The sequence below is a fragment of the Pipra filicauda genome, unplaced genomic scaffold (assembly GCF_003945595.2).
Source record: "Pipra filicauda isolate LSUMZ 115617 unplaced genomic scaffold, ASM394559v2 scaffold128_size5466820_pilon, whole genome shotgun sequence".
Classification (NCBI taxonomy): domain Eukaryota; kingdom Metazoa; phylum Chordata; class Aves; order Passeriformes; family Pipridae; genus Pipra; species Pipra filicauda.
In genome coordinates this window covers 12,835-140,682 of record NW_024103751.1, presented here as the reverse complement: position 1 = coordinate 140,682, position 127,848 = coordinate 12,835, and the positions used below count along the sequence as shown (strand labels likewise).

The window sequence follows — 127,848 nt, the reverse complement described above, 5'->3', positions numbered from 1 at the left end:
GCGCTGAGAGGGAGACACCGCATCCCTGCACGCGCGGGGGTCTGAGAGGGACTCCCCACATCCCCGCATCCCACGGCTCCGGCAGGGAGCCCCCCGCGTCCCGCACCCTGGGCATCAGAGAGGGACGCCCCTCAGGTCCTGCACCCATGCAGGTCTGACAGGGACCCTCCAGATGCCGCACTCTGGGGATCAGAGAGGGGGACCCCCCACATCCTGCACCCCGGGGCTCTGAGAAGGAGCCCCCGGATCCCACACCCTGAGGATCTGACAGAGACACTCCAGATCCCCACACCCCGGCACCCCCAGTCACCAAGCTCCCAACCCGTCAGTGCAGGTGAGAGACCAGCCGGAGCTCAGAGTAGCGTTTGGGGTGGGACTAACCCATCCGATACACAGCACCCGGGGACAACACTGAGATTTTCATGTCCCTTGCCTGTATCGTTTGGGATTCAGCTCAGAGCCGCATCCTCTCCCATCCTACCTCCTCACAGCCAAGCAGCATCCAGCTGGGCTTTAAGGAGGGAGCTCTAAACTGGGCTTAAAGGAAAGAAACTGCAAGTGTTTCATTGAATCACTGAATGGATGGGTTGGAAGGGACCTTAAAGATCAGTTTGATCCACCTCCCTCTAATCCTGCTCTCTGCCGGTTTTAAGCCATTCCCCCCTTTTCCTCCAGGCCCTTTTCCCTCCAGCTCTCCTGGAGCCCCTTTAGGCACTGGAAGGGGCTCTCAGGTCTCCCTGGAGTCTTCTTTTCTCCAGGTGAACACCCCCAGCTCTCCCAGCCTGGCTCCAGAGCAGAGGGGCTCCAGCCCTTGGAGCATCTCCGTGACCTCCTCTGGACTCTCTCCAGCAGCTCCTCATCCCTGTGCTGTTGTTCCCTAGGGCTGGAGGCAGCTCTGCAGGTGGAGTCTCACCTGAGTGGGGCAGAGGGGCAGAATCTCCCCCTCCCCTACTGCCCACGCTGTGGGATCAGCCCAGGGCATGGGGGGTTCTGGGTCCCAGCCCACACATCTGGGGCATGTGGAGCTTCTCACCCACCAACATCCCCAAGTCCTTCTCCCCAGGGCTGCTCTCAATCCATTCTCCACCCAGTCTGTATTTGTGCTTGGAGTTACTATGACCAACGTGCAGGACCTTGCTTTTGGCCTTGTTCAATTTCATGAGGTTTGCACGGGCCCACCTCTCAGGTTTCTCAGGGTCCCTGTGGATGGCAGATAAACCAAGTTTTTCTATATAAACACAGAAAATTCTGAGACAAGAAATGTAAAACCCAGAATTTAAACACATTTTAAACACCCCTCTAGCCAGCCGGATCCCTTCAGCCCCTTCAGACCTGCTCAAAACCACCAAGAGATGTTCCTACAAGCAACTGAAACCACATTCTTCTTCCCGCATCAGGTTCCCAAAAACACCCACCCGGCAATCATTCCCCATTTCATGTTGCATGGGTTGCATTCAAGAGGTTAACTCAATTTCTAGCTGTGGATTCTTTGTTGCTCCCTGTCTAGCTGTGCCGTCACACTCGTCCGGATAAATGGATCACGTTAATGAACATCAACGGAAGGACCGCAGCCATAAATTCTCCAGAATCGTTGGCCTCTGAAGAAACCTTAATTCTACTTTGACAGCAAAATCGGATTCCAAAGATCTCTCTCCCTGCTGTGCTTTATTTTGGGCTGTATCGTTTTGCTGGGCAGGTTGTCATGGCAACCTGATATTCACTGGAGGGTGGCTGTAATTGGGAGAGCACATTGTTAATTTAGCTCCAGAATTTTTTTTTTTATTATTATTATTTTTGTTGTATTTTAAGCAAAGGAGAACTGCCTGGCTTTTCATATTTTTATCTATGAACATGCTATGGTTTAATTATTAATCTGAGTGCCAATAGCATCACTCCAGTGACGGTTGAGCTGCTGTGCAGAGCTCATGGGGGCAGACAACAGCTCTGCCCACATCCCTTTTTCTCAGCTCATCTTCTCACGCAGCTTCCCCACATCTCCTCCAGCCCCCAAGCCCCTAATCCGAAAGCCCCCAGGCCTAGGCTTTCACAGGGATGCTCCTGGTGCATGGGGGCAGGACTAGGGGGGGAAAAAAAGGGTACGATCTGCTCTTGTATTAATGATAATTTTTTTGGAATTCCAGTGCAACTGGAATCATCAGCTTTAACCTGATAACAATTCATCTCAGATAGTTATTTAGAGCAACTCACCCTCTTTGGAGAACACAAGCTCCTAAAATCAATGGTGTGAACAGGATGACACGTGTACATCCAGCTCCTGGGTGGGCACAGCAAATCCTGGCCCCTCCTGGTGGGACCTCTCTGTGCATTCCCCTCCTGCCCCAACCTGCTCAAGGCATCCTTGGCCTGGAGACATCACAGGATTCCACCAGGCACTCACCTGCATCCTTCCTGAAAGCAGGAGGATGGCAGGATGGGGGGGTCTGGTTCACCCAGATGGATCAGGGCACACAGCTTCCAGCCTGAGATTTTTGGGAAACGACCAGTCCCTAGCACGGTGTCTGTGGAAGTGTGGGAGGGAGTCGGATTCATTCCTCTAGTGGGTGTGGGGAGAATTTGGACAGGGATAACAGCAGGGTGACTAAAGGTAAGCCCAGAGATGGGTGCTGGGCAGCATCATTCCAGGACTTGGGAAAAGGTGCCATCTCTGTCACCTCACCCCAGTGCTCCCACCCTCGTGTGGGTTTGAAGCTCCACGGCCATGCTGGTCTTGGTGTTCATTATTAACATGTCCCAACAGGAAGAAAGGGCAGCTTTCCGGTACCTGGGGATTTTTCTCCAGGAGCTGGCACAGCTCCAGGTCCAAAGAGCAAAGCAGAGCTGCTAGTCCCATCCCCAGGCAGGTGCAACCCTGCTCCCCTCTGCTTGGTCCCTCAGCCCCTCCGACCTGCACATCCCAGCCTCTTCCTGTCATCCCTGCTTCTGGCTTAATCCCGTCTCAGCTCAGAAAGGAGGGAAGTTGGGATAGGAGAGGATTGCTGCTTGAAATAGAAAAAAAAAAAAAGAGAAAAAAAAGAGATGAGTCGTAAAAGCCAGGGATGGAGGAGGGAACAGAAACATCCTTCTTTCAAGGAAAAGATGCTGTGGCTGCTGTTCTGGGTACCATATGCCAGGTAATAACACAAGATGACTCAGTGTTTGGGAAATTAAATTGGCTCTTTATTAAAAGCCTGTATTTAGGGAGGTAGTGAGGTGTCAGAGGAGTTCCTGCATCGCCTTAGCAGAGGGAATTCAGGCAGGCTGTCTGGCTCCTTATGCTGCTAAGCACGGAGTCCACAGGGTGCTGGGACACGTATCCTGCTTCAGCATCCTCCCAGAGCTGCTCCTGGGGAAGCACTGAGCATCTTTGGGAAGATCTTAGGAGCTCTTCCTAAGCTCTCTCCTACGTAATTCAGTGGAAACTGGTGGATCTCTGCCAGTGGGAAATGCTCCAACCTCAAGATTTCTGTCCCAGGAAAATAGCAAGAGGCAGAAAGAGCAGCCAGGGACACGAAGTTATTTGAGAGCACAAACTGCAACCCAAAACATGCTGTGCCAAAGTCTGGCCTTGCCATGGCAATACCCTTCAAAATGCCTTAGCAATGATGGGAATCTGCTGATTCGGAGGGGAAATACAGAATATTTACAGAGAGTATTTACAAAGTACCTTGCTCATAGCTGTGGTGTGCTGGTAGCTTGGCACTCCCTCTCTAGCTTGGAGCAAATCTTGGCTTCAGAGAGTGTAGCTGAAGGCAAAATCCAGCGTACTGTGTTCTGCTCAAATTATACATCCCCTGCACGGAAAGCTCAGCTATATATACAGGTAAAAAAATAAACTCAAGAAGGTGAGAATTCTTTTCTTCTTACCCAAGTCCTTCTGGCATAGGTGGAATGATGGGGATGTCTGCCAGCATGGAGACACAGCGGTGCCCTCAGTGGGTTTCTAAGAAGTGACCGTGGCCATTAAGTGCTTAGATGCTCCCTCAGAGACTTCTGCAGGAAAATAAGCTCTTAAAATAGTTTGGTCAACAATCTTCCTGCCAGAATCAGAGTGATCATTATTTTGGTCGGGCTGCAGTTGAATTGAAAGCAAATAGACCTCCTTTAAAAGCACAAATAATAGACCTACTGTAGGAGAGAAGGACTGGAGACAGACAAGGTCTTTATTCCCATCCTGACGGAGTCTGAGTGAGTGGCTCTGTCCTCCTTCCTGAGTGTGGAGATCTCTGTCTGTGCCTGGGGGTCCAGTGGTGATGGACGTGGGGTTCCAGCAGTCCCTCCTCCATCCAAATCTTATGGGGTGGGACAGCCTGGAAGAAAACCTAGAGAGGAACTGAGGTGATGGAGTGTGAATGTGGCCAGCCAGGATGTTTGTGGCAGAAGAGACAGCACCAAACTGTCAATATTCTCTCATATACATACATATATACATATATATATATACATATACATGCATCTATCTATCTATCTATCTATCTATCTATCTATCTATCTAAAATAAAAATCAAATATCGGAGCAGGGTACCCATGGGTGAAGCAATGCTTGGCTATGGCAAGAGGAGAAGGTGGTTTTGAAATGCTGAGTGGGGGGACAGGCTCCTTCCCCCACTTCTCAGTTATTTTTAGAAAGGCATCTGTATCCAGCACAGTAATCAGTGTGCCAAGGCTGTTTGCAAGTCAAGGCTAAATTCACTGCTATTTGGGGAAGGCCTGAAACAGGGATGGCCCAGGCTCCTGGAGAGCTGGGTTTGTGGGATCTGCTTTGCTGCAGATGGGTTGAAATCCTGCTCTGATGCTGGTTTCCATACTACAGGTGAGAAGATGCAGCTCAGAACATTTGGATTTTCTCCTTGACCTCCCACATAGCTTAAAATAATAACCTTCATTTCCTGTATTTCACATAATTCAGTTGAATAATGAGACTACCTGGACATAGCTCATTGCCTTCCTCCCCTGATTTAATTCACATCTTTGGATTAAAGAGGCCTTAGAAATACAAAGCATGATTATCCAGGTAAGAAGAAATTACCAATTTAAAGGATCACCACGATTCCAGCCACAAGGATTTGCAAAGGTCAGGCTGCTGAGGAAGCTGAGCCAAGAGCTGGAAGAGGAAGTGCAAGGATTTGGGATGGGTGATGAAGGGTGTCCTTCCATGCCGGGCAAGGATAGGATCCTGTCAGATGCCTCCATAGGGTGACAGAAAACATCTCTGTCAGGGACATCAACAAATCCAGGTTTGCCGGAGAAGGGAGTTCAAATTAATTGACAAGTGTGTTTTGCAGAGGCATGTCTGGCCAGGGAATATTCCAGTAACCCAGAAATATGTCTCTCTTCCTCTGGCTGCAAATAGGATTTTTTTCCATAATCCCTTATTGTGGATATTAATTCCATCAGAGGATTGCAATGCTGCTTACAGGGGTGCAGAGAGAAGGAACTGCTAATTGTTGGGGTGGGAAAAGAAGTAGGGGAATTTCACTGGGTGAGGGATGTGGGAAATCCAGGGCGCTGGATGGAGAACAAGAGCAAAAGGCTCTTCTAATTTTCATCTCCAGGCCTTTCAATACTTAAAAGGGGGCTTAGAAGAAAGGTGAGGACAGACTTTTTAGTAGGTGCTGAAGTGATGGGATACGGGGGAATGTTTTTAAACTGAAAGAGAGTGTATTTAGATTAGATATAAGAAGATTTTTACAGTGAGGGTGGGGAGGACCTGGCACAGGTTGCCCAGAGAAGCTGTGGCTGCCCCTGGATCCCTGGAAGTGTCCAAGGCCAGGTTGGATGGGGCTTGGAGCAACCTGGGCTAGTGGAAGGTGTCCCTGCCCACGGCAGGGGGTGGAATGAGATGTGATTTAAGGTCCCTTCCCACCCAAACCATTCTGTGAGTCTATGACTGCCATTTCATCACTTGGTATATTCTGCGCAGGCAATCTTAGTGACAACATTAATTTTTAAGCAATCTGCAGCCCCAAAAGTCTGCCTGGAATGATGTAGTAGCAAGAAGGAGACTAAAACTGAGAGGCTTTGGAGGAAAGCCAAGCTTTAGGCAAGGTTGAGCACCAGTGCTGGGTGCACTGGGTACACTTTTAATCTGAAACAAGACTGAGTAGAGGAGGCTGGGCACCACACTGAGCTGTGATAGCTGCACCATATGAGCTGGCTCTGCCAGAGCCAGGGCTAGTACAGATGTGGGGCTGGTAGCCCAACCCTTGGCTGCAGAGGGGTAGAAGGCAGTATGACTCAGTGGGCTTGGGTTTGGGTGAGCTGGGCTGCTGGTGAGGATAGATGAAAGCCTTCAGTCCTCAGCTTCAGCTTTACACCTGTGAAACGGGCAGAGTCTGCCAACTCTGTTGGTAAAGCAGTTTGTGAGTCAGCTTTCACCAGGTGTTAATCATCACTGTGTTTGTAGGGATGCCAGCAGCCCCGGGTGAGCCAGGGCTCAGAGGGACTCTTTGAACATCTGTCTCTGGTCCTTAGGACAAGTCCTAGGAGAAAATCTCCCTCTTTGGGAAAATGAGAAGTTTCAGGGTGCTGCAGTTTTGTGGCTTAACTCCTTCAGGCTGGTGGCAGCTTCCTTGCCTGATCTTGGGTTAATCCAGGATCTGGTGGGGAAGAGCCTGTCCAGGAGGCTTTCACCAAACACTTACTGATGCCAGCAGTCCAGGTTCTTGCTTCTCCTGCTCCTGGGAGCCCACATCCTCTGCACTCACCTTCCTTCACTCTCTGTTATCTCTCACTCATCTTCTAATGATGCCTTTCCTGGCCCTGTCTCACCTTCTGATATGGAGATACTCCCTCTCCCCCCAGATCCTCTCTCTACTCTACCTACCAGCAGAGCCACCCCAAAAAAGAAGGATTGCCAGCAAACAGCTCTCCAGCACCCATCAAACATAGGAGAGCCTGGAAAAGGTGTGTTTTTGTCAAGTAAGTACTGTTTATATATTATGTGCAAAGGAGAAACCATCAGGGTCTCTCAGACTCCATTCCCCCAAGGAGAAGAACTTACACCCCTCCTTCCACCAAGGAAATGCCCCAGACCACCTGAGTCTTTCATCCTCTTTTTCCCACTGGGCATCTCCACACTATGAAATGATAGTCCTTAACCACACAAACTTGTGGTTTCCACGTGCCAGCAGGTCAGGCTGAGCAATGACAAGAGCCCAGGATTTATCCTTTGTCTGTTAGTAAAACAAACAAGCTTATCTTCACAAGGGCCTCGGTTCTTATCACATGGCTTTGGTAAAAATACACCCTGCTGAAGTACTCACCTCCCTTCCTCAGGACCTGCCAGCTACCCCAGTTTCAGCCCCACTGCCTTCCCAGTAAGGTGACTGGGAAGGAAAGGGAAACATTTTCATTCCCTGCTCGCTGCAAAAGCAGTTAAAAAAAAAAAAAAAGGGTTTGACACGTTCTTGCTTTTGATAGGAGAAAAAAGAGATAACAATATCAAACCACAGGCAAGCCAGGCATATGGCAGGTATTTTATCATGCTCTGGCCTTTGGGAATCAGAGCAGGGCAGGTTTATATTAACCACGCTGGGACAGAATATAGACACGCTGTAGATATCCTCATACCTCCACACAGGATAGCAGACACATGAGACGGAGATTTGAAGCTTCTTGTCATACTATCCTCCCTAGGATAGACACTGCTTAAAGATTTGGCTGTTTGAGAGCAAAACTTCTATTTATTTGCCCCCAAATCCACAGTGCATGAAGTCAGAAATGACAGGAATAACAAAAGATCTTTTCACCTTCCTCAGGCTGACACTTTTCACCCCTCCAAGCTGGAGTGCGTCCCTGTGGCTCAGGGAAGGACCAGAGGGGCTGGGGGAGCCTGACCTTGAATGTTTCCAGGGATGGGGCATCCGCCACCTCTCTGGGCAACCTGTGCCAGTGCCTCACCACCCTCATTGTAAAAAACTTCTGCCTTATATCTAATCTAAATCCACCCGCTTTTAGTTTAAAATGATCACCCCTCGTCCTATTGCAACAGGCCCTGGTAAAAAGTTTGTCCCCAACACTGCACCCTGGTTTGCTAATGGCTCTCAGATTTCTCATGATTTTTCCTATAAAAATCCTCCAAATGCCATAAAAAAAGCAGCAAGCTTTTTCAGAGCTTTCTCTGTAAAATAAACTTGCTTTTCTAATACATCCCTGTAGTATGACAGTGCTGTACCCCAGCTGGAGACCCCCAGGCAGGGATGGTTCCACACCATCCTGGCTTTCCTAGGTACCAGGACTTGACTGTTTTCCCCAGGGATAGGACAGAGGGAGAAGTTTTCCTAGGTTTCCTCCCTCTGTTGAGTGAGGAAATTTCCTTTGTTTCAGAAGTGACAGCAAAATCTGGGAAGATGCTGAGTTCATCTTTGCTTAGCTTTGCTCCTATGAATAATTATTAGCAGGTCTTTGTAGCTAGACCAAGGATGAACAGGCACAGCCTGCTTCAGTCAGCAGATATTCCAGTGTCCCTTCTTCTACTTCCGAAATAAAATGTCTAATTTAACTTAATTTCTAAATTATCCTAATTAAAAAGAACTAGCAACACAATTAAGTGCACTCTGCAGAGAGAAACTGCTTTCTTCAAGGGAAAATAATCACGAAAGACCTGCTTTTGGATTCCAGATAACACAACTTCCAGCAGATAATGTTTAATTTCTATACATAACAACCCCACGTTTTCTGGCTGGGCTTTGTTCAGAGGGGGTGAAGTGCAGACTGTTAGAGGAACAGTAGACTCAAACCACCATTCCATCATTCGGGTCCTGGATCTGAGAAAATCTCTATTGATTAGAAATCGATGATATTTGCAAGGCCCTTCCAACCATTTGGAGAAGCAGGGTATTGCGAAGTCGGGCACCTCAAAATCCTCAGCACCTTCCAGAAAACTGTGAGATTTTGGATTCTACAAGGGATTGCAGTGACAGGACAAGGGGGAATGGCTTTCCATTGCCGGAGGGCAGGGTTAGATGGGATATTGGGAAGGAATTCCTGTCTGTGAGGGTGGGGAGGCCCTGGCCCAGGTTGCCCAGAGAAGCTGTGGCTGCCCCTGGATCCCTGGAAGTGTCCAAGGCCAGGTTGGATGGGGTTTGGAGCAACTTGGGATAGTGGAAGGTGTCCCTGCCCATGGTAGGGGGTGGAATGAGATGTGATTTAAGGTCCTTCCCACCCAAACCATTCTGGGATTCTGTGATTTTAGAAGAGATTAGTGAAGTTGGAAAGGACCTCCAACAGCCATCTGTCCAGGTTCTGAGCATTTATGGAGCACTTAGCAATCCCATTGGGGAAAATCCTTTCTTAATGTTAAATTTGATTCAGTTTTGGATTCTGTTAAGCTGTAAGGAAGGGCAGCAAATATTGTCAGAGTCATGCCAGAGTCACTGCCAGAGCATGGTGATGGGAAATAATTTTCTACAGTCTTAAAGAACAAAGAAGCCTGGTCCCTTTTCCCAAGCAAGGCATTCTCCTGAAAGGGATTTGACTTCAGAAAGAGATGAACTTTGCTACAAAAATAGCCCTGAATAATTCTTCTTCTATTTGTTCTCTCCAAGACACAGCATTTGCAATTGAACAAGAAATTCTCAAGAAATACAGGGATGCATGGCAGGACATGAAAGATGGACAAATTTAGCTGCAAGCATTTAAGAGCAAAGAGAATTAAGGGTGTGGGACCGGGGGCTGTGGTGGATTCCTCATCATATGGAGTCTTTAATCATGTTGTTTCTTTTTTTGGGTGCATTTAATAGAGGCTTCTGAAACAGTGTGCTGGGGCTTAAATGAAACAGTGGGCATTGTGTGGGGATTACGGGGTGGGGCCCTTTGGGCTGCATAAGAGGAGGAATCAGAGGAGACCATCCCTCCTGGCCCTGGCTCAGCAAGTCTGTTCCCGCTCACCTCAGGGAAGATCCACATGCAAACATCACCTTGGAAATCCCGGATAAATTATCTGGGTGTGCTAGGATGCAAAGGGAAACATCAAAGCTCGTGGCATCCCTGTCTGCGACAGGGCTGTGGCCACCCTGAGAGGGCACTGAGGGGAAAACAGATGAGTTAAAATCACAGAATCGCAGGATGGTTTGGGTTAGAAAGGACCTTAAGGATCATCCAGTCCAACCCCCCTGCCATGGGCAGGGACACCTTTCACTAGAGCAGGTTGCTCCAAGCCCTGTCCAACCTGGCCTTGGACACTTCCATGGAACTCTGTCTGGAGAGAAAGAGCTTTGTTTGCGAAGAGATTTGAGTGTGTATGAACAAAATGGGCTCTTTCGCCAAGAAAGGTTGGGCCAGATGATCCCTGGGGTCCCCTCCCACCTGTGATTCCATGATTCTATGGTCACTCACAGTGCTGCAAGCCCAAAGACCAGATAACACATATGATGGCCCCAAGTAGCCAAGATACTTCCAACATATACCAGGAGGTTTCTGATTCCCATTTTCAGCATTAAATTGTAGCTTGTCAGTGCCTTTGCCTCCTGCTACCTGACTCCTGTGGGGTCAGATGGTTTGGCAGAGGAGTTAATACACCCCATCCACACAAATAATGTGCTGTACTTATAAAATAAAATATCAGGAAGAAATATTGGAAGGATCCACATAATATATGGGAATATGTACAGGTAGAATTTCTTGGCTGTGAAGGGTGGTGAGTCCCTGGCACAGGTTGCCCAGAGAAGCTGTGGCTGCCCCTGGATCCCTGGAAGTGTCCAAGGACAGGTTGGATGGGGCTTGGAGCAACCTGGGCCAATGGAAGGTGTCCCTGCCCATGGCAGGGGGGTGGAATGAGTTGAAGTTTAATGTCCTTTCCAGCCCAAACCATTCTGGGGTTCTCTAAGCCCTGATACTATTATATTACTCCCCATAATAATGAGAATATATAATTCCTCAGAGCAGCAAAGGCCCTTTTTGTCACTGGGGGAGCAAAACCAAGGACAAGAGTGAGGAGCCCCTCCCTGCTTCCACTGGACTCACTAACTCCATGTCAAGCACATGCCCTGCAGACCCACAGCCCCATCCTTCCCTATCCCCTTCCCTCCTCATAACATCCCAACCTGTCTGAGAGTAGGGAACCGGCTGCCTCTCCTGCCCCAGCAGCCCCACATCCCACACCACATCCAAGGGCAGCTCCAGCTCTGAACAAAGCAGGGATCAGCCTTTGGAACCGCCGCCCTGTGCTCCTGCTGCAGTTCACGGCAAGTGAAACGTGCCAGCCAAGTTTACACAAAGCATAGTCAAACAGAGCTGGGTTCCTGCCTCTGAGCCCTCAGCTGCAGCAGCTGCTGTTTTCTTGGCTTTCTGTGGGTTTCATGCTGTAGTTTGTCACATGGAGAACAATTTACAGTAATGCTTGTGGCCACGGTGAGAAAAGGTTCTCACTAATGTGACCCTGATATACCTGTAGCCTCCTCTTCCCAGCCCTTTTCCCCACATCTGAGCCTTTGCTGGCAGCAGCCAAGCCCCAGAGCCACCTGAGTCAGGCCCTGAACAAGCACTGAGAGGAGCTGGTCTTGTTCCTCTGCAGTTTTAGCACACAGCTTGTTCCAGCCTTGGATGTTTGCAGCTCGTGAGCTGGAGGTGTTTGCTGACACGGGTTATTCCTGTTCACCCTCTGGCCCGAGGACACTCAGCACAAACACAGTTGCTGATGTGTTCACCTGGGTGCTCAGAAAACTAACCTGGAGCCACATTTCTCCAGGAATGCTACTGAAACACACAATTTATTCGACCACATCTCTTCAAGGCCAGGTTGGGCGGGGCCTGGACCAACCTGGTTTAGTGGAAGGTGTCCCTGCCTATGGCAGAGGGTTGGAATGACATGGGCTTTCTAGCCCAGACTAGTCTGGGATTCTGTGATTCTTAGAGACCATCACCCTCAGCATCTCCAGCTGTGCAGTAACATGTACCACATCCTTGCCTGGAGCCCTTTTCCCATACAGGTTCCCACTGCTCCCATAACCAGCCTCTGGCAGTAGTGACATCAGGATATATTTTCTTGTGGATCTGGTTGAGCAGAGAGAAAAATCTCATTTGGGAAAAAAAAAAAAAAAGGAGGGGTGTGTGTTTTATATTTAAACCTTTTCCTTCTACACAGAATAAGTCTGGCAGAATCCCCCTTTATTGCATGGCTCTTTGGTTTAGCACAAACCCAAATATTCCTGTGCTGCAGAATGGCATTTGCTGTTCCAGTGTGAGTCCCGGGGATGCTCTTTTGCATCCCAAGTGGCACCAGCTTCAAAAATAGAAATGGCTCTGCTTAATTGCCCAAACACTGGTGTTTTGTGCAATCTGAGACACCCTAAAGCATCTGCATGGGCGACACAGCACCTCCAGTACACACCAGTGGGCAGATCTCAGAGCATCCCAGGAGATGGATCCCTGTGTCCTTGCAGCTGAACCTGTTCTAAAATGCCTCAATTTGTAAAACAAAATCTAATTCTACAAGACCAAAACAGGTGATTTGGCACACCATAAACTGAGAAAACATTGTAAAGTTCACATTCAATCCACACCGAGATGTGAGCTTTCCCTCTCCACCCTCACCTATCTCTCACCCCCCTGGTTTTCCTCCCACCTCCACCACTTGGCCTTCCTGTGCGTGGCAGAAAAGAGGCAAGAAAGAGAAAAGAGATCTCTTCTGTGGGTCCCAACTCTAACTTGCACAACACAGCCTTGGGCAGGGCAAGAAACCCTCCTCAGGAGCTGCCAAACCTCTAATTTGAGTATCCTGTGTCCATGCTGGGGTCGGTGGGGAGGAGCAGGCTCCTCCTTGGGCAGGAAGGAGCCCCTCCCTGTGGAGACCCAGGAGGTGATTAGACGCCCACGAACCTCCTCTGTTGTTTGCCTGGCAGGAAACTCCCTGCCCCTCTGACCTCGTCAAGCTTTAGGATTTGAGACACACTAAGTCAGCTGAATCCTTTCACCCCCCAAATGCCTGGACCCCCTGGCTGTGTTATCAACAACACTGTTGCGTGGTTTGTTCCAAAGGCTTTACAGTCACATCAAGCCCAAAGACCAAGCTCCAAATTTTGCCCTACCTGTGAGTTATGGAGATAGAAAATTGGGAAAGGGGGAAATTTAAAAAAAAAAAAAAAAAAAAAAAAAAAAAAAAAAAAAAAAGACACCAACCCAAGCTTCAATACCTAGGTTCTTCACCCTGATTAGTGAAAAGAATGGGAAAAAAAGTGTGTTTTATTTTAAGCAAAAGTCCTACTTCTCCATGAGTCTGTCCTTGACCAGAAGATGGGATGAAAAATGAAATATTGGTATATCTACAAATGGGATCATATTTAATGCACACACTAGGAATAAGAACAAAAGACCCACAATCAAACCAATCCCATCAGGAGAGGTTGCCACTAACTACAACACTGAACTGAATGATATTTGGATGATCTGGAATGAGTATGTCCTTCAGGAATTCGGAACAGACAGATCTCTTGCTCTCTGTCTCAAGACTGGAGCCCCTCTGCTCTGGAGCCAGGCTGGGAGAGCTGGGGGGGTTCAGCTGGAGAACAGAAGGCTCCAGGAGACCTGAGAGCTCCTTCCAGAGCCTAAAGGGGCTCCAGGAGAGCTGGAAAGGGACTTGGGACAAGGGATGGAGTGACAGGGAGCAATGGCTTCCCAGTGCCAGAGGGCAGGGTTAGATGGGATATTGGGAAGGAATTGTTGGTTGTGAGGGTGGTGAGGCCCTGGCACAGGTTGCCCAGAGAAGCTGTGGCTGCCCCATCCCTGGAAGTGTTGAAGGCCAGGTTGGATGTGGCTTGGAGCAACCTGGTCTAGTGGGAGGTGTCCCTGCTCATGGCAGGGTGTGGGAACGAGATGATCTTTAAGGTCCCTTCCAACCCAAACCATTCTGTGATTCTGTGAATTCCTGCTCTAACAGTGGCTCAGCCTCTGATGGAGGATATTATGTATTAAACAACACAGCTGGAAGGAAACAACTTGCTCCCCATGGGCCTGCTGCACTGTAACCCCTTGCACGGGGCCAAAACAGACGATTGCTCCCTAAAAGTACGATTTATGTTTAATCTCAGTAAAATTAATCCCCTTTAGAAATACCCCATCCAGGATAGCCTTCATGCTCCAGGTTCTCCTGGGCAAATCCAGCCTAGACCCCATTCCCAGTGAACCTACCCAGGTACTCCCATCCCAGTACCCCTACTCCAATACCCGCATACCCGTTCCCCAATCCCAGTACCGCCATCCCAATACTCTCATCCCAGTGCCCTCATCCCTGTTACCCCACCCCTGTTCCCCATCCCAGTGATCCCACCTCGGCACACCCACCCCCGTGCTCCCATCCCAATATCTCCTTTTCGGTACCTCCATCCCAGCAGCCCCATTCCAATATTCCCATCCCGGTGCCCCCATCCCGGTTACCTTTTTCCCGGCAGTGGCGGGAGGTGACGTTCTGGCGTCCTCTGGTGGCGGCGGGCGCACACTGCGGGCAGCGCCTCTGCCCGTACCCCCGAACCCCTGCCTGCACCCCCGAACCCCTGCCTGCACCCCCGAACCCCTGCCTGCACCACTGAACCCCTGCCTGTACCACAGAACCCCTGTACCACAGAACCCCTGCCTGCACCACTGAACCCCTGCCTGTACCACTGAACCCCTGCCTGCATCCCCGAACCCCTGCCTGCATCCCCGAACCCCTGCCTGCACCACTGAACCCCTGCCTGCATCCCCGAACCCCTGCCTGCACCCCCGAACCCCTGCTTGCACCCCCGAACCCCTGCCTGCACCACTGAACCCCTGCTTGCACCACTGAACCCCTGCCTGCACCCCCGAACCCCTGCCTGCATCCCCAAACCCCTGCCTGTACCACTTGAAGCCCTGCCTGCACCCCCGAACCCCTGCCTGCACTCACTGAAACCCCTTGCCTGCACCCCCAATGAACCCCCCTGCACCCCCTGAATCTCCTGCCTGCTCCCCTGCACCCCCGAGCCCCTGCCTACACCCACCAAAACCCCCTGCCTACACCCGGTGAACCCCTGCCTACACCTCCTGAATCCCTGCCTGCACCCCCAAACCCCTGCCTGCACCCATCATAAATCCTTGCCTTCACCCCCTTGAACCCCTCCACCTGCACCCCCCAAACCCCTTCCTACAGCCCCTGAATCCCCGGCCTGCCCTGTGAAGCCCTGCCTGCCCCATCCTGAGACCTTGCCCTCACCTGAACCTCTGCCTCGACTCTCTGAACCCCTGCCTTCCCTCGCCTGATCCCCTGCCTGCGCCCCCTGATCCCCTGTCCTCCCATTGGGGATGCAGCCCTGCCAAAATCCCCCCCCGGCCCCCACCATGAGCATCCCCTCCCTGCCAGGCCTTGCTCGGGACTTGTGGGGTCCAGGGGGCCTTTTCCCACCACCCCTCCTGCACACCGATTCCAGACAGATGACACAGGGGGAGTCCTCCCACCTCAGCCCACGGGGGGCATCTCCCAGACCTTCCCTTCAGCACGACGGGGGTGGCCTGCCAGTCTTACAGAGCATCCCGTGGAACGAATCATGATTCACAGAATCATTTACACTGGAAAAGCCCTCCAAGACCATAGAGTCCAGCCATTCCCCAGCACTGCTAAGGCCACCCAAGTACCCAAGTGCCACCTCCACACAGCTTCTAAATCCCTCCAAGGATGGGGACTCCAACACTGCCCTGGGCAGCTGTGCCAGGTCTGGACAAACCTTTCAGTCAAGAAATTTTCCCAATATCCAATCTGAACCTCCCCCGATGCAGTTTTAGGCCATTTCCTCTTTTCCTGTCCCTTGTTCCCTGGCAGCAGAGCCCGATACCCCCTGTCTCCCCCCTCCTGTCAGGGAGTTACAGAGCCAGAAGGTCCCCCCTGAGCCTCCTTTTCTCCAGGATGAGCCCCCCCAGCTCCCTCAGCCCCTCCTGCTGCTCCAGACCCTTCCCCAGCTCCGTTCCCTTCCCTGCACACGCTCCAGCCCCTCCATGTCTCTCTTGTCTGAGGGCCCAGAACTGCCCCAGCACTGGAGGTGCCTCAGCAGTGCCAGCACAGGGAGGGCACTGCCCTGGCCCTGCTGTCACACCACGGCTGGGACAGCCCCGGGGCCATTGGCCTCTTGCCCCCCTGGGCACACCTGGGCTCGTGTCCAGCCGCTGCCACCAGCACCCACAGGGCCTTTCCCAGTTTTCCAACCCCTCTGTCCCAGCCTGGAGCTGCAGGAGGTTGGTGTAACCCAAGGGCAGGACCCAGCACAGGGCCTTGTTGTCCCTCACCCTGTCAGCCTTGGCCCATGGATCCAGCCTGTCCAGCTCCCTCTGCAGAGCCTTCCTGCCCTCCAGCACATCCACACTCCCACCCAACTGGGAGCTGGGCACTGAGGGAGCCCAAACAGCCGGATCCCAGGAATGGAATGGGAGGATCACGCTGTGCTTTCAACCCCAGCCGTGCTGGCCATGGGAAGGCCAGTGACTGCCCTGCGAGCTGCCGTGAGGGACCTTCTCGGACAGGCTGTCTCACTGCATCTTCTTATCCACCACATTCCCTGGCTGCCTTCAGCCCCCTGGGCTCAGACCAGATGCATGAAGTCCTCTGCTCTTGCAGCCCTTTCTTCAGGTCACCCGTCCCTCCCTGCCCACAGTCTTGCACAAGATGAAGTTTTTCCCCTGTGCCTCGGAGACAGGGAGGAGGGATAGTGTGTTCCCAGACGTCCCTGAGGATGTTCCTTTCCCCCAGTGACCCAGGACTGTGACAAGTGGAGGTCCCTTTGCCTCCTTGTTGTCTGACCATCCTGACAGGGTTCATACACTATTAGAGGAAGGTTTGAAGATTTCTTGCATGGGAAGATTTCTTGAGTGGAGCTTTAACACCTAGTGCTACTTTGAGGAAAATTTGGGAAATGAAATGGTCAGCCTGGAAAACGCACTGGCTGGTGATGGAGATCACCAGAAGAGCCCATGGCACCTGCTCCCCTCCCAGCTGTCAGACATGGCAGGTTGGATTTATCTGGACATACCACGTGCTGAGGGTGCTCCTGTCGCTGCAGAGATGTTCATCACTGAGATTTCAGTGCCTGGGCTGAGTCTTGAGCTGATCCATCCCACCTAGAGCAGTTTAGGGGTGGTTTCCCCTGCCCAAGGCATCCTGAGGCTGAACACATCCTTATGAGGTCACTCCAAGGGTAATTGTGGTCAGACCCATTCCAGACCAGGTGTCAGCCAGGCTGCAGAGCTCAGGGTGGTGCAACAAGCTCTGCTCCTGCCACGGGGATGGGTATCATCTCCTAATCTTTTAGGGATGGGCACTGCTTGGGAAAACGCTTCCAGTAAAAGCATGGTAAGAAGTGACTGAGCTTCTGGCAGCCACAAGTTAAGGGTGTGCATTCAATGCAGCTCCCAACTCAGTACCTTCTAACCACCCCTCCTCCAGGAAAACAGCTCAGGGCCTCCCCGAAGCCAGGGCTGGAGGTGAGAAGGCAGAGACAGCCTGTAGCAGTGAGTCCCTTGGCTGCATCTTTGCAAGAAAGTAGTTTAAAGTTTGTTTAACTTGCTCCTTAACCTCCTGTGGATGCTGTCTTGTTATTCCCCTGGAAGCTGTGAGTATTTCATTCTCCAGAGTTCATCTCGCACCCATATGTGGCTCTGTCTTCTCTGATCATGTATCATATGTGGCTGTATCTTCTGTAGGCATAGCTCAGGACCTGTTCCACTTCTCTGAACACCATTTGCACGGGGAAAAGTGCAGAGGCAAGAAATCTGGGTCCTGCTTCCAACTCTGACACCTTTGCAGCCCTCCTGAGGGTTTCCCCGCCTCTCCCAGGAGGCACAAAGAGGAGTAGAAAATCGGATTGGGGAAAATCCACCTTTCCTGAGTTCCCTAGGAACGGAAATTTTGTTAGGGAGTGGCTTGTGGAGCACACATAGCAAGAGGACTCTGTTAAACAGCAGGATAAGCTGGAGGCCAGATGAATGAGGAGAGAAAGAGCTTCCCATTGCTCAGGGCACCCTCCTGGAGCACTGGGCTGGAACGCACTGCCTCCAAGCCAGGCACCATGGGAGCTGGTATCCAGTGATGGGGAGGACTGGAAAGGAACTGGAAGGCCTCAGGGATCCTCTGATCTTGGACAGGAGTGGGGGTCTTAGCCCTGGATGTGCTCCCTGGTGCTGGCCTGGCTGTGGAAGTTATATTTTTGATTATTTTTGATTTCTCAGCTGTTTCACCAAAGTAATTTGGGAGGATGGACAAGAGGGTTAAATCCAGCTAACATCATCAGTGCTGCACCTTAGTGCACCAGATTTCTGTTATTTGAGTCTGACTTTAACACTTTAAACTCTCTGGGTAGAGGCAGTTTATATCTCCACTGATGGCGGTCAATCAAAGTAAAATAATCATAATTTTCTTGCTCCCTGCCCCAGCAGTGGGTACACAGCAGCCAGGGTTGAGTTGAAACACTAAAACCCAGTCCCTTCCTTAGCTCTTCTTCTTCAGGGAGAAACTCTTGGCTGTGAGGGTGGTGAGTCCCTGGCACAGGTTGCCCAGAGAAGCTGTGGCTGCCCCTGGATCCCTGGAAATGTCCAAGGACAGGTTGGATGGGGCTTGAAGCAACCTGGGATAGTGGAAGATGTCCCTGCCTGTGGCAGGGGGTGGAACTGGATGGGCATTAAAGGTCCCTTTTAACCCAAACCATTCTGGGGTTCTATAATTCTGAGATTCTGTAATTCCAGGATTCTCTTGGCTCCAGGTGCCCAGATCTGTAAGGACCTCCTGGCCCTTCACAGAGGACGAGAGGGCTCCCATCCTTCACAGGGATTTGCTGCCTCGACAGATAAGGATTTAGCACCTCTTCCAGGCCTTTGAGAAATGCTTCCCGGGATACTCCTCGCCAGTGAGCTGCTGCCCAGGGAAGGCTGAGGTCCTTCCCCGGGCTGTGGTTGTGCAGGTCGCCACACAGGGGTGCCAGAGACTGTTTACAGCATCCATCCCTCCCTCTGCCAGGTGCCAAACCCCTCACAGCCCGTGCTCTCCTGCTGCTGCAGCCCAAAAAACTGTCCTTTCAGGAATGTGGTCCAGCACCCTGGACTCTGCACACCCTTCAGATCCAGCAAGCTGTGACAGCCAGGAATGTAATGCTTCTTGAAACATGAGAGCGACGGGCTGCTGTGAGGCTCAGCAACTGCCTTCAGTGCAGAACAGAACAGGTGTTATCATAGAATCCCAGAATGGTTTGGGTGGGAAGAGACCATAAAGCTCTTCCAGTTCCACCCCCTACCATGGGCAGGGACACCTTCCACTAGCCCAGGTTGCTCCAAGCCCCATCCAACCTGTCCTTGGACTCTTCTATGGATGGGGCAGCCACAGTTTCTCTGGGTAACCTGAGCCAGGGCCTCACCACCCTCACTGGGAGGAATTTCTTCCTAATATCTAATCTACATAATCCATGTTTCAGTTTAAAAACTTTCTCCCTTGTCCTATCACTGTCTGCCCATGTAAAAATCTCTCTCCATATTTTTCATAATGTCCCTTTAAATACTAGGATTCCCTACAACAGCCCACACAAGTCAGCCCTTCGATAATCTAGGAATAAGAAAAGAATAACCCTGGATGCTGTCTACCCAAGTTCTGCCTCTTTGGAGCATCATCTTCTTGTCAGAAAGTAGTAGGTATTTGCAGGTAAAAGGAGTGATACAGGGCTTGGAGCAAGTCACGAGCAACCCTAGGTTTTGAGGAAATCCTCAGCCCCAAACCCTGATCTTCAGGGAGACCTGAGAAAGACCAGGCATGTGTAGATGTGGCCCTTGGGGACATAGGTTAGTGGTGGCCTTGGCAGTGATGTGGGAACGGCTAGACTCGAGGCTTTTAGGGGTCTTTTCCAACCTAAATTGCTTCTATGATTCGGTAGACTCACGTGTTCTGCTTGTTGCATGTGTGCTGCATCCTGGCAGATGCTCTTTCTTTATTCAAAGATGTTGCTGGATGCTCCTTGGACTCTGCTCGTTTATCTTCCTTTCTGCTTCCTTTCCCTGGAGAAAGAAAACATTTTGTGGACAACAATTATTAAAATATACTAATTTTAATGAGCATTTTGGACACTCAGGTGCTGCTGCAGTGAGTGTGTAGCTGGCCAAAAGCATGTTTGAGCAGAGGCATTGCATAAGGCACCTCACAAAGGCAAGGAAGAGCCTGCTGAAGGAGCTCAGGATAAGGAGAACAGCAGTAACAGCTGGATGAACAAGGAGGGCTCGCTGGGAGGCAAAGACAGAGGTGTTTTTATAAGCTAAGTATGCCTTCACAAATCACAGAACTCCTGCCAGTACCTTGACCTCTTGTGTTAATGACAAGGCAGGATCTGCAGGCAATTAAACAAGGAACCAGACTGAAGCGCTGCCAGATCTCCCAAATTTATCATGAAGTCACATAACAATGTTACTTAGGGCCCTGCTCCAGGGGTTTTAGAGCATCACATCTCCTCTTCCTTTTAGAAACATCCCCCCCTGCCCCTAAAATAGTTAAGTTTCTGGCCTCCACAAAAGGTGGGGGAGAAGAGGAGCAGATAAACCTGGAAAATAGGAACCAAGTTTAACCTCATAGTTCAAGGAAAAAAAAAAAAAAAGGAAAGGAGACTTGGAAGAGTCAAGGAGGATGAGGAGCTGACTCATGGTATTTGAATGCATGGGGTTGGCAGCGCTGCCTGTGGCATTTCTGTTCCAGTCCAGCTCAAGAAATCCTGGAAGTTTTGCAAGACACTGTTAGATGATTTCTAGACCAAAACTATGCTTCAGTTCAGAGAGTCCACGGAGCCCTGATCCAACTGTGCCTTGTGACATTGATTTTTCAATCTCCTTTCAGGGACGGAGTGGAAGGATAATTGCAGGCCAACATCCCTGCCATTGCCCTTGTCCTCCAGGCAGCACTGGAAGCCCAGAGCAGGACTGGAGCACGGTTTTGGCACTGATCCTGAACTGCCAGGTGCTCCAAAGGCCACGTGGTCATTTCAGATACAGTCCTACTTAGGGACAAATCCACAGAGATCTTCTGTTCTCTCCCAGTACTTGTGACATGTTAATAACAATTCACTTCTTCAGCTGATGGAGAGAAGTCCATGGGTTTCACAGAGCAGGTGTACTCCTGTGCCTGGTTCTCCTTATGCAGGCAGTGCAGGAGGGCAGGAGCAGAATGCAGATACCCCATCAGGGGTGTGCACTCCATCTTGATGCCCAGGCACAAAACTCATGTGCAAAACCTCGGAACGAAGTTAGGGTTAAACCAAGAGCAGACCTTGAGCACCAGGTCTGGAGACCTCCACACTGTCAGGCTGGGTCAGTGTACCACAGCCACAAGCTGGGGCCATCAGGAGGAGGTGGAGGCACTGGTCAGTGGCAGCAGGATGAGCTGGGAAGAAGGAAGGAATTACTGATCACAGGGCTTGGCTCAGAGCCAGTTGATTAGATCTGGAGACACAGGTCCCCCAGGGCTGCTGTCTGAGTTGTCTTGCTGACCCAAGGCAGCTAAAAATAAAGGCAAGGAGACAAATCATCACCCACTCTACTGACAAACCACATTAGTAACTCAGGGTGGCCTCAGAGAACCAGATGAGCGTGGCACAGCTGGATTCTCCACAGCCTGCCCAATGCTCATCCTGCGGACAAGGGATTCCATAACACTGCTCTGCCTTATCCATGAATCAGGAACCTCCCCTGACAGCCTTCCCCTCTCTGGGGCACTGAAAAGGTCTTTCTTTTCTACCTAGTGCCTTATTTGCACCCAAGGCATAAAGGTATCTTTGGAACTCCTAAACCTTTCCCAGCTTGAAATGTATCTAATAGCTTTACAGGGAGAGTCAGGGAGAAGATGGAGTTTCCTTAAGAAGACAAATTTAACCCCTACCCCACTTTCTGCCTCACCATGAATGAATAACCACAGGAAAACACCAGAACACTCCCAGCACCCTTCCCAGTGCCACATTTATCAGGTTAAGTGAGACCCCAGCACAGCTCTTGGTCACTGAGCCCAGAAAGATGGAGAGGTAATTTAAGGCAAACTGCTCCTTCTTCCCCTAGACTTTGCTCTCTGGAGCACTGCCCTGCTGCAGAAATAGGGAAGCTGTCCCAGCCTTAAGGGGCTCCTGAACCCCACTGAATGCCAAAAAGTGTAAACCTCCCTCCTGCTTTTTTTTGCCAGGCTCATAAACCGGCCTCTGCTGAGCCATGGACTCAGCCAGAGCCTCCTGTCTCTTTCCTCACTCTCTCAAATTATGCACCTCTTCTTTATTCCTCACTCTTTCTGCTCCTCCTGGGTCTCCTCCTCCAGTCCTGGGCTGCAATTAAAAGTCCAGGTCTCTTCCGTTTCCCATGGAGAGAGTCGCAGAGTCACTGCTGCCAGAGGGGGGATTTCAAACCTTCTTCTGTGATGTGTCTCACCTCCAGTCCTTGGCCTTGCCTAAACTTTCCCAGCCCTTTCTTGTGGCTAGGAGGAGAGCTCTTCTTAGGATGCATCATCAAGAGACTTGGGCAAATCTGGAATGCAGGTGCCGTTTCCAGCAATGTATGTTTCCCTGGAGCATTTGGCTGTCTCCTAATGGGAAAATAGTCTGCTAGGATGAATCCAAGAGCCCAAAGCTCCGAGCTCTTTGAAAAGCATTATGCCTGAGTCTACAGTTTGAGGCAGGTAAAGCAACACCGTTTGCGTTTGGGGTTTTTTGGTAGAAAAATAACCAGAGGTACGAAGATCCTGAGGTGCACAACACGCCCACAGAAGAATTTTAGATATCTCCCAGGCTTCTTGTTACCGCCACCCTTCTCCATGCTGTTGCAGCCCAGGAATGCTGCATGCAGCTGGAATACAGCTGGGCGAAAGATGCTGTGGATAATATCCTCGCGCTGCACACCACCACTCACCAATGTGACCTTGGTTAAAACTGGAAGCCATCCCAGATCTTTCCCCTCCACTAATATATTTAGAAGCCTGTGCTGAGCCTGGCAGAGCAGCACTAACCTGCACACTCGCAGGGTGTCAGAATAAATGTGCTGTGATAGATAGGTTAGGAATCGCGGGGCTAGAGCAGAGCAGCAGGCGTGGGATTGGACTGGGTGTGAGGGTTCCAAGAGTCATCATCTGGACCTTGGGTAAAGCCTCACTAAGGAACAAATAATAAACTGCCTGTCCCAGGGATGTGTGTGCTGGGTTTGAGGGAGTCTAATGCACTCCACTGGTGGGAACGGCTCAAAGACACCTCTCAGAGCTGTACATGATGCTCAGGGTTTTGAAGCCCTGTGGAGATGAATGCCAGGATTAGCCTCTCGTGTGCACTTCCCAAATCTTTTTTCTACGAGAGTGAAATATCTTGGCAGGAGATTATTTCTCCCCCAGGAGTGTGAGAGCTGGGAGCAACAAGCAGGGAGCTTGCTGGGGGAGGTCTTCCCACTCCAGCTATTCTGGAAGTGCCTGATAATAGTTATGAGTTATAACACTTCAGATTATCGGGGCTCAAGGGAAACCTTCAGGTGACAGACACAGGGACTGTCAGCACCTCCTAGGCAGGACAGATAAATCCGTGTATCACCTTCCTAACCCTTGTCCAGGGAAATGCCATCAGGACAGAGAATAGCTCCTGTCACCTAGTTCTCCAGCCCTTTCTGGTGCAGTCACCACATCAACAGGGACACACAGGAAGGATAGACCGATATGCCCTGAGCAACCTGGTCTGGTGGAAGGTGTCCCTGCTCATGTCAGGTGGACTGGATTGGATGACCTTTAAAGGTCCCTTCCAACCCAAACTGTTGTGTGATTCTATGAAAATAAGGCACCAGCATGGCTAACTAGGGAAGCTTAATGAGACCCTACCACAGCTGAGTAGCTGTAACAGTCCTTACACGTGATCTAAGCCCACAAGAAACTCCAGGTATTTCAACTAACTAGTGGTCACTAACCAGAGGGACGTAGGTGTGGAGCACAGACATGGAAACCACAGCTCTTCTGGTGAATGGTGCCTTATGTATCTCAGTGTTCAAACCTTATGATTATCAGAGATCACGGAATTATTAAATGGTTTGGGTTGGAAGGGACCTTTAAAGGCCATCTAGTCCAACCCCCTGCAATGAGCAGTGACATCTTTAACTAGGCCAGCCTGCTCCAAGCCTCATCCAACCTGGCCTTGATGCACAAGCTCAAAACCACTCAGGGTGCTGTCTCCTTGCAGAGCTTCACTGATCCCTGCAAGGAACTGTACCTGTAGGCACTGGTGGCATGATCACTTATGGATAAGCTACCTCCAGCTGCAGGACCGAGACAGTGACACCAGCCATAATTTGCTTTACAGTGACTCATTAATAAAGAGAAAAATGCTCAGAGGTGACAAAGTTCCTATTAGGCAGAATTAGGCCTCTTTAGTTAGGTTTGAGAGATAATTGCTATAGTGACATGTTCACATTTCTGAAGTGCAAAAACAATTGTTACTTTTTGCAAATGTTAAGACATTCCTCTTGGAAAAGACAAGGGAGGAAGGAATGAATATCAGCTCGAGGAAATGCAGGCACATGCATCACTGAAGAGAAAAATGAGGATTTTAGCTTGGAGCGTGCTTAAAAATAGAAAGGGGGAAAAAAATATCCAGGGATTTTCTCTGTATGAGGTTGTGTTCCCGCTGGAAGAAAGGGCTGCTTGCTGCAGTCAGCCCTGCTTTGGAGTGGCTTGGTACCTCTGCTACAGAGATAACTCTCCTGAGCGTGTTATCAGGTGTTGGAGACCTCCAAGGTCACAGCTGCCAGCCCAGGCACCCTGTTTATGCTTCCTAGTGACCTTGAAAGACCTTTTCATAGCAGTTTAAACTGATGGGAGGGTTTGCTGCTGCATTCCCACCCTTGGCCGTATGTCAGTTAGAGATGAGATGTCATGCAGTAAGTCAGAAGAAAAACTGGTCCCAACAAGGAAAAAATCACTTAAACATCACAGAATCACTGAATGGTTTGGGTTGGAAGGATCTTAAAGACCATCTATCCAGTTCCAACCCCTGCCATGGACAGGGACACCTTCCATAGACCAGGTTGCTCCAAGTCATGTCTAACCTGACTTTCAACACTTCCAGGGGATCCACAGTTTCTCTGGGCAACCTGGCCCAGGGCCTCACCACCCTCACAGGGAAGAATTACTTTCCAATCTCTGATCTATCCCTGCTCTCTCTCAGTGAGGCCATTCCCCCTTGTCCTGTCCCTCCATCCCTTGTCCAAAGTCCCTCTCCAGCTCTCCTGGAGCCCCTTTAGGCACTGGAAGGTCACTATAAGGTCTCCCTTTGTGCCACCCAACCCACCAGACACTAAGCTCAGGCATTAGCAGCCTGGTACATACCTTTACCCACCTTCCACCCCAGGACATTCCATGCACCTCCCTGCTTCGGGTGGCCCAGATATTTCCCTGGCCTGTAGAAGGCTTTGAGCCCCTGAGAGCTCGTCTAGTTTTTCTGACTCTACCAGTTGGCCTAATAAAAGATACCATCTCCCGACACACACACACGGCCGACTTCAAGGAGACCTCGCATGTAGCTGGATCTGCCCGAGATAACCTGTCACTCCTCCGGCTTTGTGCTTATCTGTGGGAACAGGGTGTGTGCAGCGGGAGCCTCGCCTGGGTCTCTGGGCTTCCCTCCCTCTTCTGCACCTGAATGAGCTTATTGTTTGTGCGTCTTTGTCTGTTGGAGGGGAAGAAGCAGGCCTGAAATGAATTGGGTCAAACAAGTTTTTCAGCTGCGCGCAGGTTAGGAGAGGCCACAAGAAAAGAACCTCGGCCCTTTGAAGTCAGGCTGTTCCTTTTCTTTTTCACGGGCTGTTTTTTAATTCTGACAGTGAGTGATACTTTCTCAGATGGAGATCAATTCACTGAACACGAGAACAAAGGCTCTCTAAACACACCACTATCTAAGGGCTCGCATTGCAGTGACATATCATTGATGGAGGGCCAGGAGGCAGCTCCAGCTATATCATGTCTATAGTAAGGGCAAACCTTTCCTCCAGGGCCTTTCACTCTAAAAAACACAGGAACAGGGCAAGAATTAGGGTATCTCCTCTCCATTCTTAAGGAAGCAATCTGCCATCAACAGATGTAACTAGGTAGAAAAAAAGTGTTCCAGCCATACCTTCTACTTCCTGAACACCAGCTCTGCCTTTCAGAAACAGAGCAGGAACCCCTGAGCTCCTGTAGGATAGAGCTGCACCTACACTTCACCTCATCACCACCAGCTGGACCTGAGGCTGATGTTCAAGGGGGCAGAGACAATATTAAGCCACTTACTGCAAGAGACAGTGCAGCCAAAGAGTGACAGAGAAAGGCAGTCACCACCAGGGATGACTCCTTCTGCCAGAACCCGTGTGGTTGGGGAGGTATTGCCCCAGGAAACTCCCTGCTTCCTCGCTTCTCTGTCCTGTGGGGGTAATATTTTGGGAACTTACTAAGGGAAACGAGTATTTTCCTTTTAGCTTCATCATTTGTGTTTAAACGCTGATGCGGCAGGTACTTCCAAAATGCTTGGCCATGTTGATGACATTCAATCCAGGAAAAGACTTAAGGGCCTGAGGTCCACAACTGAGATAGGTGTTCTTCAGGCTTCACTGGGCAGTGACATGAAAGAGGCCACTGTTGATCCAGAAATTCCTCAGTCATCTCTCCTCATTAGTCTTGGTTTAACTTTCTGGCTTCCTTTGTGTACAAAGAAAGTCCTTGGGGAGAGTCTGTGAAGTTGTGGCAGTTTTCTGTTTCACCTAAACAGTCTTAAGAGCAGGGACTGGGTCTTCCCCTTCTAGATTAATGCCTATGCAATGAGCTGCAAACTCACATGTTCTCCCTGTCTCTCCCTCCCCGCCAGTTAATTATTTTATACAAAACAGAGAAAGAAGCTGAACAAGCCCCACTGCAGGATAACTTGCCAGGTGGCTCATCTCCTGGAAGCTGGGAAGGGGTCTCCTCAAGCACTTCCAGATGGGCGTGCTAACCCGTGGGTTATGGAGTAAAAAAAGGGACACAGCTTCCCCATGGAACTGCTTTGCAAGAGAGGATGAACTTGTGCATTAATCTGCAGGAGATGATGCAGAACAGTGATTCTGTGAGTGCTCTTCCTTACTCCCCATGGTCTCATCATCCCCATGCACTCATTATCCCCATGGTCTCCTCATCTCCTCCCAGACACCACAGCCACTCAGGCCAGGATGATGTGACCAGCCAAGCACACACCCAGACCTGTGCTCAGGCTTAGATTTACCTGCTGTCTTTGCTGCCAGTGCTCAAGCTCAGCCAAAGACGGTGTTAAGTTGATCTCAGAAGCTCTTCCTTGTGTGGGATAGTCCAGCCTTGACCACACAGACCACCTCACTCAGGACTGAGGTTCTCCTGCAGACGTGGAGCAGCAATGCTGATCTCTCCTCTAAAGCATTTGCATCTATGCAAATGAGGCCCAGCACTCATATCTTGACACAGGCTGGAGAGTTGGCATCACAAAGCTGAGATTTCTTCCAAACCGCCACTGGGTCTCCCTATGGACATTTTGGAAATGCCAGGACTCTTCCTTGGGGTTTTTAAAGAGTCTTTCTGGCATGAATAATAGAACCTGCAGAAAGGTTAGCATCAAAATAGCTGTGGAGCAAGAGCATCTGTGGGGGACATGTAGCCAGGGGTTCAGTGTGACCGATTCTGCACATCTGTCCTATGGCTAATGCAAAAGTCTGTATTCTGAAAAGGTCAAAAAGGCAATTAAAGAGACAAAAGACCAGCCCTTCCCAGTATTGAAGCAGATGCTCAGCCAAAAGATTTGCCTGTAAGATTACATTTCCTCAAGGTTTATTAACCATTAAGTGTTTTTAGGGACGGGATCATAAAGATAATGAACTGAACGACAAGTAGAGTCAGGATTCCTTCGCAAATTATTCCCGTTGGGTTAGACAGGCGTTTGAAAAGCAAAATGCTTTGCTATGATTTTACAACAACAGGAGACCCTGAGCTCATTCCTGGCAGCTCTTCTCTGCTTTAACTTACTGGTGAAGGCAGGTAACTTGCTGGGTTAAGGGAAAGGTGAGCAAAGCAGCCGCGTTGAACTGGCAGCAGGATGGTTCAAAGCAAGGACTGTCTCCCTTGCAGCAAGACCAGCTTAAAGAATTCCTGCTCTCCCCACTCTGACTGCTCACTACATCACCCTGTGCTTTTCAGTTGTCCCGAAGCAGATTAATGAGCTGATCCAGGTAAAAAAACAGAGTGAAGGGTTTGGGGGGAGGGGGCAGGTCTGATGCGAAAATGATGAAGATTTTCAAAAGTGGTCATATTTGAAAACATAATCTTGTTTTGCTGTGAGAATTATTTTTTTTTCCATAGGACATTTGCTAGTAACTATTAAAATATGCTGATTTCCACCTAATTATAAATCGTTGGTACATTTTGTTCAGTAGATGGATATGTGATCATAGTGGGGATCATGGAATAACCATCACTGAAGATCAGTAATGACAAATGAGATGAAACTGGGCAAAAAGTCACAGCAAACCTTGTCTAGGGTGTAGGGAATGGACGAGCTGAACAGCTGAGGTCCCTCCCAGCTCTGCTTTGTGACAGAAACACATATTTAGGTCACCATATAAATGAATACCCATTTTTCAGGATTTTAAAATGTAGATGTTTTGCATTATAGAACAATGGAAGTTCCACATGTATTTACTCATTTGTACCAAATCACAGAATTTAATGGAATGTAATGCAGTGGACAAATGGGTTACTAATGAGTTTATTCAAATTTATTCTCATGGGCCCTTGAAACCCCATGAGCAGTTCGTAGAGGACCACCCTGCTTTGAAGGATGAGGGAGTCAAACAGCACAGACAGCTCCCGACCAGAGCTCTTAGGGATGAAGCCTAAATGTGTTGGATAAATAGAAAGGGAAACACCAGTTTGACTTATATGAAGAAAGTCCCGTTGTCCATGACCCAACTTGACAGATGTATGTAGCGACCATAAATCAGGTTTTTAGAACTAGTGGATTTTCACACCTCATTTTTTTTTATCCCTGGAGGACTAATACATACTTTGTTGCTTGTTTAAAGCACGCTTTGTTGCTTATTTCAGTTGCCAATTCTCTTCTGAGCCCTGGATGAAGAAACCATTGAGTTGAGCAAGGCAAGCAAATGGAAATGAAATAAATAGTCTCCCTGAATCTGCGGAAAACTCAGCTTCTGTCAAAAGGTGTATTAGTTCCTCAAGAAACCAGGGCTTCATATGCTTTACCTTGGCTGTGACTGCTCCACTGCTCTGGTAACATTTGCAAATTCGGTAATTAAGGAAATTTAATAGAGTGTAATAAGCGTGGGACTTTCAAGAAGCTGTTATCCCTTATTTTTAAAGGTGTATGTAATTTAAAAACAAAAACTTGCTCTAGGTAACAACCATTAAAAGAGATTGTCTTTGGTCTCTATCCTGTTGCCTTACTGCATCTCAAGTAGGAAATGGGGATGTCTGATCCATGTGTGGGGAAGGTTGAAGCCCCCAGGTGGGGGAAGTGAAGCTTGTTCTGCTCCCTGACATGAATTTTGGGGCCATCGTCTCTCCTGCAGAGGGAGGCTAAACAACCCCACCACCTTCCCATTCATCCAGACGACCTGGCTGAACAGAGCACCTGAGAAAGTTACTGCTGAGCTGAGCAGCAGAAATGGCACATCCCAGGACAACCTTTGTGGTGCATGAATGTCAAGGGCTTGCTTCAGTTACCTACCTAAAAGTAGGTCTCCAATGCCACTGGGATGCTCCAGACACTGAGATGGAGCCTGGTGGGCATGACAGGGCTCACAGGAGACATGTCATGGAGTGGTGGCTGAAGGCAAGCCCAGAGACAGCCTCAAACACCTCAGCTAATAAAAGAGACCTTTGTTTAGGCAACACAGAGACCTGAGCCACAGCCACGCTCCTCTCCACGAAGGATGGGAGCCATGAGACTCCAGTTGTTGTGCCTGTTCCAATTCACCCTTTCCCTCGCAGTGCAAACAGTCCTGAAACCTGAAGGACTTCTGGGCAAAGCAGTTGGATGGAGCCAACGGAGAAGCCCCCAGGACCTCTCAGTTAGAACAGGACCTCGCCCGGCTCCTGCCTCATCCGCCACCCAGACCCAGGGGCAGGGATGCATCCAGGGCAGCAGGGGCTGGGCAGGGAGGAGAGCTGGGGCTCTCTGTGCTCTGATTGTTCCCAGATACCATGTGATGCATTAAAATACTTGGCACGGTGGGGAACACACGCTCGCGTTCGCAAAGCTCAGAGCACGGAGACAGCAGCCATCCTAGTCTCTGCCTTCCTCTCCTTCCCTTCGGGGAGAGGCCATTCCATCCACCCAGGCTAATTCAGAAAAGTAAATTAAATCCATGGGCCCCTCCTGCCTCCCTACCTCCCCTCTGCCCCCACATCAGGATTTCTTCACTGTACCTGCTAACGGCAGCTTTTGCTACACCCAAGGAAGGTCAGTAACAAGCCCATCCGAGGAACTGGCACCCATCCCTTTGTGTGGATGAGCTTAAGGGGGACTCCTGACAGAGCTGTGCTAAGCTCTTTTTCTCCTGGAGGCAAAATCCTCCTTCCCAAAGTACACTGCAGCCAATTTACCCTGGCCCAGAGCCTGGGAACAAGAGACTATTGCTAAACTCAGACAGCCTCTTGAACTAGGGATGCTGCTGCTCTGTGCCATTTCCCCCAAAGGCAGGTTGTGTCAATGCCTCCATTTTTAACAACCTTCCCTCCACTGGATGGCAAAAGTGCATTTTTGGCATGCGGATGGCAGCATTATAAGGGAAGACAATCTTCTTGCCAGGACAAGAGAGTCAGATGCTATCTGCACTCGAGTCTACGAGGCACGCTGTGGGGCTCTGTCCAGACACCCAGTGCAAGCTTTAGATGTCAGAGGTGCCGGGAGGAGCAGCCCAGAGCTCCAGTCAGCCTGCCCCGAGTCCCTGCAACGTTGTGCTGCCGGGTGGAAAATGCTCCCATGGACACCACAGATCAGTCATTGCGTCTCCATCCCATATCAGCTGAAAGTCCCCTAGACATGCTCCTGAGGCATTCCTGCTTTCCCTCAGAAATTGCCTCTGGGATGACGGCGCGGCAGCCCAAATCTGAATCTCTTAGTGCCACCCCTGTAGCAGCTCTGAGAAGAAACTCTCCTTGCATGGGAAGGTTGCTCAGAGCAGGAGGTTACCCAGCATTGGGGGTATAGGATCATAGAATCATCCAATGATTTGCGTTGCAAGGGACCTTAAAGACCATCTCATTCCAAACCCCCTGCCATGGACAGGGCCACCTTCCATAGACCAGATTGCTTCAAGCCCCGTCCAACCTGGCCTTCAACACTTCCAGGGATCCAGGGGCAGCCACAGCTTCTCTGGGCAGCCTGGGCCAGGGCCTCACCACCCTCACAACCAACAATTTCTTTCCAATATCCCATCTAACCCTGCCCTCTAGCACTGGGAAGCCATTGCCCCTTGTCCCTCCATCCCTTGTCCCAAGTCCCTCTCCAGCTCTCCTGGAGCCCCTTTAGGCCCTGGAAGGGGCTCTCAGGTTTCCCTGGAGCCTTCTCTTCTCCAGGTGAACCCCCCCAGCTCTCCCAGCCTGGCTCCAGAGCAGAGGGGCTCCAGCCCTTGGAGCATCTCCGTGGCCTCCTCTGGACTCTCTCCAGCAGCTCCACATCCCTGTGCTGTTGTTCCCAGGGTTGGAGGCAGCTCTGCAGGGGGATCTCACTTGAGGGGGCAGAGTGGCAGAATCACCTTCTTTGTCATTTTGGAATCTGTCCTTCCTTTCCCGAGGAAAAACACTTCTGGAGGAGCAGAGAGAGGGTGCCTGCTCTACCTCTCACGGAATCTTCTTCATCCTTATTTTTTTCTAGGCCAGCTTGTGTTATCCCTCTCATAAAGAGATGTCCAGCAGCATCTACCCATTTCTGACCCCATCACAGCACCCACCTCTGAACCCTCCAGCTCTCCCCAGCTCTCCTCACTCACACAACTCTTATTTCTAGAGTGCTGGAAGCAGCCATTCCATACTCCAGCCTTTGCAGCCCTGAGCTGGAGCGTGCCTGCTTTGGACAGTCCTCGGAGAACACAGTTATTAATCTGTGACCGGGTCTGTTGAGCACATGCAAACCATGATTTGCAGAGCTTATAACTAATTCAAAATTAAACAAACTTTCCTGGAAGTAGCAAATGGCACTTTTTGACAGTGGGACTAAATCGCATGCTCTTTCTTCAATAGATGGAGGCTTTTCTCCGTTATTTCAATTTCATGGAATTATTCCTTTTCAAAATCTGGACAAAACACTGTGCTTTCCCCTCATTCTTGGAAATGGACAAAATAGTTTGGCCGAAACTTTCTGGAGAACTTCAGCCTAAGGCAGACATCTGGCATGGAATTTTTTTTTTCCCCAAACAATTAATAGTTTGGCAAAACTTTAAGCCTAATTACCAGTGCCTTAAGTGCTGGGCTCTGGTGGGCGGGGCCTCTGGTGGTCTAGTGGTTAGAGTGCCTGACTCTCACCTCTGCGACCCGGGTTCGATTCCCAGCCCCCTGGGCAGGTGGAGCTCATCAGCCTTGGTAGGCAATCCACCTAAGAGAAGGTCACTCTAAACAAACCTACATCCTGGGGACCTCACTGCCACTGTCCAAGCTTTGCTCGGCCCCGGCAGATGAACCTCAGGACTAAAGGGTGGGCTCAGTTCAGCGCACGCTGTGTCTCACCTAAAAAATCCACTGCGCAGGCCGGAAGGGTTAATGACCTTTCCCAAAAATCTTCGCTTGCGAAGACTGGCCATTATTTATTATAAGTGCTGGGCTGTGCTGCACTGCTGACTCTGGATATGCTGGGGACTTGCACTGGCCATGGGCGTGCTGTGTAAGCGAAGTTTTAGGGTCTTCTGCTCCAAGAAAAGGTAGGGGATAGCATAGCCACGAGAGGGAGTGCAATTCCTTACTCTCTCCACACAGCACAGCCCCGCTACTCCTAATCAGAGAAGCCCTCAGGCTACGAGCTGTGCCTCAGCTGTGCATGGGTCTGGTGCAGGCCCGGGCTGTGGAGAGTCATGCGGGGAGAAGGATGGAGAAAACGATGAAGCATCACCATGCGCTTGTGTCATGCCTCAAAAAAGGGCTCACACAAATTGCCAGCCTATTTCAACATCGGGTGTTTTCCTTCTGGAATGAAAAAATGGTTGATGGAAAGTTGAGAGGAGAGTCACACAGGTCTCACTTCTGGATCTCTCTCCAATCTCCAGTGATTGGATCTGAACACATGGATGGGTCCTAAAGAGGACACAGAGCTCAGTGTGTCTGTCCCAGCTCCTTGTAGCACTGAAGGAATAGGGAATAGTGGGCCATGACCTTAAAAAGCCTTCACAGACAGGAATTCAATCCACAAAGGTCCTGGCCACCCTTAAGACACAAGAGAGATGATGGGCCAGCTGAGGGGAATGGGAACCCCATGCCATGGCTCCCAACCCAAGTACCTCTACATGAGCACTGGACACAGTCTCATTTTCAAAGTGACCAATTCAACAAGGTCAGAACTGAAATGGAGTTTTTCACGAAATCACAGAATCATTTAGATTGGAAAAGACCTTTTGGCTGCTCCAGCCACTCCCCCAGCACTGTCAAGTGCCACATCCACATGGCTTTCAAATCCCTGCAGGGATGGGGACTCCACCACTGCCCCTGGGCAGCCTGTGCCAATGCCTGACCACCTTTTCCATGAAGAAATTTTTCCCAATATTCATGCTTCACATGGGATGTAGAGGAGATTATACAGAAGACTTATTTGCCTCCAAGCAGCACTGCAATCGCTGAGTGCTCCGGGCATGTTTTATTCACTGAGGGCTCAGGCCAAATGTGAAACACTCCATCAGATGTGACCAAGTTATTGTAATATAACAAGTTATGGCCCTTGAGCTGGGCTGTTAAATAGTTCCTGTTCGTGCTCATGGCCTGTCCATGTGGCGAAGGAAACTGTATCAGCTGAACTTGCCATGTATATGGTTTAAACCATGTTTTACTTCCCAACCAGAGCATCCGAAGAGCTCACACAAGGCCAGCAGCTCCATGACAGGTTGGTAACTGAGGCTGCTGGGGCAACAGTCAACAGGAGAGGTTTGAGATGATGCAGTTCGCCTCACAGTTTGGGTTGTCTTCTAGTACACACCAGGATGGTCACAGCAGCTCAGCTGAGGGGCAGCTAACCATGGAGCCACCATATTCAGTTGCATTGTTTGAGGAACACGATGTCATTGAGCTGGACAGGCACAGGTAGGGAAATTTTGCAGGCGCTGGACCAACCACAAGAGGGGGATCACAGTGAACGCAAGAGATGCTGAAAACTGTCTGGAAAACAGATCGTAGCCCCAGAATTCAGGGGCATGGATCTACCTGCTCTGGCTGCTTTATCTCCCATTCACAGTTTCGCTAACAACACCTGATATTTCGCTTAAAACTACAGGTGAAGAAGAACTGCACTTTGCCCTCTGGAAAACAAAGACTAAGTATTTGCACTAAGTATTTAGAATACAGCCTTCGAAAAAAACGTGTGTTTTCACTGGTCAAAGCACACACAGCCTTACCCAGGCTAATTCTCACACCTTCCAGTCAGGCCAGAAAATTAGCTTTATTCTCATATCCTGTGACTTTTACTATTGACCTGCAGTCAAACCCCTGAATATCACATATGTGACCGCACAAGTCTACTGGGGGTAGCAGGCACGGCCATGAGGGTGAGGAGGACTCACTGATGGGACTTGAGCTATCAAATAATCACCACTAGCTGCTACAGGCACTGGAAGATGCACAGAGATGCTGCACAGCCAAGCAGGATCTGTTTTGTTCCCTCTCAAAGGGGTGGCATGCGGACACACTAGTCACGGCAACTGTCATCGGGGGTGTGATCAGCCAGGTTTTTAATTGGCTTGCAGATGTTGTGCCCTGGCCGTATATATTATTTTCACTTAAGTCTATGTCAGCAGGAACAAGACTCTACTAAATTTATCCCCCGTGCTCAAGAGTAACTGCACAGGCCTTGAAGGGTATTTTTAATAGGAGGTAAACCTCATCCACAAACAGTCTCTCATTTCAGGCCTACAAATGAGATATTTTTCCAGTCCAGTTTAACTCCAACCCTGCCCCTTCCTTCCACAAGCCCCAAATGACTGTTTTCTCCTGATTCTTTGGTCACTGTGTAAGTGTGATATCCCTTGGCAGAGCCTACAAAAGAGCTGGGGAGGAACATGGTTCCTGCCTATTTGTCTCCTTTTAGGGTTAAAGACGGGATGGGTTTTATGCCTAAAGCAACATCCTTCACGCAAATGCCAGTATAACATAAATTGTGCTGGGCTCTGAGGAGAAGCAAATGTCAAAAATTAAGTTATTCTTCTGCTTGACTCACAAATCCAAGTAGCATGCAAATAAAGAGGAGCCATCTGTTCAGTCCCTGGGCCATTTGAAGTTAAGCATCCAGTGCCAGCTCCCAGTTATATCAGGTCAGCCCTGCTGGCTGGGCTCCACAGGACGTGCTCAGCCTTGCCCAGGACCGCCTGTCACCACACAAGTGTCCGTAACCCTTCATTCTCCTCTGGAGCTCAGCTGGAATTCTGTCACTGCTTTTGGTTTAGGAGTCCAGAGAAAAGGAGCAGCATCCTCAGGAGTATTAACAGCCTTAAAGAGGGGATATTTAGATTAGATGTTAGGAAGAATTTCCTGACTGTGAGGGTGGGGAGGAACCGGCACAGGTTGCCCAGAGAAGCTGTGGCTGCTCCATCCCTGGAAATGTTCAAGGCCAGGATGGACGGGGTTTGGAGCAACCTGGGATAGTGAAAGGTGTCCCTGCCTGTGGCAGGGGGTGGAACAAGATAAGCTTTAAGGTCCCTTCCAGCCAAAACCATTCTGTAATTCTATGATACCATCAACATGTGAGCACTTCTGTCTCACTTCTAACCCAGACAGGTTGTTAGTTCAGTTGTTAGTTTAGGCTATTGTTGACTGGAGATCTTCTGAGTTCCAAGTCCCTTGCTGTCCTTCCTTTGTGCTGTCCTTCTCTCAGCTAAAGCAGTCTCATTCCAGGGCCTCCCAACTCCTACCTCTTCTCCAAAGACTGCTCCCATCCCACTCAAACTGATAGAAACCCCAGTGTTTCTCCAGGGAAGAAGAGTAGAGTCAGATTTCTAACAGAGCAAGGTGAGAACAGGAGGCAACAGAAAGGGAACATTCCCCACATCCTCAGTGTATAAACAAAGAATCCTATCAAGATTTGTCACTTTTTGAAGAGGCAGCTCCGGATCAAAATCAATGACCAGGTTATTGGAGAACAGCAAACAACCTTGCAATGCTAAAAGAAGGACCACTGGAGCCCTTGGCTGAATCCCACACTGGAACAGGAGCACATGGATGAGCAGCTCGTGTGTAGAAAGGCTGACACTTGAGAAGCACTGATGTGTATACATCTGCAATGGACATGATGATGTTAATTCAGAGAATGCACTTTTTGGTATGACATCTCCTTTGTATGGGAATGGCCTGACCCTCACATAGTCATGGTGGAAGTTGAGAGCAAGGTTCCTTTCTCCTGCAAAATGGAGTGGTTTGCCACAGCCTGTACTCCCTGAGCCATGGGTTTCCTGTCAGAGAATCAATCACAAAGTCATTTCGGTTGGAGATGACCTCCAAGATTATCGGGTTCAACCATTCTCCAGCACTTCCAAGCCCACCACTAACTCATGTCCCCAAGTGCCACACAGCTTTTAAATCCTTCCAGGGATGGGGATCCACCGCAGACCTGGGCAGCTGTGCCAGGGCTTGACAAACCTTTCCATGATGAAATTTTCTCTAATATCCAATCTAAACCTCCCCTGGCACAGCTTGAGGCCATTTCCTCTTTTCCTGTCACTTGTTCCCTGGGAGCAAAGCCCAACCCTCATCTGGCTCTCCCCTTCTGTCAGGGAATTTCCGAGAGTGAGAAGGTCCCCCCTGAGCCTCCTTTTCTCCAGGCTGAGCTCCTCCAGCTCCTTCAGCCCTCCATGCTTCTGCCTGGTGTCTGCAGGTGGACTGAGCTGTATCACGCTCTGCCTCATGCAGGCTGGACCTAATCCAGAGTGAGAGCTCCTTGATCCTGGCAAGAGCCTCACACATGCTTTGGTGCCACCCCTCCAATGTCTGGGCTTAGGGATTTCCCTAACAGAGCCTTGAAGGCTTATGGATCTGGGATGGAGAACAGACGCAGACATGCTGAAACAACCATGACACACTTGCTGAGAGGGAGCACCAGGAGCTAACTGGAGAGCTTTCACAATGTGAGTCACTCGCCGAGCTCCATCTCATGGCATGTTAAGCAGTATGAATCAAAGACTGAAAATGCAGGGTATGTCTTGCCCTACAGAAACACCATCAAACCACTTTACTTTTTAAGTAATGTTTTGCTATTGATTATGTGCATGAAGATGAGGCAGCTCCCTCCTCCTCCTGCCAATTTCCACACTCAATCCCATTACAAGCAGGTGCCAGGATAGAGCCATCTCTAACAGAGCCTAGTTCCTGCTCTCAGGAGGGAACAAACTTGGCACACTGGAAACCTGTTAGGAAATGCCTGAGAGTACTTGAGTTGACTAAAGACCTCCATATGTACCAGTGGAACAAACATGGCAATAAAACAGGGATGCTCACATCTTCCTGAACCTATAAACCAAGTCCAACTGCCACCAGAGCTACCAGGTGTGCCTTGGAGAGCTAAGTAGGGAATGTGGTCTAGGAGCAGGGTGCTCTTGCAACATGGTACCCAGGTGCCGTGGTGCGTTCAGGGTCAGTGACCCTTCCTGCCACAGAAAAGTGAGTCAGGATCCCAGGATGACCACAGCACAGGCAGGGATGTAGTTCCACTTGGTCTGAAGAGGATTGGCAGGACCAGTTGCTGGTAAAAAGGAACTACCAAGTATCCCCACCAAGGTGGGGGGATGAAGTGGTTCCAGGATCCACTCGGAAGCAGCAAGAGCAGGACTGGAAACAAGGCTACAGTGTAGGTATGGTGCTGATACTAGACACAGGACTCAAGGTAGGACTACAACTGTCCTAAAGCACAGCTCAGCGAGGCACCCAGAGCTTAATTGGAGCCTCTGGACTAATGAGTGGAGAGCGCATGGGTGGAGGTGAGGCTGGTCAGGGAAATTAAAACCAATCAGTGTACTCAGGACCCTGAGACAACTAAATGCAAAGTGGAGCAGGAAAAGTTATATTCTTGTTTTACCAATTTCCAATCTCAAGCCAAGGTCTTCCTTGGCTTTATCCCGTCTCATGTTTGCCTGTGGCTGGGCAGAGGGAGAAAATGACCACAAGCAGATCCAAAGCATCACTTTGTGCCTCGTGACACCCTTGTCCAAAGCTCCCATCCCTCACAGCCTCTTGCCTGCTGTGCTGGTGAGTGTTTACCAGATGAAGGCACCAGAGAATCCTTAACACCCTTCAGTCTTGTGTCACTCACTCTCTAAGAGGTGCTTCTGGCTGCAGTGGGTTTGGGTGCTTGTATCCGTCTCGATGGGTTTTTGAAGGCAGGAGTTGTAGAGGGAAGATCAGGAGGTAGCATCACGTTGTTCCTGTCAGTGTGTTTTACACAAGCTTGTTGTTTTAAAAATAATCAGGTGCTGACTCTGGATCTAGAGAACAAGATAAAGCTTAGAGGTGTTTCATAGTGGGCAGAGAGGGGGCAGAAAATCCCCTCTGTCCCCTATGGAGAACTTTCGTAGCTGGATGGCATCCTTCCTCTGGATGAAAAAGATCCCAAATCCTGCCTCTGATTTTTGTTAGGAACACACAGTCCTCCATCAGCAAACTCACAGTAGCTGCTCCTACCCTTCCTAATTTAAACCTTCCCCTTAAATCTAAAAATATGCTGCTAGTGAAGGATTTTAATGAAAATCCGAGATTTTTGACCAATTAAGGCACTCAGAGTCAGATCCCAGGCTGGGTCAGCTGCTAGCAATGGTTTCCTGGGTATTAGATGAGAGATCCCAGGTGAGATCACTGTGCCAGGCCCTTCCACCCGAAGCAAACGGATTGCTAAACAACAAACCCTAAAGGAACATCTTGAAGTGGTGTTTCATTGAAAACATTTGATGAAAATCCTAGGAAACAGAGTGCAAATGTGCTGGGGAAGTTCTAAATGCACACAGGAAGGCTCTCCCTGAATAGCTGATACTGAGGGTGAAGCCTCAACTGCTCAGAATTGAAGCTGACAATGTTCTTCCATGACTCAGCATCGTGCTGACTGCACTCGGGGACCCAGTGGGAAAGCACGAAAGCCTGATGACAGGGTAGGAAACCAGATGAAATAAAAACAAATTGTGATTGTTGGCTTGGTCTGACTTTAAAAAAAAAAAAAAAGAAATCTCAAATGCCCCAAACATCCTGACAAAAACAAAACAAACCAAACCAACAAAAAACCCGATGTCCTTTGGGTGATTAAACCTATAAAGGAGACTTCTTGCTACTTCTTGCTATCCAAATTTCATGAAGTGAGCTGAATTTAGGTGCGTTCTTTGCCTATTTTCTCCGCAAATCGTATTTTTTTCCCTCAGAGCCCAACCCTTAAGAGGCTGAGCAAGGATACGGGATCATCTGCAGGTTTTGTCAGACTGGCTTCAGGGATGATATTGGTGTAACAATACACAGGGCAGGTGGCATCCGAAGCCTGTGATCCACGTGAATACAGAAACCAATCCTCTCAGGAAGCTGTTTATCTCACTGCAGAACGCAGGCAGAGAGAGAAAATTAGGGAGAGGGTGCAGAGAGGATCCAGAGCTGTTGGATCCCTGTAGGACCACAGCAGTCCCATCAGTCATGTCCCACCCCACCATGCCCCTGCCTGTGAGGGGGATCTGGGGGTCTCGCAGTGCAGTAGCACTGCACTCTATATTTTGGGTTTTTTGTCCCCACCTAAGGGTTTATTTGTCTGGAATTATCAAACAGGCCAGGACACAAGAAGTGGGCCCATGGGAACCTCTGAGGTTTAACAAAACCAAGTTCTGGTACTGCTCCTGGGCCAGGGCAGCCCCTGGATCAATCCAGGCCGGGGATGAACAGATGGAGCAGCCGTGTGGAGAAGGTCCTGGGGGCTGGTGGGGGAGAGGCTGGACATGAACCAGCCCAGAAACCCCCATGCCCTGGGCTGATTCCACAGCGTGGGCAGCAGGGGAGGGGGGGATTCTGCCCCTCTGCCCCCTTGGGTGAGACCCCCCTGCAGAGCTGCCTCCAGCCCTGGGGAACAACAGCACAGGGACGTGGAGCTGCTGGAGAGAGTCCAGAGGAGGCCATGGAGATGCTCCAAGGGCTGGAGCCCCTCTGCTCTGGAGCCAGGCTGGGAGAGCTGGAGAAGAGAAGGATCCAGGGAGACCTGAGAGCCCCTTCCAGGGCCTAAAGGGGCTCCAGGAGAGCTGGAGAGGGACTTGGGACAAGGGATGGAGTGACAAGGGGCAATGGCTTCCCAGTGCCAGAGGGCAGGGTTAGATGGGATATTGGGAAGAAATTGTTGGTTGTGAGGGTGGTGAGGCCCTGGCCCAGGTTGTCCCAGAGAAGCTGTGGCTGCCCCATCCCTGGAAGTGTCCAAATCCAGGTTGGACGGGGCTGGGAGCAACCTGGGGTATAGTGGAAGGTGTCCCTGCCCATGGCAGGGGTGGGAAGGAGATGATCTTCAAGGTCCCTTCCAACCCAAACCATTCTGCGGTTCTCTGACACGACACAACACCCGCCCTCCTTCCCGACGCCCGCACCCCTGAGGGCAGCGGGGGGCACTGAGACCCCGGGGCGGCGCCGCCGCCGCGCTCCCCTCAGGCGGTCCCGCCCCCGCCGCGCTTCCATTGGCCGATCCCCCTCTCCCGCGCGCTCCCATTGGTCTCGCCGCCCGCCCGTCCGCCGCGGTTTGTTTGGTCGCGTGGACCTGTCAAACCCGGCGGGGGGGGGGGGGGGCGGCGGGGGGCGGAGGGGGAAAGGCGGAGGGAGACTGTCCCCCCCCCGCGGTCCCACGTGGCAGCGCCCGGCGCCCCGACGGGGCGGGCGGGACCCCCCTCCCCCCGGAGCCCCCCGGTCCGTGTCACCCCCGGCGGGGGAGGGAGCGGGGCCAGCGACATCCGGGCCCTTGGCTGGCACCGCCGCCGAGCCGCCGGCACGGCAGCCGCGGGTCAGCGCGGCCGGACGGGGCGGGTGGTGCCTCCGTGCCCCTCGTCGTGCCGTGCCCGCCGCCAGCCCCCCCGAGGTGCGCGGAGCTGCCCCGCCCCATCCCGTCCTGTCCCGTCCCGTCCCGTCCCACGGCAGGGGCGATGCTACCCTCGCTGAGCCGCCCGCGACTCCCTCGCTGCTGATTCGCTTTAGACGGTGAGTTCTGGGTTTATTTTTGGGTTTTTTTCTCTTTATTTAGTATTTTAAGAAATGCTCAGTTTTCCTCCCGCTCGGCCCTACCGGGATTCCCGGGTGGGAGAGGGGCGCGGGGTCCCCCGCCTACTGCCTTCGCCGACGGGGGTGGACCAAGGGGGTGTCCCCCCCACTCCGTCCCCTCCCGTCCCTCCCTCCTTCCTCCCGGTGCCCGCGGGCTGTGCCCGGTTCTCCCGGTGGTCCCCGAGCTGCGGCAGCATCGCGCAGAGGCAGCACCGCTGTCACCGGCGCTCCCGGCTTTCAGGTCGGATATTCCCCTCTTTCTGCGTGCCGATTAACCATAATAATTACTATTTTAAATTGATTTATTATTATTAGTTTTTGTTATTTTGTGGTGATTCGTTGCTATTAGTAATTTTTATCGTATTCCCTTGGATTGTGGCAAAACTTTTGCCCGAGTTCCCGCTGCCCGCGGTCGCTCGCGGTGCCGCCGATGCGACCCCGCGGAGCGCTCACTGCCGTGCGGGATCCACTTACGGGATCGATCGGCTTTTATTTTTAGTGAGGGGTGGGATGCGCGGTGTGATCCCGTCCCGTCCCGTCCCGTCCCGTCCCATCCCATCCCATCCCATCCCTCCTCCTCTGCACCGCTCAGCGGGGCAGCGACCCGACGGCTCGGGGTCCTCCCAGTGCTGGAGAGCCCTCTGTGGTGGGTTTTTATCCCGGTTTTTATCTGGCCGCTGCCCGAGCCCGTGCGAACTCGGAGGCGGTTGTGGCTCCTGCCCAGGGTTAGGGTGGCACCTCGGGCGAGGCGTTGTCCCCGCTGGTGCTGAAGGAGCTGCACGCTGTGTCACCGTGTCCCTTAGGTTTGCCTGGCGTAGGATCATCCCGCGGATAACCCCTCATCCCGGCGGCGGCTGCGAGCCTGGGCGATGCGGTACGTGTCCTGCTGCGGGGGGAGCGGGGCTGCTTGGGCGAGGGGGGTGTGGGGGGCACGGTGCTCAGGGACTTGTGGGCTTGGTGGAAGCATCCCTGGGACGGGCTCAGCCCGGGTGTGGGGAGTATGAGGCGAGTATCTCTGGGACGGGCTCAGCCCGGGTGTGGGAACTGTGGGGGGAGCATCCCTGGGATGGTATTAACTCCAGCGTGGGGAGCGTTGAGGGGAGCATCCCTGCGATGTGCTCATCCCGGGTGCAGGGGTTGTGGGGCAAGCATCCCTGGGATGGGCACAGCTTCGGGGGGAGAGGATGTCTGGGATGTGCTCATCCTGGGTGTGGGGAGTGTGGGGTGACCATCCCTGGGATGTGCCTAGTGTGGTGCCTGCATCCCTGGGATGTGCTCAGCGCTGGGGTGTGGGGAGCATGAGGCAAGCAACCTTGGGATGTGCTCAGCCAGGGGAGAGCATCCCCGAGATGTGCTCACCCCGGGTGTGGGGAGTGTGGGGTGATCAATCCTGGGACGTGCCAGCAAACATCCCTGGGATGTGCCCGGTGTGGGGTGAGCATCCCTGGATGTGCTCATCCCGGCTATGGGGAGCGTGGGGCGAGCAGCCCAGCTGGTGTGGGCGCTTCGCCACCTCCCTCCCCGTGGCAGCAGCCTTGGCATCCCCAAATTTCCCCGCTGTCCCCTGGCCACACGCTCTGTGTGGCAGGAGGGGGAGCTCGCACCGTGCCGGCTGAATAGGACGAGGATCTGTGCAGGACAGGGGTCCCTCTGCCCTGAGCAAGGGGAACCCCCCTCCTCTGAACCCCCCTCTTCCACCAGCCCTTCCCGCAGCTCCGGCGCTGAATTTCCTCCGAGCTCTCCTGCCCATATTGCTCTATTGATTGCTGAGCTGAACTTCCTCCCGAAATCATTAAAGCTTAAAAAATTGATGGCACAATAGAGCCCTTTATTAGCCACATAACTTTTCTTGCTTTCTTCCTTTCTTCTTAGATTTTTTTTTTTTTTTAAATCAACACAAAAGGGCAGAGCCTGAGCTCGGATTTGTGTCCCTTGTCCCTGTGAGAGCTGGGCAGCATGCCCTCCTCCACCCCAGCTGCCCAACAGCACAGCCACGCCGGGCTGTTTATTAGGAGAAATGGCAAAGATGGAATCGATGTGTGCAGGTGTTTTTTTTTTTTTTTTTCCTTTTCTTTTAATCCCAGCCCCCTCTCTTTGCAGCCTGAAGATAGGTCTATTTATTCCTGCTCTGGTAAATAAAAACATTTGAATGGGGACTGTAATATTTTATTCCCTGTCGTGCCTACCCTTCAGTCTAATGATGGCTGAGTTCTTGCTCGGTATTAACTTACCATTTTAGTAACAGTTGAGTTTTCCTAAAGAAATCCCTCTGGGCTGACCATTACTGTGTCATTGTATAACACAGCAGAAAGATGGATTACCTGGATGGATCTCCTCCAGCGTGACTTCACCAAGTGACAGGCTTCAGCTAATTTATCCCCACTCCCCTTGCAATTGTTGGGATGGGGTTTATAGCTTCTAGGAAATATCTGCAGTATCTCAGAGCATGCAATTGTAAATACAGGCACTGATTCGCCAGGTGGGACTGTTGGCAGCATCCTTCTCCATGGGAAGCCCCAGCTCCTGGAGTCAAGTTAACCCCTATGAGTTCTTCTTTAGTGGGGAAATAGGAAGTTTTAACTTCTTCTGGTTTTTAAGAGAGGTTCTGAGTGTATCTGTGTGGAGAAGAAAGAAAGAAGCCAGAAAAAAAAAAAGTATATTTATGCGTGTGAGTGTGTATGGGTGTAAAAAAATAAATCACATGATTTCGAAGCCAATATAACATTTTGTTGAAGGATCCCTTAGCAATCCTGTGCTGGAGCAGGGATTGAAAGTCACGTAGAGGGGACACTGCCTCACTGTGTGGCCTTGGGCCAGTCATTTATCTTCTCTGCTGCAGTGTCAGTGTCTTAGGAGCGTGGCTGCCCCATTTTCTGCTACCCTGTCTCAACGCTGCACACTCTCCCTGTCCTCCTCACCACAGTTTTCATGTGGCACTCTGTTGCTTTTAAGGTGCTGCTTCAGGGTGGACACCCTTAAGTGCAAAACACGCCTCCCCAGAATGCTTCCCGCCCAGGACAGGAGCAAGAGGTGCATCCCTCTGTGCTCCCTGTTTTTCAGAAGAGCATCAGCTTGGTTCTGGGTATAGCTGTCCACCTCGTGTGCCCCCAGTTTGTCATCCCTGCAGAATATTGCATGCTGCTGCCGAAAATGATGAAGCTGTAGCACAAGAATGGCTCAGAGGGGTTTGTGTTTGCAGATGACACTGAGCTGAGTGCAGTTGACGTGCCTGAGGGGTCGGATGCCATCCAGAGGGACCTGGACAAGCTCGGAAAGTGGGCCCAAGTTCAGCGAGGCCAAGTGTAAGGTCCTGCACATGGGTTGGGGCAGCCCCTGGGACCAATCCTGGTGGATCCTGTCCAACCCCCCTGCCATGGGCAGGGACACCTTCCACTATCCCAGGTTGCTCCAAGCCCCGTCACACCTGGCCTTGGACATTTCCAGGGATCCAGGGGCAGCCACAGCTTCTCTGGGCAACCTGTGCCAGGGCCTCAATACCTTCACAGACAGCAACTCCTTCCCAATATCCCATCTAACCCTGTCCTGTGACAGTGGGAAGCCATTTCCCCTGTCCTGTCCCTCCAAGCCTGTGTCCCAAGTCCCTCTCCAGCTCTCCTGGAGCCCCTTTAGGCACTGGAAGGGGCTCTCAGGTCTCCCTGGATCCTTCTCTTCTCCAGGTGAACCCCCCCAGCTCCAACCCTTGGAGCATCTCTGTGGCCTCCTCTGGACTTGCTCCACGTCCTTCTTGTGTTGGAGACCCAAGAACTTGACACAGGACTCCAGGAGAGGTCTCACCAGAGTGGAGCAGAGGGGCAATTATGCCTTATTGAAAAGGTCTGAGTGCACCTGGACCAGGGCTTTGCAGTTACCAGAATCAGGTGCCTGAAGACATGTTTAGGCAGCTAAATCTAAGTGAAACCCTCCTTCTTCCTGGCTTGCCCAGGGTATCCCTGCAATCCCATGCCCTGTCCCACTGCAGCTGCACACTCTCCTCAGCAGTGAGGACTCTCTGTTCTCTTCTCTTGCCACGCTTCAGAAGCTTATACAATTTTTTTGGCGCTTTTCCCCCAAGTCATTATTCTGGGTTACATGGTTTGTTTGTTTATGCTTTTTGGTTTTAATCATACTTTTTTTTTTTTTTAATTTATTTATTGTGTCTGAAAAGCTCCAGGGCTTCCTTTCCACTCCCCACTCCCAGATGGTTGCCTGTAAAAAAAAAAAAAGGAAATATTAGAATAAAAAAGGAAATAGTTTGGTTCCGTAATGAATGAAGTTTGGCTTTTCTAGAGAGGATGTGGGAGAGAAAAAGAGGGGGGGAAAAAGAAGTCTCAGGTGTGTTTGGAGGGAAGGGTGTGCCCTGCCATGTATTTTAAGCTCTACTGGGTCTGTGCCACTCGTTTTACAGCAACCCTATGAAAAGGGATCCGGGTCGTGCTTTGCCTTTAATCTCACCATGACCAGCTCAAAGAAAAAGACACTCCCTCTTCTCATGAATCCGTTTCATTTATTTAATGAGATCTCAGTTCTCCATTCTCGTCACTGGGAGGAGATGCCTTGGCTTATTTACCTTATTTAGCTAAGCTGGTTGGTCTGAAAGGGTTTTCATGGGGTTTTTTTTGGAAGGAGGAAGGAGCAGGCAGGTGGGGAGCAGTGGGGCTTGTCAGGCTGCTGGTTTCCCTCTCCAGGGGTTCTCCAGTAGCAGAGGGAGTTGCTCCAAAAGCAGAGCTCAGAGGAAAGACTTCAAAGGTTGGGATGACACTGTCTGTCCAGGTGGCAAGGACGAGGCAAGGACAACCTGCTGCTGTTGCAGGTTGGGGTACAATTCCCAGGGAGCAGGACGAGGATATTGTCAGACCTTCATGGCTTGGAGGTACAGCCCATCCTGGTGACACTTCATCAGCTGTCACCCATGGCCATGGTGGTTGTCCACACACATGGTCCTTCGTGCAGTGGGATGAACATCTGGCACAGGTGGAGGAGGTGACACAGTGCCTGGCCACAGCTGTGGAGTTACTCCACATTCCCAGAGGGGCTGGTGGGCCACGTCCACCTGCCTCTGGACATCGTGCTGTCTTCACCAAGGAGGGTGTAGGTCCACGCCTTGCCAGAAACGGAGCTGGGATGTTGCAATCTAGCCACTGCTTCTGCATTGCACAGCAGCAGCAGGGCTGGCATGCTGCCTTGGGGAACTTATGGAGCAGAGGAGAGATATGGGATGACATCTCATCCTGCTGGTCTAGCACTGGAGCATGTGCTTTTTGCTCCTGCAGGGAAGCAGGTCTCCAGGGCAGGTAGAGAGGCTGTCACAGCCAGGACAAGAGGAAACGGCCTCAAGTTGCATGAGGAGAGGTTTAGGCTGGATATTAGTGAAAATTTCTTCGCAGAAAAGGTTAATGTTAGCACAGGCTGCCCAGGGCAGTGGTGCAGTCCCAATGCCTGGAGCGATTTAAAAGCTGTGTGGATGTGGCACTTGGGGAGATGCGTTAGTGGTGGCCTTGGAAGTGCTGGTTGCGATGATCTTGGAGGGCTTTTCCAGCCTAAACTCTTCTGTAGGTCTGTGATCTGGGACTCGCTTTGCAGAGGCCTGACCTGTTGACCTTTAGCTGCTCTTGTCATAGTACAGGTCATCTTGATATGAAAGGTCTGCCTGAGACCCCTTATTCTGCCTTAAGGTGGGGCTTCTGTGGCTCTCTTCTGATTTGTCACTTAGTTGGGTGCTCTGTCGATCAGAGCTCTCTTTCTATGTGTTTTGCTGGGGTTTTCCATGGGATTTGGGGACATCATCTGGCTCTACGTCCCTTCCCCACCAACACCAGCCATCGTGCTTCCTGTGTGGTCTGGAGACCTGGTGCTGTCTCTTGCTGCTCCTGTCAGGCTGCATATTGATGGCATGGCCTCAGTCATGGCTGGCACCTGAATGAATTACTGCAATACAAATAAATAAGAAAAAGAGAAATAGTGTTTGCAAGAGCGGCAGGTTGGAGCTCTAACATTTATGCAGGGCCATTCATCAGAAATGACACCCAAATGTTCTGTAAACTCTCACATGCACATAAAATGCTGCTCCCAGGCTTCAAGGCAGTTGTCAGCTGTTTAATAACAAAGCTACACCATGGTTCAGGGTCTGAAACACAGAACTACTACTTCCACTTGGAGCTGCAGGGAAAATTTGGGTCCACAAATAGGATGAACTCTATTGGAAACTTGACAGGACACCCATATGAACATGATGCGGACATTTTATGTCTTCCAGTGGGTAAAACCATCAGTTCTGTGGCTTATCCAAAAGTTTTTGCCTCTGCCAGCCAAGCAGCCTAAAGAGGGACATGTGTCCTTTTGGGTTGTGGGATGCATGATGCTCTAGAAACTCAAAGGAGGGTTTGGGTTGGAAGGGACCTTAAAGCTCATCTCATTCCAAGCCCCCTGCCATGGGCAGGGACACCTTCCACTAGACCAGATTGCTCTGAGCTCTATCCAACCTGGCCTTGGACATTTCTAGGGATGGGGCAGCCACAGCTTCTCTGGGCAACCTGTGCCAGGGCCTTCCCACCCTCACAGACAGCAATTCCTTCCCATCTAATCCTATTCTCTGTCAGTTTTAAGCCATTCCCCCTTGTCCTCCAGGCTGTTGTCCCTCCATCCCAAGTCCCTCTCCAGCTCTCCTGGAGCCCCTTTAGGCCCTGGAAGGGGCTCTCAGGTCTCCCTGGAGCTTGTCTTCTCTAGCTGAACCCCCCCAGCTCTCCCAGCCTGGCTCCAGAGCAGAGGGGCTCCAGCCCTCAGAGCATCTCCGTGGCCTCCTCTGGACTCTCTCCAGCAGCTCCACGTCCCTGTGCTGTTGTTCCCCAGGGCTGAAGGCAGCTCTGCAGGGGGGGGTCTCACCAGAGCAGAGAAGAGGGGGAAACCACCTCCCTTGATCTGCTCGTCACGCTTAAGTCCTAAGCAGCCTTATGGGTTACAGAGTGAGAAAAGTGGTGCCTCCCAACCTGTCGTTGCTACTCCTTGCAGATCTTCTGTCTAGTGCACACAAGGTCTACCAGTCTGCAAGGTGGCCTTTGCCCTGTGAGACCTCTTGGTCTCTGTTCCTGGTGGCAGGAGCCTTTCAAACACTATCAGAATGTTCTCATTGCGTCACGTTTAAGAACACACAGCAGAGAAAGAGTTGGAGAGGGAGCGCAAAAGTTTACTTCTTGCCTTCTTTTTTTTTTTTTTCATTTTAATAAAGAAATCCCATTTTTATGCATTTGTTGGCTCCAGCCTTCTCCTTTCCCCAGGCTTTGTCTAGCGTAAGACCTGGAGATTTGCATGGCTGATCAAATCTGATGGAAGTAACCAAATCAGCATTAGCAAATGTATGGACCTCGAGCTAATTGGCAGGCGATGAACTCCATGACTGCAACGAAGATGAGCCCTTGTGTGGAGCATGTTGTACCTTGGCACAGGGACACGAGCAAGAAGCCATTGGCAACTTTGAAATATAAATCCCTCTGGGGCATTTATTTTTAGGTTGCCTTGCTCTGTGGTGGAACACACGATCAAAGCAAAACCAAGAGGAGGGTGGGCAGGAGCATGGTGACCTCCGCTAGCTGGGCAATGAGCTTGAGGTTAGAGTCTGGAAGATGTGAGATAAAATATTTGGGGTATTCATTGTCGCTCTCAAGCATCTTGATTGCCAGTTGAACAGGGGAGAAGAGAAACCTGACTGTTCATAGTCACTGAAGTTGCTCAGCGGAGATTTGCGGGCGGTGCTGTTGCTGCATCGCTGTCTGCTGGAAGTGCTTCACTTGTCAGCCTTGCCTTTACAAACTGCCCTTTTTTTTTTTTTGACGTTTGCACCTTGGAGTTTCTTCTGGGTGCTGGATTTTGATATTGGGGCCCTTGGTCTTCTCTCCAATCGAATAGCACCAGGCAGGACCAGGAGCTGGACTTCAATAACCCTTGCGGGTCCCTTCCAACCAAGGATATTCTATGATTCTGTGATTCTATGATTGGTGTGGAGCAGGTGTCGGATGATGCCCTGAATTGATTAAATTGATCCCTGATATTCTATTTCAGAGTTGTTTGTTTTCCGTACAAGAAGATAAACACTTCTTGGTCAGCCTGTTGAGAGGTGTAGAGTTGCCATGTTAAATTGGAGGCAGGAGAAAAGGAGCACGGTTTCTTTCACCAATCACTGTTTCAAACGACAAGGCTACAAATTAATTCTTTGATAACGTGTAATTAATAGGATGATACATGAATTTACTGGGCTCAGGTTTTAAATTTAAATAAATTTAAAATAACTTCACTAAACAAACATCAACATGTAAATTAATTGTCGGGTTAGAAATAACTAATTTCAGGATTCCTCCTCAAAATGTGAAAAAAAAGAGTGTTAATGTTAACCTCATTTTTTGTGGTCTCGATGCAACTTGGGTATCCCATTTCAGCACATTCATCTGTACACGTACGTGTGGGCTCCTGCAGCACAGTTTGTGTTATTTTTTTCATGCCATTTTTCATGTCTTTTATAGAATGGTTTGGGTTGGAAAGGACCTTACGGATCATCTCATCCTACCCCCTTGCCATGGGCAGGGACACCTTCCAGTGTCCCAGGTTGCTCCAAGCCCTGTCCAACCTGGCCTTGGACACTTCCAGGGATCCAGGGGCAGCCACAGCTTCTCTGGGCAACCTGTGCCAGGGCCTCCCCACCCTCACAAACAAGAATTTCTTTGTAACATCTAATCTGAGTTTCCCCACTTAGCTTAAAACACTTCTTGCTTGTCCTATCACTACATACCCATGTAAAAAGTCACTTCCCATCTTTTTTATAGGATCCCTTTAAATACTGAAAGGAATGTATCTGTGGGTCTTCAGGAGGAATGATGAAGCAGGTCATTTTACTTCCTCTAAAATAATCTAAAACCACGGTGCTGTGTGTAACAGCTGTAGTTGTGATTTTTTTTGGGCCGTCTTGGTTGGAGTCTGGTGTGCCTGAAAACTATAAAATAAAAAGTACTCCCAGTTTTCCACAACTGCAACACCCCCACATTATTTGCACATGATGCAACGATTTGTACTTTAAAGGCACCGTTTTAGTAAAGCTTAATACTGCTTCTCCTGCATTTTCGACTTGCACAGTTTTGCAAGAGATAATTGCCTGTTCGGGAGACAAAAAGCTAATTTTGCCTTGGGCTCTGTTCTTTTTCTTAACGAAGTTGGTCCTTGTTGGGAAGCAGCTTGCAACTGGTGTGTGGATGAGTCTGGAGGGGGATGAATGGGTGGACGATGTGCAGGTTTATAAAAAAACCCAAAACAACCCACAAACCATTTTTCGGCTGCACTGGATACTGCTGATCACCTTTTCCCTTGCATCCTCTGCCTCTTCTCATGCTCCACCCAGAGCTCCTGGGGATGGGAACATCTCTGTGGGTTTTGGCCACCGCGGTGGGTTCGGTGTGGGCTGTGCACCCCCAGTATATTTGCAGTTGCGCTTCTCTTTTGCTCTTAAGCTATTTTTGTTGGTATTAGGGAGTGGTTTTATGTGGTTTCAAATATGCAAACGTTCAGACAGTGCACCCCGAGGCTGGTGGCTCTGTGCAGCCTTTCAGTGCTTCCCCAGGGCTCCCCACATCACACCGGCCCCGGGGCTTGTGGTGCCTTGGGTGGCTGAGGTGGCTGATGAGTGTCTGGTGACTCATGTCCTGGGGGACACTCAGGTGACTGAGATGACCCAGAGGGTTAAATCTTCCTTCCCTTTGCTATGCTCCACGCTCAGGGATGTCCTCTCCTGCTCCCTCATCTCAGGTGTCTCCATCACTTTGACCTTGTGCTGTGGGTCTTCCTCAGAGTCCATTGCCAAGGTAATCCCTTTCCCACCTTCTCGTGGGCTTTTCTCTTCCCTTCCCACAACCCAGGCTTACTGTCTAGCCCCCTCCAGGCCAGGTCCTTCATCATCTGAGCAAGAGGAGGCTCTGCTGCAGGCAGGCAGGTCAGCTGGCCAGCTACACCTATAGGTTATCTACAGTAATTAATTAAAAATGTAAAGATGTGATGTACCTGCATGGGGCAGCTTTTCTCCTTGGATGAGGGATGGGTGCTGATGAGAGGATTGTGGTATTTGCCTTTGCTGCGTGGCTGGATTTGGGAAGGGCACATGCTGTTGTTTTCTGGAGTGACAACAACCAGGTTTTGCTCTTTGTTGGAGCTGGAGATGCTCGAGATGAATCTTTCAGGGAGGGCAAAAGGAAAGTGGAAATCTCTTCAATCTAGACTGAACCCTGCCCTGCCCCAGGAGGTCCTATGCATGGGGAGATTACTCTGGATGAGGATGTCCTTTGTTTCCAGGCAAAATCACATGTCTGTGGGCAGCTCTTTCTTTGCCCTGGAGTCTCTTCTCCACCATAGTGTATGAGTCCCTGGATTAAGGCTAGACCAAACCTTGGATGTGCTGGCAACTAAAGTAGGAGACCTTTGGGTTCCAGTGTGATGTCAGAGAGCCCCCCCTTTCTCAGACAAAACCTTTCACCCTGTTCAGGCTAACCACACTGTCCCTCTAGCTCCTCCACTGGTACTGTGGAACATCATTTGGAGTTCCTCTCCTGTCTGCCTTCCCTGACTCCCACACTCTCCAATCCATTTCTTTGCTAAATCTTGCCACAGATGTTTTTGTAGAGTCATAGAATCACAGAATGGTTTGGGTTGGAAGGGACCTTTCACCCCCTGCCCTGGGCAGAGACACTTTCCAGTATCCCAGGTTTCTCCAAGTCCCCTCCACCCTGGCCTTGAACACTTCCAGGGATTCAGGGACAGCCACAGCTTCCCTGGGCAACCTGGGCACCACCCTCACAGGGAAGAATTTCCTCCTAGTATTGATCTTTTGAAGTGCCTATGTGATGCAGGAGGAGAACTTGTCTGTGGATAGTTGTTTAGTTGGGATTCCTCTGAGGTTTTTGTTTTTAATGAGATACACCATTGCTATGTGTATACATGATAGAGATTTTGGGTTCCTTCCAGGCTGGGCTTTTTGATTTATAAGAGAATAGCATTTGTGCCTTGCTTGTTTTCATTATGCCTGAAGTGAAGAGTGGCCCAGATACAGAGGGAGTTTTGGCTGAGGAGTAAAGTGTCAGTTCTGGTCCTTTTACGATGGATGAGACACCAAAACAACAGGAAGCAGAGAGAGGCTGAAAATAAAAGTGTGATACTGTGGGGTGGGGATTTGGGAGATGGTTCGTGAGCTGCAAGTGAAAAACCTGACCTGAGAATGAGCCTCAGCTCTAGGGAGGAGGGGGACAAGCCCTTGAGAAAGGGATCATCCCAGTGATGGACTCTAGAGAAACGCTACAGCATGTGGCTGTTGTGAAGGAAGGACCAGTGATGGAGGAGCAGGAGGGAACACATCTTCACTTTGGGTACAGCAGAGGTAAGAGTGGGGGGTTGGAAAACCACCACGTTTTCGAGCTTTTTCTTTGGAATGACGAGGGTGAAAAGCTTTTAAGGCTGTATTTTTTGGGGTAGCGCAGCCAGAATGCTGCTGGAGCCACAGCCCTTTGGGAGATGGGGTCTGGGGAGAGCCACCAGCGTGGGCTGGTGTGCTGGGGTGCAGGCAGAGCTGAAGGACACTGCCTGCTCCTCCCTGCCCGCAGCCTTTCCCTGGCAGCGCGCCGCGGGGGCAGCGGAGCGGGGTGTTCCTGCACCCGGGCACTGCCAGCCAGCCAAGCCCAGGGCCGGGCGGGTTCGTGGCCGTGATTCCTAATTAAAAAGCAGGGAGAAACCCGAGAAGCATAAAAATCTAAGCCTGATGCTAAACCAAACCAGATGCCGCTCGGATCACGATGCCCCACGGTCCAGCGGAGCGAGGACGCGGAGGCAGTCACCTGTAGCCTGCATGGGGGTGGTGGGGAGGGCAGAGGAGGGAGAAGCCCGAGCCAGAATAATCCCTTTTTGCTTTTTCTTTTTTTTTTTTTTTTTTTTTTTTTTTCTCCTCTGGAGCGTTTTGGTCTCACCCCTGGACAAAAGCAGGATAGTGTGGTGTGTCATTTCCTCCCCAGCAGCCATTCAGCCTGGCACCGTGTGGGCTCTGCCACCCCCTCCCCTGCCCCGGGCACAGATTGCTCCTTGTTCCAGTTGTCTGTACCACCCTGAGTTTCCTTTCCAAGTTTTCTCACACCCTTTTATAGCTGTGCAGAAGAAAGCCGTGCGAAGGAGGAACCAAGTAGGCAGGAGGGGTATCTTTAAAAACCAGGCATGTTTTTCTGCAGAGCCATTGTGATGGAGGACTGAGTGGGCTCTGGGGATGCCCTGCATGAAGAACTGGTTCAGCCCTTGCCTTGTAGCCAAAAGGGCAGCTGGTCATGTGTGCTGTGTGTCTGTGAGCCTTTAAAAGAGAAATCAGCTGTATTTTTAAATCTCAATCCAGGCACAGTGACAGACTGGGAAGATGAGGTCCTGAGTGGAGAAGAGAATCTGAGCTAGAGAGCACAAGTTGCCCTTGCTGGAGGGTGGTGGCCCTGATGCTATTGGTGAAAGCATCAACTACAGTTGCATGTTGTGCATTTTGGGGATGGGGAAGAAATCCACATTTCCTGGTCTGGGCACAAAATGAGCATCAGACTGTCCTGCTTTCTGTTTTTTGTGAGTTGATCAGCAGCTCGCTTTACCAAGGACCCATCCCATAGGCAGGACCTTTTGCCCTCCCCAGTTTGCTTAGGTGGCAATCAAACAAATGACCTAGAGGCAAGCAGCAATTCATTACAGCCCTCATTTAGCATGCAATAATATGCGTCGTAGGCCTTGTCTTTTGATCAATAAGTTGTATATTACACAGAAGTGCACAAGTCAATGTCTTTGCATCACGTGGAGGCTTCTTGATGACTCCTTTCTGCTGGAGTCTCTTGGCCTGGGATGATGGATCAACGCTGGAATGATGGGGAGGGATATTGTTAAACAGTAATTGGTTACTGAATTATTTAGCTGCACAACCCCTGTAGCAGCAACAACACCATCGAACGCTTAACTTGCAACTGTCTCAGCTGGGAAACAAATACAGGGCGCTGCAAACTCGATGGAGCCTGAGGCAGAGTAATTCTGTGGAGACTGTGCTTTTAAAAAGGAGGTTTATAGTTATTTTGGACAGGGTTGTCTCATGCAGTGGGAAGTGTATGCTAATCACTTATTGGCTGCAGCCTTTTAATTTGTAAGCTGATTTCTGCTGCTTTTATAAGGAAAAAGTAATGTTGGTCCATTGCAGGTTCCCTGAAATTCTGACTGCAACAGTGTTTGCTGCAGGTGCAGCTGAGTTGTATCCCTTGAATTCCTGGCCTGGGCCCCTGTGGGAGATGGGCTAATTCACAAAGCACCCTGACTTGGCAGGCAGAAAGCCCAAACCAAAATGAGTGTTACAGCCCCCAGAGCCTTGTTGCAGTGGCTTGCAACTGATTGAAGAGCACCAGCCCATTCTACGCCTGGTTCCAGACAAAGTCTTGCAGTGGTGATGCTCTCCTTGAACTTACCTGCAGCAGAACCTCACCCCACACAATTCTCTCCTCAATTTTCAGGTTGGCCATTGCTGAAAAGCCGCCTACCTTTGGAGGTGCACCTAAAAAAGCCATTCATCAGATTCTGCAGCAGCACAAAACCTGCTGTTGGTTTGTATTTACCTGTATGTTGCAGGCAGCAGAGCCAGGCAGAAGGCTTTTTTATTCTGGTACCTCTTAGTACCAACTCCCCCACAAGTGCAGCCCTTCGCTTAGTACCAACTCCCCTTCACAAGTGCAGCCCTGGAGCTGTTCCAGTTCCTCCCCTGCCAGGCAGTTCCTTCTGTCCCTTTGGTGTCTCTGTGTGTAGGAGTATCTAAGAACTACCTGGTGACTCTTCAGGGTTTGCTTTGAATTGGCCTGTGATCCTGTGTAGGTGCCACCTGTGTTCTCAATGTGCTGCTTGGGAAGGATGGCAAGACCTGATTCAGTGCTCTTCTCTTTTAACTAAAAGCCCAAAGCTAAATTATTTTGCTCCTGTGGGTGGATGGCAAGTTGGGAGGGCTGGTGGGGGAAGGAGGTGCAGGCTGTTTGCAGGGGTTTGTTCATAAGCTGCTTGTCCCAGCAGTGCCTGCTGTTTGCCATGGGATGGGCTGTTCCCTCATTGCTTTGTTATTTGAGTTGTTTTAGCACCGAGGAATGAGAGGTTCTTCTAATTTAGGGGTGGAGGCTGGCACAGATGCCACATCACACCCCAAAGCAGCAGTGGGTCTCTGTGAGCATCTCAAGGACCAGCAGCTGAAGCTTTCCCATCCCATCACGTAGGCCGCTGGTTGATGCCCCTTTTGACTTTTCCAAACACAGTTTGATTACTGCTATTAATTTTATTGACTCGCCCTGGTGCCTGGCACTGGATCCAGGCACTGGAGCAGGGCATGGGGCATAAATACTCTGCTCAAATGTCCCAAACGTCCCTGTCCGGTCCCGCAGCAGGAGGTTCGATGCTCATCAGTCCTGCCCAGCTTTGCTTTTCCTCCCCTTCTCGCAATTCCTTTGACGCCGCGTAACCGACAGCAGGATCCAGCCCTGTGATTCAGACCTTCCCACAGACACATCTCGGGGAAGATTAATCTCCCTAATGGAAGCTGGGCCTGAGACAGCTGTGACTTTCAAACCTCTGTCCCAAATAAACCGGGGAGATCCGGGAGGCCCGTAACTTCCTGAGTAAGTGATGTATAAAGCAAAATAGTTACACTTAACTTCGAAGCATGAAACAGTCCATCTTGTAAGCAAAAAAAAAAAAAATAAAAAAAATTCCTCCCTGGACTGGGGTTGAAAATGGATGGATTGTTGTGTCACATTAACTGTGCCTTTAATATAGAGAAGATATCTTTTTAATTCTGAGTTGTTTTGGGTAACTGATAATGAAGTTCTCCCTTTCATAGGAGCAGCGTGGTTTTGTCACTGGAGCAAGCTGCCTGAAGCTGGCATGTTTGGAAACACAGTTATTGTTGTGTAAATCAGCGTGAGGTCACTTAAATGAGCACAATCAGGACTTTGTGGGTTTCTGAAGACAGCAGAGTGGAGAGGGGGCAGCAGAGCTGGTGCAGGGGATGAAGGCAGAGCCTTTTGCACAGTCCCTGTATCCCTATACACGACCTACCTTGCAGCTGATGGAGTTGAGCATGGATGGATGGATGGAGAACATGGGAAGACCACAGGGAGCTTTAGACTTTGCCCATCTCCCCATCTGGATTTTTTGGGGTGTTGCATGGACCCTGTGCACGCACCCCAAGCTTGAAGGGTTTGGCTGGTGCTTTCCAAGCACCATCCAGCAGCTCTGGCTTTGCAGCCCCGCTGTCTCCTTCCTGCACGGAAATGCTGGGTGAGTTTCTTCCGAAACAAACTCCACGTTGGCAAGGCAGCTCTGTCTCTGTTTCATGCATCCTTGCTTTCAGCGTGGAGCTTGCATCCCAGGAAAATAATACATATCCAGGAGGCCAAGACAAACAGTGTCTGCCTGCTTTTTTTATGACCTCTTGTCGTTCCTCCCAGGCATCAGCACTATTCCCTTAATAAAGGACTTTTTGATCTCCAGGGGAAACTTTTTTACTTGTCAGGGTTAAAACAAAGGCAGTTGGCAAAGAGAAGGTCTGGAAAGACCAGGGGCTCCTACTTTCTGCAGCCCTTTTCGTGGCAATGTTTTGATTTAGAGCTTCATTTGGGTTCAGAACTGGGGAAGATGAGTGGAGTGGGTTTTAAACTGATGGGAGGGAAATTTAGATTAGAGATTGGGAAGAAATTCTTGTCTGTGAGGGTGGAGAGGCCCTGGCACAGGTTGCCCAGAGAAGCTGTGGCTGCCCCATCTCTAGAAGTGTCCCAGGCCAGCTTGATTGGGGCTTGGAGCAGCCTGGTCTAGTGGAAGGTGTCCCTGCTCATGGCAGGGGGGTGGAATGAGATGAGCTTTAAGATCCCTTCCAATCCAAAGCATTCTGGGATCCTATAAAAAGGACTGTTAGATTTTAGTGGGAAATGCAAGCAGTGCATTTCAATAAAGGTGAGATGCTCCAGCTGACAGCCATCCCCCCCAGGACTAACCCAGCAGCTTTGTCTCATCCCGGTGACTTCAAGCACAGACCCCCAGGGCCCTGTGAAAACTACCAGGAACATTGGTTTGATGGAAATAATGCAGCCCAATGCTTGGGACAACAGCATCAACTCTGCTTGAAGCTCCTGGTATCATGTGCTGGTGTGGGTTGTCCACTTTGGTTGGTGGACTGAAGGGGAGAGCAGGATGCACTTCCACCTTCATGGTTTGGAGGAGAAGCTCAGAATCTTGTCCGCCATTCAGACTTAGAGGCAAAGAAGTGATTTGTTTAAGCCATGGGAATATTTTTTTTTTTATTTGGAAACTGCCAGAGGGGTTTTGAACCTCCAGGGCTTGCAGTTCCAAGTGCGACAATTAAAAGTTTGGGGGTATTTAGTGAACTCTGCATAGCTGTTTTTCCTCTTTCATAGTTCCATCATACCTTCTAATTAATTCCCTTTAATTGCTTTTAATTTCCTTTCCTCCTCATTTCTCCTTCCGTATAACTAGTGCTGTCATCCTTTTAGTTTGCCTTTCATGTTGGAGACTCTCTATTTGATTTCGTTTCATCCACGCTGTGTCTTGCAGCTATTTCATTCCTGGAAAGCTCCAGCTCCAGAGATAAAATCTAAGTGGATTCAGAGAACCTGAAAGGATCGCATGCTTCATGGCTTTCTCTTTGGCAACACGGGAGATAAACAGAACGTAATAAAAGATCCGTCCTCCTTGGAAAAGGGCCATTTCCCGTCACCTGTATTTTCGTGGTACTGTCATGCTGTGGATGCTCTTAGTCACCAGTGACAAGATAAAGAGCCTCCTGGTATCTAGTGCTGGCGGGTGTCTGAGGCTGAAACGGCCTCTTGGGATGACACACTGTCTCGCTGTATTTTGATTTACCGCCGCCGTTCCACCTGGCAGCATCCCCCAAATTCCCGCTGCTGGGACAGCTGGCACGGGGTCTGGCAGCCTGCTGGCAGCCATGATCCCTGCCTGGGCAGAGGGGACACAGGGAGGGTGGCAGTGCGCCGGTTTTGACCAGACGAGGTCTAATTATTAAAATCTTGACATTTGTCTCCCGTAGCTTTCGGTTTTAATGTGCACTAAAGGGCACTGTGTGTGTTTTGGTTGAGGTACTCTCCAGCCCAGTCAAAAAAATAAAAAAAGCAGAAGAAATCAAAATCACTGTTGAACACTCAGAAGGGTCCTGAGGGCTTGGGTCTATCCAGATTGGGGACTGTCAGCAGAGCTCCAAGTAGCTTGGCTAATATACAGGATCTGAAGAGCTGACTGAAGGGTGGGGATCATAGATTTAAGTTTTACACACTTTCCTTTCCTGAATGGAATTCCAATTACTTTGTCTAATCTAACCTTTTTTCCTACTGCTCCTCCATTCATAATGATATTTTAACACTGTCTACCCTGACATTTTCCACCCAACAGAGCTAAGTGAAGTGGTGGCAGCTTCCTCTCTTCTTGGGGTGAAACGAATGCCCATCAGCATCCAATTCCATGTGGAATTTACCCAGTTGTCTACTTTATATTGTAGTGCTGGTAAAGTTCTGGACAAGTTAACCCTGGGATCATGAGGAGTGTGGTTGAGGGTCAGCTGGGGACTTTGGTGGTGAGGAGAGTCTTGGTGGGGAGTAGACAGAATGTGGAGAGCAAGGGCTGTGAGTTGGGGATGTGCACCTATGCAGGGTTAGGTTGTGGGGCAGTGTTTCCGAGGCTGATGAAGAAACTTTGGGCTAATCCAGTTGCTGGAAGAAAAGAAACAGCTGAATTTGTGTGGAAATTGGTAGTAGAGCAGGCAGCAGGAGGAACGTGATCCCAGGACTTTGATGTGCCAAGAGCAGTGCTAGAGAAAAATACATATTCTGCCACCAAAAAGACTGACTCATGATACCTCGAAGTTTATTGTGGATTATTATTATTCTGCTAGCAGTGTGGATGGTAGCAGGAGCAATTTGTCCTTGGAGAACCCCCAACCAGTCCTCCTGAGTCAGTAGCCTGTTCTGGTGGGTGTCTGTCATGACGAGATGATGGAACAGAGTGGGTGGGCGATGTTCAGGGCTGGTCTGTGAGCTGCAGGGTCTGGCTTTGCAGAGCCTAGCAACCCTTTTAAAGGGTGGTGCAGGACTTCTAATGAGGTCTTAGTGAACTGCTCCTCTTGGATAGGGGAGAAGTCTTACAACTCTCTGCTCTGTCCAGGTGTGACCAAGCTATGGGGGGGCATCCAGGTTAACCCTGGGGCTGTCCCTGCTGTCTGGGAGCCTAGGACTGAAGTGGCTCTGGGCCAGGCAGTCCCCAAGATGTAGTATTTTGCAATAAACTGATCTGAGCACTTCATGCCTTTGCATTTGAGGGTGAATCATCCTGGCGGGAGCCGAGAGCGAGCAATCTCTGGAGGCAGTGCCGAGGTGGCAGCGGGGCAGGTCTGTGCCAGCCCCAGGCAGGGTGGCAGTTATGGGGGAGCCTCCTTGTCCCCATCCTGTCTGGGCACGTCCTCGTGGCTGAATCTGGGGGCTGAGGGAGAGCATCTGGCTGCTCGTTCTGAGAGCAGCATCTTCTTCCCGGAACTATTGGGGGAATTGGGGAATTATAGAATGGTTTGAGTTGGGAGATCATCTACTCCAATCCCCTGCTGTGAGGAGAGACATCTTCAACTAGATCAGGTTGCTCAGAGCCCCATCCAGCCTGACCTTGAATGTTTCCAGGGATGGGGTGTCCATGATTTCTCGGGGTAACCCGTGCCAGTGCCTTACCACCCTCAGCATAAAAAAATGCATTCTTCTGTTTAGTCTAAACCTACCCTTTCTAAGTTTAAAACAATCACCCCTTGTTCTTTTGCAATTGACCCTGATGAAAAGTTTGTCCTCGTCTTTCTTATAAGTCCCTTTTTGGTGCTGGAAGGGGTCTCAGGTCTCCAAGCTGAACACCCCCAGCTCTCCCAGCCTGGTTCCAGAGCAGAGGGGCTCCAGCCCTCGGAGCATCTCCGTGGCCTCCTCTGTTACAGGAGCAGCAGAACCTTCTCCAGGGTGTGGTGGGGAAATGCATGTCTCCCCTTCAGCATAAAAAGCCACCACAAGAAAGTTTTGGGGAGCCGGCCTTGGGCTCCTGTCTCCACCCCTCCGAGAGCTTGGCAGACCCTTCACCCCCCTCCAAGTGAGAGAGGATGCTTTATTTCCTCGGCAGTCAGCCTCTTGGCTGAGCATCCCTCGGCACTGTGCTCCCGACTCTTCTCGCTCCCATCTTAATAACTGTAAAGATCAGGGTTGCCAAGGTCTTCCCGTTGCTATAGTGAGATTAGATAGGGCAGAGCACTGCATTCCCTCTGCCGAGGGGAGAAATCACTCTCATCCCTTCCCTGGGCTTCACCAGCCAGGTTTTTGTTTTTTTTTTTTTTTCATCCACTGGCAGCTACTAATTGCACCTGAAAGACACTGCTACGTGTTTTGCTGCAATTAATATTTCATAGCCTTAAAAAAAAAAAAAAATTAAAAAAAAAAAAAAAGGAGAAAAATTAATTATCGAGGCATTTTCTCCTGGAACCAACTTAAGAGACTCTCCGTCTGGAACGAGTTTACAGCGCTAACTGTGAAGTTAAAATATTTATCTTCATAAACACGTCACTCGAGCCGTGCTATTCCTCGCAGGGTCATTAGCAAGAGGCACGTTAGTCCAATGAGGAGGTGCCTGGGAGACACAGATTTGCCTTTTGCTTCTGGGCGGGGTTAGGAGATGATTTATTAAACGAATTTGAGAGCTGCGAGTCTGGCCAGACCTCTGAGTCAAACTGCTGTAGGAAAAAAAATCCCACCAGCCGGAGCTCTTGCAGGCAGAAGATGGGGTGCAGTCATTTTGACACGGTTGATTATTTCCTGGTGTGGAGGTGTCCTCCCCAAAAATTCCCGAGGACGTACAGCAACTGATCCAGGGACCGTCAGATTGCAGGAGGTAGTTTTTGTTTTAATTTTCTTAGGTTTTATTTTAATTCTTTTTTTTTTTTTTGTTAGATTTAATTTTATCAGGTTTTATTTTCGCTTCCTTAGTTTTTATTTTAATTTTCTCGGGGGCTTGGGTAGGTTTGTATAAGAATTCAGGTGAGATCTCCCTGAATATAGGAGTGCAGAGCTTGGGGTATGGCACATGTTCCCACCCCTCCACCTCCTTTTTTGGGTTTAAAATGTTGGGTTTGAGCACATAAAGTTTAACCCCCTATAGCCCAATACCAAACATGCCCTGGAGAGGGATGTCTGTGATCTGCTCTGTGTGTGGGGAGAGGATGGAGGGTTTAGGTAGTAGACTGTTTTTTTGGACTCGGGGCTGTATTTTGTGTATGTTGGGTGCTGGTATCCCAGGACAGGGAGTGGGGTGAAGGACACAGGTCTTTTGGAGGTGTTGCTGCATGGTGCACTTCCCAAAGCTCCTGTCTTTGCTGGGGAGCCAGAAGTGTTTGTGTCTGCCTGGTCTTGGGACTGAGGAGGAACGTGTAAAGGGAGAGCTAGTGGTGGCCCCGTGGCTGGTGACAGTGGCAGTGAAGATTATTCAAGCTGAGGAGCTGTCACTGTGTTTTTCCCCTCTGAAATCCTCTTCCTCTCCTTGGGTCCCCATCAATCATGTATGCAAATGACATGAGGAATGACACATGGTCTGACCAAGATCATTCCAGGGTCTTGCACCCCAGTCAGTGTGTGGGGCTCACCCCTTGCTGCACCTTGGGTAGGTGGGAGGGGGATTGAAGAAGTTGTGTGATAACTGTCAGGTTGCACAGGTTCAGAAAAAGAAAGGGAGAAAGTAAGTGATGCTGTTGGTGGCCTGGGAAGGGTCTCATTTCCTGTCCTCTGAGCAGATAGGTGTAGCCTTAGCAAGGCTTGAGATACATTAGTCTTCCTCTCCAAGACCAGACCTCAATTTTGGGGTGAAATTTGTGAAAACAGATCTCCTGAGCAGCGCTTTAAGCTCTCTGTTGGTAGAGATCCTGTTTTCTATAGGAAACCATTTCTTGCAGAGATTTTCCAATGGGTCCCAGTTTGTGCCTTCTGCCCACATCCCTTCCACGTGCTGGCTGCCGACCTTCCCCAGATGTGCTGAGGTTTACAGCCCGAGGTGCTTGTCAGAAGAGCTTTCTCTTACTTTACTGGCAGGATTTGCAGTGGCAAATGTCACTCGATGTTGACTGCCTGGTCTGCTCTGCTTAGGCAACCTCAAATCTTGATGCTCTCCTTGCTCCTCCCGCTGCCCTTGGCTCGTGGTCGGGCTGGGAAGCGCTGGCTGGTGCTCTCCACGTACTCCGTTCACACATTTTTCATCAGCTCTGTCATGACTTAATCTGATCATCATTCAGCAGTGATGGCTAAATGGCACGGGGTGTGCTCAGCACTAATCACTTGAAGGAGATGTATGCAAAGGTTACATCCTGGTGGTAAATGTCATGCCCTGTGCAGTTCAATCAGGGCTGATATTTATGCGATCACTGGAGATCAGTGGAGACTGCGTGCCAGGTGGAGAGCCCTCGTCCCAGAGAAACACAGATATTTTGGCTGCAGCAGGACCTAACCCCCATTTCTGGGAAGTTGTATTGGCTGCCCTTTTCCAGCAGAAGGTTCCTGCTGCTGATGCTTGGGTTGCAGCTGCCACAACGAGCATCCTTGGTTCACAGGAACAGGGACCTTTTGAAGGAGCAGCAGCTTCTGCTTCACCAAGTGTGACCTGGTGGCATCGTGGTCGGCGTCCTGGATGGGTGGAAATGGATTATTTCTGTTCTCAGTCCTGTGTCTTTTTGATATAAAACAGAGGAAGGAGTCCCTGGTAGGTGCTTCCAGTTTAGCTCCTGTGACAGTGGAGTCGAGACTCTGCATGTGGAAGGGACCTGGTAGAGCTTTGGCCCTGGTGTGAAACTTACCCATGGGTGTCCAGGTGAGGAAATCTCTTTCTGGAAAGCCATGGGAGCTGAAGGGTGTGATTGCCCTTGGTAGAGTGAGTTTATTATAGTTTTAGGGAGAAGAGGGTTTTAGAATAGTATAAAACTTGGTATAAGTTTTGCTCTCAGGAGTTTCCAGGGATGTCTAAAACCAAGAGTGGAGTAAAGGAAAGATCAGAGTGGGCTGAGGAAGAACACATAGGGGAGAATAAATGGAAAAGTGGAATAAAATCAGCTTCCGTGGGTGTGGGGGTAGTGTGTAGGGGGGGTCACAGCGGGGGTGAGGGCTGGATCTGGTGACTGGGGGTGCCTACTGGAGGTCAAATAGCAGGAAACGAGCTGTGATGGTCATGATGAGGCCGATGGTGGCAATAGGAGTGGGAAAATAAGTAGCAGCAATAGGCTGCAAGGGAGCAACTCCATAGGGTATTCTCAAACTACCACAGGGACCTTGAGGGTGTGGGGCGTGTCACAGTTAGAGTACTGAATGGTGCTTACAGCTGATCAACTACTCAACTGGCTTTTTTCATACTCTTTGATGGAGGGGGGCTGTGTGGGACCAAGATGCTCAGCCCTTGTCCGTGCTGAGGAGCAGCAGACACCCACGAGCATGTAGGTACCAGCCTCAGTGAAACTATCCATGTGTTACTGCTGCATGGGGAATGCGGGGGAAAATCTGGGATACACTGCGGGGGAGCAGGGAGAGAGGGGAGGATACTCTCCCAGTTTCCTTTGGGGTGCTGCAGGGCGCTTGGAGCTCGTCTTTGGTGATGGGGGTGTCCCATTCCTTGCCATTGCAGCCCTTGCTGCTGGCTGTGGTGTGTTCATCTCCCGCTTTCCCAGCCGTGCCAGGAGACATGAATTATGTATGGCCACTAAAACTCTCACCCTGTTGCTTCTGATTACAGAGAAATTACGGGTTACTGGGCCAGACTGTGCAGCCGGTGACGTCTGTGGGGCTTTGATGCCCCGGGCAGAATTTGGTCAATGATGCGTTGCTAAGTGCAGGTGTTCCAGCAGCAGCCTGACCTCAGCCCTGGAGCTCTTCTTTATCCCAAGCCTGGATTTCACAGGGAACTTGCAAGCCCTGAGACTTGCCTCAAATCATCTGTATAATTTTTTTTTTTTTTTGGGCAAGGCATCTGTTTTGGGTGCTGTTTCCCGTGACTCAGAGGGTAAATAGCAGTTGCTGCGCTCACCTGGTTTGCTTGCTAAAAATGAATGTGAAACAGTTCAGGGGCTTGTTTCCTGGTTGTTTCCTTCTATTTCAGGCGAGTTCATCCCTGATTATGGGCTGTCAAACCTCAGAAATTCGTAGCTGTGTGTCCACTCTCTAATTTTTTATTTTATTTTAAATGGAACAGAAAAGAAACATAGACTTCTTTTAGTGTGAAGTCATAAATACTCCTGAGAGGAGGTGGATTTTGCAGGACTCCTGGTGTACAACAGGTGAGGATGCATGCCTAGGTAGTGATGCAAGTGTGAGGAGCAGCCCCGTTTCTTGGCAGTGGACAGTAAGTACTGAGAAACTTTATCATTAAAACATTTATGTTCAGCTCCACAGATTTCCCTTGGGCCATTTGTTGTGATATGTCATATTGGGAATGTCGTGAAGAGGAGGACTGTCTTTCTCTGCTACATTTAAGACCTACAAAGCTGTAATTATAGTCATTATTTCAAGGCCGTTTCCCATTCTGTGGTGCCCAAGTGGGCAGAAGGACAGAGCTGGGCGATGAAGGTGTTGGAGGTGGTGTGGATTTACATCCAGGCAGGACTGTGCTTGGTGTTGGAGGAGATGGGAAGATGCATGTATGAGTCTGGGAGGAGGTGGTTGCACAATATGTGCCCACAGAATCACAAAAGCACTCACAAGCACACTTGCACACACTTTTTTACTCATGTTGGACCACTGTCCCACAGCACTGACTGTTATGTGTCCCTCTGCCACGTGCTGGAGTTTGCTGAGATCACCTTGGCTTGCAGGGAACTGTAGATAAGACAGAGCACCTCTCCCACGAGGAAAGGCTGAGAGAGTTGGAGTTGTTCAGGCTGGAGAAGAGAAGGCTCCAGGGAGACCTTAGAGCCCCTTCTAGTTCCTAAAGGGGCTTTGAGAAAGATGGGGACAGTCCTAGCAGGGCCTGTTGCAATATCACAAGGGGTATGGATTTTAAACTGAAAGATGGTCCATTTAAACTAGATACAAGGAGGAAGGTTTTTACAATAAGGCTGGTAAAACACTGGCACAGGTTGCCCAGAGAGGTGATGGATGCTCCATCCCTGGCAACATTCCAGGCCAGGATAGGTGGGGATCTCACTGAAGATGTCCCTGTTCATGGCAGGAGTTTGAATTAGATGATCTTTAAATGTCTTTCCCAACTCAAACCCCTCTGTGATGCCTCCTGGATCCTGGCATCAGTCAGCTCTTATGTGCAGATGGGAATGCTGCTGATCCCCACAGTTGCTGCATGGCAGGTATCTACAGACAAGTCAGCCTGTGGGGGGAAATAAGGTGAGGACAGGTAGCAAAAAGCTGATGTTGAGGTCTGAAATGCATCCCAGGAGGTGAGGTACCCCTGGGGGCACACCTGGGTGTCTCCCTCCTTTGGCCACTACCTCCCTGTGTGACCACAACAGGTCCCTCCAGGTTTTGTGTTTCCACTGCTGTGTTGGTGGAGCACCTCCTTGCTTTTCCAGGGCAGGGATTGTCTTTGATGTTGCAAGTAAAGCAGTAGTGGCTGGCCTAGCATGATAATATGCCCTCTTGGCAAGGTCTGTGGACCTCTCTGTAGTATGGATGGGTAATTGTAGTGACACAACTTCAGCCAGTGCCCAAAGCCAGTAGCTGTGGTTCTTCTGATGTTTCCATCCCTGACTTTGCCAAGATGTTAAAGTCTGCAGTGAAATGACCCTGACTTGCATCAACCATCCAGACTTTTAGATCATTGCCTCATAAAACTTGTGCAAAATAAACACAAAGTTCAAAACAAGGGATGGCTTGGATTTTCCTCTGGACCCCAGAGATTGTTATTTTGATCTTTTCAAACTTTCTAGAACGCAGTGACAGATTGGCGAATTGGGTGGGATAATCACCTGGGATGAAAGAGGTCGATGAAAGAGTTTTGGGGCAGTGAAAAAGAGATGGGGAACCTTAGACTGCTGGCCATCCAGTTAACCTAACTGTAACCAAGGAGTGTCCATCTTCATGGAGAGGGCTGTTAAGCATTGGAAGGGGCTGCCCAGGGAGGTTTTGGAGTCCCCATCCCTGGAGATGTCCCAGGAATGACTGGACGTGGCACTCAGTGCTCTGGGCTGGGTGACAAGGTGGGGATCAGTCAGAGGGTAGCCCTGATGGTCTTGTAGGGCTTTTTCAGCCTTAATGATTATTAATCAGTCAGGAGGTGGGATGATGGTGTATGATGTAGTCGGCGGCAGGTGGGAGTGGCTCCAGAAAGAGAGGACTTGGAATGGGCAGCACAAGGGAGGAGCACACAGCTCAGTCCCATCTGGTGGGAGACTGGAGCTGAATGTTTGTTGTGGTGCTAATTTCTGCTAATGAGCAAAGGGCAAGGCTTGAGATCCAGCTGCTTGGATGGGTTGGGGTTTTAGAACAGAACAGGGTTGGATTAATGCAAATTTAATCAAATTTGAGAGGGAGAGTGGTTTTATTTTCCCTTTTAAATCCTCTATGGGCTCTTCACAATGAATTTCTGGTGACTTCCATGGTGTGAGTTCTGCTCAGGTTCCATGCATGACCTTGACTAAGCCACTCTAGATGAGATACATTAAACTGATTGTGGTGGGTACCTAAATAAGGGCTGGAATCCCCGTGCACCTGGTCCTCAGCTATGAAGCCCGTGAGTTAATCCCATCTGGGGACTACCCAAGCACATAGGCTTAAGTGTGTTTATCTGGTAATTGAATTCCTGTGCTTTTTTTCCCAACTGGGGGATCAGAAATGATGCTTTTCTCCCAAGCTCTGTGAGGTTTATGGGGCACCTGGAAAGATGGGGCTACAGCAGTGTGGAGCTTTCCAGAAAAATAGGAGGGAATTTGCCATCTACTCCTCATGATAGTGATTTGTAAAGCCAGCTGATGCCTGTAGACTAGTGATCACAGGGGTAGATCTTTCAGGTCTCTCTGATGCTTTGGCTTCTTTGCTCCTTTGTAGGTGGAGGTGGCTGAAATTTTAGGGCCCAAATCCCCAGGAGATCATCTGAGCAAGTTATTTTTGCTGGTTTTTTTTTTGCTTTTAGTCAAAAGGCCTCCTCCCTTCCCCTTCAAAGCCTTCCTCTGCTCTTCATTTATTCCTCTGAAATCATCCTGTTTCCTTCTTCCCACTAGGATTCCCTCCCTACCAAGAAAACCCAAGCTGCATATTTTAATGCTTGAGATAGATATAAAATATGATTGAGGGTCTGGGCACCTCCATCTCAAAATGCCTGCCATGCCTGTGAAAGTTTTTCCAAACAGCTACTGCCTGCAAATGCTGGCTGGGAGGAGACTGGCCTCTTGGAGAAGGGCTTTTTGCATTAGGTGACTGTGTGCTGGGGTTCAGAGCACCACTGAATGCAGGCTGGGTGATTCCCCTCCAATCAGTGGGTTTTCCAAGCCCTTATTCCCATCTCCACATACCCAAGGGACAGTCTGGAGGAGCACAAGCTCTCAGTACCTCTGGTGTAATTCATCCTCACTGGGCAGCATCCCTAATTCTGCTGTCATTTGCGAGGGTGCAGCTCTGATGGCTCTGCTGGGAGCGTTATCCCTGCACGGTAATGGAGGAGTAGTCAGGGTTTTTTTGATCACTTATTCCAGATGTAATTCCCAGGCTGTTCTGAGTCATGTCAAGAGCTGCAAAACAAGGCGTCCAGCCTCCGTCCCTCGTGTTGGGCAGCCGATGACATCGGTGGTGCACAGCACTCCTAGCCCTGCCTGCCATGCCCTGGCTCTGCACACACACAGCCCGGGGAAAAGAGAGGTCCCTCTCTGCTAGAAAAAAGAAGTGCAAGGGGCAAAAATGTGACAGCGAGCGTGGCTCTCAAAAGCTGTCTCGGAGCTGTGCTGCGGGTCTGTGGGAGTGACGTAAAACACACACATACCGTGAGGAAAAGCACCTGGCAGCCAGGGGAGATGCTGCATCTCAGGAGGAGGGTGTGGTTTAGGAGGTACCATCTGCTCCCTGCAGTACAGGGTGCTGTTAGGGAGTGTGGATAGGTGGCTGTTGGGAGGAGAAAGAAGAGGGATGAAATGGTGCCTCCCATTGTTGCCCAGAGAGATGGTGCGTGCCCCACCCCTGAAAATACTCAAGACCAGCTCTGAACCTGATCTAGTTGAAGATGTTCCTGCCCATGGCAGGAGAATTTGGACTAGATGACCTTTAAAGGTCCCTTCCAACCCAAAAGATTCTATGGTTCTGTGATTCCCAGGGGCTCTGTATTTCCCATAAGGCTGCTTTGGGTGAAGGCCGGAGATACATCTGGCCAGGACTGTGGGTGCCCAGATATGCTTGACGGGGAGAAGCATCCTGGGATCCCCTGGGATGAGATTTCTGGGAAGGAAACGTCCCATCTCCCTCAACCCAGAAGGCTGGGGGAGATTGGGTTAACAACTCATTATTACTGGTGCACTCGGGGGACAAGGCGGTTTTACTTTGTTTTATTTTGATGTTAAAGATATCCTTTAAAGAAGTGTCAGCCCATAGATTGTCACTTTTATGATTCAAAAATTGTAGCTGCTTGCCTGGGGTGTATTCGAGAACAGCAAGGAAGAGACTGTATTAGATTAATAAGTGAGGGTTTAATCCATTTTCATTATTTGCGTAATAATGTCCTCTAATTAATAGGTAATGGGCAGCCTCTGGATTAATCCATGAGTGGGGTCTGCAGTGATGCCATCAGAAAAGGATTTTATTGCTGGGAAGTACAGCTTTGTTTAGTTTTTCTAGTAAATTTAGTAACTGTGAGAGCCAAAGGGTGTCTGTGAGAGTGTGTGCTGTGCCTGGGGTGGTAGGGTCTTTCAGGGACAACACGCAAATTCCCTAAATGCATCAGACCTGGAACGCAACCAGGGTTTTGTTCAAATTCTATTGCTGGTCTGCTGCAGGCAGGGGCCAGCCAAGAAGCTGTTCCTGTGTTTTAATCTGCCTTAAGTAGGTTGGAAAGTAGCTGCTTGTTTCGTGGCCATGGTTTCCCCCTGTTTTGTCCTTAAAAACCTACCATGCTCTCATTTTGGTGTCCCTTCTTCAGCTGGTGGATACCCTCCTGCTGGTCTACAGGCACAGGAGTGGTTCCTGTCTCAGAGACATGCCAGGAGGGGGATCTCTCTCTCTATCTCCATCTCTGTTTCTCTCTTCTTTCTTATGCTTTGGTTATGACAGTGTTTGTGATAAGTGGAACAGGATTACTTCAGATACAGATCTTGGCATGAAGCAAAACCTCATATTAAATTTTTGGGGTGTAAAGGAGATAGAAGATGGGAGGCCAGCCTCTTCACTGTAGGTAGGTCCTGGCAGCAGGTAGGACTTGAGGCTCAGAGAACTGCAGGATGCAGCATTTGGAGAGCTCACCTTGTGAGATGAAACAGGCAAAGGGATGCAGATGTAGAGGAAAACTGGGAAAGCAATGGGATGTAGATCCAGGATAGCTGTTTCTTGGTTTTCTTCTTCACCAAACTGCCTTAGTGCTGTCCCACCTTCATTCTGGTGACTATTTTGCCCCAAGAGATTGAAGGACTTTTCCCTACATCCTGATGTGCACTCAAACACTGGCCCAGGTTGCCCAAAGAAGTTGTGGCTGTCCCATCCCTGGAAGTGACCAAGGCCAGGTTTGATGGGGCTTGGAGCAACCTGGTCTAGTGGAAGGTGTCCCTGCCCATGGCTGGGGGTGGAATGAGATGAACCTTAAGGTCCCTTCCAACCCAAACCATTCTGTGATGTTGTTTCCTACGGTGATAATCATGCTGCCTTCAGAGAGATGTTGTGGATGTGGCTTTGGCTCTGTGTTGGGATTTGCACCTGCTTGTACCAGCAGTGATCTGAGACCTTAGAGCTTATTTAATTTCCTTTCAGTTAATCCACTCCCATCCTCAGATGGGAAAACTTCAGACACCTGCCCAGGGAGTTTTTCCTCTTGTTTTCCACTGAACTCTTGTGAGATACCATGGTCTTTGAGTGATGCTTATAGGCTCTGTCAGAGGAGAAACATTGTTCTGATGGACAGCAGGTATTCTGGAAATAAATTACACAAAACCCCCCAGATTGTGGAAATAAAAAATGTGTATTTTTGTTACTTCTGTGACTGCGAACAATCTCGCCTCACCAAAGGCTGCACTTCGAAAGAGAAAACACAATTTGGCTAAAATTGCCTGAATGAGGTCATAAAATTATACTCCATGAATGGTCCCGTTATTCACAAAGCACAGTTGCTTGGATGGAAATTGCTGAGGACCTTTCACTGATACAGTGAGGAAAAGGCAGAGGTTTCACGAGCCTCCTACAGTTTAGCTGCTGAGGGGATTAATAGTAATGTAGCAGCCAAATACCCTGTTAGAGCCCATTTATTCTCTACTATACTCCAGGGGCTGTTGCTCCTTGGATGTGATCTTGAGCAGAGCTCATCAGATACTGCTTGCAAGGAAATACACTTATTTTATACCTCAAACATCAAAACATGTGTCCAGGGACTCCTTTCCCAAAGCCTGGAGCTCTTCCTTGCCATTGCTCCTTTCTGTGAGTTGCTGCTCATGTGTGGGATGCTTCTGAATGTGGTGTTGGTGGGAGAAAATACCTCATGCAGTGGATACTCCACTTGCCTGCAATGACAGAGAACTCCTACATGAGCGAAATAGTTACCGAAATTATTTGCTGTGCCAATCAATAAGGTCTGGACTCGTTCTTGAAGAAAAGAGTCAAGGAATCTTTAATGCATCTTGCCTGGAAGAGTGCATGTGCATCAAGTCTTGGATGCACCACCTTAGTGCTTTGGTCCAGTACTCATACACCTGGCAGGCTCAACAGGATTTCCTTCACTGCCTTGATTTCCAGCTGGAGGATTCCTGCTGATGAAAAGCGCAGGTCTGGCTTTGTACCGACAGGTTTTCAGTTTAGGAGTCCAGAGAAAATGAGCAGCCTTAAATTAATGGCTGTATTAATAGCCTTAAATTGTCAGAGGGCAGGGTTAGATGGGATATTCTTGGCCGTGAGGGTGGTGAGGCCCTGGCACAGGTTGCCCAGAGAAGCTGTGGCTGCCCTTGGATCCTGGAAGTGTCCAAGGCCAAGCTGGACAAGGCTTGGAACAACCTGGTCTGGTGTTTCTGCGCATGGCAGGGTGGGTAGAACTAGATGATCTTTAAAGCCCCTTCCAACACAAATCATTCTAGGATCCCCAGGAGCTCTGTATTTCTCATAAGATTGCTTTTTAATTTTTTTTGTAGTTCAGCAGGTGAAGAGCCAACTTCTGTTAATAAGAGATTTTGGCTGAGCTTCAGGCATCGAAAGTTAAAAATCTGCAGAAGGGCATGGATTAAATACAGAAGTATGGAGAATGGAGGAAAGGCTGAATGCGAAGAGGCTGCTTCTTCTGTCCCTAACCTCAAAAAGGCGAGAGGTAAAGGGATCCAGAGAAAGGACAACGGGGAAGAAAAGCAAAATATAGATCTCCTTTTTTTTTTTTTTTTTCCCCCCTTCTTTTGCTATTGCATTAATTCTCTTTTTTCTGCAGGTGTCTTACAAAAGCAGTGTTTTGTCCTCTTCTGTATTTCGTGCCTCCCGTGTCCATGCCAGGATACCTGCTTTTATATGGCGGACAATGGGAGTGCAGCTGGCACTGAGCTGAAGCCTGAGCTGTTCTGCACCTCATGTGGATTCGAGTTCAAATAAACAGTTTGACTCGCTCAAGGAGTGAATCAGAAGAAGGAACTTGAGCCTCTAGCCTACAAGCACCGTGCTGTGAAAGCAAGGTGTATAAACATATGAGTTATTCTTTAGTGTGCAGTTCAATGTGAGGCTTGTGCTTGGAGGAGAGTCGGCGCTTCAGACCTCCCGTAGCCCTGTTCAGGGTCTTGGTGGAGAGTGCAAGGATATCTTGGATTAGACTTTACAGAAGGAGAGTGAAGTCTCTTGTAGGTTGGTTATCTGTCTGGTTCTCAGGTTTATCTTTGGTGCTAAGTGCTTCCAGTTTGAGTAAATGACAATGTTAAGAGGTAAAACCAGGAAAAGCAACCCATCCAGAGCCCCCACAGCAAAATGGGGATAAGGTGTTACTGATGGCAGGGGACTCTATACTCAGATTTCTTGCTGTTGGACAAAGTAGGTACCTTGTTAGCAATGTCTGGGGACAGGTTCTCCTGGCTGGACTGACTCAGAAACACTTTGGTCCATCAGTCACTCAGCAAGGTCACACCAGAGTGGTGACAGATTAAAGCCTAATGGTGCAAGTTTTCCTTTAGCCATTGTCTATCCAAGCTGGATGGGAACCACTGAGTATGACAAGGGGGAGTGGTTTGAAACTAAATGAGGAGAGATTTAGAATAGATGTTAGCAAGAAACTCTTGCTTGTGAGGGTAGTGAGACCCTGGCACATGTGGCTGCTCCATCTCTGGAAGTGTCCAAGGCAAGGTTGGACACAGCCCTGAACAACCTGACCTAGTAGGTAACATCCCCATGGTAGTTGGGGGTGGAACTAGATGATCTTTAATCACTGTTCTGTGATTCTATGTGACATCTTCTAGAAGCAGGGTGCAGCTTCCTACAGCCTTGTTGGACAGCCCAAGTTCCTGGTGAGCACTGCAGCCGGTCTGGGGTCTCTGCTGAGTCCCACCACCAGCCTATGGAAAAGCAAGAATGGGTGTGACCACCCATGTGTCCCCAGAAGTCTTCACCAAGGCTTTTGGTCAATGGATTTGCTTATCTGCACAAGTGTTACTCATATGAAGTATAAGTATGCTTATCTGCACATATGTTACTCATACTCGTTGTGAGACGTTGCCTTTGGTTCTCATTGCTGTCTGGTTTTGTCTTGCCTCCAAAGCCTTGCAAATCATCGATGGCATGACATGGTTGTCTGTGTATGGGAGGTGAGATCTACTCAGAAATTGTTTTTATTATGTGTTAACACTAGCAGATAAATAATGTTCCCTCTGAGTTGTGCACGGGGAGACAGTTTTCTCCAGTGCCTTCAAATCAGGTGGTTAATAAAAGCCATTAATCCCCATGAATGACAGCAGTATATTAGAAGTGAAACACATGTTAAAATAATTTGAGAGACTGTTTTCAGGTCATAGGCTAACCCATTCTCTTCATATATAATATTTTCATGAGGTGTAAATACTTCCAGGCTTGAGATGTTGGCTGGAGATCAAGCTTTGGGAATGTACAGAGGTGGATCATCCATCTGAGGGTATCAGCATCACAGTCTGGACCAAAACTAAACTGAACTTCCAATGTAAGTTAATTAAAGTAGATTTAGATTGGATATTAGGAAGAAATTTTATACTGTGAGGGTGGTGAGGCCCTGGCAGAGGTTGCCCGGAGGAACTGTGGCTACCCCATCCCTGAAAGTGTTGAAGGCCAGGATGGACAGGGCTTGGAGCAACTTGGGCTAGTGGAAGGTGTCCCTGCCCATGGCAGGGGGTTTGGAACTTGGATGGTCTTAAAGGTCCCTCCCAGCCCAAACCATTCTGTGATTCTGTGAATTCAAAAGTTGAATTTGGGAAAGCCTGAACTATGCGTAAGCTTAAATTGAATTTGGCAAGTGGACATGTTGAAAATCCCCAGGGAGAGTTAATTTATTTTTAATGTCCAGGCATTTCATGTGAGATGACAAAATGAAATGTGTCATTTTGGAAATGCCAAAACATTTTGACATCTTCTCAATGAAGCTTTTTAATTTTTTGTTTGGAAAATACAGTTAACAGTTAGAAGGAGGAAAGGTTAAACAAGACTTGGTAGTGAACTAGTACATTTTGTTTTGATTCAAACAAAACAGGTAGGGGTAGCAAACTTTTTCTTTTTTCATCTTGCCGAACCCCTTTCCCTTCCCCCCCAAATCTGTTTCTCATTGACTCAAACTATTTTTCTCTCACTTTTAGCACAAGTAAGAGAGTCACTGGATTAAAAAAAATTAATTTATTCACCCCTTCCAGCTCCCGGAATGCCCTGGTTTGGAAATTGTGACAAGAACTGATGGAAAACCCTTGCAGGAATAGGTAGAACAACCCCTTAACATCTGGTGATCCTAAAGACAGGATTTCATGGTGGGGCTGTAAGGAGGCCTGTGGTGCCCAACGCAGCATCCCAGCCCTCCCTGGCCATCCTGGGCTCCACAGGTGAGCAGGTGGGACCCTGAATAACCCAATGGCAGGAGTTACTGAGGGGCCACTGCGGGGCTGGAGAAGGTGATGAGGCACTTTGGGGAAGTGGCACCACAGCTTATGGAGCATTATCCCAGCTGAGCCCACCAAGCACAGACAGGTGGTGGATGCCCCGTCTCTGGGAGTGTTCAAGGCCAGGCTGGATGAGTCTTGGAGCAACCTTGTCTAGTGGAAGGTTCCCTGCCCATGGCAGGGGCGTTGAACCAGGTGGTCCCTTCCAACACAAACCGTTCTATGATTTTACAGTTCTAAGCTGCTGCGCTCTCCTACCACCATCTTCCTATCTGCCTGAAAGCAAACTCTGTTGTTTTTTTTCTGGGCAGTGCCTCTTTTTTGGAGATTAAACTCAACAGACAGCTCAGTGGTGCAAGATGTTTTGCTTTGTAGGGCTTGTTACCACCCGTCTGGAGGTGGAGCGAGACTGTTCCGACACTGGGTACTGCAACAAGCCATTGATCTTGACGTGCCCTCTTTGCAGGCAGTAATGTGTGTTCTTTCCTTAGCATTTTGGGCAGGAGATGCATCATGCTGCCTGCTGGAGCCCAGGGAGGAGCATCATCAAAATGAGGGATGCCAGAGACTTAATTGATCTTTGAGGATCAGCCCCCAGCTCATTTCTGTCTTCGCCTCCTTTCTACTGTAATCATTCCCCTGGGTTTGAAGAACTGGTAAGAGAAGAATTTTGCTTTGGAGTGAGCCTCTACTAGTTTTATACTGGGTTCTGGAGGAAACCATGCGATATTCAGTAGGAAGGAAACAGATGAGATCGGGGAAAAAAATAAAAATCACAGGGTTGTCCAGAAATTACTCTGAAAAAGCTGCTGAATTTCCAAACCAGAGCATGAAATCCTTTGTGCCTTTTTCCCCTATTCAAACCACCCCTTTTCAATCTGCGGGGATGTAATTCTCTGTCGTGTTATCAGTTGCTCAGCAGCCCGTTCCTGCCAAAATACTGGCAGCCTTTTTGCAAGGGCAACATCATCAAATGGAGGGGCTGAGGAGATTGGAGGTCAGGGCTGGACAATTTGACTTCCCTAATTACCAGGCAAAGCTTCCAAATTCATCCCAAAAGCAAGTCAGGGGTGGTTGGGAAGCGTGGGGGGGGAGTGAGGGATCCCACTGGAATTGCTGGAGAATCCCAATTCCCGCTGGTGACTCGGAGCTGTCAACGCCACAACGTGCGAGACGGAGGTCTCAAACCTCTGGAGGAACATTTTGCACAGTGTGGATCCAGTAGCTGTCATCCACATCTGAGGTTTGGGAAGAGCTGTGTGCAGAGGGGTGGCAGCATCCTCGTAGCTTTTGTTTCTTTAATTGCTAACAGCAAGGCATTGCTCTTCACTGGAGGAGAGGGGGGATGCTCAAGTTTATGTTTTCTCTTCTCCTGTTACTTTTACCTGACTCGCTTCACTCTCTGCTGGTGGATATTTCTGCTGTTAAAATAGACTTAACTAGCACCAGAGCAGTACTTATAGGTTTTTTTAGAGCTTATTTAATGAGGTGGCAATAGGGAAATGTCACCAAACATTTGCTTGGTGCTGCCTAAGTGGTGTATCAGGGCCTTCAGATGGTTGCCCTTATGTGGGGGAAAAACGTTTTGTGTTACTCATACTGTAAACAATTGTGTCTGGAAAAGGTAACTTGTAGCTCTCTTTGCCACAGGGTGCAAGGCAAAATTCATTTTCTGTGTCAGCAGCAGAGTTTGGACGGGATCTGGAAGGGATTTGTGTGGCTTGATAGGTAAAACTATACCTGCTCTGCATGGTGGTTTTTCTTTCGCTTCAGCTGCTGTGGCCCTAATCCTAAAAAAAGGCAGAGTTGTCACCCTTGGGCTATTTTGTGCAAGTCCCTGATGCACTAGGGTTTGTAAGTGACTATTGTTGGTGATGTCTCTGCTTGACACAATGGGGAGAGATACCGTAGAATCCTAGAAGGGTTTGAGTTGGAAGGGATCAAAAGATCATCTTAGAAATCATCTCATTCCAGCCCCCTGCCTTGGGCAGGGACACCTTCCACTAGCCCAAGTTGCTCCAAGCCCCATCCAACCTGGCCTTCGACACTTCCAGGGATGGGGCAGCCACAGCTTCTCTGGGCAACCTGTGCCAGGGCCTCCCCACCCTCACAGAGAATTCCTTCCCAATATCCCATCTAACTCTGCCCTCTGGCAGCAGGAAGCCATTTCCCCTTGTCCTGTCACTCCATTCCTTGTCCAAAGTCTATTTAGGCTGCCCGTGTTTTATTTTTTTTTCTTTATATAGTGCAAGTGGGGAGTGCCCACATGGTGATACAAAGCAGGGAGAGAAATGCTGCTAAATGCTGACTATTTCTTTGGGTGGGCACTGCAAGGGTTCACTCAGAGATCTGGAGGGGAAGGTTGTTTTTGTGATTCTGTAAATGGCTGCACTTAAAGGTGGTGATTTGAATTGCTCTGGTCCCTAATATATATATATTTTGTTTATATATATTTATTTGCCTGGATACAGCCAGTGGGGCAAGGCTTTGGCTTAACCTCCCCCCCCTCCCTTATTAGCCAGGATGCTTCTGTTATCTTTTGAGATGAAAGGTGCCCCAGAAATGTAAACTACCAATGAGCCGTGCTCCTTTTAATGTAAAATACTGATAATAAATACAATCCTGCTGTTCTCCTCGTCCCTTGGCATCACAAAGCACTCCATAAATTGCACTCCAGCCCTTTGCATTCCAGCTGTTGCACGTACCGAGATAGAGCCATGCGTGGGAATAAAAGAAATACTATCTTTGGGGCCACTGCTTATGTTACCCACAGGTTAATGTGAGTGGTTTGTGTTTCCCTTCACTCTCCCTTATCCCAGTCTCTGATCCATGTTGATTTGGAGGCTGAGTTCAGCCTGCAGCAGTTTATGCCTTTTATTTCAGTTGAGCCCTCGTACCAGGTTGGCACAGTGGCCGCCTTGCATCCCTCTGGCCAGGGCAAAGCTGGTGACCTGTTTTTTGCTCACCAGGCAGTGAGTTGAGGCTCAATGAAATACTGGGTGTTCACCTGTGCTAGAAAAGGTGCGGGGTCATATTTTTGGCCACCTTGCTTCACTGCCTTTTCCCATGGATCTAAAACTGGCGCCTGGCGCGATGCGATGCTCAGGTTTCCCTTTGGCAAGTGGTGTTCCCCTCCCTTCTGGGCTTAGGTTTTTGTTCATGGAAGAGAGTCTCAGCTGCCACTAAATCACATTTCCCTTCTGTCAGCTGCACCTTCTTCCCATCCAGCATCCACTCAGAGGGTGAGTGTTTGGAAGGAGGGACAAGTGTGTCTGAGCTCTGAAATTTCTCCATAGGGACCTCCTGGCTTCTCAGTACATCCTTTAGCTCTCTGATTGCCCTTCCTTCCTTATTCCCATGCTTTTGGCCAAGGAGAGAACATAAACCAGTAAGCCACATGCTGTCCCAGCCCATGCACAGCAGGCAAAATTCCCCAAGTGAAATTTATTTTTTATTTTCATTAGACGTCCAAAACTCTTTCCTAACACTGAACCATCTACATTTTGGAATTATAAAATGGTTTGGTTTGGAAAGGACTTTTCAAGGCCATCTATCCAACCCCCTTGTGATGAGCAGGGACATCTTCCCCTAGATCAGGTTGCTCAGAGCCCCCTCCAACCTGGCCATGAATGTTTCCAAGGATGGGGCAGGCACTGCCTCTTTGGAGGTTGTTTTTGTCCTCCAAAAGTGGAAAGCTAAAGATGTCATTGATATGGAACTGCAAACTGGCCTCCACACTCTTGTTTGGAGAGGCTCAGCCAGGAGCCTTATCCAAATAATCCAAATTCAGACTGGACTCCCGTGATCTGGCAGCAGCCCAGGGGATGATAACCTCCATCACAAAGGTCCAATCCAGCAGCCTGGGTTATTTTAAAGCAGGCAAGTGGAAGAGCCCACTGAGATAAATGCTCAGGTAATCACACAGGTCCAAACTGTGAAACCACCTTATGTCATCAAAGCAATTTGAAAATCAATTTGATGTCTGGCAGGGAGGCAGACACATCAGGTCCCTTTGGCGTTCATTAGCATTCAGGTGGCAGCGCCCTGCCAAAGCTGCTTTTGCTGGGAAAGCCATTAGAAAAAAAAATTAAAGGAGGGGGAAAAATTAAAATTAAGCATTAACCATAATTTCCTCTCATTAAAGGTAACAACAGCCCCAGTGTCAGTCTGGAACGGGGCTGGTTGATGGGTTTTTGAGACAGGGAAGCAGAGTGCACACTACAGAAGTGAAGTGATGATCAAATAAGAAAGCAAATGAGGCTCCCCCCTCGTTTTTAACAAAGGCAGGAGCGGGGCCAGTGGCAGAGTGGTTTAACCGAGCAGTTAGAAAATTGGAGGTCAAAGCCTGACGTGGCTATTGATGAATTGAGGGTGTTGGAAGAAGAGTAGCAGACATCACGAGTGGGCTGCAGGGACTGGAACATGAAGCAAGATTAAAAGAAGTTAAGTACCTGGAGGTGGTGTGGCTGCATGGCAGCGAGGTGAACCATAATTACAGTCACCACATACTGCAGACTGGAGAGAGACAAAGGGAGAGAGGATCAGAGTGGTGTAAGGCAGAGAAAGGGGGTAAATTCAGGCTGTTCTCTCCAGATGCTGTGTTTCAGCAGGTTGTGTGGTGCAACACCTGCTGCTCGCCTCTTTTTGGCCATCTCTTCCTTAGTTATTCTAGTTAATACCCTGATGTTTCCCATATAGCTGCAGGTCATTAATGAAGGGCTGGATTTTGCTCTGCTGGCTGGGGATGGGATTGTCTAAGACAACCTACAGTGCCTGCTGCTGTAAAGCATCCTCATGGGCATTGTGTTCAATGCTTGAAGGAGCAAATCCTTTTAAGATCTGGCCTGGTAGTTCATACTGTGAGGGTCATACTAGGCAAGGTGTTGGGATGGAGCTGGCTCAGGGCTCTCAGGAAGGAGTTTCTACCTGGAATGGTCAGGTGTCAGGCTCATGTTGTAGCTCTTCTTGCAGTGGTGTCAATTACTTGCTCTCATTTGATGAGGTCGCTCGTTTTCATGAAGACGTTTATGAGCTTCATAACTTCCTATCATCATGCCTCCCTTTGAAACTAAGTGGAGATGATGCCCTGGGCAGGTGATGTACTGAAAATTGTAGATGCAGAGACTTGCATGTGTTTTTTTTTATTAAGCTTTCTAGTTTACAAATTCAAGCACTAAATGAATCCCTAACCATTGCGACTGCAAAATTGTGAATCCAGGCATGGCAGCACCTCCCTGAGTCTGCAGGTAGCCTTAGACAGTGAAAGAAAGGGTGAAACTCCTCCCCTGCCCTTTACCAAATGCTTCTACCACTCAGCTTGGTGACTTTGCCTTGTTTGGTCTAGACTAACCTTTTCTCCTGATGGTTGTCTTGGTTTCTTAGTCGACGAAGGGAACGGACTAAGGAATGGCAGGGGGTTTGGAACTAGATGGCCTTTCAGGTCCCTTCCAAACCATACCAGCCTGTGATTCTATGATTCTGAATCTCTCAAAGCATGTATGAACTGTACTTTTCCATTCTTGCATTGTGATGGACTGATTGATTGATTGAGGCCATGTCTGCAGATACCATTTTTCAGCCTGGCTTCCAAGGAAACAAACCTGAGACCTGGCTCTGGCTCTGTCCACATATCTCCTGTCAGTAATTCTTGCACCATGTGGTGGCTCAGGGTCGAATCTGTTGGAGGGCTAGGAATAATTTGAAACTCCTAGGTTTCTTCAGAATAAATATCTTGCCAGAGACCCTAATGACCTGAGTGAGGAAACATCTGCAGTGATACGAGACACCAGTGAATCCGGTGATGGCAGAGCTGTGTGATGTGGTTACCACCCAACTGCAGATGGGTGGATGCTTTTAAACAAATTAATCCTAGGGGTGCCTGCAATCTCTGTGCAGCCAGACACTCCTAGAGTGAATCCTGGACCTGATTCTGAGCTGTCTGGCATCTCATGTAGTCATTCAGCTTCTGCAGAGCAGGGACAAGGAGCAGCCACGCTGATGTTTGGCTGTGAGGCACCGAGGGATTGAGCCTTTTGCATGTGTCTGAGCAGGGCAGACATGAGCCTTGAGTCAAATTAAAAACCACAGTGACTTCTGAGTTCGTTAGACATGACTAAGGGCTGCTTGGGTTAATGGAAAAGTTGAGGAAAGCTTAATTGTTCCTGCATAAAGAGCACATGGAGGAGCTGTGAAGGCAATCAGAGGCAATGCGTGTAAGGTGTTACTTGTCTGCTTGTAGGGTGGAAGTGGGTAGATAAGCCAGCATCACTTTGTACAAGAAAGAAAAATATAAGACTCAGAAGCTTTTATTTTGAGGGCTGTTGGTGCCAGAAGCAGCTGCAGCAGGGAGCTGGCCTGACATGCTTTGGGTTCAGCTGTGGTTCAGCATTCTTTTTTTTTTTAACAGATTTACTTTATATTGAGGGATTTTTTTGCCAACTGATATACCATGTGCCTGTGACCAATCTTGCTGTGTGCTGTGTGGGGCTTGGCTGTCCCCCACAGCTGGCATGGAGCTCTTCTGTAAGTGCTAATGGCTGGAAGGGCATCCTTTTTCCGTGTGCCTGCAGACCCATTTCAGCTCAGTGCTGGTGGACACATGGACCAAGCCGGAGGTCCTCAGAGCTGCACTGGAAGTTGGGCAGTGACACAGAGCAAGTAGGCACTGATGACCCCCTCCCTGCAGTGATTTCCCAGTGTCTTCTCCGGCCATCCTGGAATCCTACCTTCCCTACCTTTGTGTTGGGAGGGACCTTAAAGCTCATCCAGTTCCCCCCCTGCCATGAGCAGGGACACCTTCCCCCAGAACAGGGTGCAGTGACAGAGCAGTGAGGGCCAGCTACCTTTTCCTGCTGCCCAAGGGTGAGAGGTGAGGCTGGGCAGCCTTCAAATCTCTCAACAAAGCCTCGGCAAGGGTGTCACCTCCTCTCTGCCCTCCCTAACCACTCCATCCCATGCTAATACGTGTTTGTGCCTCCCAGATTTCCACTCCTTAAACACCTGGTAGCCACAAACAGGCTCAGCTCTTGCTTGCACATCACTTGCTGATTTGTTTTACAACTGTGTGGCTGCTTTTTTATCTACCCAGGGAAGGTGGGAGAAGAGGCAAAGGAAAGAAATGGTCGGGAAAGGCACCATGATTGTTGGGGTGACAGCTCAGATTGCTGCTGCTGCCCCAAGGGGAGAGGGGGGGCACCAGGGCAAGCACAGGGAACCCCAGCCAGCATCTGTGCATCCTTCCACCACAGGAGCAAGGAGTCAAGTAGAGTTTAGTAAGTGTTATATCAACGCAGGAAAAACATACTTGATGCAGAAACAAACTGACCATGAGGTGGAATGAAAATTTTATGTGTTGTCTCTTTTTCTTTCTCCTTCTTTCACACCTCAGTAGCTCACACTGAAGTTGTCTGGGTGGGTCTGATCTCAGCGCTCGGGTCATTTTATGACTGTTCTTGCTGTTTTCATGGGAGTAAAGTGATTTATGTGCATCTTTGCAGATCTGGGCCTTTAGCTAATATCGAAGTGCACACCCACGCATGCCACTATGGCAACATCTAATAACCCCTGTGTAGAAAAATATTTCCTTTTCATTGTAGCAGTTAAGCTGGAATTTCTGAGAGGACTGATGGCATGAAGTGCTGAACTCCCACCCAGGTAAATAACAGTGGAGCACGTTATTCTTTCCAAGACTTTTTTTTTTTTTAAAAACTCCTTGGTGCTTCTCTCTGCTTGATGGCGGCTTGTGGGGGGAGATGAGGCAGCTGGAGCTTGAGTGGCTTCCCGACTGGAACATCTAGGCATCACCCCAGAGCTCTTTTGCTGGGAAAAACGATCCAGCCAGTGCTGTGCAAGGCAAGGTGGTGCTCGATGGGGAGGATGCTGAGGTTTGTCCTGGTCTTTCCTCGATAACTGTCTTTCCCCAGGGTGACTGCAGGACTTGAATTCCATTTTGGCAGCTCTGGCTCCTCACCCTGCTACCTTCAAGGGCTACATCTTCCCTGGGAGAGGTTTGCACTGTGGTGATGATGGTGAGATCCCTTCTGGTCCAGGGTTGTGCTCCTGCTCCTCAGCAGTTAGGTCCCAAATGCTCGGTGTTCTCCAACAGTGCTGGTTTGCAGGACTTAAGATTTAACAGCAGCATTTGGCCCCAGAATGTTGTCTCACCCTGGGTAATACTGAGGGAGGTTATGTGTGGATACCAGGAGGAGATCCCTGAAAGTGTTTTGAAGCCGAGGGGGAATAAAATAGCAATAAGAGAGTGTTTGTCCCCCCAGCCAGCAAAGCAGGATTAATGAAATTCTGCAGAGGGTGGGCAAGGGCACAGTCAGCAAAAAATGGATCTGGGTGGCTGTAACATAAATATTGAGGGGGATGGAGGAAGCTGGAGACAATGGCCTGCCCTGTGTCAAGCACTGCGATTTAAGGCTGCAGTGTCCTGCTCTGGAGAGCAACATCTGCACGTGTGTGTGTGCACACTTGGGCACAATCACAGGAGCACAGAATGGTTTGGGTTGGAAGGGACCTTCAAAGTCCAGCCCCATTGCCATGGTCTGGCTGACATGCATAGGCATGAATAAAGCGACCAATGGACCCAGCGAGGTGGTTTTTGCCTCTCTCTGGAATTCACTGCCATGCTGATCTTCCTGCAAGCTTGAGGCCAGCAAGGAGGTTGACCTTAACAGAGAAGGGATTTTTGAGGGTGTGCATCATTGTTCTAGCGCTTTTTGTTTTTGTGTTATTATTAAAAATACAGGAGAGCATATTGTGTAACGTGCACTCGCTGTTTCATTCGCTGGGAGCAGGATTAGCTCAACACTGGCCGTATTTACAGCCCCTGCCAGCCTCAAAGGCCCTCATTCAGTATCCACTTTGTCTCAACAATTAGCAAGACGAAAGAGCATCTGGCATGCAAATTGTATAGCAGGACAAATGCCCGATGTGAGGTCCTGCAATGGCAACCAATGGTTCAAAACAAACAAACAAAAATATCTCTTTCAGTCAAGAGATCTGCTTTTGAGTTGCCTCCAAATGCCTGTACATTGACACAATAAGGTTTTTTTCCTTGTGATGTCCCTCCAGAGATGGGGTGTGCAGCAAGAAAAGCTGCCCTGCCGTGTGCGTCATGAGTTAATTACCAACTCCTAATCAGGCCTGGTGTATCTGTCTGACAGGCCATGTCTTGGCTGTCATTGTGGAGTGGTGCAACCTGGTGATAAAGCTGAACCCCCTCGTGCTTGCAGGTTGCCCAGAGAAGCTGTGGCTGCCTCTGGATCCCTGGAAGTGTTGAAGGCCAGGTTGGATGGAGCTTTGAGCAACCTGGTCTAGTGGAAGGTGACTTTGGAACATCTAGGCAATGCCCATGGCAATGGGGTAGAACTGGATCATCTTTAGGGTCCCTCCCGAGCCAAACTGTTCTATGATCTTTTGTCTTGTGTTAAGGAGCTCCCAAAAACAGTTCTGGAGCGCTCTGGAGGAGAATCATGGAATAGTTTGGGCTGGAAGGGACCTTAAAGACCATCTAGGTTCAACCCTCCCTGCCATGGGAAGGGGCATCTTCAGCAAGATCAGGTTGCTCAGAGCCCCATCCAACCTGGCTTTGAATGTTTTCAGGGATGGAACCCTCCATTTCTCTGGGCAACCTGTTCCAGAGGATGGGTTGGTCTACACAATTCCAAAGGCTGATATAATGGTCTTAAGCCGATGATGATGCTCCTTCTTTACAACTGGGTGAGTGTCAGGTCCTGTTGCAGGGCTCTATGCAGGAGAAGGGGAGATCCCAAATCGCCTCTCAGCTTGAAATCACAGGTGGAGGGGAAAAATGGCTTTTCACTCCTGTCTACTGATCTCATGTAAGGAATGATGCTGACAGGGAACAAGCCAAGCAGCATCTTGCCTTTCTTCAAGGGACCTCCCTGTCCCCCAGTGAGAGGTGTGGGAAGGATGGCAGTCCCTACTCAGAGTGCAGGAGAAGAAACATTTTCAAAATTTTCTTAAAATACATGAAAAAAATGGACTTCAGGGTCAATATTGCTGAAGCATCAGTGACAGGGAGCATTGCTGGAAGAGGAGGCAGGATTTCATGGGAGAGCTTGGGCTTGGTTGCTGCTTTTATGTTTTAGTGTCCAAGGCGAGGTAGGCCCAGTGCTGGTTGCCATTTGAAGCATCTGGATCCTCGTGGCAGGGGTTGTGGGTTTGTCCTCCTCTCAATTGTTAGGACGGCTGAGGGAACAACCCTTTCGATGGAGTAAAATAAAAATTAGAGGATGACTGCAAACGAGTTCTGTAGGGTACTTGCTTGGGAAGCAGACAGTTGATTTCTTCTCCTGAGAGTTTTCAGACATTCTCCTGTGTTTGGCTTTGCTGGACAGTTTAAGGGAAAATGCTGAGAAAGATGAAATTTCCTACTCAGTCCTCCAAGTTCTTTCCCTGAAGCTTGAGGAAGGCTCCCTGGCAGGTCAGTGGCAGCTCCTGCAGTAGCGTGAAGGACTCATTTCCCTCTCCCCCACAAGGTCCCTGTCTCCAGACCCTGCTGTCACGGTACAGCTGTGCGAGTGGCAAAGTGCAGATGCTCATTTTTACGAGCTGGCCGAGCCTTCTGCTGCCCCCACTCTTTGGCAGAGGAGGCTGCAGTTCCACGCACGGCATCTGCCGGAGTGCCCGGGGGGGGCTGGCAGGGCAAGAAAGTGAGTTGTAAGGCCAAGAGGGAGGCAGTGGGGTGGTTCAGGCTGGATGCAGCCTCGGGAGGGCTTGGAGGCAGATCCTATCGCCTCTCCGTAGCTCCTGTTTTCCCTTCTTCTCCGTGCCTGTTTGTGTTTGTGTTGGATGTCCCAGCAAATCGTGCCCTCTGCAGATGGGCTTTGACCTTGGCTGCCTCCCAGCCTTGCTTTGCTGGGGCAGGTAGAGAGAGGAGTGATTTTTTTTTTTTTATTTTGAGACCAGCACTGAGCCCTGAAGCATTTTCTAAATGTGTTGAGGTCTGATTTAAGCCCACTACCTTCCTTTTTCCACTGATTTAAAAAAAAAAAAAAATTGTTAATTTATTTTCCCAGGGCTGTGGGAAACTGCACTTACTCGAGCTTGAGGTAACTTCAGCTGAGCTTGCTGATCCATCCCAAAGCTCCTGAGTTCAGAAAATAAAAATAAAACAGTGATAACAATCCCAGTGTGCCCCATGAGAGGCAGAACTGGGCAAATAGCAAAAGTTTGGGGAGGTTTTGATCTTGTACATTTGCGTGATTCATGGAAAATAAATGCACTACAACTTTAAGGCTTTGCCTGCAGCTAAATATAAGGGTGTGCTGGCTCCACCCTGCTACTCTGTTAGGGATACAGGCATTTATTTTTCTGGGGTGAGTTGTTGTTTTTTTTTTTTTGCTTTATATTTTGTCCCTTCTGTTTTATTTGTTTTTTTGGTGAAACTCCACCATGAAATAACCGACAGTTTAAGAGGGTGTCCCTGGAGCATGCAGGAGAGGTACCTCCTAACATTCTCCCGGTGGAAAGTTAAAGGATTGGAACTTAACCAAAATTCAACCCTCACGTAAGTGTTGCGCGCTGTTGTCCGATGGGGAGATGATGATGGCAGGGATGAAGCCTTGAGACAGCAAGTCTATTTTAACCTGGCTTTCCCGAGCCCCCAGCCTGCTTGATGTTAAGCCAGCAGCCAGGTTAGCCAGGGGAAGCTGAGCTCTGTGGCTTGGGCATGGTCAGCCCGTTATTTGTTTCCTAAATAATTTTTATTTTTTTTTTTAGGTGAAAACTCCGCGTGTCGGTAAAACTCAGAGAGGCGGCGGTGGCAGGGTGTGTTTTCAATCAGCATTTGCTCACTCTAAACTTAGTTTGTCTGGGACTTTCTGTTTTTGAAAGAGAAGTCGGTTCCATCTCCATTTTCTGTAATCATCTGCTTATTTTATTAGCTTTTTTCCAAAAGGCTGTGTTTCCCCTGGTGCCTGACCACCTGTTTTCTATGAGCTGCTGAAGGTCCGAGCTCTTCCTCCGCGTGTGCAGAGCAGATTTCTTTCAACAAGCCAAAAGAAACGACACAGCTATAGACTAAAAAGGGCAAAAAAACCCACATGCTGTGCTATTTTGGTAGTAGCAAATTATGCCTCCTACAAATTACCATTGGTTATGAACATTGTCCGTCTGTCTGGATGACAATGTCCTGCTTTCAGACCACTGCTAATACGTTTAGAATTAGGATAATACCCATTGAACTCCAAAGCAGCTCCTCTTTTCTGAACCCTGATTTATTCCTACCAGCAAATGTCACATGCAAGTGGAAGTTTTATGGCTGGATAATTCACAGACTGTTGGGCATCTTATTAGGAAGGACTCGCACTTTTTAAAAAATGACTTGAGTTTTTTCTTTTAGTATTGTAAAACTATCAGTTCTCTAGATTTTCTTTCTTGCTGGCTTTCTCTTTTCCTTTTTTCTTTTCTCCCCTCTTTTTCTTTTTTTTTTTCTCCTACTCTTTCCTTTCTTTTCCCCACCTTTTTTCTTTCCTTTCCCCGTTTTTTCCCCTTTTTCTTCCCCCTTTCCTTTCTCCTTTTTTCTTCCTTCCTTTTTTTCCCCCCTTTTTCTTCCCCCTTTCCTTTCTCCCCTTTCTTCCCCCTTTTTCTTCTCCCCTTTTCTTCCCTCCTTTTTCTCCCCCTTTTTCTTTCCTCATTTTTCTCCCTCCCTTTTTCTCCCCCTCCTTTCCTTCCTCACTTTTTCTTACACCCCTTTTCTCATCCCCTTCTTCTCATTCTTTCTCTCTTGCCTTGTTTTTCCATATTTTTTCTCTTTTATTTTTTTCACGTTCTTTATTACTTTTCCGCATGTTTTTCCCTTTTCCCTTTTTGCCTTTTTTTTTCTTAGTATTATTTTTGTTTATTTTTATCTTATTTTCTCTTTTTCTTTCATTCTTTCTGGCAAAGCACAAAGTCAGACTGAGGGTTTACTCACCTTTCAATCTTAGGTTCATGAACATCAGCTCTGAAATATCACTCTGAATCCACAGTGAGGACCGTGGTGCTGTAATTACAGTAAGAAATAGGTGAAATGTGATGCCTCCAGTATCACAAGCATATTCAGCATTTGATATGCCTTGCAGAGGTGATTCATGCCCATGTCTTGACCTGTGGTTGGTCTTTTTATGCAGTGTATAGTGAATGATGTTTCCAGATGTGACATTTCTTGGGAGCTCATGGGCAGGGGTGGGACCAAGGTGAAGCCCCTGGTCCTCCAGCTTGGCAGTGGGGTGTGTGTGTTTGTCTGTGTGTGCTGGGTGAATCCCAGCACAGAAAACCAAGGAGGCAGCTTTCTCCTCTGCCACAAGCCCTCTCTGGACCAGACTGCCCCTTGCAGCCCAGCAAGGGCAGGTTATGCCCTTTCCAACTGTGAGGCTCGAGAACAAATGGTGTCTTGTCCCAGTTTCATACCACCTGGGGTTTCCTTTCCAGTTTTCCTGAATCATCTTTTCCACAAATAGGACTGAAAGAAAGAGATGGGTGCAGGTTGCTTTTCTCCTTCCCTGCTGCCTGGCACATTCCTGTTAGAGAGTGTCTGGTTTGCATTTCTGCAGCATCTCTCTCCCATAACACATCTGTGCTTCCCCTCTCTGGGGTTTTCCATGCTGGTTTTCTGTGCCAAACAGAAGATGGAGGTGAGCTGCTTTGCTAACTGCCTGGGAGGAAAACAGTACTGTGGCCTCATTTCATGTTGGATGGATTCAGGCATTGCTCCAGAATGAATGCAGAGACCTGTTCCTTCCTTCTCTGCCTCCCATTTCTTTCTTGTCCTTTCTCTCCTTCTCCTCATCCTCCTCTGCTTCCTTTTTTTCTCCTCTTCTCCTCTCTTTCCTTCTCCTCCTCTCCTTTTTTCCTTCTCCTCCTCTCCTTTTTTCCTTCTCCTCCTCATCTTCTTCCTTCTGCCCTCTCCTCCCCTTCCTTCTGCCCTCTCCTTCCTCTCCACCCTCTCTTTCCTTCCCCTCCTTCCTCTCCTTCTCCTTCCTTTCTCTCCTCCTTTTCTATTCTTCATTTCTCTTCTTCCTTTCTCTTCTTCCTTCCTTTCTTTTGCAAGAAAGGTGTGTGAGGCCCCCATCACCGTGAAGGTGCTTGCAGAGGGCTCCGTGCACACGGGCCCACTTTAAACGGGCTTTTTATCCACTGCAGGATGAGTGCAGGGTTGGCTGGGCTGCATGCTCAGATGTTCAGGAGCTGCTTTAGATGGTGTTTCAGGCCATAAAACCCAAGAGCTGTGCCTGGGAAGACAGATTGCTGCCACAGAGTAAGCAAATCTATTGAAGCCGGGCAGCCAGGTAATTAACCACGTGTGTCTGTCTCCGTCCCTCTCATGCTTTCCTGGGCAGACTGAGAATGGCTTGAGCATTTAAAGTAAGTCCTGTGAGGAGTGCTTGAGGGAGTTGAGGTTATTTAGCCTGGAAAACAGGAGGCTCAGGGGGGATCTTCTCACTCCTAGAACTCCCTGGCAGGAGGGTGGAGCCAGGTGGGGGTAAGGTTCTGCTCCCACAGGATGAAAGGACATAGTCTCAAGCTGCACCAGGGGAGGTTCAGGTTGGACATTAGGAGGAATTTTATCACAGAAATGGTGATTAAATGTTGGAATGGACTACCCAGGGAGGTGGTGGAGTCCCCGCCCTGGAGGTGTCCAAGGAATGACTGGACATGGCACTCAGTGCTCTGGGTTGGGGGACAAGGTGGAGATCGGGCACAGGTTGGACTCTGATCTTGGAGGTCTTTTCCAACCTAATTGATCCTGTGGCTCTCTGATTGCTGCCCTCTCAAAGAGAGAGAGTTGATATGTGTAGATGGGAGATGCCTGCTACTTAAAATGAGGCCCATATGGATCCCATGGAGCTGGGACTGGCATGAAATGGCACTGAAACTTCTTCAGAACCTTTGTCATTCTGAGTGGGTCAATCCCCTGGAGTAGGAGTGAGTCCCCTCTCCTCTGTGTGGCTTTGGAGGAGCTGTGTAGTGATTGCTAGAATGTGGATGTGTAAATCCCTTCCTACAGGTCCCTGAACTCATGGCAATGGGTAGAAATTAAAGGCTGTTTTTGTGGAAGGATTGATGAGCTGCAGCTGATATTGCTCACTCACATACCTTTTCCATCTCCTAATGGAAGGGGTGCGGTGGCCACTGGCAAATTGAGTAAATGCTCTGTAGAGCACCTAAAAAGGGATGTGTGTGTGTGCTGCAGAGGGGGAGTGCACACTGATGTGAGTGTTAGCATTTCTAAGAAATGGTGATTCTCCTTTGGAAAGCCTGAGTGAACACCACTTCCCGGGAGCTGCCTAATTTAAGTCATCTTTGCTCTGTTTTGTTCTATCCATTATTTTGAGCTGTCAACATTAAGTGCCACAAAGACTCTGTGAGACACTTCTTTCTGCTTGCCTCTAATAATCCCAGAAACAGTCTCTGGTCTCTTTGTCTGGGGCACTCTCTGATGGCTCTCAGTGCTCAGTTTTCTGGAGAGGAGCCACTTTGTGGAACAGTAAGACAATCAGTGAGGCAGTACCTCAAGTCTCCTGCCCTTGAAGAGGCAGGGGAGGAACAAGGTGGAACTGTGTTTTGGCCATCATAGTTAATGACTTCTAAGAAAAGGTTTGGTGGCAGCTCAACAAAGGTGATCCTGGCTTGAAAAAATAGAAGCTTGCATTTAATTTGCTCCAAAATTTGTTGGGGTTTAGCATGATCTTTGGTGCTATAGGAGAACAATAAGATCTGGTGTTCAGGTCTGGATTAGGACTTGGAGTCTGAGTCCAACAGGAAGGTCCAAGCCTTGTTTGTCAAGGCCAGGATGAAGCCCAGCAGAGATGAGTGTTGCCTGGCTTTCTTGGCTTTTTGAGGAGCTGGTAGGATCCATGGATGGGTCTTTATATGAATACCAGATCCACTAAAGAAAAGGACGGTGGAACACCAGAGACCTGTCAGTGAGGTGGATCCATCCTTGGCAGCCCTGAACTGCACAAATATCTCCTGTGTGTCCTTGGGGATGCCTGCTTTGGGCTGGGGGTGAACCAGAAGGCTTCTTGAGGATTATTTGAGTACTTTGATGCTTTAGCCTTCGTGTCTTCCTTCAGGCCTGGGTAAAGCATCCCATGCCTAACTCAGCACAGACTTGGGGGAACTCTACGCTGGTATCTTAATCCTCGTCTCTTACTGAGGTGGAGAAACAGCAAGTGCCTCCTCCATTGCCCAAAATATCTCAAAATATCCAGCATTCCATGTGATGCCATACTGATTTTGTGCTAAACTTTCCTTATCCTACTCATGCTGCTGCCTTCAGCTTTGCCCATCTCCTGCCCCTTGTGCCATTGGTCCAGGTCTGCCCTCCCAGTCGGACACCAGTCTGCTTGGAAAATTCTCTTTTTCAAGGGATCACAAGGCAGCTAAAAGTACCCTAATTACAACTAATGGTACCCCAACAGTGCTGCACTGGGGGTTAGAAGACTATTTCTATTTGTTGGTTAAGAATGGCTCTGTGATAACCTTTTCCTAGGGATTTTAGGGAGAAAAAAGGCATAAAGATGGAGTTTGATGTGTTTCTGAGGAACTCCTTCATGCATTGCCTGTGGTTGCTTTCTCGTTCAACCCTTTGGCCCTGGATGTGACATGACACAGAAAGGCACCAAGACTGCATGGTGGCAGGAGTGAGGGGTGGCTCAGAAAGCAGGTGAAGAAGGCTGGTATTTCAGCTTTTCTATAAGTGCATGAAGATATAAGACTATATGGTGGTAACTATTTGTTCGTGCATTAAAATACATAAATAGCGAGGAGAAAAATAACTTTCCAAGTAAGTTTTACAAGAAGAAGTAAGTTTGATTTTTAAATTTTTTGCTATGGATACAGAAGCACTGGATGATTGCTTCTGAATCTATTTAATCTTGAAACTTGATCCTTATAGCGGCCACTGTCAGGGGCTGTTTTGCATTGGTTTTATGTTGACTGATGCTGCATTTCATCTGCCATTGCACTGCTCAGTCCCTCTGCCTGCTGATTGGCTTTCTTGAGTCCTGTTGGAGTGTCTGATGGGTTTTTGTGGCCTCGAAGCCTTATTCAACTCTGCGTTAAGGCAGCAGCTTTAGTAATGAAAAATGAGTTTTTAAATGCTATTTATACAAAAAAGCTGTTGGTGTAACATGATTTTTGCTCAGTCCCATATGGCTGGGGTTGTCCTGGGCTCATTAAAAAACCCACTTAAAGTGTGCTTTGCCTCTGAGGATGTCTCACAGATATCCCCTTGATGTTAGCATGGCCCTTGGATACACCTAGGTGCTTTCCATGTAGTCTCAGGTCTGGGACTGGGAGGAAAGCTAAAAATCTGAGGAAAGTTGTTGTGACAAAATCTAGGCTTGTTTAGCCCATATGGTTGTGGAAAGAAAAGTTGCAAAATGGACCCCTGAGCAGTCCCAAAGGAAAAGAAAAAAAAAAACCTCAGTGTGTTTCGAAGAAGGGAAATAAAGGACTGAGCTTGAAGTGTTGAAGGCGATCTCACGGCTTTGGGATGGCGTGAGCAGTCAGTGTGGCAGCCTTTCCTCCTGCTCTGGGTGGGGCTGGCACTGAGATGGAACTGTGGCTGAGGACAGAACTCGCCCTCTGGCTTTTCTTCGGATGCGAGGAAGGTGGATTGTTTTCCAGCGATGAAATTCCCTATTGAAAAAATTGAATGCTTCCTTCTCGCTCCTGTGAATGGGACGCCTGGGAAGCAGAGCACGCTGGTTCCAATTACCAGCACAGCAAGGCCAAGTGCTGCAGTCAGTCAGGAATTTATACCTTTTCATACCTATTTGAAGAGATAAAACCTCTTTTTTTTTTTTATTATTAGTTCTTTTTTTATTATTATTATTTTTTCTTTTTCCATGTATGTAATGAATTCAAAACAGGAGCCCAGCCAGCCAAGCTGCTTTTGATTCATTCCCATATTAATATTTTATGTCTGAATATGTGTCTCATCACTCAAATTAGTCAAACTTGCTACCTCAGTTGAGCCCAAAGAAATGGTCCCAAGGAATGCAGGTTTTTTTGATGGACCAGAGGGCTGTAACTCCTCTGGTCTGGAAACAGTCTGGGAGAGCTGGGGTGTTCAACCTGGAGAAGAGAAGGCTCCAGGGAGACCTTATTGTGGCCTTTTGGTAGTCAAAAGGGGCTTGTAAGAAAGATGGGGACACAGTTTTTAGTAGGACCTGTTGTGATAGGACAGAGGGTTTAAATTAAGAGGGGACATTCAGACTAGATAGAAGGAAGAAATTCTTGGCTGTGAGGGTGGTGAGGCCCTGGCACTGGTTGCCCAAAGGAGCTATGGCTGATCCTGGATCCCTGGAAGTGTCCAAGGCCAGGTTGGACAGGGCTTGGAGCAACCTGGTCTGGTAGAAGGTGTCTGAAATCCCTTCTCTCCAGACCTTTCCCTGCCTGTCCCTGCCCTGCCTGCCTGTCCCAGTTTTCAGGCTATGCTGGATGGAGCCGGTGTGAGTTGTGACTGCAGATGGGCCTGTAGGCTCCAGCTTTACATGAAGCTTTCTGCAGATAACTGGCAGAGCACAAAGACCTCATTGAGGTGGCTGGTTTGTCTACAAGTGCACACCCCTTCCAGGGCACGCTTGACGTAAGTGGTGCTGCTTCAGGACCAGGCTATTGCATCCCTTCCTGTTGATATTTAAAATAAGAGCATGCATCTCTGTTATTGTTTGCATCCCAGCGTTGCCTACAGGTCTTCAAACAGGATCCCAGCTGTCCTGCAGGGTTGCACAAAGCCTCGACAGAGCCAAAGCTTGCCCTGCAGACAAGTCTTAGAACAGGGGGCAGAATTACAGAATCACAGGGTCTTTTAGGCTGGAAAAGCCCTCCAAGATCATCAAGTCCAACTGTTCCCCAGCACTGCCAAGGCCACCACTAAACCATGTCCTCAAGTCCCACATCCACATGGCTTTTAAATCCCTCCAGGGATGGGGACTCCACCACTGCCCTGGACAGCTGTGCCAGGGCTGGACGATCCTTTTGGTGAAGAAAATTCTCCCAATATCCAACTTAAACCTCCCCTGGTGCAATTTGAGGCCTTTTCCTCTTGTCCTCTCCTTGTTCCCTGTGAGAAGAGACCGACCTCCACTTAGCTACAATATCCTGTCAGGGGGCTGGAGAGCCCAAGAAGGTCCCCCTGAGCCTCCTTTTCTCCAGGGTCAAATGTAAGTAGCTGGAGGAGAACGAAGAAGTTGTGATCCTGAATAGGCTGTGGGAGATGCAGAGATCCCACCACACACAAAGTAGCTTACAATATAAGGAAATGTTGCATATACATCTGTATGATTACAAAAGATTCCCATTTTACAGTAGTTCTTTGGGAGCACACGGTCATTAGGAGTGAGCTGGAGTGGGAACACCTGGAGGGGCAGAGTTAAGGATGATTATGCAGCCCAGCCCCAGCTTTTCTTTACTTTGGGGAGCTACACAGCATAATTTTGTCATAGATTTATGAACAGCTAATTGTCATAGAGTTTGATGTGCAAATAAAGCCATATAAATATCAAGAGAAAGACTTAAAGCTGTGCTCTCCACTGTCATGCTACAATCCTTGCTTTTCTGGTCAGTCTAATCTACTGGATTACTCCTTTCATCATCTTGTGTTTTGGAGACCTGGTGTCCCTTTCAAAGAACACCTGTCAGACGTATATTGATTAGTTAATTTTTCTGCATGGTATGTAAACACAAGGGTGGAGAACTCAAAGCCCTGGGGACCCAGTGAGGTGTGTGGCCAAGCAATTATTTTGGGCTAATGCAGAGATGTGGGCTGTGCTTGGTCTATAAAGGCAAGAAACAGGTTTCCTACCAGAGATAGTCCATTTATGCTGAGGACTGAACAGAAATTTTCTTTATGTGGGTAACAGAACATCTGTCAGAGTCAACGTTGAGATAGCACTTCCAAACTGAGCTTTCTGGATCAAGAGTGCTACCAGCAGTGGTGCTGAAGGGTGTTTAAATTTAGTTTTTAATTCAGAAGATTAAGCTTAAGTAGTTTAAAAGTGGGAGAAAGTGTGGACAGAGTCAATATTTTTATTTTGAAGGAAAATTGGGACTAGGGATGGAGAGCTAGGACAAGGGGAATGGTGTCCCACTGCCAGAGGGCAGGGTTAGATGGGATATTGGGAAGGAATTGTTGTCTGTGAGGGTGGTGAGGCCCTGGCACAGGTTGCCCAGAGAAGCTGTGGCTGCCTCTGGATCCCTGGAAGTGTCCAAGGCCAGGTTGGACGGGGCTTGGAGCAACCTGGTCTAGTGGAAGGTGTCCCTGCCCATGGGGTGGAACTGGATGGTCTTTAAGGTCCCTTCCAACCCAAACCATTCAGTGATTCTGTGATTCATGTAATTATTCACTGGACTGCAGGTGGGTACTGAGGGCTTTTCAAAAAAAGCACATCGTTAATCCCTACCTGCCCAGCCAAATCATCACAGAAATGCCTCGAGGAGAAAGGGAAATGGCATTCATAGTCAGCTGGGGGTCTGGTGAAAGACCATATATCACGGGATTGTCAGTGAAGTCACGGCACTGGCAACACTGAACTAAGGGTTTTTTGCTGGGGCTCGTGTTTTCTTGGCCTCGCTCAATAAAATAAAACCTGCCAAAGCTGCAGCAGCAGCAGCAGAGAGCCCCCGTCTATCTGTTCTCACACTCCCAGCCGCTTCTGCCTGAATTATTCATGTTCGGTAAGTGATCTGCAAACAGCTCCTGTGATCTCCCTGTGATCTGTGGGTATGTGGGACTCACCCCTGCTTAGGTCAGGGCATTTTCTTGTTTCCTTCCCCGAGGCAGGGAGTCTGTGGGAATCTCCGGATTCCTCACCGCCCTCCTTCTGATTAACCGGGGCCCCGCGTGTTTATTGTTTGCGTGGTATGATTTGTTCAGCTGTCCCAGGCGCATGGTGTTATCAGTGGATAAGTAAGGAGACTCCCTGTGAACATCTGTAGTTGTTGCCTGACAAATCCTGTTGTATAAATAGCATTAGGGAGCTGCAGAGGCTCTTGTAGGGTAAATACCCTTGTGACTCAAGGCAGCACTGCCAGCCTCTCACCCAGCTTTTCACCTGCGCGTGCATCTCAATAGAGGTTTACTGGGCAGTTTTTTATATGTATAAAACATATATATATATGTTGAAGATGTGTATTTAAGATGTCCCAGCTCATTGCAAGGGGTTTGGACTGGATCACCACCCTAGTTTGGTCCTCCAGCTGGGTTTCTTTCAGTTTGTTTTTTTAGTTTAAAGGCCTTTTCCAACCCAAATTATTCTGATTCTGTGATTCCAATGTATGTGTATGTATGTTTTATGTATTTGCCTGTTTCCCACAAGCTCTTCTCTGTCTTTTATTTCAAATTTTAATATTTTCTTCTGATTTGGGCATAGAAAGATGTTGACAAAACTAGTGAGAAGGGCAGTTTGTGGTCAGGTAGTGGGCAGGCGTTCTGTGTACTTTGCTATCCATGTCATTAATGAAATGGGTTGTGTGCCTCTTCCAACATACCCAGCCCAGGTACATCTTGGATCTGCCACTCCAGTGTCATCTACTTGATCCCAGCGTAATGCAATAAACCACTCTGTATTTTGGGATGCGGACTGGAATGCTTCGGGAACCCATTTCCAAGTGGAGCTGATGACCTGAGCTCTGATTCCCAGGTCCCCTGCCCCAGCTGAAGGAGTTTTTTTCACCCAGCTCTGGTGAAAAAAAGTGTCATTTATGTTACCTGCTTCTGTATACTAACCCTGAGGAATACCTGTGACTTGCCTAGGATATCCCTCTCCTGTGGCATCACTGGGATACAGCAGTGAGTTTGTTAAAATGTCCTGTCTCTCTGCATTCTGGAAAGAGGATTTTCTATTAAACCTTAGGGAAATTACTGGCCTTGTTAACTAGTGTAGAAGTAATGAACCACAGCAGGGTGGCTCGAGAGATTTGGGCCCTCGCTTTGTAAGGCTGCATTGTTTCTTCAAATGAGAGAAATAATTTAAGCAAACAAACGAACAAAGAATTTCTGGAAATTAAAGTACGGTACAAATGGGATGATTTGATCATCCTCTGTTTAATAGGAGCAGTGCAGCGAACAATTGCGTGGTCGACCTCAGAAATTTATCCATGGTAACCAGTCACAGGAGAGAAAAATAGACAGCCTGCCACCAACTTGGTATTAAAGTTCTATTTTCCGTTTTTTCCACGGTTGTGGGCCAGTCAGGGACTTTCCATGAGCAGTCAGCACAGCAGAAATCCCCTTCTGCTCCCTAGCAGACACTGCTGCTGGGCAAGGAAAGGTCTGATGCTGGTTTTGTACTGGTTTTGGCTTTAGTGGGTTTTGGTTACAGTTTTCAGTGGGATCAGGCTGGAGCAGACCCTCCCTGCCAAATGCATCCTGCTGGGCCAGGGCTATCAATAGAATGGTTTGGGTTGGGAGGGACCCTAAAGATGATCCAGTTTCACCCTCTGCCATGGGCAGGGACACCTTTCACTAGACCAAGTTGCTCCAAGCCCTGTCCACCCTGTGACTGAGGCATGCTTGTGGTGGAGTCTGGTGGAGGAACCTCATCTCTGGCTTCATCATCTCTACAAGGTGCTGGGTGTTAAATCCTCTATGGGATTTGGGGTCTGTGCAAGCCCTGCATGATCCCTGTGGCTTTGGGCGGGTTTTGCAAGAGCCCAGAGGAAGGACAGAAAGACTCTGGCAGGCTGGAGTTCATCCAGAAATAAATAAACCAGAAATACTGGGCCTTCGGGCTCAAATGGTCTGTTCCTCAAAAGACAATTTTGGAAGGGATCACTGTGCTTTTGTTCTTCCATTAGGCAGCTGAGGAGAGAGCATTGTTTTCCTCCCCTCATCCGTTCCCCTTTTAGGGAAAGAAGGAGGACTTGGCCGCTGTGAGCCAAGCATCTCAGGGGACCTCCCAAAACAAAGGGCTGTGTGGAGGAGTCATCCTGTCCCCGTCGTCATCCTCTTCCCTGCCTTCACCCTGCACTTGGCACGGCCGTACCCGCCCGGGGCTGTCGTGCCGCGCGTCACTGCCAGCCGGGCAGGGAGCTCCGAGGGGTGTTCCTCGCCCTCCTCCCTGGAAACACGGATAACTCCTCTTATCTCCAGGTTTATCGCTTCCCGTAGACTTGCCAAGGCAACCCTGGGCTTTGCCTTGTGCCAGGAAGGTGTGTGAGCTCTGGGGTGGTGTTGGCGGCGTAACGTGTCCAGGTGTGGTGTCTTGGATAACTCAGTGCTCCCCAGGAACGTCATTGAGATGTTCCTGGATGTGGATTGAAGCTCCATGGGCACATCCATGCCGGTGTAATTTTTCTCCTATGTGCTGAAGGCATCCATCCTGGATCTGCAGAGGGTTGGAGAGCATCTCAGCCATGGTCTGCGTGACCCTTGAGTTAGTTCCCTGTACAGGACAATGGGGCTGGCACATGGAGCTGGAATGTTTTTGGTTTGGTTTTTTTTTTTTTTTTTTTTTAATTATAGGTTGTGTAGGGGTTTTTTGATAAATACTGGACTAAGACCAACCTATCTTATTTTGCCCAGGCTCCAAGACTGACCCTGCTGAGAGCCCCTGAGATATTGAACTCTATGAGCGGAGACCACTTGACTGCACTCAGCACCTTTCAGGACCAGGCCCTAGGTAATTATTCTAATTCTCTGCCTGGATGATGGGTGAAATTTGATGTTCTGGGTTATGCAGACTGTCTGAAATGACATTTCTAGTTGTTTATCCCATGAATCTTTGTCTGGTTTTTTTCCTACTGAAGGTTGTCACTCTAGATTAGTATCTTGACACTACAATAATACCACTGATCCCTCAGAAATAAAAGAGTATATCTACTTTGTTTCCAGAGGAGGAGTCAGAATGGTTTGGGTTGGAAGGGAATTTAAAGGCCATCTAGTCCAACTCCCCTGCCATAGGCAGGGAGACACCTTCCACTGGACCAGCTTGCTCCAAGCCCCATCCAACCTGACTCGAATGTTTCCAGGGATGGGGCATCCACCATGTTTCTGGGAAACCAGAACTGCTGGATCACCATTCTGGTAATGGTCCCCAGCTCTTCTGCTTGGAAAGCTCTCCTGAAGTTAACTCGCAGAAAGCTGTAAAAGCAAAGAAACAAGCACAACAAAAAGTTTTCACTCCCATCAGGAGCAATCGAAGGCTTGCAATAGCAATATTCATTGGCAAGGATGCTTGTTCAGGTCAGACTTCTAAGAAGTGCTCAAAACCTACAGGTTCAGGAGCCTGCTTTTAAAAATAGATCCAGCATCTGTTTTCTGCAGAAAAATAAGTTGTGAAAATCTTACTTATCTTGGTTTACAGTAGCTGCATTCTTTCCTCCAAAGCTGGCATCACTGTTGAGAAACTTTCACTTTGAGAAACTTTCAGTCCTTGCTCCAAAGATAGGTGGAAATCAAAGAACCTAGGACCAAACACTGTTCTGCTCTGCATCCCCATGGAGGTGCAGTGTCAGCCTCGTGCTTTTCCTGAGGCGCATGGGCAGGATTTGACCCAAGATTCATTTTTTCTATCCCAGCAAGACCCACTCAAACTCAGAGCATGAGCTCTAGAGGCGAGGATCTCAGGGGTGAGTTTTGAGAGGAGTAAGGAGGAAGCCAGCAGGATGCTGTGGAGGTTACTCTGCAGCACTAAGGGTGAAGGATTTCCTGTAGGGTTGGTTTCCTGAGCGCATTGATATTCCATATGAAATTGTCTATGCCAATAAAAGTATCAGTCAACAGAGGGTTATAATTTTTAACCCTGTCTGCTGAGTTCCCCCCCCCCTCCCCCCCCTAGTTAATAAAAAACAGATTTGCACTGATTTCAGCAGAGGTTAAAGCCCAGCTCCCAAGATCAGGATGGCATGAGGGCAGATGGTGTGTCACTGGCTGCTCTCCCAGAGCATCCTCTCTCCGTGTGGGAACAGAGGGCTTTTCTCCATCCCTTACAGCTCTGTATGGTGACATTTCAGGATCCAGGCCTGAGGACTTTGACTGGGTTGTTTCCTGTTTTGACAATCTCCATTTCAAATACTCTATACACAGCATTGTGCAGGGAATTAAAACAAACCACAACCTGTATCCTTCTCTTGAATATTGTGGTGGGGAGCTAAGCTCAGGTTTCCAGTGGGGAGGGAGAAGACATGGATGGTGAAACAGGCTCAGAAAGTGGAGAGGAAAATGAAGAATGAGAAACAAGAAATATGTTCACCCTCAGAGCTGCAGTATGATACTTTTCCCCATCCACTCAGTATTTGTAGGGATGGGGTGCTTCCTCGGTGCTGAAACTCATATGCTTTGTGTTTAAACTGCTGCTGTCAAAGCTTGGAGAGTAACTAAAACAAAAAGGTCTCAGGTCAAGTGGATGTTTTCCAATTGACCGGAGCGCAGTATAAATCCTGGGGAAGGAAATAACCCAACAAACATCCACCAGTCCTGTGTCTGCATCCCCTCTTCCAGTGCTGGCTGCTGGTGGCAGGTCCTACAAGGACGCGCAATCCCGTGGCAGAGTCAGGCAGGCTCAGCATCCTGAAACATTCTTCAGGCATCCCCTTTCACAGTATATATTTTTTCGCGCGAATTTAACGGTATCAGATCCAGGTTTGATCTGGGTCAGCGATTAGGAGGATCAAGGGGTTGCTTCAGGTGAGTGTGGTAGGAGAGAAAACGCCTGCCTGTCGAGGACCTTGGGGTTGAAGCTCATCCTGAACCCCTGCGAACGCATCTTCAGCTGAAGGCTGATATTTGCAAGCTCGGGGGATTTGGGCGGGTGGCACTCACGGGGAGCGTCAAAGCAAACGTGTCTCTGCCGCTGCTTCGCGTCGTCCCTCGCACAGTCCCCCCCGAGGTTTTTGGTGTGGCCAAGTGCTCTTCGACGTGTTGTAACCTGAAGATAGGGATTAGATAAAGGCAAAGTGTTCTGGGAGCTTTGCCAAGCCAAAGGCACTGAATTATTGAGAGATCCGTGTCTCGATAACGGATTTATGCTCTATAACAACTTCTGAGAGAAAACATGGTGTTTGCAGGGGCAGATTGGGACAGTCCTAAGAAATGGAGCTCTCCTTTTTGAATTGCATTGCTTTTATTATTATTATTATTTTAATAATAATAATATTTCTGCAGTGAAGCCATATATGAGAATATTATTTGTGTAGGAAGTGGAAATGAATCTGAAATGATCAGTGTATTTTTTAAAGGCACTTTACAAGTCACTTGGCATTGGAAAAGGTACAACTATCCATCAAAGCAAGGCTTGGGGATAAAATAATTAGAAATCACACAACCATAGCAAAGGAAGATTAGTGCTAAAATTAGAAGCCATAAAGTTGTTTTTAGATTAGGCTGGAATCTGGGCAGGCTGCTTTATTGTACTGTGTTACTTTAAAAAATGCAAGGTGAGAGGTGTGAATTGTCTGCATTTGGTTGTGTTGCAGTGGAAACGCTGTTGTGAGTGTTAGGTGGGATGATCTATGAGATGATTTTCAGGGAAATCCTTGGGGGATGGAAGTGAAGATTTTTGGGAAAGGTCATTAACCCTTCCAGCCTGCGCAGTGGATTTTTAGGTGAGACACAGCGTGCGCTGAACTGAGCCCACCCTTTAGTCCGGAGGTTCATCTGCCGGGGCCGAGCAAAGCTTGGACAGTGGCAGTGAGGTCCCCAGGATGTAGGTTTGTTTAGAGTGACCTTCTCTTAGGTGGATTGCCTACCAAGGCTGATGAGCTCCACCTGCCCAGGGGGCCGGGAATCGAACCCGGGTCGCAGAGGTGAGAGTCAGGCACTCTAACCACTAGACCACAAGGGGATGGAAGTACAATCCCTTGTGAAAGACGACCAACTGCTAAAGGAGCTGCGTTTGGTGCTGAGCTCTTCTCCCGAAGGATACCCATAAGGTTGGTTTGTTCCTGGTTTTGTTTTGGGGTTCTAGTGGCCAGATACCCATGCTGCATCCAGAAGAATGTGGTGGGATGGCTGGATGAGGAAGGGTCTGCACCTTGGTCACAGGTGTGAGCAGGGGCCAGATAGCAACATCAGATGGGCATAGCCCATGGAGCTTCATCACTTCATTTGTCTGCTGGAACTGCTTGTTGGTGAACAGGAATGAATCCTCTATCAGAGGCAAACACAAAAATGATCAGTGGACAGGCTGGGAGAGCTGGGGCTGTTCAGCATGGAGAAGAGAAGGCTCTGGGGAGACTTTAGAGCCCCTTCCAGTGCTTAAAGGGCCTCCAAGAGAGCTGGAGAGGGACTTTGGAGCAATAGAACACAGGAAAATGGTTTTACAGCAAGAGGGTAGATTCAGAAAAGGTAGAAGGAACAAATTGTTAGTGATGAGACATGGGCACAGGTTGCCCACAGAGGTGTATGTTCCATGTATAAATGCCTTCAGGAAAAAGTGTCTTGATACTAGGAGGCCTTCTGATGTAGCTAGAAAGGCATAACATGAGCAAAAATTAGAGGACAAGGTCAGGCACATCCACATGTTTTCACTGTGGAGGATGCCAAGCAGAGGTCCCTGTCACCCTCAGGAAGGTGACTTCTTCAGTGCTGGTGCCTTTAAATGGGGAGTGGGGGATTCCTGGGAGAGAAACCCGAACTTTGTGGGATGTGCTGCCTAAATGTGGACACGATGAGGTGGAGCCCTTCACCTGGTCCCACCAGAGGTACCAAATGAGAGGGTCTCAGGTTCCCCACTGGCCAGGAGGCACCGGCGCCCCTGCGACCACCCGCAGCATCTTGTTGGCACACGCGTTTCCCGGTGCCTGCAGGGGGAAAGTGGAGTTGAGCAGACTGCCTGCTCCCCCCAGGATGCTCCCCGCTGTGCCTCCAGCTCAGTGAGAGCAGGACAACTCCTCGCCGACTCTTTGTAGCCCGAGAACAGAGCGTTGGAAAAGTCCGGCAGCTGGGGAACTTTACTAATTCCAACTAATGACTCCAAAATACTGACTGAGGGGAACAATTGCACATCATCAAAAGGCACAGACAAAAGAAAAGCACTGTATTGTAATAGCAAACCGAGCTGAATTTGGTCTGATGGAGCACCTTTCATATTCCAAGCATTTCAAAGCCCTTTGCAGAGTAATGAGCTGCATGCTGACAGCAGGCCCCGTGGACCAGGCTTTATGTGCCCAACAATAGCTGGCACAGTTGCTGGCAGAGGACCTGCTTGTGGTGGGAGAGGGGATGGTGGCTGGGATGCTGGGGTTATCCTGTACTTTCCTGATTTTTTTTCAGTGCTGTTGGATCTCTAGCTGGCATTTGGACGGGCACTGGAGGTGATAGGGCAAGACTTGTTGGCCTTTCAGTACTTAAAGGGGGCTTAGAAGAAGACAGACTTTTTTAGTAGGGTCTGTAGTGATAGGACAAGGGGTGATGGTTTTAAATTACAAGCAGGGAGATTCAAAGTAGATATGATGAAGAAATTATTTATGATAAGGGTGGTGAGGCACTGGCATGGAAAAGCTGTGGCTGCCCCATCCCTGGAATTGTCCAAGGCCAGGTTGGATGGAGCTTGAAGCAACCTGGGATAGTGGAAAGTGTCCCTGCCCATGGCAGGGGCTTGAAACCAGATGATCTTTAGTCCCTTCCAACACAAATCATTTTAGGATTCTGTTCAACAGGGGTGGACAAACATGCTCTGACACATATGAGAATCCCTTGGCACAGCTGAGAGTAGACCTCAGTCTTCCAGGTCACCATCTGGTCCTCTAATCTTGTGGTCCCCGTGACAGTTTCACGAAGGCCCACGTACAACTTCAGCTCTTTAATTTTAGCTGAGCCAGAATAGCATTGGTGCAGCTGTGGGAACAGATATCTTAGTCCTGCAACTATTTCTGTGGCAGGGAAGCTTCTTGTCCATTTGCGAGGAGAGGAAAAGGTTAATTTCATATTTTTTTTCCTTTTTTCTTTTCTTTTTTTTTTTCCAAAGAGGAAATAAATGTACCTACCCCACCCTAAGGGGACAGCACAAATCTGTCAGCCCTTGGCGGGTGGGGGCAGGCAGCTGGGCTGCATTAAGGAAGTCACCCTGGGGAGGGAAGGGGTTGGGGGCATGGGTGGGGGGCCTTGGCTGCCTGCCCAGAGCTGCAGGCAGAGAGGGGAATGCTGTACTGGGCCATATTTTAAGAGACCAGGCTCTAATGCTGTCTGCAGAGCCATAGAAGCACAGAATGGTTTGAGTTGGAAGGGACCATCCAGTTCCACCATCCTGTCATGGGCAGGGACACCTTTCACTAGACAGGTTGCTCCAAACCCCATCCAACCTGGCCTTGGACACTTCCAGGGATCCAGGGGCAGCCACAGCTACTGTGGGTAACCTGTGCCAGGGCCTCACCACCCTCAGAGCCTAGAGTTCCTTCCCAATATCCCATCTAGCCCTGCCCTCTGTCAGTGTGAAGCCATTCCCCCTTGTCCCAAGTCCCTCTCCAGCTTTCCTGGAGCCCCTTTAGGCCCTTGGAAGGGGCTCTAAGGTCTCCTTGAAGAGACTTGTGATGAGTTGGTCTTACCCAGGGTTGGAATAAAAGACCTGTAGCAAAGCCTGGTTTGGAGTTAGAAAATGAGCTTGGGGGTGAGGAATGAGATCTCAGATGTTGTGCCCTGTGATCCAGGTCCTTCACTGCACCAGCTCCCTGCTAGCCAAGGTAACCAGACTCCAGCAGCCTCCTGGCTTTGCTGGAGGAGCACGCTGGGTTGGTGTTGGGTTTGCTGCATCACCCCCATCCCAGCATGTAAAGGAGGATGGGAAGCTGGCTAAGATGCTTTGGAAGCCTGGATCCTCCTCGCTCCATCTGTGTTTCAGTGCTGCCTGGGCTCTAACTGGGCCGGGCTGATGCCATGGCAAGACTTCCTCTTGCAGGCAGCAGTCTTGCACGCTGTCATCCCACAGCGGGAATTTGATGGTGTGCAGATGGATTTGCTTCCTGTTTCCCTTCCCGTTTGAGCCTGGCCAGTGCTGCTTTCCAACCAGGAATATCTCAATGGGCCAGCTGAGCATCTGCTTTGGCAGATACAGGCTCTCCACGATGACCCAAACTCATGCAGGTTATTTTGGTTCCACTTTTGAACCAATGCTCAAAGGAATTTATAAAGAGCTAACAGTTTAAGTTTCTTTGGGAGCTGATTGCAATAAAAAGACACAGAGCCTATCCAAATTTTTCTTGTTTCGCTTTTATATCAGCAGTGGCTGGTGTGAATAACCTGTATTCAACTTCTGAGCATGGTAGGAGGCAAGTCACCTCTGGAGACTCAGGGGAGATTGTGCTCAGAGGAGGTGAAGGTGGAGCTGATGTTGGCCCTGGTGTTGTGTTTGGGGTGGATTTACATCATTACACTTAGCCACATGCATGCTTTGCCTGAGGTTCTTGTTTCAGTTGAATGTTATGGTAGGGACAGGAGGGAAGACATTAGGAAGGCAAGTATTGGATCTGTAATCCCAAGCCAGCGCTGTATGGTCTAGGAGAGCATCAGTGGAGTCTCAGTGGTGTTTTCCAGAGGAGGGGCAGACCCCCTGAGCCTGGGAATCCCTGTGAGGCTGTGGAAAAATGCTCTCACTGCCCTCTCCAGCACAGCTCCACGACAAGGGGCTCACCTGGGTTTTGCCAAGTAGGTTTCCTTGCCTCCTGTCTGGGATTCACCATGTGTCTGAGCTTTTAACATCACTTCATTCTCCCTCCCTGCATCCCATGCCCCTGTCCCAGATGTATTTGTTTAAGTGGCTTTAATTAACTTACATTTTCCTGTGTGTGACAGCTCCTTGAGGCTTTGGTAACTGTTTTCTGTCCTTCCATGGTTGTCACTGACATGTAGCACTTTCCCTGCAGACCAGCCTTCAAGCCTACCTTGTTTTTTCCCTGCTCTGAGGGATTATTTTAACATACTCAAGGAAATGGTTTCCATGTGAGCATTGTTACACACACTCAATTGATTATTAGGTGTGATTTTCCTGATCCCTGCTGGTATCCACAGGGATTTTGAGTGAGGAAGCCAGAGGGGCGTAGGATGATGGTTTAGGTCAGATAGATTTATCTTCACGAGTGACAAGACTGATAACTCTGGAGTGGCCTGGCTACAGGTGTTATCATTTGGGTGTCTCCTCAAGAGTGAAGGTTAATGTCTTGCCACTACTGATCCATCACAGTGTTATCTGCAGGATTTATAGGTCTTCTTGTGCCTTTCCAGCAGCAGTGGGTTCACTTTTCCAGAGTTCAGAGCTATGTACCTGCCCCCTGGTTGCAGCAGCCACAACCATCACATCAGCAAGCCCTTGCTCTCATGGATTTGTTTGCTTTTAAACTCGAAGTTAGGGATAATTTCTGCTTGTTATTGTATAGTTTCATGCTTTCCCAGTGGTGAAATGTGGGATGGATGGGTGGACAAGCCCAGTGGTTGAGTCGTCTCCCAAGGGAAAGCATCATAGAATGGTTTGGGTTGGAAGGGAACTCTAAGCTCACCTCATTCCATCCCACTACCGTGGGCAGGAACACCTTCCAGCAGATCAGATTGCTCAAAAGCATCAAGCAGATGAAGGCAAGACAAGCCTTGATTCTGCCTTCCTGAGGATCACCCAAGAAATGTGATCAGGAGGATGGAAGGGAGCAAGGAGGGACTCAGATCTTAAAGTAAAATCTCTTGGGGGGGGCAGGGGGGAAGAAAGAGCAATAAATCCAACAAATTAAAATGAAAAGGCAGCTAAGATGAGCGACAACTGTACAGCATCAGATAAACACTGCATCCTGAATTCCAGTGGGATAGGAAATATGAAGCAAAAATCAGTCAGGTGCTCCTAGATAGCGATAAGGAAAGCAATTCCCATTTACCGGTAGAAATAAAATAAGAGGTCCTGATAAACCCTCCATGACTAGACTGGATTAGGGCTCTAGCTGTGAAAATTCATTACAGGCATGCAAAAGAAAGCGTATCTCGCCGAGCTAAACTGACTACAAACACCATTTATCTGGGGAAGAGACGATTCTCTCAGAATAAACAGATTTCTTTCAAAGGGAAGGGAGCGGGTGATTTGACAGAAATCTATATTCCTGCCTTGTCATTTATTATGCAAATAAGTCTCACACCTTTCTAAGCCATGAAGGATGAGTCTGCGTTGGAGTTTTGTGCTGGAAGGATGATCTTGAGCTCTTCCAGGGACTCCAGGCTGGGGTTCCTTGCACACAGTGCCGGGAGCTGCTGATTTCAGGAAGGGTTCTGATGGTGAGAAGTACTGGTCCTCATCAACGATGGTCATGCATCTTGGTCAGATGTTTTCAGAATTCCCATAAACAAAAAATAACACATTATTTTCTACTATTTATGGCATTTGACTTTTAATTGTTTTGTTATATTTATTTTTGTTTTGCTTCATTTTATTCTGTTTTATTCTATTCTACTGTGTTCATAGAGTCACAGAATCACAGAATGGTTTGGGTTGGGAGAGACCTTAAAGATCTTCTAATTCCAGACCCCCTGCCATGGGCAGGGACACCTTCCACTCTCCCAGGTTACTTCAAGCCCCATCCAACCTGGCCTTGGGCACTTCCAGGGATGGGGCAGCCACAGCTTCTATGGGCAATACATTCTCTTGTATTTTATTTTAGTTATTTTATTTTATTTTCCCATTCTGTGTGTCTAGGCCATGTGCAGAAGGGAGCCCATGGTGTTTTCTCCTCTCTCCTTGTCTTCAGTTCTCTTGTTTTTGGCATCAACACCCGTCAAAACTGCATCACTCTGCTGAGTAGGGCTCAGTGGAGCAGGACACATTTGAGCTTCAGTTTGTGGCTGACGCTGAGGTGATTCTAGGTGGCTACAGACACACTTAGCATGATGTGCAGGGACCAAAGCGTGACCTAACACCTTTTGTTCTAGCAATTACATCTCTCAGGATGCTAATTTTAGAAACAGAATTGAGCTGGTAGAAACCACTAGTAGTGGATGAAACCCTGATGTTCCCTTTGGTGGAGAGAGGGCTGAGCCAGTGTTAAAGGGGTGAAAAACAAAACAGCACAAAAGAAAACAAAACAGAAAAAGATCTCCAGAAGACTTTTCCTGACAGAAGGTTGTGTTTTGGAAAGGCTCCTGATGAATTATTTCCATGTGAACAAAGCTCCAAAGGTGGAATCCTGACCCACAAATCCACCAAGCTCCCATCTCTGAGTGTGATTCAGGACAAGTTTGTCTTCTCTCTAACACAACATGAAAGCCAGGGGGATGCTTGGAGAGTAGAGGGATCCAGGTGGGACATTGTGTGTCTTCATAAGCTGGTTGCAGGACACAGAGAGAACTCTGTTGTAGCAAAACACACACAAAGGACTTTCCTAAATTCTTGATCCCAAATTTCCTAGGTCCCTTCTCCTCACAGCCAATCAAGGTATTTGCACTGATCTCTGTCTCTGGTGGTCTTAAGGGACCACAGCAAAAGGTGGCTTGTGATGGGAGGAAAGGGACAGGGACAGGTCCTTGGGTCAGCAGCAAGGACTGACCACTGGGCATCTTCTGTGGCTGAGGGGTGGTGTTGGCCATGGCACGAATCCCTCTTACTTCTTCGGGGGGCATTTTGCACTTGTGTTTTTTGCCTCAGCATTTCTGTGGTGCTGGGCTGGCCGTGTCTTGCAGCGCTCTGGAGAGATTCTGCTAATGGGATCTGACCTGATGGCTTTGCATGTTTTAAGTAAATTAAACACAGCTGCTAGGAAAATCCAGTAACCTTAACAGCACCACGGCTCCGTTGTCTGCATTGTAATTACAGCGGCAACCGCCGGGAAGTTCTACTTTCTGGTTTATTTTTAAATAACTTCTGAGCCACCCTTTGATCAACTACTTCATCCCCAAGTCCTGCCTGTCCTCTTCCAAGGTTTAACCCTTGCTGCTTCTTCAGGCACCCATCTCATTGCAGTTTCAGTCAGTCACAATGGCAAGCGGCTGATTGCAAAAAATGACTTTCCTCCCCGAATATATCCTGTAATTTTGAGCTGGGGGTAGATCTGGGTAGAGTGTTAAGCCAGAGCTTGCAGGGTGAGTGCAGACTGCAGGCATTGAGTGGAGTTTTATGGCTCCCGGGGAAGTGCATCTTGAAATACGCATATTTTTATTCTGCTTTAACCAAAACCCTTTGCACCCATTCAGAGAAATGGGCTTTCTGTCACAGTGACAACACTTCGATGGGAAGTGAAAGGACTTAGATTTATGTAGGAAGCAAATTTAGGAGCCTAATTAGTTTTCCCTTGTCAACCCATGAGTGGAACACATGCCTGCAAGAGCAAGTGGTCAGCTCATGGCACGGGCGTAGCTGCATTCTCCTTCCCTTCATTAAAAGCTCACACCATCTTCTCTGTGAGAGCTGCATGGCTCTAGATTTATGGTGGAAACCCAGGATTGGGGAAATGACTTGAGGTTTTGGATTAGTCTGCAAAAGGGCTTAAAAAACAGCTGTATTTTAAGCATGTCCCAGTGCAAGGGGGTTGGCTCAGCATCACAGGGTACTGCTCTCACCTCGGGGGCAGCTCGTTTGGGGCACCGGAGCTGCTGCATCCAAGGTTGTGTTGTATTTGATTGCAGATTCATAGGATGGTTTGGGTTGAAAGGGACCTTGAAGGCCATGTAGTTCAACCTCCCTGCCATGGGCAGAGGTACCTTCCATGAGAGCAGGTTGCTTCAAGCCCTGTCCAACCTGGCCTTAAAGACTTCCAGGGATGCCCAGCCTGTCTGGACAACCTGTGCCAGTGCTTTACCACCACCATTATATAAATCATGGTTCTGGCTACCCTTCATCCTTCTGGATGAGCTGACTCACAGAGACCTGAGGGTTCTTCCAAGAGGGGCATTTGCCAGCTTGTTTTCCAGCCTGACTTCTTTTCTTTTGAACTGGGCTGACCAGGACAGGCAGATCTCAGCTGTGGTGCCCTGGTCTGCTCTCCCATCTGCTATCAGCAGCACGTTGTTGTGCATTTGATTTGGGTGAAAAAACACTGGGTGAACGTGATTGAGGTTGTAAAGTTTATGAGATTCTGCATTTTATGGTAAATTTTAAATTGACACTGCAATCAGGAGCATTAGAGTTTGTAAAGGAAAAGTCTGTGTGATGTGTTGCAGAACACAAGGTGGTAATTTCCTCTCTTATATTGATGCTATCAACAGCAGAGAATGAAGCAGCTGCTTCTTGGAGGATTGGATTTCTAATGCATTCATTTAATGTAATTTATAGAGCATTGTTTATTATGTGGGGTTTTCCCCCCTTTACTGGCTTTCCTTCTCCACTACTAGAAGAGTGCAGCACTGTTTTGTCTTCCACTTCTCACCTGTAGATTTCAAGGCCTTTCCAACCACAGCCGACATTGTTGTTTCCATTATCACACAGGAAGGGCAAAACTGAGCACTGGAGATCAGAAAGGATGTCAGCCCAAAGATGTAGCCAGGCCACTGCTCCTTCTGAGCATGATCCACAACACTCAGTTCTTCCCAGGTTGGGAGGGGTGATCTGTCTCAGGGCATTTTTTGATGGAAGAAACAGTCCCTGGCAGCAAAAAAACCATCATCTCAATCATCCCAAACACTCTCCTAGGGAATGAAATGTCCACATGTGTCAAGGTGTGATAGAAATGCCTTTTCAAAGTACATCTGCCAGGTGGGATTTTCTGCAGGGATGTGGGTGACTTGGTTCCCGTGATTTCAGTGGGTTATCTCCAGGGCACTGCCCTGTTGGAGGCTTTCAGTTAAGCTCTGGCTGTCAGGTTGTTCTGTTAACTGGCAGAGATGGGTTTTTCAGATGAGTGGAGTGTTTTCTGGTGAGGTGGGATTCATCTGTCCACATCTGGGTGTGTGGATGGTACCACCTCTTCCCTCGCTGCCTGGGCTGCCCTCACCATTCATGGTGAGCAGTAAGGACAATTTCACTGGTGTGGTGTCCCTTCTCCTGAGGTAGATCTATAACTGAGATCAGCTGGATCTTGCTGGGGCTTCTCTCTTTTGTTGATGGACTTTAGGTAACCAGCCCAGCCTAGCTAACTGGCATTTTTCTCAGGTGTGTGAGGGGTATGTGACCCTGGGTGTCTCTTTCCCACAACACATTTCAATACTGGCTGGAAGGAGAATTATCCCCGGAACGTGGTGTATCTTGGGGTTTTCCACACCTGGTGTTGTGTACTCTGGTGTTCCACCATGGACAGGCTCTGTGGTTGCACTGCAGGTCCTGTTGCACCATGGTCAGGCGTCATCTTATCTCCCTCCACACACCTCCAGAAGGGATTGGGCCACCCTGCTCTGCCCACTGACTGGTGAGTGTCACTAAAGGAAGCTGTAGCTTCGTTTTTTAGATGGCAGAGGGGCCAGTCTGTCATTTCAGTGCTGTCAGAACACCTCAGATACTCAAGCTGGGTTGGGAAGGCAGCACCTCATTGTTTTGTCCTGATTTTCACTGAAGGCAGGGTTCACCCTCATTTTTGACTGACAACATCACAGTGTTTCTCTGTAGCTCCAGATTTTGCTTGCTATTATTAAGGCTGCTAGAAAATAACTCTGGCACCTTCCTGATCTACTTTTGTGTCTGATGAGGTGAAAGACTTCTGAGAGCATATGAAGGAAATGGTAAGAATCCTCTGGGAGGAGTTTGGGGTTACCTAGGTGTGAGGGGAGATATGAGATGAGCTCTTCCTCAGGCTTAGGCTTGTTTGTTAAAGCTGAATCACAGCAAAGGGGGGTTTTATGGTGTTAGGTTTTCAGATATGCCAAGAAGATGTAAAAACAACTGCTTGAAAAAGTCCTGGGCATTTTAAAGTAATATTTGTTGGGGATTTACTGAAGATGCTGTAACACAGCCTGTGGCAGCATCTGCTTCCCAGATTAACAGAGGGTTTGCAAACAGCACTTTGGAAGCAACCTCCAAGATTATTGGAAAACTGGAGAACAGACTTGGTGAATGATTCATGACACGGGTTTGCGTATCAGTTGTTCCTTTTCCTTTCTTTGTCAAATTTATTTATTTCAGTGCTATTATGCAGGAGGCACACAAACACTGGAACCATCCTGGAAGTGTTGATGTGCCAGGATTGTGCTGCTCATCACAGCAGGGGCCTGAGACTGCAGAGCTGGAGGGCATCCTCATCCAATGCAAATGGGTTTTATTTTGGAGCTGTTGAAACTTGGACCAGGAGCTGGAGGTGGGCTGCAGTGGGAGATAAAAATATTAACTCGGTGCTAATCTCCTGTTCGGGTCGGTGGATGTTTGATCAGTGGAGTCTGGAGGGTGTTTCACACCCGAAAATAGATACTGATGTTTGAGTAACTAAATGGCTCACCAAACACCCCAGATCATGCTGACTGCATCCCCATGGACTGCAGTTAGAGCTGGGACAGCCACCACATGTGTAGGTCACGATTCAGCTGCTGAACATGGGTGTCTGTTTTTACCTTAAGACACATTGCTTAGTCTCCATCTGTGAATCAAGAGGTCCAGGATCATATCTGGAAGTGCCACACATGGGTCTTGGATAGCTTAGGGAATCCAACATGCCAACTAAATCCAGGATTTGCACGTGGGCACCCCAGCTGAGATGCCTTAATCTGGAGCTGAATCCTACCCAGCATGCCAGGGTCTGGTACAGGTTCATCAGGCTGTCCCTGAGGAATCACCCCTTGGCACTGACCCAGGGAAAGGCATGCCCATGGTCCATCCTGCTAGCTGTCAGTCCAGGGCTACCCTGTGCTTCAGGTGAGCTAAATTCCAGCTGCTGGCTGGTCAGGGCTAGAGCATGGATGGAATACTTGGGAGTCCACTGGGAGTGTGTGAGTGCCTGTTCTGTTGAGGGCAGGGGTGTTCCCAGTGTGGACACCTTGGAGAGAGTTCTGGATTTCCTCAGCATGGGAAGGACATGGACCTGATGGAGCGAGTCTAGAGGAGACCATGGAGATACTCCAAGGGCTGGAGCCCCTCTGCTCTGGAGTCAGGCTGGGAGAGCTGGGGGGGTTCACCTGGAGAAGAGAAGCTCCAGGGAGACCTGAGAGCCCCTTCCAGTGCCTAAAGGGGGCAGAGTTTTTAGTAGAATCTGTTGCAATAGGACAAGGGGTGATGGTTTTAAATTCATCAATTAGACTACCTGTTAGGAAGAAGTTTTTTGCAGTGAGTGTGGTAAAATATTGGCACAGGTTTCCCAGAGAAGCTGTGGATGCCCCAGCCCTGGAAACGTTCAAGGTCAGGCTGGACAGGGTTCTGAGCAACCTGATTTAGTCGAAGGTGTCCCTGCTGATGGCAGGGGAGTTGGACTGGATGGTCTTTAAAGGTCCCTTCCAACCCAAACTCTTCTGTGATTCTGTGATAAAGTCTGTTTCTGCACGCGGGGTTGATCTCAAGAGCAGGACCAGCATGGCCTGTCACCAGTTTGTTTGGGAACTGTCCTTTCCAGCTCTGCAGCCCACCCCAGCTGGGGGATGGAGAGGTCAGTGTTCTAAAGACAGGCAGAAGCTCCACTTCCAGAGGCACGTGGTGAGAGGAACAGACCCGAGTGAGCTGATGTGGCATGTTAGTGATGTGCTCAAGGAGGGTAATTAGACTTCAATGTCATATCCAGGAGGGTGTGTTCAATTCATCTGCAAACCACCCCAAGAAGCTAAAAGGGGCCTTGTGGCTGAGGGGGAAGCCACAGGCAAGCCTGGTTGATCTACAGCTTTTCATTGCACGTGTGTTCTGGGAACGGGAGAATGAAGCCTGGGCTGCTCTCAGCAATACCCATCCTAATTTGGAAACTGCTGCAAGGGCACCAGGGCATCCTCCTCGGGTCCCTGTTCACTGGCTCAGAGGGTGGACTATGACTGTGGTTGTTCACAGCCTCTGTTCTTCATGGCCATGGGTTAATGAAACTGTGATTGAGGTGTAGCCTTTTCTTAGCCCAGAAACTCCCATTTATTGCCCCATGAGGATTCTCCTGAACCTCAAACAGTGATTTATTTTCTTTTAGGTGAAATCATAGAATCACAGAATCATTTAAATTGGAAAACACCTTTAAGATCATCAAGCCCAACTGTTCCCCCAGTATAACCAGGGTCACCACTAACCTGTGTCCTCAGGTGGCACATCTACATGGCTTTTAAATCTCTCCAGGGATGGTGACTCTACCACTGCCCTGGGCAGCCTGTGTAGGGCTTGGCAACTCGTTCTGTAAAGAAATTTCTCCTCCTATCAAATCTAAACTTGTCCTGGTGCAACTTGAGGCTGTTTCCTCTCTTCCTGTTGCTTGTGAGAAGACACCAGCCCTCACCTGTCTACAAGGTGTTGCTTTGCAAGCTGTTGTGTCCCTGAGTTGCCCTTGCCGTGGGGAGCAGCTGCAGTGAAGGACCTGTAGAGAGAAGGAGAATTTAGCTAGAAGTTAAAGCTGAAGCCCAGCACTGCTCCTGGGAAACAGAATGCCAGGCCCTGCCCTGATGTTGGGAGGGGGTTGTGCATCAGCCTTAGCAAAGCTGATGAGCTCTGGAGGGAAGCCAGGGCATTGCAGGAATTTTGCAGCGTTCTTCAGGAATTTTGTCCTAAACAAAGACGACAGTGCTGACCCACATGGACATGCTGACAGTGGCCTGCACTAAGCTCTTTGCCCCCTTGCTGATCACTTGTGGCTGCAAACGAGCCATTAGTCCTCAGCAGTGGCAGTTCCTTGTCATCTAATGATCTGAACAGGGCTGGGGCTAAGGAAGGAGGTCGTGCTGGAGTGCGCAAGGTCAGAGCAGCTGGATGCTCTTGAAAGCAGATGGACTCATTAGCTGCAGGGAAATCCCTTTCCTGGGGCTGATCCTGGCCCTGGTGCTGGCCTGCAGCCACTCTGTGCTGCACCTGTGCTCCATGCGTTGCCTACTGCCTAAATGTCCTCAGACTGGTGCTCGTAGGAGCGTGAGAAGGAAAATTAGAGGCCACCACAAAGGTTACCCTTCGTGGTTCTCCTCCATTCCTGGGGTGTGCATGTGCAGCAATTGTCTTACCAGTTCAGTAGATTGGGTAGGGTGTTCAGAGCCCCTCGGTTCCTCCATCCTGGGACAGTCATCCAGGTGTCAGCCCCACTTGAAAAATGTTGTTGGCACCTTCCCGTGAAAATCATGAGAGTGAGAATCTCATGAAGGCTGACTCAAGGTCAGTGGCTCCATCTGAAAGTAATGAGTGGGTGGGAGAGGGGTCCCAGTTGCTTCCCTGTGTCATGGGTAATGGGAAATAGGACTGATGGACCCTGTCCTAGTAAACCCATTGCAAGGGCTGCCTGGAGAAGGAAGGAAATTGAGAGACTGCACATGACTACCTGTTTCCTTGCTTTGCACACCACTAAGCTTTGGCATAGAGATCCCTTTTCCCTTGCAGCTTCCATGGGTTGATGGCAACCCCTTGGCCCTGGACAAAACTCAGGTGCAAACCCAGGTTTAAGGAGAAGATGTGAGCTGGAGGTGCCATTTTAGGGAAAATACCCCAGATCATCACTTTGGCATGCAAATACTGCATCTCCACCTGACTGCTGAACCACACGAGCAATTTCCAGCTGTGCACTACCATAATATGTGCCATGGTGGTCTTCCTCTCTGCCCTTACCCAGGAGGAGACCCCCCCAAACTGTACTAGGTGTGCTCAGGACCCTGATAATATGATGGCTGCCTGCTGGTGGGGGTCTCAGTCCTTGAGGTTGTGCTGAAAGGGAGTCAGGTCCCCCAAAACACCCTCCTGCTGATCTCATTCATCAACCCTGAGCCCTGCCCACCTCCAGGCAAGCTGCTGGGCCACCTCATCCCTCAACAACCACCCTGTAGGTAACCTGTGTTATCAACCATCAGTGTGTTTTGTCATCTCCTCTGGCGCGTGCTGGTGGCAGTTCCACTCACCTAACACCTCCTACGTGGAGGTGTCAGCCTCCTGTTTGGAAATGCCAGCCTGTTCAGAGACACTGTCTCCATCATTTGCAAGTGCAAGTTGTGGCCAGGAGCTTCTGTAGGGCTCCATTTCTCCAAAGTTTTTCCCAAATCAGGAGGGACGGGAGACTTTTATGGGCAGAGCTGGGAGGACAGTGGTCATACACCTTTCCCCCCGGCGCCCCAGCACCTCTGGGATGTGGGTTTATTGCAGGCTCCCCTGCAAATACCGTCGTGGGTACCACTGAGGTACCACTGACAACTGAACTGTGGTTGCAGAAAGCCCCAGGAAGCTGATAATCCCACAGGGACCAAAGCATAGTGTTTAGCTGGGGGGTGGGATGGGCGAAGCAGCCAAGGCTGCCTGGATGTGATCCGTTTCCGGAGTGTTCATCTCCCAGCTGTCACAGGAGATGTGATACGGTGGGAGGACGGGGTGGGTTTGCACCTCCATGGCACGATGTTGCTAGGTGATCTTGTGATACAGGGGAGGGTGATGAGCAGATGAACTGACCGTGGAAACATGTGTGGTAGCAGAGCAGGAGCAGGCCTGCCTCCGTGTTTCCTCATTGTGCCAGCAGAAGGTGTCTCCAGAGCTGGCCTTTCTTAACCAGACGCTCAGTCCTGGATCTGATGGCGGGTTTTGTTTTGTTTTTTCCTCTCTCCGTTGTTCCTCAGGAGATGGTCAGAGGAGTGAAGGGAGTGTCGCCGATTTGAAAGAAAACCAAGGGTCCTGGTGAGTACTCATGTGTGTGAGCTTTGTGGGGAGAGCTTGTGGCTCCTGGCAAGCAGGACATGATTTGGGGCTGCCTTGATATCTTTCTGGGCTCTTGGGTGTCTGATCCTGCCCTTCAGTTATTGATTTCCTGTGGCAGAGGAGGTGGTTTGTCGCGTTGATGGATCAGCACAAAGCATCTTTGCCGCCGCCACCACCGCGATTCTCTGCTGTCATCAGCGACCGAAACTCTAATTGCTCTTCCTGTAAATCTGTAGAAGATGCTCTCATGAACGTGTGTGTGCTGAGTGCTGCAGTGCTGGAGGGAGCAGGCGGCACATAACGCTGGCAGCTGTGCGGGAGTGCGCCGAGCAACAATATTTGTTAATGCTTGGAGTGCTTTTGGCTGTTGTTGTGCTTGGCCCCGGCGCAGACCCAGTCACGGGGCTGCGATTCTGGGGTGACATTTCAAGGTCCTCTCCAGACCTGTTTTCTGCAGCTGTCGCACAGGAGGCTGTGAATTGGATGCCTTCCTGAAGGTCTTGAAGAGGAAGAAAGGAAAATCCTTTTTTTTAATCATCTGAGCTGGTTCAGATGTGCCAGAGCCAGATCCCGAGTTGATGTTGCTGAACCGAGGGTATTTTGCATTGTGCCAGGTAGGAGGCTCGTCTTCTCACGAGCAACTGCCTGGTTTGCACTGGCCAAACCCTCAGCAGAGCTGTGCTGTGAGTCCCCCACAGGTTCCCATCTGTCAGGGGCTGAATCCCCACATCTCCCCTCTGGGCCCACACTGCACACGTTTTATGGACACTGAGGAGCATCTCGCTGCTGGGTTGTCACAGAATTATAGAACCACGGTTTGGGTTGGAAGGGAACTTTAGAGCTCATCTAGTCCAAACCCCTTCCATGGGCAGGGACACTTTCCAGATTGCTCCAAGTCCTGTGCAACCTGACCTTCAACACAGCCACAGCTTCTCTGGGCAACCTGTGCCAGGGCCTCATCACCCTCTTCATAAAGAACTTCTTCCTTATATCTCTTGGGTCTGTGCTGTAGCCTGGACTATGTGGACATGAAGGAACAGTGCTGGTGTTGGGTGTACCACAAGGAGATCCAGATTTTAAGACACACCTCAGCTCCTATAGTGTAAGCATGAGTTTAGAAGGGAGACAGTGACACAATATGGTTTCAGAAAGCAATCTTCAGACATTTAAAAAGATAGAAGGCCTTTGTAGTTAGAGGAGGTATTTTTATCCCATTTTAAATCTGGTCTAGTTTGGGCAGCACGCTAGAATGAGCAGAAGCCTGTCACTCTCCTCTGGCTGGTCACCTCCTGGCAAGGCAGTCAGGGAGGGTGCTGACACCCTGCTGTCCCCCCACACCCCCTCAACAGAAAAACCCAAGCGATGCTTTGTTTCCAGAAATCGTCTCTGATTCCAAAACAGGTGCTATTCAGTGCCTGGAGGAAAAACCAAATTCCTCTCTGGCTCCCACACCTCCCACTGCTTCCCTGCTGCCTCTCTGCAATTACCTAGAAAAGAAACCCAGACTATCTCCCTGGGAGAATCAACCCCCTTGTCTGTAAACAGGGCAGCCTGGAAGGCCACCAGCTGCAGAACTGAGTGCCATCACCAGCCTGGGGTTGCGGACTGTGGTCCCCCACCCCAGGGACCCCTTGCACCCATCTGCTCCTAAATTTGCTGCATTTCCCCTCCCTGCACCCCAGCCCCTGCTCTCCTGGCAGAGATGGAGGACCAGTGTGTATCTGGAGCACAGGATATTTTATCATGCTGGCTTTCCTGATTTACACCAACAGGGGTTTGGTCCCCCAAGCTCCAGCAATCCTGAAGTGATTCACCTTATTAAACATCCGTTTGCACTGTCTTTAGCGTTAAATAATTGTCTCCTCAGCATATTTGAGTTGGAGGGTATCTAATAATCCTGTGAACTATTCATCATGCTCCATTATCATCTTTCCACTCCTGTGTTGGCTGCCTCGTGTCAGCTCTGCCTGGGGTTTACAAATAGATTTCGTTTCTCCTGCAGTTTTCCTCCTTTTCTTCTGTCTCATCCTCTCAAAGGAGCCATTTCAGGCTCCTTAAAATTTGTGCAGACGCTCCCATCAGCATCCTTCTGCTGACTCGTGAGCGATGAGTCCCGTCCATGTGCTGGCTCCGCTCCTGCCAGAGCCCCCAAACAAAAACTCTCATTTACCACAGAGGAGTAGAATTGTTATCTCGATTGAAAGAATTGCAACCTGCAAACTGATAAATCATCACACTGTTGGAGTTTCCTTGTTGGCTCAGAGGATTTGTAGGACACACAATAATGACTTGTCAGCTCCCCTCTGGCAGACCAGCACTGCAGCACTCACACACAGGACACAAACCCCAGATGTCCTGATTGTATTTTAATAAGGATGCTTAAGAGGGCTCCTAAAACCCCTCCTAACCAGGGGGGTAATGTGAAAGCTGAGAATAGAATAGAATAGAATAGAATAGAATAGAATAGAATAGAATAGAATAGGTTTGTGTTGGAAGTGACCTTTAAGAGGCATCTAGTCCACCCCCACTTCAATAAGCAGGCACATCTTCAACTAGACCAGGTTGCTCAGAGCCCTGTCCAGTCTTTATCATATTATTTTTGGTACCTGTTGCTGCTGCTGCCATGCCAGCAATGGGAGAGATGCTCAGCATCCTTTCAAAATCAGGCTTGTGCTCATCTCTCTGAGTCTGCAGCATCCTGGAGGAGAAGGATGTGTTGGGAGATTGTATCCTTGTGGATCAGATTTGCTTTTAGAGCAGATGCACATATTCCCATTTCTACAGGCTCTGGAGGTGCTGCTGGATGTTTTGCCAGTATCAGGAAAGACATAGCTAGGTTTTACTCGTGAAAAATTAACTTCTTCCTTTTTATATGACTTAAGAAATGGTCTTCCCAGAGAAATTCTGGGATTATCAAGACTGGGTTTAGAATGACAGACTGGGATTGCATAGCAAGATGTAGCACTGGGGCAGACAAGCAGAGTCATAAAAACAGGACCAGTCTCTCTTACAAACATCTTCCCATGTGGTCTGAACATTCCTTTGCTGAGTTGTTCTAGATGCATCTTTTGCTCCTAGGGTATAAAACATGCAAGGGAAATTTCAGCAACTTCAACCCATTTAGGAGCTCTCCAGCCCATACATTAAGTTCTACCCAGTCATTTCAAGATCACCCTTTAAAAAAATCTTTCCCAGTTCTAACCTGTCAAGAGGAGATTGATAAGAGGAGATTAAAATCCTAAAATAGCCACCTGGTACTTCCATAAAAACATGTTGGTGCAATTGTCTAAAGGACAAAAACATTGAATTTTGTACTGAGATGTGCTTGCTTTTGCAAGGATAGGTTTCACTTTGCATCCCTCTCCTGGGTCCAGTATATTATTGGGCAGGAGCCTCCTCTGAGTGAACTTGCAGTGAACAGAAAAAAGAGGGGAAAACCCCCCCGTAAACAAGATAAGTTATTGTGGAACAAGTGGTATTAATTCTGATTGACACATGGAGGAGACCATGTGGTGTGAAGTCCCACGTTCCTTCAGCAGAGGCAGAGACCTGGTTCTCTGAGACATTTGCAGTGTCTTAAGGACTACGGGTTTTACTTCTCCAGGAGAGGCGTCGCCGTAGGACAGAAACCTCGCTGGTTCCTGCGCCTCTGCCCTAATGCCATTACTCTCCTCCTTTTGCAGATCCTCATAATGACATTCATGGTCACACACGCACACAAAAAAAGTACTTTATAAAAAGAAAACGAATCTGGCTTCAGCCGGCTCTCGCCTCCTGCCGCGGTTGCCTCCAGACCCCGGCTGGCCCGGGGTGAAATGAAAAGGGGAGTTAATGTAGCGGGGTCATTCCTCACCACTGAATTGGTCAGCCGTCTACGGAGCCAATTTCTGCAGCTTTTCAGCGGCGTGGTAGACCCCTGGGTAATATTTGCCTGAATAGAGCCCTAAGTGTTTAAGCTGTGTTGCCAGGAATGGCTGTTTTATCCCATGCATCTGAGATTTCGGCTCATCAGACGTGAAGCAGGTCAAGACTCTCATGCCATTGTGTGCATTGCAGCGAACAGAACAGAATATGCTTGATAAAAGGGAGGACTTAAAAGAAATGCTTCTTTAGACCCGAAACTTTCAAGTCCCACAATGCATCAAAGACCCCTCGTACAGACTTTGAAAGGGGCGAAAGGCATTGCCTAATATTTGGAGGAAATGAATAATAAAGCATCCCAAGTGCCTGGAAACTAATTTAGGAGTGCACGTTGCACTGTATTGCCTCTGCTGGATTCGCTCCCCAGAAGAGTTGCTAACAAAGGGTTTAAAAAAAAAAATAATAAAATGACGTTTGTAGACCAACTTTTCTGCCTTGAAATGCCCCCTTTTTTGTAATGTTTCCTGGTAAGAGTTACTTATGAAAGGATGAAATACAGCCTGTGCTGCAAACACCAGGTCTCAAATGAAGCTTGGGAGCCCGTAAGGTTTCCCACCATTCCCCTCCCTGTCACAGCCTTTTGTTCCTTCATGTTGAAAGCATTGCTTGCAGGATGCTTGCAGGATGCTGAGGCACTACCAGCTCATGGAGTTTAGTCATACCTTAGGGGAAAAAAGAAAAAAAATCAACCTGTTTCTGTGGCCTTTGCTTTTGTTCCAGCAAAACCACCTTTGGGTACAGTTGGGACTGCTCTGTGGGTGACCTGCTGCTCCCTGCAGCAGGAACTGGGAGCTTGGTCCCATGCTGAATGTATCTGTTATGTTTCTGGTATCCCCATGGATGCTGAAGGTGCTGTTTGAAGCCTGAGATACTTATTGTACAGTCATAGAATGGTTTGGGTTGGAAGGGACCTCAAAAGCCATCCAGTTCCAACCCCTATTCCATGGACAGGGACACCTTCCACTAGACCAGGTTGCTCCAGGCCCCCATCCAACCTGGCCTTCTTTCCAGAGGGCTTCTTGCCATCAGTTTGTTTCTGAAGTGCAGTGGTTCCTAATGCAGTGGTCTCCAAGGCTCCCATGGGATTTGGGAGCTGCAGAGCTTGTGTGGGCTTCTGCCTTGTGTCATGAGATGACTGTGGCTGATGGGACATCCACCCCATCAGGCCTAATGGCTCTGGGAGCATGGGATTCAGTTTGCAATGGCAACCTGCTTCAGAGCAGGGTTTCCCCCTGAGAATCAAACCTTGTGGCATGCAAACTTCCTTCAAATACCATGAAGCGATGGGAGGTGAGGATATCTGGGCATCCACAAGGGTGTTTGGGCATGAAGGGCTTTGCTGTCCTCCTTGCCCTGCCCTTGCCCATCCCTGCTGCCTGCATTTGTCACATCGAGTTCCACTTCTACTGTCTGTGGAGATCAGTTATATTTGAGTGCTTTCTTACCTGCTTCTCCCCCAGGCCACGATTAATTGAGGGCAGGAGGGCAGGCAGGAGTGCTCAGGCAATATTTACAAGAAGAAGGGGATGTTAATGGGTCACTGGGGCCAGAGTGGTGGGGGATGGAGATGATGGGAAGTGGGGGGGGGCAGTGAATCTCCTGCCAGCTCCAGGGATAATTAAAACCTCAGCTTTGTGTCCAAGTGAATTAGAATTGTACTCCCCTACCACCCCTCAACCTCCTGGTGCTGCGGCTGCTGTTTCAGTGAGACCTTCCATAGTGGGAGAAGAGCGGGATATTGGGATGGAGGAGGATGCCTGTGAGTTATCAGTCACTGCAAGACTGGGGGATGGAGAACTTTTAGCAAAACAATGTTTTCTGTCCTCAGAGCTCAGACCAGCAGCTCTGTTAGGCTGAGCCCAGTTATTTTAGTTATCAGTTATCAGAAATGTGGTGGATGTCCCACCCCTGGAAGTGTTCAGGGCCAGGTTGGACAGGGCTCAGAACAACCTGGTCTGTAGGAAGGTGTCCCTGCCCATGGAAAGGGGGCTGGACTAGATGGCCTTTAATAGTTCATTTCCAACCCAAACCATTCTGTGGTTCTATGGGTCTGTTTAGCATTTCTCCACTGCATCCTTCATGAACAGGGTGTGTGCAGTTGTTAGTTCAAGGTGCTGATGGTCTCAGCCACAAAACCCAGTTGGCAGATGAGGCACAAAAGGTGGGTGGCACACCAGTGCCAGGGGTGGCACACCAGTTCCCAGCCTTTCCACCACCTTTTTCCTTAACCCCAGAGAGCCAGGCAGCAAAAGCCTGGTCCGTCTTTGATAAAACAGTAATCATAAACCAGGATAATTCCTCATGGAAAGGGGCTTGGCAGTACTGTGAGGGGAGGTTTATGCCCTGACTTAACGACACATCAGTGCCCAGGGACTTTTTAGTCTTGTGCTTGGGTTTTATGATCCATATTACTTCTCTTTTAATTTTTATTGCCTTGCTTTAGTTTTTGATACAGTTCTGGAAGCACCTCGGTGGGCAGGGGCAGCTCTGCCATCACTGACTGTCACCTTGTGGCTTGACCTGCATTCCAGGGAGGAGCAGAGGGGCTCACCAGCCCTATAGTGGTGACACCCCTGCCTGTGTCAGCCCCTGCCTGACACTGCTGAGAGCTCAGAGGTTGGTCCTGCTGATCTCTAGTGCAGCCACGTCTGGCTTGGCAACCCCCTGGACAACCTCTTAGCCTTGAGCTGGGGGAAGGAACCGCTCCAAAACATGTGCAGCAGCAGAGCCAGGAGGTAGAGCTTGGTCTAGGTCTCCTTTTTGAGGTGAGGCTGCACAAAATTGGTGGCTGTTGGGCTCGTGGTGCTGCTTCCTCCCAACCCTGTGCTGAGCTGTGCTGCTTTCTCCTGGGCTTCAAGCAAAGCATGGGAGGATATGATCTTTTCCCCTACAGAACATCTAATTCAGGGGATCTCTGGTCCATGCTTGGTTTCCTAGGATGTAGCTGAGCCAGGTTAGCAGGTAGGCATTGCTGCTGGCTGGCCCTGGTTTCTCCCTCCCAGAAGATCAGATGATGTTTTCTTCTCTTCTGTGTGTGCCACCCTTGCTGTAGTCCTGTTTCTGGTTTGCTACCCATTGCAGAGAGAAATAAAATTTTCTCTAACATTATTCTGATGTATAGAGGTAGGAAAAGGTGGACTATGAGGTTCATCTGGGAAATTTTAACACCTCAGAAGCACAGAGGGTCATACACGCTCTCCTGAGCTGGAGCCCTCAAAACCACTTCTTTCAGGTCCACTGGTGACTCTTGTCTCAGAATAGCTCTGGATAAGATGTGCTGTCAGGGGAAGCAAAGGGAAGGGATTTATTTAGCCTGACTGGGAAGCTGGCACTGTCCAAACTTTATGGTAATGGGGTGACTTCTGTTAAGGAGACAGTCAGATTGGACTGGTTGAAGGGACACCTGCCCTGGGTGTCTCCTGAGGCTCACTCCACGCCAGCTGATAACCCATGTCATTTAGGAGAGGTTTTACTCCTTGCTACTTGGCATTTCTGCTCACCGCTCCGGGACAGATCCAAACCCCACTGGAATCAGGAGAGATTTTCTCTGACTTCAGCTGTCTCCATCCTCCCAGAAAGAAGATGTGACACAACTTCTGTGTAATGGTTTATTCCTGGTGACAAGTGCACCTTCCCCAGTGACCTTTCACACCACGGAATGGAGGCAGTGGGGTGCTGGTCCCCTCCCAGGCAGCCCAAGAGCAGGGCTGTCAGAGCCAAGGAGCTTGCACGCCGTTAAGAGAAATCCTCCCCTCGGTTCCCAAGGGACCTGAGTGCTGGTTCAAAAGGTTGCAGAGCACTGTCAGCTCCTGTTTGGGGCTGCTGTGCTGAAGGGAGATCCTGCCAAGGAGGTCACAGGCTGAAGCAAGCTGAATTTGAAAGAATTGTGGTTTGAAATGATCTTTTAGGTTTGTCAGCCCTGTCAGAATTTAACTTGTGTAAGGGCAGCCAGAAGCTTGGGGTGCATGGAGTTGGATAACCAGCCAGCCAAGGATGGGTGTCTTTACAGGTGACACAGCTGGGCCCTGGGCTTTCTCCAGCAGGACAGTGCTCCAGTTTATCTGCAGCAAGTGATGAAGTGCAGTTGGCCACAGGAAAGGAGAGAACAAGGGCATCAACTCCAGCAATGAGTTTGCCACAGAGTGCTGAGATGGTTCTGACAGCAGCAGAGTGGTTGGGGTCCATCCTCCATCCATCCATCCATCCATCCATCTATCCATCCATCCATCCATCCATCCACTCACATAATTTCCAGACCATAGGTATCCTTACCCATGCATGTGGATACATCGCTTTCCACTCTCCTCAATAGATCTGAAATTTGCTCCAGGTTTCTTTATCAAAACACTCTGTAAAAAAAAATTGGAATGCCAAAGCAGCAGAGCCTGGGAAAAATAAGGGGGAACACTTCTTGGCATGGAAAAATATCCCCAACACAGCAAAAGCCCAGTTTGTTCTGGTGGAGCAGAGAGAATCTGACAGCCTGCCTTTTGTTGTGCAGTTCACATATGTTGCTATATTGACACCTGAAATACTTTACGGAAAGTTTGGCATCACTTCTTCCCCTTGTGCTCAGAGAACTGGTGGTTTCGGAGTGGCTTCATCCTTTCTGGCTGTATGAGAGCTGATTCCCACAGGACAGGTGGGTTGGGAACTGCAGCCTGCGTTTCGTCGCCTACCAGAAGTCCCATCCATCAGTGGGAGCTGCACAGTTCTCCTCTGCTAACAAAATTATTTGTTTTGACCTGTCATTAGGGATATTCATGCAGAAGGAACGGGAATGATCTCTGCTTTGTGAGTTTTACAAGCCCATTTTGTATTTGTCTTGGTGGTAGAGGAGCAGTAAAGAGCTCTGTGATCGCGCCTGTTACGATAAGTGAGTTTTGGAAGAGGTTTTCTGTCTGATAGTCCGTCTAAAAGCGTGGGGAAATGCCATTCTAACGGCTGTTAAAACACAATTGCTCGCTGATTTACACAGTCAAGGAGTACCTCTTTACTAGGAGACGTACACTGAATAAAAGCAGTTCAAGTGGTGCTTTTAATAAATAGATAATGGAACAGCATTTCATCTTCTGCTCTAATCCGTTACGTTGGCGCAAGGTAGTATATCCCTCTGATAGATTCTGAGATAGCAGGAACTGAAAGTCAAACCACTTTCTTTCTGTGTCTTTGAGACTAAATTGCACACTGGTGAAAGGCACTGGGTTCACAGTGAGCTGGAACTTTTTTTTCCATGAATGGGTTTAGTTGGGTCCCACTTGGCTGCTGTTCAAGGCGTTGATCATAGAACCCTAGAATATCTCAACTTGCATGTCCAGGGGTGGAAAGGGAGCTGGGGAAGGGTCTAGAGCAGCAGGAGCATCCGAGGGAGCTGGGGGGGTTCATCCTGGAGAAAAGGAGGCTCGGGAGGGACCTTCTGGCTCTGCAACTCCCTGACAGGGGAGTGGAGATGAGGCGGGGATTGGGCTCTGCTCCCAAGGAACAAGGGACAGGAGGAGAGGAAATGGCCTCAAGTTGCACCAGGGGAGGTTTAGAATGGATAGCAGGGAAAACTCCTTCACAGAAAGTGCTGTTACGCATTGGCACAGACTGCCCAGGGCAGTGGTGGAGTCTCCATCCCTGGAGGGATTTAAAAAGGCATGTGGATATGGCACTTGGGGACATGGAGTAGTGGTGGCCCTGACAGTGTTTTGCGAATGGTTGGACTTGATGACCTCAGAGGGCCTAAATAATTCTGTAATTCTAAATTGGAGGGGACCCATAAGGATCACTGAGTCCAACTCCCTGCTCCTTGCAGAACTACCTAAACCTAAGAGCATCATCCAGAGACTCCTTGAACTCTGTCAGGCTTGGGGCTATAACCACATCCCTGAGGAGCCTGTTCCAGTGCCTGACCACCCTCTGATGTCCAGCCTAAACTTCCACTTTGTTCCATGATGCCTTGGCTTTGTCTGTGGGCTGTCACCTTGCTGGATGGCAATACCTATGCCTCACATCCCCAGTGCCACGTGGGGTTCTCTCCAGCCCCCAGCCCCCATGGGTTTGAGTGGATGCCACGGGCAGGAGGTGGCTCTGTGGAAATCCCTTGGACTTCCCTGGAGGCACCAGGCCGCTGGGGCTGAGTGCCTTGAAGCTAAATGAGCTGTTGGCTGCTTGGTTAGGAAAGAAACAGGACACTTCGGGAGGCAGGAAAAAGGTCATTTATCCTGTTGCTACTCATCCTTGTTAATTCATTGTTTCCGTTGAAAACCCTGCACTTAGCTGCTTCATGAATGAACCCAGTGTCTCTGCCTCCAAAAACAACTTGGCTTGGTGAAAAATAAGACCTCCTTTCACCTCCTCTCTGCTCTGCTGTGTTTTCTCCCCCATCCCTTGTTTTCTTTCACTCGCATCCATCCTGCCTGGGTGGCAGTCCAGGTTGTCCCTGTGGAGTGGGGCTGGAGCTCAGGGGCTGGAATCACAGAAACACAGAATAGTTTGGGTTAGAAGGAACCCTTGAAGGCCATCGAGTCCAACCCCCTGCCATGGACAGGGGCACCTTGCACTATCCCAGGTTGCTCCAGGCCTCATCCAGTCTCGCCTTGGAGGGAGGGGGCAGCCACAGCTTCTCTGGGCAACCTGTGCTGGTGTTTTACCGCCCTCTGCATAAAGAATTTCAGCCCAGGGGCTTCCCTGTGACCACAGAGGACCCCCTCTGTTTGCTGGGCTGGCACTGCGGAGACTCTCACAATCCAAAGGGAATGGGAAAGCTTGAAGGAGAGGTTTGGGAAAGGGGAAATGACTCAGCTGCACGGCAGGAGGGACGTCAAGGAGGAAGGGTGGGTAGGGAGATTGAGATAGAACTGGGAGTCTTTGTGGGAGGGGGTTAGAGTGGATGGAGGGTGATCTGGATGCTGTGATGTGACAGACATTGCCCAGCTGTGGCTGCTCTGGTGAGCAAACCCTTTTCCAGAAATGGCCCAGGTGTGGAAGGGCAGATGGAGCACAGGAAAGGTCTCTGGTGAGTGGTAGCTTGTCTCCTAATGCCCTTTAGCAGCTGGAATGGAGGAGAGCTGGCACCACATCAGCAATGAGCTCTCCAAGGACCATCTGTGAGCCAAGGGCAATGAGAACAATTACCAGCCAGAGGAAAAAATCACCGAGAGAGAGTCTGGAAAAAGCTGTGGGGGAGGCTTAGAGCCAAGCAGAGGCAAGGAAAAGGGGATCTCAAAGCTAATGAGTGGCCAGGGAAAGTACACTGGGTGTTTTTGATCTCCCTATCTCACAACACAAGGTCTGTTTGAGGAAGCAGCTGTGTCCATGAGAAAATGCTTTCCCATTGGGTTGGGTCTGTGAAACTGAGTGCCAGGGGATGCCTCCAAAGCTGGAAATTTAACACTCAGATAAGGCTTGGATGTTGTTTGGGTATAGTAAGGAAAACGAGAGCTAAAAATAAGATTTGGAAGCAGGGTTACTCTACCCAGGAGTTTAAAACAATCTTGAGCTTGTTGGAGTTGAGAGAGCACCTTCCAGGAGTTTGATGCATCAGTGTTGGGCTGTTTAGGGCAAGTGGTGAGCCCTGGGTGTGACCTAAAGCC

At 49.1% G+C, this 127,848-nt stretch overlaps 3 long non-coding RNA genes across 3 annotated transcripts; 2 read left to right on the top strand and 1 right to left on the bottom strand.

Annotated features, from left to right (window-relative positions):
* Positions 1 to 3,155: 3,155 nt before the first annotated feature.
* LOC120325206 lies at positions 3,156 to 4,419 on the bottom strand. The gene is made up of 2 exons (XR_005567091.1): positions 3,665 to 4,419; positions 3,156 to 3,463 (listed from the first exon to the last, which is right to left on the bottom strand). It is a non-coding gene; the product is annotated as an uncharacterized LOC120325206 (long non-coding RNA).
* A 36,569-nt stretch (positions 4,420 to 40,988) lies between these two features.
* On the top strand, positions 40,989 to 116,330 carry LOC120325205. The gene is made up of 4 exons (XR_005567090.1): positions 40,989 to 41,335; positions 42,199 to 42,269; positions 98,281 to 98,377; positions 116,272 to 116,330. It is a non-coding gene; the product is annotated as an uncharacterized LOC120325205 (long non-coding RNA).
* LOC113989582 lies at positions 64,826 to 72,246 on the top strand. The gene is made up of 3 exons (XR_003541318.2): positions 64,826 to 64,870; positions 71,784 to 71,956; positions 72,071 to 72,246. It is a non-coding gene; the product is annotated as an uncharacterized LOC113989582 (long non-coding RNA).
* Positions 116,331 to 127,848: the final 11,518 nt, after the last annotated feature.